Here is a 103,935-nt window from a genome sequence, read left to right on the forward strand (position 1 = left end):
TGCTCCCAAGGGCACCTGATCCTTTCAGAGCCATGCAGTGTCAGGGCAGTCCTCTGCACAGGGCCTGCCAGTGTCAGACCCACAGGGCTGCCAACCTCAGTGCAAAAATATGGGGACTGGGGCCTTGGAGCCAGTCCCCCAGGTAGGGGGAGGCCTCCTGGGAGGCATGTGTCCCCCATCCAGCCCCCAGAGTCAGGGCCTCCTGAGATCCATCCAGATTAGCCATGTTCTCTGTCACAGCTTCTGACTGTCACTGCAAGTGGCATCCCTCGATGACAGGACCCAAAAGAGCCAGAGAAGCCCACTGGGGCTGGGGCACCAGCGAGCAACCATGCAGCTCTGGGCTCCAAGCCTCAAGGTCTGGACCCCCGTCCCGGCCTCAACTCAGAGGCAGTAGGACCTGGGGAGTCTGGTGGTGTCCTGGCCTTCCCCTCAGTACATGGGGCCCACTGCTGGTCCCCCACCCTGGGCTGTCCTAAATTGTACCCAAGTCCTGCTTCCAGAGGGCCAATCAAGGGGAACCATCTTCCCAGGGTTCATCTTCCCAGAGCTAGTAAGAAGCCCCAGCCTCGGATTAGCAATCACCCCTGGCATGTCCCCTGAATTTCCCTTGGGGATGAGGGCCTGGGGCTCAGAGAGGCCACTGTCTGGCTAGGAACCTACAGCTCAGGGAGTGTCAGGGCCGGGGTCTGAAGCAGGCCTCGGCCCCATACCTGACCTCTAGTGGGTCCTGCCTGCTCAGCCCAGGGGTCCCAGGTGGGGGGAACTGAGTGAGGGTGGAAGGCAGCACCCTTTCTATTCTCTGGAGGTTGCAGGACACATCCCAGAGGGTCCACGTCTTTACTATGCTCGGGGGTGGGGGGCAGTCAGAGGCTCTGAGAAAGTGCGGCATTTCGTGATTAGTGAAGGAGGGGCCCAGAGGGCCACCATCCTGTGCTGGAAGGGCCACCACTGAAGGAAGTGGGAACCAGGCCATACCACTGCCCTGGCCTCTCACCCTCGCTCCTGGGGAGCTGGGGAGGGCCAGCAGCAGTGGCCACCACTAGCAGCTGGCCAGGGCTCTGCACGCAGCCCCTTGTCCGCTGCCCACAGCTCACTACTATTAGCCCATCTCACAGGTGAAAACGTTCAGACCAAGTCTTCTGGCCAAGGCCACACAGGGGCTGGTGGCAGAGCTGGGAGCCAACCCAAGTCTGCCCACTCTGGGTGTCCTCCCAGCCCTGGCCCTGCCCTGGGCAGGCCCTGGGCTTCACTTCCAGCGAAAGCTAGCCTGCGATGCACAGCCCCCCAGGGCCCTGATCTCCTTGCCACCCACCCTAGCACCTGAGATTCCTCTAGAGTGGCTCTCAGGCTGGAGCATCCTCGGGAGCCCAGCCCGTTTAAAAGGCTCATTTCTATGGAAATGCCCCCGCCTGCCTTGAGGCTGTGTTTTCATGCTCACGGGTAACACCTAAAGCCCACACAGCTCGGGGGCTGCTCAGGCCCAGGGGTGCCTCAGCAGAGCAGCTCTCTGGTGCCCCTGGGGGCTGTCAGGTCCACCCCGGTACAGAGATGCACTCGAGACCCCAGGCAGCAGGCCACTGCCCAAGGGCCCTCGCCTCACCAGCAAAATAGCCAGCTTTGACGAAAGGGGCACTTGGGAGACCCCACCCCTCGGGTGGCCATGATCAGTGGCCGGCAGGATCCAGGAGCAGCCATTCACTGAAGGAGGGCCTCCACATCCCCAGAGGCTGGGACCTCGGGGCCCCCTCCCTACCGTCCCCAGGAGCCTCTGGAGCGCATGCCCTGCCCAGGAGAGCCTGGGGCGGTGGGGACCCAGCAGGCAGCATCTCTGCTCACTCAGCTGGACTTCAGCCTGTGGGGCTCAGGGGTGTGAGATGTGGCCCCCGCCTCTGGCTCGCAGGCGTGGGCAGGGCTATGGTGGGTGCACAGCACAGCTGTTACAGAGGGCTGCGTGGTGGCCTCCAAGACACATATCCACATCCCACAACTTATGCAGAAGATGATCTCTGCAGGTGTGATCCAGCTAAGTACCTTGAGATGAGCTCGTCCCAGATCGCCCCAGGTAGGTCCTCCATCCAATGATAATTGTCTTTGTGAGAAGGGGAAGAACACACAGAGGGACAGGACCACATGCAGACAGAGGCAGAGATTGGAGGGAGGCCGCCGGGGGCTGGAACAGGTAGGAGCGACCCTTGCTTAGAGCCTCTGGAGAGAGCACAGCCCTGAACACCTGGCCCTGAGGCTCCAGCGATAGAGGTTTGTGCTCTTCAGCTGTGGCAGCACAGGGCACTAGGCGGCCCTTCCACACTGGTCTGGAGGAGCAGCTCACTTGGGGTTCAGGGAGAATGCAGCCTTCCTGATAAGGTGGGTGCCTCGGCCAGATCCACCTGTCTGGGGGCCACCCAGACAAGGTCCACAGTGGCCTTGGGGCCCCAAGGCCTCCAACACTGGCAGGGGGCTACATGCTTTGCATGAATGATTCAATGAGAAGCCCAAGCTCTCTGGAGGACTAAGGGACCTCTGGTTAGGTGACACAGCCCGTAAGGGGACCAGGAGAAGTGGCACTGGGGGGAGCAGGTGCCTAGCAGGGGTCAGAGGCTCCCCGGGCTCTTCCTGTGACATTTCAGAGACTGCCCCCCGCCCCCCACACCTCCCTGCCCTTCTGCCTCCCAGGATCGGCAGCTCAGGCCCATGCTGTTCCTGGTGTCCCCATAATGCTCCTCACACTGGCCCAGCTGCCAAGGCCCATTGGCTGGTGGGAGGGGCACCCCTCTGAGTATGGCAAAGTCTTAGGATGAGAAGTGGGGGGCCCAATACGCCAGCCAGCTCACTCCTTCCCTGGGGCAGCCCGAGGCCTCCTGTCTTGTGATTGTGTGTATACACATGTGTGTGTCAGTGCCAGGGTACACACATGGGTGCGGGGTTGGGGGAGGTGATGAAGGGGGTGCTGGCCCCACAGGACACAGGCGAGTGGAGTCCCCCGGGGCCTTCCCACTCAGACGCAGCTCTCCAGGCACAGCCTGCTTGCCTGTGCCAGCCCCACCTTCCTGGCGCCTCCCGCCCACCGGGGTCTGATGCACATCAGGAGCTGAGGACAGGTGAGGAGCCTGCTCTGCTCTGTGGGGGTGGAGACCCCAGAATCAGTGCCCTGGAGGCTGCTGGGAGCACAGAGGGGGTGGAAAGAAGAGGAGCTAGGCGGGACTGGGGTGGGCACTCTCCCTAGACCCCTGGGCTGGGGGGGACACACAGGCACCCACAGGCTGAGGCCTCCGTGCCTGACTCAGCCCTGGGAGCCCTGGAGCCCCTGTTAGCCCCAGGTCCCCTCTCCACAGCCCAGGCTGGCCAGCTCTCTGATGGGCTAGGTGACCAAGCAGCCTCCTCTGTCCCCTGCACCGGGCAGGTAGAAGGGACAAAGCTCCATTCCTGGCTGGCTGACTGCTGCCGCTGGAGACAGCTCCCAGGAGCCCTTGCTCCCTGTGCCGTGCTTGTTATACAACAGACCTAAGAATAATCTAGAGGGCGGGCAGTGCAGGGGGGACTAGCCATCCTGCCTCCAGGGACCCCTCAAGCTGGGGATGGGGGTGGGGCCAATGACACAGGGGTCCTGCTTCTGCCCAGGGCCCAAGGCCATCTGGAGGCCCGAGGGGCACCCTGGTTTGCACCCACCCCTGGCACCTGGGAAACCAGGTCACACATAGAGTCCTGGCTTCCAGGGGTTGGCCTGGCAGTTGGAAGAGGCAGGCAGAGCCCCAAGTCCAGGGCCATCTGCACCCAGTGGTCCTTGGGGTCAAAAGGCCTGACGGGGCCTGCAATGGAAGCTGGATTTCCCAGGGGTGTGATCCCAAACTTCCAAGGGCTGCCCCTCCCCAGCACACTGGGCCTGGGGGATTCAATGGGCACGAATGCAGAAGAGGGAGGGGAAGGTGGCCTAGCAGTGAAGGAGCGCCCACTGGAGCCCAACCCTGGCCCTGCCCCACACCGGAGCAGGTGGCAGGCAGCCTGTGGGTCTATGGGCCAGACTCCCTGCCTTCCGGGGAGCAGGCGGCTGGCATGACAGTCACCCACTAATGAAGTAGCCCTATTAGGTGCAGTGTAACAGAATACGTACAAATGGGCCCATAGCTCTTCATCTTCTGCAGACATTAAAAATTAAAATCCAATTACAACTCCTGTTGTCAGACCTGGCTCCTGCCACTTACAACAATCCATGGGGCGGGGAGTGGGGGGGATTATGTAACCTGAACTCTCAGCTTCAGGGAGTGAGGGCCTAGGCAGGACCAGGCGACCTGCCCCCACCAGGAGGGTCTACAGGGCGTCACGGGCCCCTCAGGTACCCCTAGAATTCCACAGGACCAGCCGAGGAAGTCCCTGGCTGATCACCCTCATCGTCCATGGGCTCCCAACCGTTCCCCAACTGCAGCCCCCTCTGTTCTGCTGGTGGCTGGATGATATGCAGGACCCTAGCAGACCCCACTTCCATGCTCACTTCAAAGCTGGGGTGGGCCAGGGTCCAAGCTGTAAGGGCCACCAGACCCCTCTCTGGGAAGCCCCAGGCACAGACGGCACTGCCCAGCACATGCTCACACTGAGTCCCACTCCCCCCAAGAAGTGTCAGCTCTCATGCCCCCCAAGGGTGGGAGCAGAGTCACAGCCTGTGGCCAGACACCGACCAGGACTGGGCCACCAAGATGTTCAGCCTTGGGGGAGGGGGCTGGAGGACCCTTCAGTCACACAGCAGTACACACCCCACCTGCCACATACTTCCCTCCTTTCCGGAACCCCCGGACCTTCTCCTCGGGGCCATGCAGACGACATGGTCATGGGTGAAGTTCAGAGGGAATGGAACTGAAGGGGAAGGCTGGGGGCTGCCAAACCCATCTCTTCTGCTCCCCCAGGCAGGAGCTGCCGTCGGGTCCTGGGGCACATGGGCCGGCTCCCATCCCTGCTTCTGACCTGCCTCCCAGGCCAGGTGCCTGCACTCCCCTCCATGGCTACAGCCCTCTGATTGAATCTTTGGGCTCAAAGGACCCCAGCAGGACCCAAATGGGCTCCTCAGGACAGAAATATTTCAACGCCATGGCCCAGGTGCCCGGAGAGCTGAGCATCACCTTCTGGAGATCAGGGCGGAGAGCACAGAAAGGACAGACAGTGCAGTTCCATGGATGAGGGGTGGGGAAAGCCACGGGAGTTAGGCCACACTGATTAGGAAGTCAGTGGTCATTCTCTCTGCCTCAAGGGCCACTGGACAGGATAGGCATAGAGGAGGGGCAGGGAGGCCTCCTGTGCCCCTAGCATCTTCCCTCCGGCGGCTCCAGAAGTGTCCACCTCCCCTAAGGGCTGCCCCAGAGCTCTCCCAGCAGGCCCTCAACTCCAGAAAGCACTGGTACCCAGCACCAGCACCCTCCGGACAGCCTGGGTAGGGCCACCCCAGAGCCTGGCTGGGTCTCCTGCCAGTGCCGTCTGGGCCAGAGCAGCACCTGCAGCCAAGCAGCTGGGTTCAGTCCAAGGGTTGCTGCATTCCCACCCAGCTCCTCGCCACAGACCCAAAGGAGGGCCGGGCTCCGGCTGCACCATGCACATCCAGGGAGGGGACAGGGTACCCTATCTGGGCTCAGCATAGGGTCGCGGGGGTTCCATCCTCAACCAGGGGAGGAAAGTTCGCAGGGGGAGCCCCAGATGTCCCCGCGCGAACCTGCGGCCCCGAGAGCGCCCGGGAGCCCTCACCTGCCGGCAGCGATCCCGCACCCACACCCCCCGCCGCCCCCGCACGATCCCCTCCCTCGGCCCCGGTCCCGGTCCCGCACTGGACCTCGGAGGCCGAGCGCCCCGCCGCGGGGCGGAAGCAGCCTCTCCGCGCCGGCCCGCCCCGCCCCGAGCAGCGGCGCCCCCGCGCGTCCACCGAGCCCCAGCCCCGGGCGCAGCACCGGCAGCGGCGCGGCACCTACTGTGCTTCCGCGGGGCGGCTCCCGCGTCCATTGTCTCGGCGGCGGCGGCGGGGGCGGCGGCGGGGGCGGCGCGGTCAGCGGCGGGCGGGGGGCTGGAGCCGGGGCCGGGGCCGGGGCAGCATCGCCCCGCAGCTGGGCGGCCCGCAGCGGGCTGTGCGCGCTGACACTGCGCCCCGTGGAGGCGCCGCGCGCGGAGAGCGCTGTCACTCGTGCCGCCCGCACCACACCCCCTGCCCGCCCCGAGCGCGGAGGGGGCCGGGGGCGCGGGCTGCGCGGCGGCCGCAGGATGAGGGGCGCTGGGTGCAGGGCGGGGCGGGGCGCGGGGAGCGGGGTCCAGCCCGCGCACAGTGGGTCCCCAGCTCTCCCCGCGGAGATGCGGAGGTGCGCTCGGCCGTCGCTCCCCTGCCTCCCCCTCCACGCCCCTCTGAGGCCCGGGCGGTGGGACTGCGGGGGTGGGGGGCGCCGGGGACAGCTTCCCCACCCAAGGGCTGGGCGCTTTGGTGCAGCAAGAAGGGGGTGTTTGCCCGGCTTCACCCCTCCCCCAAGAGGGAAGGTGGCGAGTGCAGAAAGCCGCACAAGTGTCCAGATCTGGTGGGGTGAGGGATGCCTCCCCCACCAGGCACCAGACCCCCCAGAGTTCCGCAGGGTGGGGGAGGGGCGCTGACCAGGGCTCTCCTGGAACTGGGACCTCCCTGCTGGAGAGAGGACCAAGGGCCGCTGCCTCCCCTCCCCAAACTGGCCTCCTACAAGGAGGCCACAGCCTCAGCTTCTGCTCCCCTCACACTGCTGGAGGGCCCCCAAAGCAGCCACAGAGACAAGCCCTGAGCCCTTGGGGACCCTCCCTCCCAGGACGCCCCCACCAGACCAGGCTTCTTGGGAGCACCCTCTCTGCCCCACCTCCCACCCTCTTCTGCAGCGGACAGTGGTGGAGGACAGGGGTGCAAGACAGATCCACAGAACATGTCCGGCTGGGCAACAGCTTCCAGAAAGGCCAAGACTCCCAGCAGCTGGCCCTGGTGCAGCCGTAACAGTAGATGGGACGCAGGCTCCTATGCCAGCTCCCCCCAGACCAGGACTAGCTTCAGCCCAACCCCTCCTTCTCTGGGCCTGTTTCTCCAGGTGGAAGACCTCCTGGTTCCTCAGGTTCTCTGCACACCCTGCCCCCAGCACAGCCCCCCGCCAGGGGCCCAGTGCCCAGGATAAGGCACGGCCACTGCTCCTTTGTCCCCTCCCCACCCGTGCCTGCCCAGGACCTTGAGAGGCGTGAGAGGGCAAAAGCACACATCAGATGGACAAGTGACAGAGCCTCTAGGACATGCTCGGGAACCTGCAGGAACCACCCCAGACCAGGAAGGGTCTCTTTCTTGGGGCCTCATGGCGTTTGGGGATCATACCCGTGGGTACCCTCACTCCTCAGCTTGAGAGATATCCCAGCAGGGGCCTGGGGGCTTCTTTCTGCGCTGGGCTCATCCCCAGGCCCTCCAAGGCTTCCCTCAGAATGGCAGCCCCAGGCGCCCCTGCCATCCCCCACCTGGCTGAGAGTCCCCAGGGCTGGGGGCAGGCCAGAGTAGTTAACACCTCCAACCATGCCCACCTGCACCCCTTTTCCCTGGCGGCGTGGGGCTCAGCTGGGGAAGGAGGTGGCTGTCCAGGGGCACAGAGACACCAGTCCTGGGGGTGGGGCTGCCTGAACTCAGCAGCACCCCAGCAGGCCATGGGGGTGTGGCCCCAGGAGGAGGGTGCATGTGCCCAGAGAACCCAGGGACAGACAGATGATGAGAACAGAGAAACCTGGACTCCTCCTGCTCAGAACAAAACTGGGGTGCAGATCGGAAACCAGGAAAGAAACCTGCCTTCTGAGCCACAGACTGCAAACATGGTGAGGAAGGGAGGGTGTCCAGGCAGGCGGGGTCCAGGGCCTCTGGGAGAGGGTGTCTGGTGTGTGCATCTGCCCACCGTGACCGCTAGGTCCTCTGTCTACCCATTGCCCACTCCCAGAGCCCTCTGTCACCCCCACTGAGGACTGCCCTGGCCGCTCTTCCTTTTCCACATCTCCCAGACCCACTCTGGCCTCCAGCCTCCCCCAGGCCCACCCCACCAGGCTGTTTCTGGCTTCAAACCCTCAAGAACCCAATCTCCTGTCCCGCAAGATCAGACCCTTGAGCCTGACACCCAGGGGAACCCCTGCCTTGGTTTCCAGGGCCTGGAGCAAGGCACCTCCTCCAGGAAGCCTTCCCTGCTCACCTTGTCCCTCACGTCACCCTCTCTGAGACTGCAGCATCCACAGTCTGAGCCAGAGAACTTCACATGCAATGTCACAAGGGCCTTGCCCTTGTTGTGGATCTTGCTGCCCAGGAAAATCATGAGGTCCCTGAGGGCAGGGCACCATGTGCCCACTGTTCTCCCACATGCGTAGCCTGGACCCAGCTTCAGGTCAGCCTCAGGCATGTGTCCACTTGTCCTTGGCAGAAAGGGGTCCAGCCGGACTGACCAGCTGCCCCCTGGACACTGAGACTGTCCCAAGGGACAGCGCCGCCCGCTCCAGAGTAACAGGTGCGGAGCGAGGGCCCAGTGAGGACACACAGGCCCAGAGAGGCACTTGGGGAGGCAGCCAGGGGCACAGCAAGTGCGGGGAGTGGGGAGGGGGGAGGGGGAGCAAGTACACACGCCGAATCAATAAGCCTAATTGGGTAAATGTGCAATTCTCAACTGGCTAAATTTAGAAAGTGTGTGTTTCATTTTTCACCAGCATCTGGTCTTAAGACGTCCCGTTCTCAATCAGAACTGAAGACAGTGTAGAGGGATCAGAGCTCCTGCTTCCCACACAGAGTCTGGAGCCCGGGGACAGACCCCAGTCAGGCCTGGGCAGCGTTGGCCCAGGTGTTGCCAGTGTCTCCACGTGTACAGGAGAAGCCACGGGCAGCCTGGCCCCTGGCATAAGCATCTTGCAGCACCAAAGTGGTGCCACCAGAGGAGGGGTGAGGACACACAGGGAGGGCTATCTCTGATGAGCCAAGGGTCTCGACAGGCACTGCTAGCCCTCAGGATCACGGACCCCCAATGCCACAGAGGAGGCACCTGCCCCAGGCTCCTGGATACCAAGTCTCCTGCCCCCAAAGGGCCTCTGTCATTAGATGTGGTTGGGGGTGTTTCCATGTCACTCTGGCAGGTCAGGGCTGGGTCATGGCTGAGTCTTATAAGGCCAGAGTCTCGGCCCCCCTAGGCCAGCCCAGACCCCTGAGCAGGGCAGCTGTGTCAGGAAGGTGAGGGTTGGAAATGACCCCAGGGCAAACCCCTGTATCCATGTGGAGACAGTCTGGAGAAGCACAGCTCCTCCCAGTCCTCCCCGTGGGCACCCCAACCCTGTACCCATTGCCCCAGCCCTACTTCTGCCTTCGCCTGGAGGTGGTAGGGGGCTGGCGGGGGGAGCTCTGGGGAAGGGGAGCAGTGGGAAGTATGTCTTGGGGAGGGGGGAGGAGGCAAGTGGGAGAGGAGCGCCAGGGTGCAAGGAAGGCCCTCCCATGGATGGGTCTCAGCCACCCCAGTGTCTGTGGAGCAGGGGACACTGGGCCCTGGCCCCCTGCTCAGCCCTGAGACTGTGGCCCTGGCGGCTAGGCTGACTGTTCTGTGCTTACTGGCTCACTCCCACTGGCTCGCTCACTTGCTCACACATTCCTACAACCCTGCATGTCCCCAGGGCACCCAGGTGGGTGGCTAGGAATTCAGTGTGACTTCATCCCAAGACCCCCCCGCCCTGGAAGAGGCCTCTGCCAACTGACTGGCATGACACATGCACCCAAACAACTCCCCACGCAATTTACAAAAAGTGTAACTGCTGACACCAGGTGGGTTCTTAGAGAGGCACAGCAGGAGGGGGCCCCAGATGGGGGTGCTGAGCTTTACCCCATGGGGTGGGGAAAGCAGAGGCAGAGGGGCTGAGGGAGAGGCAGGGGAGGGAGGCAAGGACCAGGGCCAGATCACTAAGGGTCTTAGAGATAAAAGCAAGGAGTTGTTCATAGGTCAGGTCTAGAGTATCATTGGGATATGTGGTTTGAGGTGGGGGGAGGAGGGCAGAAAGGGGGGATGGGGTACTGCAGGAAGCAGGCCGTCTGGCTGTGGGCCCCTGCTAAGCCTGGGCACCAGACACACAGGTGTTTCAGACAGGGCGTGGCCATAGAGGTAGAGGAATGTGAGGGGACCCAAGACAACACTGAGGAGTAGGATCGGGGCTACAGGACATGGAGTGCTATTTGCTCAGACTAGAGGCTGTGGGGAGGTCTGGGGCAGAGCCATCCAAGCCAATTGGTTTGAGAGGTTCAGGCCAGGCAGGCCTAGGTGAGCCAGGGGAGCAGTGAGCTGGGCACCGTGAATGGGGTGGCCCCCGTGGGAGAGGACCTGCTAGCATGGCTGGGAGCAGGGCTGCCTGGCCAATGCTTGTCTACGCTGGTGCTGGCTGGAAAGAAAGCCCCAGAAGACCCTTCTGTCCCACGGGCCAGGTCTGGGCTCGCTCTTCCCTCCCTGACTGCTCTGGGCAGAGGGCCTGAGCCAGCACATGTTGAGTGCCGGCTGTATGCCAGCCCAAGGGGGCCGCCCTGCCCTCAGGGCTCTGGGCTCCCCAGCAGGTCCTCCAGGGACACACCGCTCATGCCCTACGCCTTTCCTCAGCGGGCAGCTGGCAACAGGGACAGGGCTGGGATGCTTGCCCAGCCCCCCGGGGGATGGAGGGAGGAGGGGCCCTCACCCCCCGCTCTGAGCCCAGCTCTGTAACTCAGCCCTGTGCTGTGCAGAGCAGGAGCCCCCAGGCTTGGGGAAGAGCCACTGTGGGCTCAAGCCCCATTGTGAGGACCTGCTCCCAGCACCTCCCTCCCCAGGCTCTGCACACACACAGGGAGATCCTGCCCCCTAAAGTAGGAGCCTCATCAGAGGACCCCCCCTTCACAAACTGGGGCCTGTTCCCCAGCCCCTGTAGAGAGCATCCCCACCTTACAAACACCTGCCTAGTCTCAGTGAACCCAGACACATGTTCAGCCTGATGCTGGCAGGACTGGCTCCCTCCTGCGTGCCAGGGTGGTCAGAGCCAGCCCCCACCCCACAAGACTCCCAGACTCAGAGTATCAGGCTGTGGGTTTCCCTGGCCCCACTGACGAAATGCCCCAAAACCACATTTCCTCCCTGTAGGAAGCAACTCCCTGACCGCCAGCCATAGCAACCTCCAGCCTATCCTGTCCAATGGCCTCTAGCCAGGTTGCAGACCACCCCCAGCAGCAAGCCATGACCCCTCCCTGCTCCCTGATGTGGAGCCACCCTTCCTGGCCTAGCCCAGGGCCACTTGCCTCCCTGCAGACTAGGCAGGAGCATCCCAGTCTGCCTGGCTCCCCATCTGCTGGCAAAGCCAGGTCTCCATCCTGGGGACCCCCACTGTGGCAGGTGGCAGGCTCGAGATCCATGGGTAGCTGGGAGCCGCCAGCCCCACGTGCATCAGAAGGAATCTCCTCTCTGCAGCCAGCTTTGGGCTGTGGGAAGACTCTGCTCCCAGGGGACCCCAACCAGGGGGCACAGGTCTCCCTGCCAGTCCAGAGTGGACTCCCAGGGACATAGCAACTCATAGCTGCATTCGCCCAATCTGGCCAGTCCTCACGATGACAAGAAGTATCAGTGCACATGGCGTCTGGGAGAGGCCTGCTGGGTCCCAGAGGGGACGCAGCCAGCAGGGTTCCAGGAAACCCAGAAGCTGAGGAGCAGAGACCCTGCCCACGCTCTCCCCCGACTGGAGATTTGAACTGGCCACCTGAGAGAACTGTGTCTAAATGAAGAACTGATAGGTAGCAAGTGCGGGGACCCCAGAGGGAAGCAGACGTGTTCCGAGTACTTGCATCGGTCACACCATCTCGTACACACAGGCACAGGGCGTGACTTTACCTTCCAAAACCTGGCTGCTCTCTGGACTCCCAGCTGCCTGAAAGGAATGTGTCCCTGCCCGGGGAGTGAGGGAGCCTGGAGCAGCCTCGGATTGCCAGGAAGGTGAGTGCACTTGCTGTCTCGGGGTGGGGGACGGGGAGGCCTCTGACTCTAGGCAGGGTTGACCCTGGAAAGGCAGCCGTGAGGCCACGGCTTCTGCTCAGGCCTCCCGCCCTGTCCACTGGCAGCTTAGCCAGAGGCCTGAGCTTCAGAGTCAGCACACACATCAGATACCACTGCATGCAGCGGGAAAGACACACCTGCAAGGAAGCAGCACGGACCAGCCACGTTATCTGTGACTGCGGCGCTCACAGGCTCCTAGACACTTGGTGGTGGCTATTGTGCCACATCTGCCTGACTGTGAGGCAGCCACTGAAAATCAGGCCCCAGAAGAAAATCGATGGGTTTGAAGGGACGTAGGCTATGTCCCAGCCCCAGGGCAGGGCTCCTCGCAGGAGGGTGTAGGGCCCGAGCACAGAACCTCCCAGGAAGGTGCCAGCAGTAGTGACCCATCTTGCTTCTTCTCCACATTTTCCCATATTTTCCAAAGCACCTTCTCTGAGCAAATTTTGCTTCTTGCTTTCATAGTCAGGAAAAGAAATCAGAGCAAGACTACCGACCTAGAGTGGGTGGGAGGTCCCTGGGGGGGCCCATGGATCTGAACACACTTTGAAGATCTACACATCCCGCTGCCCCCTCAGAGACTCACACTTGCATCCCCCGCAGCTGCACGGGCCCTGAGGCTGCTTCCAGCACCACCTCTCCAGCCCTGGCTCAGGAGGCACACAGGAGGCACGCAGGCCTGGACACGCGCTCAACCTCTCTGTCCTGGGCACCCGCAGCTCAGCGCCAAGCCCAGCTATGTCTCCGCAGCCCCAGCCAAGCCCTGGGGACGCCCAGAGGGGTGCTGGGGGGACTGCTGCCCCCGCTCCACAAGACCAGCAGCTCCAGGTACACACACGTCATCCAGCCTAAGAGTCCTGGCTGTCTCTGGTCCCTTGGCCAGTCGGCTCCAACACTATGATCTCGAACACCCAGCAGCATCCTGACGTTCTAGCCAATCCTCCCCAGGCCAGACCCTCTCTGGAAATCATGCTGCATGAGCTTGAGCTAGTGACTGAACAGCTCTGAGCATCACTGTGCTGCATCAGCACCCCAGCACGGTGCTGGCCCAGGCCTGGGCCTCAGGCTAGACAGGGCACCATGGAAGGAGGACCCCATCCTCCTCAGCTCAATGGCTCAGCATCCCAGGTGGGGCTGTGGAGGGGGACAGCTCAAAAGAGCCTCCCCACCTGTGAGCTCGTGGGCCGCCTGAGCCCTGTTCTGCCAGCAAAGCTCTGGGTGCTCCAGACGGCCCATCCTCGAAGACGTGGACACACACGGGCCGACTGCAGAGCCACTGGGTCAGATCCTCCTGAGGTCTCCCACTGCAGCCCCCTCCTCACCTAGCTATAGGAGCTGCAGCTCTCAGGTCAGCCAGGCAGCTCAGCAACCCAGGGAAGCATCCACGGCAGCTCCCAAGAAGGCAGGTGTCCCCCGAGGAACCACTGCCCCCACAGCCCCAGCTCCTTCAGGGGTGCCTTTGCAGTTGTCCTGTGCACGCACGCCCCCTGGGGGCCGTGGATGCACCCGAAGCCCCAAGGCCCCAGCCTCCAAAGCCCTGGAGGGAGTGCCAGTCTGTTGACCAGGTAGTTAGAGGGGAACCACACTCACTCACCCCTGCAGGGCATGTCCTTTGTGTCCAGCCTGATCCTGCCTGCCTCGCCTGCCCCTTGCTGCCTGGCATCCTGGACCCCAGGGGCATCAAGAGGGGGTCACTCGCAGAGCCTGGTGCAAGTGCTGTAAGGACTAGGGAGGAGCCCCAACTGGGTAGCTCAGGTGTTCAGCACCCCCTGGGAGGGTCCTCTGGCCGCAGGTCTCTCAGAGCCTGTCCCCAGCTCTCATCACCCTCATCCTCAGAACATCAGGGAGAAGCTCACTAACATTGTCGCAAACCTTTACTATGTAGCTTTAAGTGACACCGGGGGCCACAGGTGCAGGAGGACTGGGGTAAGCAGTCTGCTGTGGGAGCTGCCTTCCTACCTGACACCTTCCCACTGTCCCAGCCCTGGTCCCGGGCCCCCTAGCGTCCCCCCACCCAGCTCCAGTAGGAAGCCAGACTCTCTCCCCCTGGAACCTGGGGCCTACACCCCATCGTGGACCCTGTGACCTTGAGTCCCGGTGGGGCCAGCAGAGCAGGTGCCAGCTAGTGGCTCCATGCAAGCCACTGCCCCAGGTCCTGAAGCCCAAGAAGCTAGGGCCCCAGAGCAGACCCCAGACACACAGCCACCTGCTCCCACTCTGGGACAGAAGGGGCATCAGTGAGGCAGGTGCTATGGCTCATAGGGACCTGGACACACTTCAGACCAAAGCCAGAGGAGCCTCCTGACTGCCAGGGGACAGAACATGCAGCCACGGACAGTCCCCAGTCTCCAGGACCTGCTGACCTGCTCCACAGGCTTGGAGATGGTCTCTAGGCCCCAGGACTTCTCCTGCCCTGTTGGCTGCAAAGCCTCCCTTTGCTCAGTGGTACTGCCTCAGGGAGCCTTCTGGAAGGACGTCTAGGGCCAGACCCAAGCACTCCTACCCCAGTCCTGGGCCAGAACCAAGCACAGGGCCAGTCTCACATCAATCAGCAAGCCATGCATGGAGAGGCACAAGGAGCACAAGGAGGGGATGGGGGAGCACTGGGAGGGGACAGGGAAGGGATGGGGAGCACAAGGAGGGGATGGGGAGCATGGGGAGGGAACAGGGAGTTTGGGGAGGGGACAGAGAGCACAGGGAGGTGACAGCAGTCAGAAGGTAGAGCCCATTCCTCCCCCCTAGCTCCTGGCCCCACTGCTTCCCCTCAGGGCCTGCCTGGGCTCTGCAGCCTCCACTCCCCCCTCTACCCCTCACTCCCCACCCCCTACCCCCCAATGTCCATCCCAGACTGAGCTGAGCAGGAGCCCCAGAACCTGGGCAGGGGGCTGTGGGCCTCTGAGCAGACGTGTCCCCTCGGTGGCAGAGACCTGTTGGGGCTTGTCTGGGGAATGTAGGAGAACAAGCTGGGTCCGGCCCTTCGGGGTACAGAGCACGTGCACACAGCCCACTCTACACGCACGCACCCACATGTGCACAGACCCTTATGGTGTGCATGCCAGTTCCCGCCATGCACACATGCCCTCACTCATGTCCACTGCTGCTACCCTGGGGGAACCCCCAAGCAAGCAGCAGAGAGCCTCGGAAAGAGTGGGTCCTCATGTGCTCACACACTCACATACGCACACGCACACACCATCTCACTGAGATGCAGGCCTGTCTTATGCTTGCAAAGCCCTGCTGGCTGGGCCTCACCCTGTGACACCCCCTCACCCCCCCGCTGGCTATGGCTTCCCCCACCTCCAGGAGACCTGAGTCAGGGTCCCACCAGTTGCTGTGTCTGCTGAGGAAGAGCCAGGGCCCACACACGGGGTGGGCAGAGCTGACCTGCTGCTGCTCAGAGGCAGAAGTGGAGAGGACCAGCAGCACCCCAGGGCTCTCTGCACAGAGTGGGCGCTAGCCGCCTCCCGGGCTCCCAACCCACCCCAGGGCAGCAGCCCCCAGGTCTGGGGCTGGCAGGACCCAGCCCGCACAGGGCAACTCAGCCCCGACCTGAGGCCCCTGGGCTGTGGACGGCTCCACACACCGTCCACATGCCCACATGCTGGGCACTCAGGACAAGGCACCAACCATCCTGGGGTGGAGGGGGAAGCCTCTCACTTCTCCGGAGCCTGGGCCCCGCCTGCAGGCTCACACCCTAGTGGTACGTAATTCTTCCACGTGGGCAGATCATGGCGTGGCACGGAGCAAATTATACAGCAGGAGAGACACGAGCTGTGTCGACGGGGAGGGATGGGCACCGCCAGGGCCCCCACCTCTTGGGTAGGGGTTCTCACACCTGGCCAGGCTCACCTGTATACCTAAACACCTGTGTGATTCCAAATGTTAGAAAGTAATATGCCACAAAGAGAAGGTGGTGGTTCCAGGGCAAATTCACGTGGCAGGACCTCATCTAGCCACGCACCCAATGTGCACGTTATAATCCCATCTCTTCCGAACTTGAGAGAGGAGACGGTGTGCTCTATTCCAGAGACTACAGACATCTCTGCCAACAGGCCCAGAAATGCCAAGAGCCTCCCTGGGATGCACAGCCCAGCTGTGCTGAGGACCCCGAGCTGGCCCAGGTCCCCAGGGCCTGACTGAGATTGACAGGGCTGGGGGGCCAGCTGGCAGCCCCAAAGCTGTCTTCCTAATAGGAAAGTCTGTTCGTCTGCCACTCCTTGCTCTAGCCCTGGAGAGGGGAACAGGCCCAGGGCAGCAGGGGCGGGGTATGACCTTGCTCTCCCACCCCTAGCCCCAGCCCTGGGAGAAGCCTGTGTCTTGCCTCTGCCCAAAGCCCCTGAGAGCCCCCCTTGGACAACTTGAGCTGTCATAGTTCCTGTTAAGCCTGAGGAAAGCCAGGGACCTTGGGTGGGGCCACCTCAGCCCCCAGCAAAGACGTGTCACCCTGTGCACTGGGGCAGGTGCACACCGGCCACTCCTGGCATCGCATGTGGGGTTCCCTGCCCACGGCAGCCCACCTGCTCTGGGGGACCAAGCTGGGAAAGCCGGACTCAGCACCACAACAGCATCTGACCAGAGGCTTCACTCACCCACAGGCAGAACATTGATGTTCAGGAAATGCCGTCCACTCTCCAGACTGGGCCCTGGGTCCTCTGGCGGGGGAGCCATCTCGGAGGGGTGGAGGCTCCCGGCGGTGAGAGATGGCGCCGGCCTGGGTCACCAGCTGGAGCCGGCCACCCGCAGGAGGCAGGAGGGGGCTGTCAGGTCCCTCTGTCCCCCTCTGGAGCAGAGGCTGGGTGTGGGGCTCATGACACACCTAGAGAGAGCAGGGCAGCAGGAGGGTGAGGCCAGGCCAGCCGTGCAGGCCAACAGCAGGCTGGGATGGCAGGGGCTGCTGGGGGGCGGCCCAGCTCAGCATCCCTCACAGATGAGCAGCCTGGGGGGGTGGGGAGGGGGATGAGCGGGTGCAGCCGGAGGCCCGGTCTTGGTGACCCTCGCTCTGTGCTGGGGCTTTTCCACAGCTCAAGGAAGTTCAAAGGCAAGACAGGCATCACTTCACAGAAATCAGCCAGTGCTCCTGCTATGGAGATGCTGGAGGTGCCAGCCTGGCCTGGGCCTCAGTGGGACGACCCCGGAGCCCAGGAGCAGGGAGGACGCTGCCCCGGCGGGCCCACAGCTCTTGGCACTCACTGCACTGTCACCCCCACCTGGCCCTGGGGCTCAGGCCCTTTCGGCCACCTGACTGTCTGCCCAGGGGTTGGAGCTGCTCCTTCTCCAAGCCCCCGACAGGGCCCTGGGCTTGGCCTGCCTCCTGTGCTCTCCCCAGGCTCAGCCCCATGGGCCCCTGCTCAGGCTCCCCTCCTGCTTGGAGCCCCCACCACATCCATCCAGCTCCTCCTCGCACCCCCGACTCCTTCCAGAGACTTCCTCCTCCCTGGGGGCAGGGAGAGGCCGCAGAGGCCAGGATGGGAGGCCACAGGGCCCAAGACAGAGCTTCCGGGCCCACCCCTGTTGATATGGGACATCAGGAGACCTGGGCCCTCCAGACCCAAGAGCCATGTTCTACCCAAGTAGGAAGAACGATAAGGTGGGCAGGCCCAGGCTCCCCAAGGTCTGTGTGGTCAGCCTGAGTGCATGACCCTCTCAAAGCCCAGGCCTCTGGGGCTCCTGCCTGCCTCACAGAAGTCTGTCTCTCCCTCAGCCTGGCATGCATCAGCCCCCAGGCCTCCACCTGGCCTATCCCCTCCTACTCCCTCCACGACCAGCAGGAGACCTGGAATCAGCCAGGAGCTCTCCGGGGTCCCACGCCCCAGAAGAGCAGAGGACGAGCGCCAGGCAACCCTAAGGCCAGGGCACCCAGGACTCATGGGTCCCCTCCAGCCCCAGCCCGGTTGTGCCCACTACAGCCCTTCACAGGCCCACCCTGTGCTCCTGGTCTCCCCTCTGGACGCCCCAGCTCCAGGCTCACCAGCAGGCGTGGGGTCTCCAGACCCAGGTTCGCCCGAGGCAGCCAGACTGCAGCAGACCCTCAGCTCCACAGCCCACGAGGCCAGGGCAAGCTCCCACCACGGTCCCAGCCGGCTACTGCCGGGTTCCCGAGCAGGCACGGCGGCTTCCTGCTGCAACGGGAGCCCGGGGTCCATGCCTGGACACGTCTATAAGAGCGGGCCGGGCGTGGGGCTCAGCGGGGCTGGCACAGTAGAACCTAATTAGGCAACAGTGCCACACCACAAGCCGAGGCACGGCCGTTAAGGACCATGAGGTCAGCCGTTGGCATGAGCCCGGCTGCACCTTGCTGTGTGAGCTGAGCCCATCACCACCTACCCCTGCCCCTCAAGTCACGCTGGGGCCTCTTGTGGTGACCCCCTGCCAGCCACGCTGGACCCCCTACAGTCTCCGGGGCCTGCAGCAGGATCAGCAGCCCTGTGGGATGGGGGCTGCGGGCCGGGGGCTGTCCCTAGCTAAGCCTGCCCATCCTTGCATAGCCTCAGGTGAGGTGGGGGCACCTCTGTTCAGCCTCTGCTCAGACCCTCACCCTGATGCCAATGTCAAGTCCTAGAAACTGGCCACTGCCCAAGATGGCCCTGTCCAGTGCCAGGTTGGGCCACGGGGTGGGGACAGGGCAGAGAGGTCCTCTTGCTCCTGCCCGCCCAGAGCCAGCCTGTTTAATGAAGACGTATAGCCCAGGCCCGGGTAGGCAGGAGGGCGGCCAGCTGGATACTGGGTGTCAAGGCTGCGATACTCACACCCAGACTGGCAGGCCCACCTCCAGAGGACAAGGGGATCGTCATTTGGCCCATCCTTGCTGGTCAGTCTCTGGTGCCCTGCCCACCCTCACTGCCCTTGCCCTTGGGGAGGGCCAGCGTGTATCCCAACCCCCGGCCCTGATGCCCGCAGCACCCCCCTTCTGTGTCCAGCAGAGTGCCTAGCTCCCCGCAGGAGGACTGGAGGGGCCCACGGCAAGCCCCAGCCTGCTCCCAGGCCACCCCTTCCTCCTGCCTGCCCTCCCTGCCGCCAAAGGCAAGACTGTCTCTCCCTCCACTGGCATCCCCTGGTTGGGAAATACCCCAGGGTGTAGGGACAGGTAGGACACATGTGTACAGCCTGGGGCCAGCTGCTCTGCTCCATAAAGAACACTCCCCAGGCCCCCAAGGGGGCGGGAAGATGTCCACAGCCCCATCCAGTGGGGGTGCACCAGTGACCACAGCATGAGAATTGCTGGGACAGGACCCATCTGGAGAGGACCGTACTGAGCAGAGGAAGCAGCGACCAGCGTGGGGTGTGCCAGAGAGCACTGCTTCCCAAAGTGGGAAGCCCGTGGGGATCCCCGGTGTCCCCAGAACACCCAGAACACCCAGAGCCGGGCACACAGTCTGCTATTTGCATAATAATCCTCTCCTTCCCTGTGCCTACCTTAGCACAATGGCGGATAATGCTCAGCAGGATCAAGGCCACCGCCCAAAGGGCACCGGGTCACCCCTTCTGTCACCTCCATTACCACTTACTCAGATCTAAACAAAGAAAAAGCTGCTGCCCTGAGAACTTCCAAAAGATGAATTTTATTAAACCTCAGCTCTTCCCAGCATTGTGTGTGAGAAAATGGGGGACTGCGGGTACAGGCCCACGGGGTGTCTGAGAGGGAGGCACTCTGGTGACAGCCACCAGAGCAGGGGTGGGAGTGGGAGGCCTGGCCAAGAGCCTGGGCTCCACGGCATGGGTGCATGTAACACAGGGCAGCTGTTTTCCCAAAACCAAGTAACACAAACCCACCACCTAAAAAGCAAAGTGACAACAAAGTGATAGGATCTGTTGCCAGTGATAAAATTCAAGCTCAAGTAAAAATGAGCATTTTGGAGAACACGCAGCCACCTCGGCGGGCTGATGGTTTCCAAATATTTGAAGGCTTTTCCTCCCGACAGGGTGGCGATGTTCATGACTGAGATTGCGACACGCCAACATCTGGGACCTCTGCCCAGCTCACTGACCAGTAGTTTCCAGCCTGAAGCATGCTTGAGTAGAGATCCATTCACAGGGAAACAGGGACTGCTGGGGTGACAGAGCAGAACCACACGTGGCCACTGCCCCAGGCCCTGCTCTCACCCGCTCCCCGCTCCGGGCTTGGCTGTGGCAGCAGTGAGGACTGCTTGCTATTCTGTGCGTGGAGGAGAATGGGGAGGGCTCCTTCCCACGCACGTGTTCCCCCCCCCCCCATACACTGGCAACATGTGTGGTGGTCCCGGTGCAGTAGCAGACCCAGAACCCAGCCCCTTCCTCCTGCCCCGAGGTCCCAGACCTCAAGGATGCAGAACATACCACCATTCTCACTGGATTAGTTTGGGGAAAAAAAGACAAGTTACTTTTCTTTTTTATTTTATTATTTATGTATGAGAGACACACAGAGAGAAGCAGAGACACAGAAAGAGGGAGAAGCAGGCTCCCTGCAGGGAGCCCAATGTGGGACTTGATCCCAAGACCCCGGGATCCTTTTTTTTTTTTTTTTTTTTTTTGTCGGCAGCATTGCCTTTATTTCTCTTCAGGACCGCAGCCCCAGGCCCCTGCCCACACCGGGATCCCTAGCCTGGGGTTTAGGGTTCACCCGCGCAGCCCCATGCAGCCCCACGCAGCCCCGGGGAGGCGTGGCCCGCCGCCTGCCATAGCGCAGGCCGAAGGTGTTCCAGTTGTAGGCGGGCAGGTCCTTTTTTTTTTTTTTTTTTAAGATTGAAAAATTACTATTTGACAGAAAATTTTTGAATAAAGAAATGGCAATTAATTGGTACTTACATGAATTCAAAATATTTTCACTAAGCACCAAATGGAATAGTTCTCAATCTTTTCAGTAAGAACCTCTTTATTACTGAATGACTGCCTAAACCTTAACCCGTTTATTTAGGTTTTTTTTTTAAAGATTTTATTTATTTATTCATAGAGATGCAGAGAGGGAGAGAGAGAGAGAGAGGCAGAGACATAGGCAGAGGGAGAAGCAGGCTCCATGCAGAGAGCCTGACGTGGGACTCGATCCAGTGTCTCCAGATCACGCCCTGGGCTGCAGGCGGCGCTAAACCGCTGCGCCACCAGGGCTGCCCTATTTAGGTTTTTTAATCAAGAAATCTAAAGCTGCCAATCAGGGCTTCTAATTGGTGTGAGGTGGCCAAAGGCAGATGTTCAACCACTGACCACTCAGGCGTCCCAGAAAAGTTTTTTTCATAAAATGTTACTTTTATTAATGTAAACTGGTACAGCCACTGTGGAAAATAATACGGAAGTCCCTCAAAAATTATAAATAGAAATACCATATGAGCCAGTAAGTCCACTGCTGAGTATTTACCCAAAGAAAACACTCATTTGCAAAGATGTAAACACCCCTATGTTTATAGCCGCACTATTTACAGGAGCCGAGATACAGATGCAGCTTGGGTGACCCTCGATAAACAGATGAAGACGTGGTGTGTACAGTGGAATTTTACTCGGCCACGAAAAAGAATGAGATCTTGTCATTTGCAACGATGTGGATGGAACTAGAGAGTATCATTCTAAGTGAAATAAGTCCGTCAGAGAAAGACAAATACTATATGATCTCACTCATGTGTAGAACCTAAAAAACAAAGCAGACAAACAGAGACATAGACACTTGAATGCGGAGACCACGCTGGTGGTTGGTTTCCTTAGGGCAGGCGGGTGGGGGTGATGACGGACAAGCTTCTAGGCACAAGATAAGAAGTGGCAGGGACAGGAGGGACAGTGTGGGCAACACGGTCAGCGATGGGATAACGTGATCATGGTGAGCTCAGAGTGATGCTCGCGCCACCAGATCACCGTCTGTGCCACCGAAACTAACACAGCCCCGCACGCCAACTCTACCTCTACAAAAACTGAAAAATATTTATTTTATGCACACGTGATCAGCGGGTTATATTATTCAGTAAGACCGCATCGACAGAAATATTTTAGATGATCAGTTTTCACATCTAATGTAGTAAACATCAGATAATAATACCCAGGAGCGGGTCAGGATTTACCAACCAGGATTTACCAAGCCCTGATGGGTGCTATTGGCCAATTTCCATGTAAAAACGCCCTCGGCAGCCAATTTCCCGCCAGGAAGAAACACGGTCATATCCCATCCGTACTCTGGGCACAGACTCAACTGCACCAAGATAAGGACACAGATAACAGCAAGATGTGACTAATCGGGAGGCGAGCAGTGTGACTGTTCATTACCTTGCTTTTTAAATAATTTATATGTTTTACATAATTTGATTAGTTTAATTTGATGTTAATAATGGCCGTGTGTCACAACACAGCTGGCTCTCGACGGTCCCAGCAATGGCTCAGACTGGAAACCGTGCTCCACTAATACTGATTTTTAAAACCTGCAGCAAAACAACACTATTCACGCTGAGAACTACCACAAACAAGAGATGCATCCTGAACTGCCGCCAGGACAATCCGTCCGGCACCAGGAGTGGCCCCAGAGGCTCTCACAGTTAGAACTCAGCTTGAAACCAGCCCTGCACAGCCTGAAGCCTCCCTATGAGCCTCGCTTTCTTCACCCCTTAGAGCAGGGTCCTACGTGCCCCTCCCCCACAGGAGATGGCAGGTGTGGTGTCCACCTGCCAGGGGCCAGTGCCAGAGGAGCCCAGCCTGGCCGGCAGACCTGGGCCCCTCCTGGCCTTCACCCCAGGACCGCCATGCCTGGGCATGCTCTCTGGTGCTTGTCCCAGAAGCACACCCCATAGGGGCAGGGCCCAAGTAATGGGGTTTCACCCCACAAAGGGAGACAGGCCCGGGAAGCCCCCATACCCACCAGCAGACCAGAGCCCCTCTGCCCTGCCTGAACCCCACCTTCTCCATCCAAGTCACTCGGGGCCCAACAGGCAGCTCCAGGTGGAGACACAAAGGTGGTGATAATTTTGTCTCCACCCTCAGAGCTGGGGGTTTGAAATGGAACCACACAGCCCAGGGCCCAGGAGGGGCAACAGAGACTCCACCTTGGATGCCTCTACCTGACAATGAAATGCTGGGTCTTTGGGATGGAGGCAGGAGTCTGCTGACAGCGAGAGGTAAGTCGAGCCTGGGGGCAAGAGGAAGGAGGAGGAGGCACAGGGCACGTCCCCACATCCCTGTGTCCTTAACCCAGCACACGCTAAGCTCCTGACCAACAACCAGAGACCAAGGCAGCCAGTGAGGTCTTGGCACCCAGCCCTGACCTGCATCCAGCAGCCAACCTGCTGTAAAGCTCCAGAGCAGAGGAGGTTACGAAGGGGCTCAGAGGGGCCCAGGGGCCGGCCAAGCCCAGGCTCGGGGCTGTGAGCAGCACCCTCTTCAGAAGAACAGCTTGTGCAAAGGCTCTGTGGCAGGAAGGGCCCTCTGATCCATAGAGCCAGGGCTGCCAAGGAGCTCCATGTCCCAGTGCAGACTGAACCTACGGGCCCGCCCCTGCTCTTCCCTCACTGTCCTCACAGTGGAGGCAGGCCGTGGCTTCCCACATCCCACTGCTAGACGGGCACACAGCCAACAGCAAATCAGACATCCATCTCCCACTGCCAGCAGCTTCACTGTGAGCGTGCACCTTGACCATGCCATTGCAGGCCTGCCAACGGCACCCAGGACCAGCCATGACCTGAGTGGCTGGCTGGGCAGGGGCATAGAAGCAGGCAGACCACAAGGGAGACAGAGGAGGTCCCACGGGTCCCAGGAGGGAGGAGGGCCACTGAGGACCCCAGGCCTCAGAGGCCCAGCCACGGGGGTGCCATGACCCCGACAAGAGCAGTTCTGGGGAGGGTTATGCTCTGGGGTGGGTGCATGGCTGGGGGGGTACTAGTCTTCGGAGCCACTACTGAGGGATGGGGAGCAGACACCAGGGCATCTTGGACAGCAAAGACGCTAGCACTCGAGGGACATGGGGCCCAGGGTGGGGTGTCCTCTAGCGGAATGAGGTGGGTGTAGGGGTGCTGGGGGCCACCTTGGCCATCCCTTGCCCCCCTACCCCCACACTCTGTGCTGTGCTCCCCTCTGGTGCCCATTTTATCAAGGTTTTCAGCATTGCCCTCAGGGCTCTCGACCAACCCTAGGACAGGGCAGGGAGACTGCAGCTAGGCCCACCCACACCCATAATCCAAAGACGCGTCCTCCACCCAGAATCCCAGGCCTCAGGGACTCAGGACAAAACGCTACCACCTTTGTAAAGGGGAGTGTCCAAAGCCCACCAGCCTGGCCTCCCCCGAAAGCCTCCTCCAGCTGCCCACACTCATGGAGGAGCTCCCCTTGCCTGCCCCTGGCCTGGTGTCCCAGGCAGGTGCCCAGGGCCACGCGAGGCTGGAGGAACAGCACACATGCCCACCCACTGCCCCCACCCCCATGGATGGCCTGGGAATAGGGCTGTGCAATCCAACAGGAACAAGAGGGCACAGAGACACCTTCTAAAGTCCCACAGGCCAGGCCCCCCCTCACCTGACGGCACCCCAGCCGCCCCCGAAGATCTGGGCAGCTGCCCGGCCACCTGCTGTGGGAGCCTGGAGAGATATCTTAGCCGAGTCACAGCACAACCCTGGACGAGATGGTACCTGGAGCCGTCCTTGTGGTGGAGGCAGTGTTCACCTAACAGGGCACCCCTGTTCCCACATCCCCACTTCCTGAGGTGCTCATAATATCTGTGGGCCTTCCAGGGCCAAGTGCAGACCTAGACTCTACCCTGTAGGCCCAGAGCAGTTCCGGGCCACAGGGGGTGGTGAGGCAGGGACACCGTGTGGACTATAAGGGTGCTTAGTGCACCACACACCCAGAGCTCCCAAATCCAGTGGGCGACTCACCCCTCGCCAGGTACCTGCTCAGTACTGGCCTTTGGTGACACTTGGCAGGCACACCTGTTCGTCCATCTACAGCCTGTAAGCGGCCCATGAGCGTGCAGCAGGGCAGGAATACCCAGGGCCTCTTGCTGGACGCCTCAGCTCCTGGCCACTGGCCTCCGGCAGAGCCTGGGCTCAGGATGTGTCCACTTGGTGGAGAACCCAGGGCACAGCAGGCCACAGCCGGGCTGTACTCAGGCATCTCCGCCCCCCAGGAGCGCCCATCCCTTGCTCACACAAAGCCCCACAGGACTTGCCACTTCCAGACACTCACGCCCAAGACCGGGAAGGCCATGGGCCTTCGGTAGCCTCACTTCCTCAACTCTGAAACTAAAATATCCCGGCTGCCTCTGTCTGCCTCACTGGTGAGCACCCTGAGGTGCCCAGAGGAGCTGGGAGGCACTGTTGCCCTCAGCGGTTTCTAATCTCTGTGGATTGGAACAAACCTGTGAAGCCCACGCTCCGAGTGGGATGCAGCCAGAGCACGGGAGACTCAGAGTCCCGCCCTAGAGGAGATGCTGGCAGGACGGGTCCCCCCGGGGGAGCCCTGCTGCGGGCAGGCCAGCACCTGCTCTGGGACGAGCCGGGAGCCGGTCAGGAGTGCCCCAGACCGACCCTCCCGGCACCAGCACCGTCAGAGTCCTCAGCCCCTGCTCCCCAGGACCCTGAGCCCACAGGCCCACAGGCCCACACCGGCCAGCACACGCGCACACTTCCTGCAGCTCCCAGAGCCTGGGGAGGTGACGCCTCTGCTGCCCCCCTCGGCAGGTGAGGATGCTGAGGCCCAGGGAAGGTGGGGGCCGCCCAGGGTCGCAGGGCTATGCGGACACGGCAGCCCAGTCCCCATCCCCACAATGAAAAGGCTGCTACAAGGAGCCTGGCACCACAGGAGAGTGTCTCCCAGGAGCCTCCAGCACTCAGTCCCTCAAAGGTGGCCACCCTGCCCACAGCCCCACCCAGGGCGTGGCCCAGGACAGGGCTTGCCCTCCTCGCACCCTGGGAGGGAGGCCACTGTCCTGGCTGGAGTGAAGATAGCATACAGGTGACCCATGCCACTCTCAACACCCTGCCCAGACGATGCCCTCCCTGGTCCATGGGTCCTCACCCTGCAGGGGCCTGGACTTTCCCTCCCTGCCTCCCTTTCTTTCTCTCACCAGCCCCATGAGAGGCCAGAAGGATGACCCATCAACCCAGCCTCTTGTCTGGATAGAGCGCTCCCTCTCCTTCTGCCAGTGTAAAGCCTCCTCATCCAGGAAGCCCTCCTGAATTGTCTCCTCCTTGGGCCCTTAGTGTCTTCTACCAACCAGCTCAACCCAGGATGATGGAGCTACATGGAGACCCCACCCCACCCAGCAACAGGTGAAATCATTAGGATACAGATCTGGGACCAGACAGACCTGGATTCCCCAGATGTGTGCTCTGACCGAAGAACAGCCTCTCTGAGCTTTGATCTCTTAGCTCTGCCACATGATGCAACCGTGTCCCTCCTCAGCCTTCAAGTACGGATTCCTGTCCTGGCTCCCGTGAAACCCTGACCATGGCCCTGAGCTCCAGAGCGCCAGGCTGGCTCTGCTCTGGCCACACAAATGGTTCTGCCAGGAAAATCCCACCCCTGACCAGCCCAGGGGACACAGTGGCCCCCAGCCACCCACCCATGCCCTGGAACCACTGACATCACCTCCCAGACAAGCCCAAACCCCAAGCCCAGCCTCTATGTTCTGGCCTCGCGCCCTGACCCCACCTAACAAGCCCCTGAGGGGGCACTGCTTGGGACTATCCTGTAGCCGAAGAGGCCTCTGCTGCAGGGGTTGGCAGGAGACCCAGTGTTGTACAGCCCTGGCTCTGTTCTGGAGGTGCTGCCCATCTGCACCCAGGGCTCCCCTCCCGGCCTCTCCCCGCCCCAGGCTGCCCCCACCCCATGCCCACCCCCTGCCCACTCCATGACCACTGCACACCCATACAATCTGGTGGAGTGAGGTGCATTCCTGGGCCTCTGAGCCCTCCAGGCAGCCACAGGGTAGAGGAACCTGTTCTCCGGGTTTGTTTGTTATGGGAGCCGCTCCCCATAAAAGGCAGCAGTGCCCACCTCTCTGCACCACCAGGGTGCATGCCCAGTCAGGGGCACCCAGTCCCAGCACCCAGACATCCTGTGTCCCCCAACATCTCTGCCTGGAAGCACCCACTCCCAGTCCCAGAACGGGGTGCATCCCACTTGGCATGTGACAAAAGGATCCCAAGCCCTGGGGATTAGGGGATGTGCTGAGACCACCTTAGTGAGAACAGGGACAAGCTGACCCACCGTGTTTCTCTTGAGTGCCTAAGTGCTCTAGCCTTGGCGATACAACAGCCAGCCACGCAGGAAGATTACGCCAGGCGAAGCTAGCCTCTCTGGTGAAGCAGAGGGGCACAGACAAGCTGGCCAGCTGACCACTGGCTTGCCCCCTAGGCTGCTGCCTGGTGGAGGGCGGAGATGAGGCAGGGAACCGGGGGTGGGGGGTGAGGTATGCTACAGGGCTCAGGGAGGGGCCAGAGCAGGTGTCCTGGAGGAGGGATAAGGGACACAGCGTGCTGAGAATCATACTCCTGCTCAAAGGGTGGCCTGTGGCCCAGGGGACTCGTGCAACACCACAGCAGCCTCCTAATAAACACCAGCTAATTCTACCAGCGGTCCCATTTCACAGAGGATTAAGGCAGAATGTGTGTGAAAGCTCTAAGTGATCAATGGCCTGCTGAAGTCACAGCTGGGAACGTCAGAGGACACCTGGGCAACGTCTGCTCAGCACGGCCCGTGGCTCGGCGTCCCCTGGACACGGGAAGCAGCACACTCAGGTGAACAGAGCGGCCCCTGACTGCAGGCCCAGCCAGGGGACGGCAGCCCCACATTGGGGCTGGACTCCAGCTCGCCGGCCACGTCCCTGACGTCCACACGGCTCTCTACCTTCCGGCCACAGGGGCTCAGGGTCACTCCGCCACCCCTTGAATTCTGATCCAGATTCACTCTTTGCGGTGAAACTCACTCCCCAATCCCCTAAAATTCTACCCACTGACCCGGTAGAGCAGATAGCGATGGGCCAACGGCACCACCTGCTGGCCGTTCTGCACTCTGACTCCAACCCCAAGTCCTCTTGGCAAGGACCTGCTGCAGCACCAGGAGGGGAGACTGAGTCTGAGCCGGGCGGACCCAGGTCACACCGTTTCTGGCCTTGCCCTGCCCAGGCGTGGGGCTGACCTGGTGAGTTGTTGGGAAGGTGCAGTCCTGAGCAGGACCCACCCGTGGGCGCAACCGGCCAGGGAGGGAAGGAAACCTCCACCAGAGTCCCCTGGGGGCCGCTGGACACTGAGCCTGTCTGTGCAAACCCACAGTCCGGGCGTCTTTGGGACCAGGAAGGAGCTCAGCGCCGCAGACTAGTATAGGAATTGGCCAGAAATTTGAGAAAGCCGCAGGGTCTTTCGGCTGCCCACACCCCCAGGGCTGAAGGGTCTACCCCGGGTGCCAACCGAAGCTTCAGGCAGCCTCTGCCTCCAGGAAACAGGGGCATGGGCACCGGGCCTCAGGAGCAGCAGGGCCTGTGGGAACCCCCCGGGCGGTGCCTTCCCTCTAAGGGGCCTGCCTACAGCCGGGGCCCTCCGGGCGAGCCCTGAGCCAGTCCCCGTCCCCGCAGCCGCGCCGCAGCCGTCAGTTCCGGCCAGCGACAGCGGAGGGGCGGCCCAGAGCGGCGCCCGTCCCGCCCTGCACGCTTCGGGGCTCCGAGGCGCTCCCTTTAGGGCCGAAAGGGCCAGCGGCTCCCTCCCCAGGTCAGTCGCGTGGGGCCGACCGCACCCGGGCACATCCCCGCCCTTCCTCCTCCCGCCCTCCCCTTCCCCTCCCCTCCCCGCGCGGGTGCGGCGGCGGCCGGCGACTGAGCCCCCTCCGGGAGCGGGTGGCTGAGGGCCGGGGCCCCGCTCTCCGCGACCCGACACACCAGCTTCCGGAGGGAAACCCCACCGCTCTCTCGGGCCTGCAATCTGGCCCGCTACGGCCCACCCCCGCGACCCCGTCGCCCCGCTCGGCCCCTCGGAGCCCCGCCCGGACCCCGCTAGCGTCCACGTCGGCCCCCCGCCCCTCGCGGCTCCTCGAGGCCCCGCCCCTGGCCCGCCCCAGCCCCGCCCCGCGCCCACGTCGCCCCGCTCGGCCCCTCGGAGCCCCGCCCGGACCCCGCTAGCGTCCACGTCGCCCCCCCCCCCCGCCCCTCGCGGCTCCTCGAGGCCCCGCCCCTGGCCCGCCCCAGCCCCGCCCCGCGCCCACGTCGCCCCGCTCGGCCCCTCGGAGCCCCGCCCGGACCCCGCTAGCGTCCACGTCGCCTCCCCGCCCCTCTCGGCTCCTCGAGGCCCCGCCCCTACCCGCACGGCCCGCCCCTAGCGGGCACCCGTCCCTCCCGCCGCCCGCACCGCCCAGGCCCCGCCCCCGCGCTCTGACGCACAAGGTGTGAGCCGCACGCTAGCGTCATCAGGCACCGCCCCCTTGTGGGCGTGACCAGGCCGGTGCCGGGTCCCGGGAGCCGCCGCCATGAGTCCCGCGGCCGCCAGCCCGGCGGAAGTGGTTCGCGCGGCGCAGAAGGACGACTACTACCGCGGCGGGCTGCGGAGCGCGGCGGGCGGCGCCCTGCACAGCTTGGCGGGTGAGCCGGGGCCTGGGACGGGGCAGCGGGGACCCGGGAGTGCGTGCGTGCGGGGACCGGGGTTCGCGGGGCGGCGCCGACGTGCGAGCGGAAGAAACGGCTGGTGGGTCCCTGACGCCTCACTTGTTCTGCGCCAAATGCCGTTGTGGGCGCTTTACGAGCACCCGCCGCGCGATCGTCAGAACGTCCCTCCCGGGGGCCGGTGGACGCCTCCCCTCTCACGGCGGTGGCCGGGGTCCCAGACACGTCCTGGCGGCCCTCCCGAGGGGCCGGGGGGTACCTGGCTGCAGGTGCGGGGCGGGGGGCGGCCGGGGGGAGACCCGGAGCAGCCCGGAGGCCATGACGAGTCAGCCCGGTGGAGGAGCGGGAAGCCCCGGCCGGACCCTCACCGCGCCCCGCCTCCCGGTCTCAGGTGCAAAGAGGTGGCTGGAGTGCAGGAGAGAGGTGGAGCTGCTGTCGGACGTCGCCTACTTTGGCCTCACCACGTTTGCAGGTGGCAACCCTGGTGGGACCCTGAGACCAAGGGGCCCCCAACACCCAAGCCCGGAGGGCGGTGGGGGTGCTGCCGGCCGAACAAGTAGTCCCGGAGGCCTTCCCGGGGCCCCCGGGGTAGCCCGGAGGTAGTCTCAGGGAAGGAGGGAACTCCGAGGCCCTCCTCTGGAGGCCAAGCCCGGCCCTAAGTCTCATCTTCTCTCTTCCTTTTTGTATTTCCGGGGCCCTTCATCTTGCATGCTGGCCAGGGTGCCCAGGGACTGTTTCTCTGTGGCTGAGCCCCTTGGCTCAATGGGGGATGCCGGGACTGAGCTCTGTCACGGCAAGGTCAGCGGTGGCCCCCATGGAGCGTTGCACTGTGGAGGAAAGGCAGGGACCTGAGAGCAAAATCCAGTACAGAGAGAAGGATGGCAGATCCCTGCCTTAATTTCTCATGTGAGTCACTCCCACCTCGGTATCTGGCAGGCTACCAGACCCTCGGGGAGGAGTATGTCGGTGTCATCCAGGTGGACCCGTCCCAGAGCAGAGTGCCCTCAAGGTTGCGCCGTGGTGTGCTGGTCGCCTTGCACACCCTCCTGCCGTACCTGTTGGACAAGGCCCTGCGGCACCTGGAATGTGAGCTGCAGGCCGATGTCGAGGGCTCCAGGCCCTCACAGGGCAGCCTGGTCCTTGGGGGGCGTGGCCGGTCGAGGGCAAGGCACTGGGTACACCGGCAGGTGGCCCCCCTGACGGAGCCGCAGAAGAGGACCTTCCTGCAGGCCGTGATGGTGTTGAGGCAAGGCCTCAGTGGCCTCCAGCGGCTGCATGTCGCCTGGTTCTACATCCACGGTGCCTTCTACCACCTGGCCAAGAGGCTCACAGGAGTCACTTATGTAAGTTTTCAGGGCTGTCCACACTCGTTCGACTCTGTGTTTAGGGTTCCTGCCCACCAGCATGATTACAGGGCCGGAGCCAAGGTTCTTTACTGAGAAACAAGGGTTTTATCACGTTTGCTGGAAGATCCCGGAAAGTCAACCCTGAGTGTGAGGCGTGCCAGCCTCCCCACAGCCAGCACTGGGAGCCTGCCTGAGGATCCAGGCCCCTGGGCCCCATGTCCTCTCCTTCCCAGCTGCCTGTTGGAGGGTCAGGTGTAGTGATGCGTCCTGTCACTGCAAGGACCTTCCCTGATCTGAGCCTGCCATCCAGCCTTTCCTCCTGTTTCTCACCTGGTGCCTTTGCTCCCGGATTCACCCGGAAAGTCTCAGCTCTGGCGCCTGATCACTGGAGGGTCACCCCCTTTCTTGCCTGGCTTGGCAGCACTGTCCTAAACATGTGCCTCCCTCCTGTCCAGTCCAGTCCCCGCCCTCAGGGTGCACACTTACAGGAGTCAATGGCTCCGGGCCCCCAGCGGTGGCTGGGGTGTGTGCTGAGCTGCCACGTTGGGGCCAGAAACACAGCCTCAAACTCTCCTGGGGCCTTCCCTGCATGGGCACAGGGTGTGATTGGGGGGTTCCCAGGCTGAGGGAAGGGACACCAGAGATGGAGAGCAGCTGACTTTGTCTTCATGCATCGCTAGCTGCACTGCACTGGGTGGTCCAGCGTCCCTGGGGGAATTGGGTGCCCTTTTGAAAGCCAGAAACTTCTCTTTATGTGAGAGAGAGGCTGGTTGGCAATGTCTGCTTGTGAGGCTTTACCTCTCATCCCCCAGGCAGTTTTTCTCAGGATTCTTTGCCAGTGCCTTATTCTCTGAGATGTAGGTCCACTGATGGACCTCACCTCCCAAGTCCTCATCTGCAGCCAGAGTGACTGCAGACTTGGAGCCCTATGGCCGTCTTCCTTGCCTTGCTCAGCACTCAGCGGAGATGCCCTCGTCATTTCCTGTCCCCCACGCCCCTTGTCCCAGGAGGGCGGGTTTTGGCCTCATCCTATGGGGCACTCTAGTGCCACTGGGAAGCCTGGCCCCTAGGCTGTTCAGTGCTTTGTGCCAGCTGATCATGTGACTGTGTCTTGGGGTCCTCCACAGCTTCGTGTCCACTCCCCGGCTGTGGAGGACCTGAGGGCTCGAGAAAGCTACAGGCTGCTGGGGCTCGTCTCCCTGGTGCACCTGGCCCTGTCCGTGGGCCTGCAGCTGTACGGTTTCCGGCAGAGGCAGCGCGCCCGGCGGGAGTGGAAGCTGCACCGCGGCCTGTCTCACCGCAGGTGTGGGGGCGGCAGGAGGGCACAAGGTCCTAGCTCGGCTGCTCCAGCCTAGGAGGTGGGGGCAGTGGCTGGGCGCTAAGCAGACCGTGGCTCCAAGCAAGGGCCACGTTTTGCAAGGGCTTCTGAGGATAAATTTTGGTGTCTCCCTCTCCTTCCCCCAGGAGCCACATGGAAGAGAAAGCCATTTCCAGGAACTCCGTGTGTACGCTGTGCCTAGAAGAACGCAGACACTCCACTGCCACACCCTGCGGCCATCTGTTCTGCTGGGAGTGCATCACCCAGTGGTGCGACACCAAGGTGGGCGTGCACGGGCTCTGCGAGCACGGCTGGCCCAGGAATCCAGAAGCCTGGCCCAGGCACCTCTCAGGAGGGATGGAAGGCTGGGTATCTTTCTAAAGCTCCTTATGTGAGCAGTATACGGGACAGATCTGGAGTCAGTCAGCATGCTGCACTGTGCATCTGAGGCATCATGGGGAGGCGGGCAGCGGTCAGGCTATGAGGCTTCCTTCCTGGAGTCTCCCCCATCCTGCCACTCCTTGGGAGCCCTGGCTTGCCAGCACACGCGGGGCTCTGTCCAGGATGCCCCACCACGACCACCCACATGGGAGCCCTCAGAATGCAGAGCCGCCAGCCCCAGCCTTTCAAGACCTCAGGGTGGTGCCAGGCGACCAGAGCAAGGGATGGGGTGGGTTCCTGGGCCCCCACCAGCCCTGCCACCCAGGCTCAGGGTGGGAAGGGCTGCACAGATGAGGTGGTGATGTGCACCCCACAGTTGAAGTGACCTGTTCACTTTCTTCCCTGAGGGTATCTACCCGTACCAGCCGGCCAAGGCCAAGGGGCCCCCCTCATAGCCTGTGTCCGGGGTTCACAGTGGCTATGGCCTCAGGGCCCAGCTGGAGCTGGTGTAAAATCAGCACCTGTGAAATGTCTGTGCCATGTGGGTCCCACAGCTGTGATTCCACAGCCTCCTCTTTGGGACCCCTGCCCCCCTTTTCCCCCTGTTCCCCCCAGAACACAGGTGCCACCTCCTGTAAGTGGCCAGCCCCAGGAAGGAACGCCTGTGGGGAGATGAACTGGCCTTCCTGGGGACAAGAGAATGCAACCTGTCCTTAGGGGCAGGGCTGCCTCCCTGGCCTGGTCACTGCTCCTGCCCCACTCTCCAGGGTTAAGGCCTTCCCCTCAGGTTTGTGACTTCTGAGAAAAGTGATTTTTTTAAAATTGTCTTCATTGAAGTGAATAGAGGTGTGTGTACGTGGCATGTGTCATTGCAGATGCCAGTGTGGGAGGGCCTGGGAAGGGGGCTCTGCTGGCCACAGCCAATGTGACACACACCCCACCCCACCCCCGCCCCTCTCTGCAGACAGAGTGCCCTCTCTGCAGGGAGAAGTTCCCTCCCCAGAAGCTCGTCTACCTGCGGCACTATCGCTAACCTGACCAAGGACAGGAGCCCAGGAGTTTTCCTTAACGTCGGGGGATAGACGTAATCTCTCAAGGTTACCTTTATGTGCACAGAAGTCCTAGAATTCTCAAATTTTATCTCCTGTCACATTAAGAGACTATGCCAGCAGCTCAGGAGGACAGAGGCTGGATCTGCCTGGAAGATGGCTGGTCCAAGCCTTTGGGCTGAGTGTGGCCCACCCACCCAGTGAACCCCCAAGTGCACGGTGCAGATGGCAAGCAGCAGTCGGAGCAGAGCCCACCTGGGGGGCCACACCACACACCCCCTGTGACACACTGGGGTCACTTCTTCAACAGCTAGACTCTCAGACAAGGTTAGTTTCCCCTCCTTTCCTCAAACTGGTTTGGAAAATGAGTTTCAGAAACAGGACCAACATTCATATGATGAGAAAGATTCTCAGGCAAAGGGTTGGGGTTTGACCTGAATGGGCAAGTATGGGGAAGAGTGGACGAGAGTCACCAGTGGTCCGTCCACCAGCACCGACAACCTGGAAACTTTGCCCTCGTCACCAGAACCAGGCTGCTTGGTGGCTCGGGCACATCCATTCACGGGAATAGAACTCCAAGATGCTTTATCTCCACTTAAGACACGGGGTACCGGTCTTTTAATATGCATTCAAGTTTGTTTCCCATTTTAGACAGTGGCAGTCTGCATCCCGGCTGAGCTCTGCTTGGAACCTGGGGATGTGGTGCCAGGCTGCTTAGGTTCTCCACACCTGCCCCACAGCTGCCTCTCAAGAGCTCAGCTCTCCCCAAGGCCTGGGAAGCTGGCTGTTTGTGCCAGGTCACTGCTGTGCCCAGCCTACTTCCTGCCACTTTTTTGTTACTTTCAGGTCTTTAAAAGTATTAACTTGTGCAAAAGACCAGACTTTGCCATAAGCTCCCTTAAGAAACGAGCTCCACGGAAGCAGAGGTATATTAAGAAGGCCCTAAGGATGAACCAAAGATCACATTCATAAAGGGCAAGAACCTGCAGTTAGGATGTCCCAACCCTGGTGTGAGGCCACAGTTCTGGCTTCTGGCAGAGGCCTGTGCAAATGGCTCTGGAATCTGACCAGAGGTATCAAAGGTACTGAACCCATTCAGAACATTTAAGTACCGAGGTTTAAACATGGGATCAGGTGTGTGAAAGATCTTCATATGGCCTCTTAGAAGCAAGAGGAGTGCACTTTAGATATGTAAAAATTGGCTCTAAAAAGCCAGTGAACATATTCAGTGCCTAAACCCCTAAGATTCAGAGCTATGAGTCTGCACTGCTGGAGGACACCCATAGGCTTGTACCTTGGCTCCTGTGCCCCAGTGACCGTTCCAGCTCAGCCTGGGGAATTCAGTGCACCTCCCAGCTGGGCTTACTCACAGGCAGTAAGCTGTATAGTGTTTCACATAAAGACTCCACAAGAAAGGGGACACTGTCTTTAATAAAGTTGGAATTAAAAAGTCACTTAGTAAAATGTTTACGAGTATTTGTTTTTATCACATCAAAAAAGTTGACATGCGGGTCAGAGTTCTGTTTTCCTGTAGAAAGTGAGAAGCCATGTTAAAACCCACAAACTGGTCTGCCCTTACCAGTTGTTCTGTAAAGGGGCCACTGCATGAGAATTTCAAATTAATCAAAAACAACTCTTCAGGTATCAAAGAAATGTGTCAAAATAATTCCAAACAATTAAAATATAATATATATATTTATAATTCCAGGCCCCCCAAAAAGCAATCATGGTAATTAAGAACAAAGTTTTGAGTCATTATGATAGAGACCAACTTTAAACATCTCTGGTGAGATAAAATTGGGAAACTGGCATTAGAACCCCAGAGTTACTCAGAAATCACCTTTCAAATGTTCTTCCAACGCACAGGAATCAGGTTAGCATCATCCTCCAGCTGGGTGATGTGGCCAAGGGTGTCCTGGTTGGGGCAGCTGGGGTGCAACCCGGCTCCTTCAGCGCAGGTCCGTTCCAAGGCCACACGACAACCGAGACCGCCCACCCCTCCCCACACCCCCGCTCAACTGTCCACCCCACCAGCAGTTTACTAGAATTCTGTCCGTTTGAACACTTGAATGTCACTGAAAAATAAATCAATGCAATTTGGTTTAAATGTCAGTTTCTTCAAGAACCTGATATTTCAGTTACAAATAATTGAAGCTCCTTTTTAAAAAGAAAATTCGACTCCCTCGAAATCAACTACTTTATGTGAAGGAAGAAGGCATTGTTACAATGGCTGAGAACCGTCCCCAGACTGTGACGGGCTGGGCCAAGTGTCTAGCTCGCAAACGTCTTGCCTCCGTCTTCCTTCCCCTTGTATGTCCTCTTGCCATGCGTGAATGGGATGTACCGGTACTTTATCATGTGCTGGAGACAAACAGACTCATTTTAGAATGGCTTTGTGATGAACTATGTTTTCTCCAAATCTGAGTCCTGATCTTCCCTACACAAGGCCAAGTCCCCTCCCCACCCCCCAATGACACAAACTGACACAGTAAAACCCTCCTGAGCCCAGTGAGCCGGGCTCTGGAAATCCCGAGGGTCTGGGAGAGGTTCCATGACCTTGTGCATGCAGGAAGGGCTAGGGCTGGGCGGGGGACCCTGGGATCTACCAGGGGAGTCGGGGGGGATAAAGCTGCCCTGGGATCTGTCTGAAGGTAAAGTCAGCACAATACATGGGGACTGTCCGGCGGGCCCTGGGCTCTGAATCCCCAGGACGACGTGGCAGTGAGGACAGCATGGCAGAACAGAGGGCCTTTCCCAGCCAGGCCCTCAGAGAGCTGTCCATGGGCTGGACAACCGCACTGTGGGCCAGATCTGCGCTGGGCCACCTTGGTGGGAAGGGGATGTGCCGCATCCCTGTTGCAAACCTGCACAGAGCTTCATGATGCTCCAAGTACAGACAGACCAGGAAGATCCAAGCAGGGCTTTCGGCGCTTCCCCGTGCGGCAGTGCCCACCCGTGCTCACCTTTATTTGCCTCTTCATGGTGATACAGAAAAGCATGATGAAGTACATCACCAGGATGGGCCAGAACACTGGGACATTGAAAGCCTCAAAGAAGGTGCAGGCCATGGCCACGAGGATGCCCTTGGTCGCCGCGTGCCTTAAAGCAGGGGAGGTGGTCAGTGTGGCCTGGGGCCACGGCAGCACCCCTCCTGGGGCAGTACTGGCGGTGTGTTCTTACAGGGCGCACCACATGCAACCAGACACGGCATTCCCTCGGCCCCTTGAAAGCCCCCGGTGTGCTTCCAAAATTACAGAGCATGAAACATTTAGTGAAGAGGCTGCTAAGGCCAGCCCGGGCGCCTTGGGTCTGCCACCTGGACTAGCCCACCTCCCCCACCTAGGCTGTGCATCGCTCACAAGACCCTGGTGGCACCCCAGCCAGGCAACTCCCTCCAGCTCGGGCCTAGCCCACTGGACTCCCAGCCATACTGGAAATGCTCCTGGATGCTCCCTTTCCCGCAGGACGAAGGCCAGCTTCCCGGGGGACTTGCAGGGCCGTCTTGCCTGCTTTCTGCTTGCTCCCCCAGCAGCTCCCGCAGCTGATGCCCTTCACAGCCAACCAGCAGACTTGCAGAGTACCTGCCACACCCCACACACGGCACCAGGAATGCAAAGTAGAGGTGCAGCAGCTTGTTCCCCTCGGTTCTTTGCTCCAGCAAATACATGACAGACGAGGTCACAGCCTTTATGCTGTAAGGGTCACCTTCATGCATGTTTCATGCATGACAGCAGGGGTCACCTGTCCACCTGTCACACTTGTCCTCGTGCAACATCACACAGATGTCACTACCTCCAGGAGCCCTGGGGGACAAGCCAAGTCCCATCTAAGCCCCTCCCCAGAGCGTAGCATTTCCAGTGAAGGCAGATGTCCCCAAGGCTGCACCTGTCCAGGATCTGCGCAGACACCCCAAGCAGGAGGGTGGAGGAGGCAGTCCGCTCATGCCAGCAATCAGAAGGGGTGCCGTGTGAGGAGCAGCACACAGGCCAGCCAGTCTGCCCAAGGCAGCCAGACCCTACACACACATCCCTCCTGAGGCCCATGACAGCAACATACACAGGACCCTCTGCCCCAGAAGCAAAGAGCACTGGTGCTCACTTTCAAGTGAGAGAAGCCAGCAGGCACTGCGCTCTCTGAGAGGCCCCTGTGACCTGCCTCCACACCCAGCCAAGCACAGCATCACACTTGGGATGAATGTTCAGAACACACACAATAAAACGCTCATTTCTTTAAGAAGTCTTTGCTGGCTAATGAGAACAAAACCCCTCTGTTCTCAGTCTTATTAGCCACACCAAGGACAAGTGTCTTTCTCAACTACCCTTAAGAATTAACTCACCAAAATTTAAACTCTGGAAGCCTTCGAATAAAGGGCCGGAACTCCTCATTCTGTTTGGTTGGTAATGAGGGGCCGTCATCTGAAAGGCAGAACGTCAGTGAGACGGAGCGGGCGTCTCATCCATCTGTTCCCATCACTACGTTTATGAGTTTCTCCCTAAAGCTTCTGAACCAGCCCTCTTGTCGTACGAAACATACATTTATGTTATTTAAGCAAACGCAACATGGGAGCCTTCAGCTGATTCAGAAATCAATTCACTGCTTTAGAAGATTCAAAATAGAACTGCTTTTTTAAAAGAATTACACATTGTAAATGATTGCATAAAAATTAAACTGCAGAACAATCTTGAGGCACACATCAACTGTAGCACACAAAGGCAGAGAAAACATTCACAGAAGAGAGGCAGGAGAGACACACAAAGCTAGATCTACTCCTGAGAGTCCAACTCAGCACCGCCCCCTCCATGGTTGACCCCCCCACCCCCACTGAACTGGGTGTAGTCAAGCCACCCTGCCTGGCCCTGGCCCCACCCCACCCTGCCCCACCCAACTCCAGACAAGCGTCTTCCCCAGCTACACACAGAGGAAACAGGTCTCATCTTCTAATTCCCCCAAATGCCAACAAATGGAAGTGTTGTTTCCTTTAAGGTTTTCATTAAATACTCCATAGAGAAAAAACCACAGGCTGCTGGTAAGAACTTGAGCAGCATGGAGAAAGCATCTAGGACTTGGGAGTGTGTGTCTGCCGGCACAGAGGAATCCACCCACAGGCAACTGCGCCTGGGTTTTCCCAACAGTGGTGACACGTGCTGGCAGGAGCAACCAACTCCCCATTTGTGCCCCCCCCACCTCCCCCCTCCCCAGCTGGACAGGCAGGTGTGGACTTGGCCCTCCTACCTGGCCCAGGTCTGGCCAGGAACAGGGTGAGCCAAGAACTTTTCAACTTGTCATCTTGGGGAATCAGGGAGTACACCATCAACAGTGCCCAATCGTGGAGGGTCAGTATCCCAGTGGCCACTGCTGGTCCCCAGGAAGGGGACCTACCCAAGGAGCACAGATATGCGGGCTTTGTGGTGGGGGTGCCACCCCCCCTCGCATGCACACTGCCTGTGATCTCGGTCAAGTCCCTTATCCACAACACAGAGTAGCGGGAACACCCACCCCACATGGCAACAAAGGTTTAATGACTCCATCTACATCCAAGATTCTGTCTGTTTTAAAAACCAAGAGAACAGTCTCAGAAGTTCAGATTTCAAAGACTTGTGGAGAAAATGAGGCAATCTGTGAAATCTACAAGACCACAAGCATCCCGAACAGAAGCAAGGTGGATAATCTCTACTGTACCTGAGTCCTCCATCAGGGAAGGGTCCACTTTGGGAGAGAGAAAGGCTATGAAAAGATTGAGGTGGTAGATTCCCAAGGCGTAAGTCACAATGTACCAGCCCTGCAAGAGGAGGACACGCGGTCAGTGATGCCCCCCAGCAGCCAGGCTCCAAACCAGTCCCTTCCAGTAACTCACAACCTTGTATCAGCTGAACTTCAGAGCACCCACAACCTACCTCCAGTCTGGGGACTGCAACAAGTAACAGGCACAGTGAGAGTTTATCTCAAAGTACCTTGTGAGTGGGACAGTGGACAAGCTGCAGTACAAAGAGCCACCTTCTCCGAGGGTCCGGGTGGGTGCAACGAACGCTGGAAGCCACCAGCTCCCCACCAGGCATGCAGGAGAAAGTCACACGCCCGAGCCATGCCACATCTTGGGGCAGATGTGGGCCGGGCAACGGGTGCCGCTGGTGTGTACACCTGGCCCAGGCCCAGACCCTGCCTTACCAACAGCCACCTGAACTGGAATATGGGCTCTGGGCTGTCACTCAGGATATGCTGGCTACGACTCGTGCTGGTGGGCCCCTCACACTGCCACACATTGCTCAGGGGTGTTAATAATACGTGCCCAGAAGAAATCCAGAACCGGAAAATCAGGAAATCAACAATGAGATTAAAGAAATGCTGCAGAGGGGCACCTGGGTGGCACAGCCAGTAAAGCATCCGCCTTCAGCTCTCAGGTCATGATCCCAGGTCCTGGGATCAAGTCCTGCATCTGCATCCGGTACTTCTCCCTCTGCCTTTGTTTCCCTCACTCCCCCACTGGCACATGCTCTCTCAAATAAAGTCTTAAAAAAAAAAAAAAAAAAAACATTGTGGAGCCAAAGTCTCCTCAAGAGATGCAAAGAAATGGAACACCCGTACAACATCGTACAATGTGTGTACTTGCAATTAAACTCATTTCTAAATGAAGTTTATCCAATTAGACCAGAATGCACCACGTTATCAATTTTAAAAGCCAAAAACATGTGCAAACACAATGAAATCCTTGTGCCTTAAACCTTCTCAAGTCTGAAAATTACAGATGAGATGTGGGAAGCTGACGCACCTGAGGGGTGCCAAAGCAGGTACAAAGTCGGTTTAGAAGACAACTGCATCCCCATCCTGCCTGCACCCCTAAATTGAGGTCTCTGGGTCTGGTCGCTCTTTCCATTAGAGAATGGACCAAGCTCCCAATCAAACAACAACCCTGAAGACCGTTACAGTAAATGGAATGTCAATTTTAGCCAGCCTGCACAGGCTGCATCGTCACCCTGGACCCTACTACTCCAGAAATGGGGGAAAAACCACCACCCCACCCAAGCCTACATCTGGACGGCATGGAGATGGCATGGGCTTTGGCCCCCGGCCCACACCTACCTGTAGCAGGTAAACTCGAATCATGTAGACAAAGCTCAGGCCCAGTGTCACTACCCATCGCACGGCTGTGTAAGGTGTGGACTTGTCTAGCCATGACTGATAAATCTGGAAAGACAAGGGTTCACGTGCACTGTGGAGACCCTGCTCTGTGTACCGAAAAGCATACTTCCCACAAGCTCTTGCTCTGCACTTTAGGTCAGCAACAACAAAGCAGTGACTACAATTAACCCAAATTCCTGACACAGGTCCACCCCTCAAGCAACAGTGTTACAGAACAATCTCTCACAGCTGACAACCCTGTAGCATCAGCCTGAGGGCTCCCTCATCCCCTTCCCAACCCCTCCCCGAGCTGGCCCCAGGGCGGACCCTGCCTCTGCTCTCAGGCCAATCAGCCACAGCCTGACCTCCCGCAGGTGTGGAGCTCATGTGTGGAATTTCTGGAAGGAATCCTTGGCTTCACCCATATACACACATACATGTGCGCAGGTACATGTAATTAGCAACATATGTGCGCTGTTTAATTTTAATTTTGAAATTAATTTTAATTTTTAAATTTTTAATGAAATATGTCAATAGTTCATAAAAGTACCCACCGCCTGGCTTCAATAATTATAAAGTTTTCCAAATACTCTTTTTTAGTTTCAAAAATATATATTTCTAATTCTAAACCGAAACATCACATCAGCATATGCACTTGTTCACTGAACCAGACTTCCGCACTCAGCGTGTGATCGTGACTGTAGCAGGCCTTGGCATAACCCACAGGTACAACCCACAGGTCAGCGCAGAGCTGGGCCAGGGGGCATAAGAGCCCCCCTGCCCCTGCCAAGTGGACATGGAGGTGGGCAGCTGGGATAGAGGACGGGAAGAGCACAGCAGGGGCCACCGCCATGCCACCCAGGAGCAAAGGTTTAAAAGGTTGTTGGGGGGGGGGGGACAGAAAACAAGTGTACGGCAGAGAACATCTGTGGCCCCAAGGCCAAGAGCACTGTCTGGCACTTTACAGCTGTGCAGAGGGAAAGTATAAACCGAGGCTGTGGGAAGGCTCACTACACTCCTGCTGGGAAAGCGAGTGGCCAACACACAGGTCCCTGCAGAAAAACGACCGAGAGCCAACCTTTTCTTCCTCAGCTCAATTATCTGTTCATCAAGTCAGTTTTTTCATCCGTGGAAAAACCAACCTGTCCAAGTCTCGTGAAAAATCTGTACACGACAGAAGGTTTCCCATGGACAGAATCTCCAACACTGTCACCTTCGGACATTCTGTAACTGAGAAACAAAACACTTTAAATAAAAACATTCAAGGATATTATCACTTTGCCCTAATTTCATTAGCACCATCAGGCAAATTTTTTCAATATTCACTACTTGTTTCTTCTAGTGTCTTTGCCATAAGTTGTCCAGGAAAAAGAAACAAGAGGGGTCCCTGGGGGGCTCAATCGGTGGAGCATTTGACTTTTGGTTTCAGCTCAGGTCATCAGGGTTGTGAGATCGAGCCCGTGTAGGACTCCATGTTCAGCAGGGAGTCTGCTTGAGATTCTCTCTGCCTCTGTCTCTCCACCTCACTCTAAAATAAATAAAATCTTTACCAAAAAACAAACGAGGGACCCCAGTGGAGAGCCAGAATGGTACATGACACACAAAGCAGCACTGGATGGACTGTTTCTGCTAATATCACCTGGACCGCACCCCTCTTGTTGGTCCCCAGGAGCTGCCCCTGCTGACCGTGGAGTCCTATGGATAGTCTCCCTGGTACTGGTCCACACTACAGGCTGCTGCACCCATGTCTCCCTCCTCTGGTCTATTCCTAGGGCTCCCCTCAGCAACCCCTCTTCTCTGGACCCAGCCCTGGGCTCTGTCTAGGCTGCTCCTCCGCAGGACACCAGCAGTCAGCTGGGCAAGCCCTGGTCCTCTCAGGGCCTGGTCCTCCACCCCATGAACAGGAAAATGCACACGATTTCCAGGGAGGGAGCCAACCATCTGTGCCCCAGTTTGTCATCTCTAAGTGGAATTGATCCTATCTGCTCCTGACCATTTCAATGTGCCTGCCACTGTGGATTCCACGAGGAACTAACTGATGAGAACCTGATAACCAAGCGAACTTCATTATCTCTATCTTGCTAAGGAGAACCGAGTCTCAAATACTTCAAGCCACAGACCTAAGGTCAGGAACTGCTCTGCATGACTGGAGTTTCTCTATCGGAGCATGCTGTTGCCCACACCAGAAAACTGAGGTGCTGGTGAAGATGCCCAGGCGAAGCTCACTGCTGCACCCCAAACCTATGCACAGCACCTTCCCCAGTAAGTAGCACGGCAGGGCTCGGCATGGAAGCAAACAGACTCCAGCTCCCTATGTCCAAGGCTACCTGGGCTATACAGCGGTGTGGCCTCATGGACACAGCAGCCCGTCCCATGCAGACAGGCAGCTCACAACTGCTACGGCGGCCCCAACGGCCAGCCTGCATGTGTGGCTACAACCTGAACCCACACCTGCCTGGGGCCGTGGTTCCCAATCACATCCTCAAGGCAAATGCTCAGAACATCCTCTTTTCAATATGAAGTCAGCAGGCTTAGGTGACTCTAGACCTCAAACGGAAAACTTTCCAATTACAACTGAGATACTGAGACCACCTGAGCAGCCCTGCCATGCCACGGCATCCAGTCTATGTCACACCAGTTGCCGGAGCCACCATAGGATGGGCAGAGGGCCAGGAGTGTCAATGGGATGGAGAAATGCCCTTTGCCCTCACAAGACACAGGAAGTACTGACAACTGAGTGAACTGAGCAGATGAATCACGGCCCTGGGCCCCATGTCTCCAGGAGGTGCGTTTTTACACCTGGGTGAGAGGATCCTATATTGTATGAGATTCCCTGGGATGGCCACAGCCTCCCTGTCTGGGCCAGAGACAGGCCAGCAGAAAGCTACATCAGTGATACTCCTTGTCCTGGGGATCTTCACAATTTTCTTCTTTTATTTAGGACCAAGCGTTCACCATGAAAATGCTTTTACTTGAACAGAAACAGGAAAAACTGTCACAGAGGACACGCCTGGTGAGCCCTGGACCCATGCACTCTAGCTGGAGACGTCCGTGGCTTTTAGATGAACGTCCTGCCAGCTGCTGATTGACAAGCAACACATACATCGTTGCATGGCCTCCGCTGTCACAGAGACTTGAAGCAGCCAACACCAACTCCGGAGTCAAGCTGTCCCCTTCTGGAGTCCGGTTCCATCGCTTCCTACAGCGGTGTGGCACAAGCGACCCTTCATTCCAAGCTGCGACATGGGGCGACAGCATCTGGGCACCATCCTCAAAGGGTCCTTGCAGGGACCCGGCCGTGAGCCCCGAGAACCTGGCACCCCGGGACTGAGAGGCCTCCTCCGAAGCGCGGCCATGCCTGTGGGTTGGGGCCAGGCTCCCCCCAGCTCCTCCCACTGCGATCCCCTTCCCTCTGCTCCGTCTGAGGATCACCTTTTCGGAAAGGCCGCCCTGTCATCCATCCCCAGGTCACATCACCTTGTCTTTACTTTATGTAACCAACCTTTTCCGACCTTCCTAGTGTTTCTTTATTTCCTATTAGAGCGGGGGGGAACCTTGTCTGGGCCACGGTTGCGTCCTGCCCCCTAAAAAGGCCTGCTACACAGAAGGTACCAGTCAACTACCTGTTGGATGTAAGTGCTTTATGCTCAATCACAAAGAAAACAGTCAAAAACAAAACACAGGCGTCCCAAGGAAAGTCCGCGAGCGTCACGCCTGAAGCCGCGCACGAATCTCTGTGGGCCCCGTCCGGGCCCCCGGCCCCAGCACACAGCAACCGCGGCATTTCCAGAGCCCGGCTGGGCATCCGGGTCATCCACTCGCTCCTCCTCCCAGGCCCACCTGCAACCTCGGCGCCGCTCCCTCCGCTCAAATGCCCTTCCGCACGTCACTCACTGGCTCTCGGCGACTCCCGCCTGCGGACACGGCCGCCCTGAGGTCTCCCCGGCCCTGACCTCCCCGCCCTCCGGGACCTGCTGGCTCAGGCTCTATCCCCGCCGAGGGCAAGACCAAGTCCACGGGAAAACTTCGGGCTCCCGGCCGCCCGGACTCGGAGGACACGAGGGAGCGGAGCCGACGGCGGCCCCCGGACGAGGGCGGCTGCGGGGGCCCGAGAGCCTGGGCTGCTGCGGCCGCAACCTGCGGCGTTCCTGAGATCACCTTGAGCGGCCGCACTCCCACCCAGACCCCGCAGACCAGCCCCGGGACCGAGCAGGGACCCGACGGGGAAGGGCGGACGTCCGCCCGCGAGCCGGAGGGTGGCAGCCGACCCCTCCCGGGCCGCGCCCGCGGGCGGGGGCGGAGGGCGGTCCCTGCGCGCCCCCGGGGGCCCCGAGACCCCGCGACCCCAGCCCCGCGCCCCGCGCCCCGTTCCCAGCCCCGCCCGCCCGGACCCCTGACGCCGCCGGCACCTCGCCGCTCCCTGCGGCCGAGCGCGGTCTCCGAGGGCCGCGGGAAGGAGGACGCGGGCAGGCGGCCGCGCCGGCGCTTCGCACGGTCCGGGAAGGGCCAGCCGAATACTTCCGCTCTGTCCCGTGCGGCACCGCCTCCGGAGCCTCCAAGATGGCCGTCGGGGCGGAGCTAGGAGCCTCCAACCATTTCCGCTTCCGGTGCAGGTGCCCGGGCCGTTGGCGGGGCGGTCCCCTCGACGGAAGGGACGTCAGCGGCGGAAACGCGCCGTGCTGCGCATGCGTCCTTGTGTCTTCGGGCTCCGGGCCGGCAGAACTCCAGTCCAGAGATTGCTACCGCCCGGGGACTGACCCACCAGCCAATGGAGGAGAGCTTTGCTGGTTGCTAAGGAAACGTGAAGCGGCAAGATGGCAGCCGCGGGCGGAGGGAACCCGAGCTCCAGTCGGTCGTCCCGGGACCCGCGGAGGAGGCCGCCGCGGGACGGTAATGGCTGCAGGCGGGGGCCGGGTCTCCGTCCGCGATGGGGGCGGGGGGAGACGGGCCTCGAGCACCCCGGCAGTCCCCGAGGGCTCTGGGAGGAGCGGCGGGCGCTGCTCGTAGATCCACACGATCGTGTCCGGGGCGGGGGGAGCCCCGGGGAGCCCCAGCCTCTCCGTGGACGATACGGGAGTCTGGCGACCACGCTGTCCACGTCCCGCCGTGGACACGGGCTGGTGGGGAGGGGGCCCGCCTTCCCGGGAACCGCCGGGCTGGCTGTTGCAGGCGTGGACTTTGTGCGGAGGGGACCCGACGCCGCAGCTCAATGCCTGCGGAGGGACCCCAGGGCTGACTCCTTCCCCTCGCCTGCACTCCGCAAATGCCGCCCCTCTACACGCCGCGGCCTCTCGGGGCCCCGGGCTCCCGCATCCCGCACCCCCCCCCCCGCCCCAGTGTCCGGGGTCTCGCATCCTGCAGCCCCCAGTACCCCTCCCCAGTGCCCGGGCTCACGCATCCCGTACCCCTCTCAGTTCCCCGGGCTCCCACATCCCCTCCCAGTACCCCAGCTCAAGCATCCTGCACCCCCCTCAATGCCCGGGCTCCCGCATCTTGCACACCCCACTCAGTGCCCAGGCTCCTGCATCCCTCACCACCCTGCAGTGCCTGGGCTCCCGTATCTAGCGCCCCCTCCCAGTGCCCGAGCTCAAGCATCCTGCACACGCACACACACCCGTGCCCCCCCTTAGTGTCTGGGCTCCTGCATCTTGCACCCCCCACCAGTGCCTGGGGTCCTGCATCTTGTACTACCCCCCACTCAGTGCCCGGTTCCCGCATCTCACATTCCCCAGTGCTCCTCCTCAGTTCCCGGGCTCCTGCATCTCACACCCCCTTCCAGTACCCAGGCTCCTGTATCTTGCATCCTCCCCCCTCAGTGCCCGGTCTCTTGCATCCTGCACCCCCTCCCAGTGTCTGGGCTCACGCATCCTGTAACCCCTACTCGGTGCCCAGTCGTCAGCCAGGTCACCTGTGGCACCATGTGCTCACCATCCACCTTTTCAACATTCAGGGTATGGTGTCTACGTGTACCCGAACTCTTTCTTTCGATATGAAGGAGAATGGAAAGGAGGAAAGAAACACGGTGAGAACTGTCTCTGGCCTGTTCCCACAGCTGCCCCTTGCACCGACAGCCCATGTCCTTGGGGAGCCTGGGCCCCCATACCTCCTCTCACTGGTACCCACCAAAGGCCATTCCCTGTAGTGGGCCTTGCAGCTCACAATGCAGCACATCCCAGGCTGCCTGTGGCTGGCAGCCCTGCAAGACCCCTGGTCAGTGGCCTTCTCCTGGGCTCTGGGGCACCCTGGGCAAGGGAAGCCTCCACTTAGAAATCCTCCCCTGAGTGTTAGTCTGTCTTTGCCAAAGTGAAAATTGCCTTTATGGTTTATGTTTGATGAGTAAGATATTACCCACTTTTGTATTTATCAGAAAGATACAAACATAGTGATTCCAAGGGGCACCTGTACCCCAATGTTTACAGCAGCAATGTCAACAAGAGCCAAACTGTGGAAGATCCCAGATATTCATCCACAGATGAGTGGTTAGAGAAGAGGTGGTCTATCACCAGAATCCTACTTAGCCATGAAAAACTTTGAAATCTTACCATTTGTAAAGTCGTGGATGGAACTAGAGGGTATTATACTAGTGAAATAACTCAGAGAAAGACAAATACCACATGATTTCACTCATATGTAGAATTTAAGAAACAAAAAAGATGAATGCAGGGGAAGGGAAGGAAAGCTAAAATAAGATGAAACAGAAAGGGAGGCAAACCATGGGAGACTCTTAATCATAGGAAACACACTGAGGGTCACTGGAGGGAAGCGGGTAGGAGATGGGGACCCTGGGGGACAGGCACTGAGGACAGCCTGTGATGGGATGAGCACCAGATGTTACGTGCAACTGATGAATCATTAAATTCTACCCCAGAAACTAAAACACAGTCTATGTTACCTAAATTGAACTTAAAAAGCCTTTTTAAAAAGAGATTACTTTTGTAGAAAATCTCAGTATCATGGGAGAGAAAGTACCAAGTAAGAGCCTCTGGAGTGCTCCCCAGGGTAGGCCCAGACTTTCCCGGGTTCACGCTCACAGTCTCGTGTCTGTTTGCGGTTCTGCCCGTGTATGTCCTCTGCCCACTTTTCTCCTGGAGAATTGGTCTTTCAGCATTTTCTTACGTGAGCTCTTTGTGTCTGCTGGCTGCCAGTATTTTTCTGTATTTTTAACCTTTTGACTTGTGTTGTTGCCACACAGATGTTTCTGGCTTGTGTCTGAAATCTCTGCTTCTCCTCTGAGCCAGGCATGGAGCCTCATGTCTGAGATGCTTGCCAGAGCCTGGCCTGGACAGAGTGGACCCCCCCCCCCCACCCCGCATTTTTTTTTTTTTTTTTAAGAATTTATCTATGAGAGACACAGGCAGAGGGAGAAGCAGGCTCCATGCAGGAAGCCTGACATGGGACTCGATCCCAGGTCTCCAGGATCACACCCTGGGCTGAAGGCAGCGCTAAACCACTGAGCCACCCGGGCTGCCCCTGGTTCCCCCTTTTTAAATGTTTTCTTGAGTGCCCACAGATGCCGTTTCCTTCGGCCCCGGTGCTGATGGAGGCCAGGTGAGCGTAGAGTCCCCTCTGAAGAGGTTGGGCTGGGCTCTCCCTGCACTTTGATGGCCCCGCTGTCATCCTGGCTGAGATAATCCTGTTTCAAGAATGTTGATGAACATGCATGTGGGTGAGTTTGCAGAGAGCAGGTGTGGGACAAGCAGCAGAGCCACACACAGACCTGAGAACTCCAAAGCCCAGCTCTTTCCACTGAGAAACGAGTCCCACCACACATGGACACTAGGGGTTTCTCTGACTCTGGTCTGACCTCACGTCGTGATTTCTTTCCACAGGTTGGGGGAAGCTGCTATTTAAAGATGGGAGTTATTATGAAGGCGAGTTTGTAGACGGGGAGATCACAGGGGAAGGCTGCCGGCTCTGGGCCTCATCAGGTGAGCAGTGGGGACAGGTGCAGGTGAGCAATGGGGATGGGTCTCAGCTCCTTTCTTGTAAACCGTCTTTGCTGTAAGTTGTCCCTGGCATCTGGATGCAGAAGGCACCTCTCTATCTGGGAAGTGCATCCTGGTTTCCATAAGGTATCCTGTATCAGCAGCGTGCTAGCTTAGGGCAGGGGTGACCACTCACAGACCTCCCCAGGCCAACATAGGGGCTGGTTCTCCATGGACAGAAGGCCCACCCCCCAGACTCTGACCCAGAGAGACCTTTGCCCTTGGGCACCTAGATGCCACAGAGAGGGTCGTCATAGGACGGGGGTCTGCACCCACCCACTATGAGCAGAGGGCATTGCCACCCCTGCAGGAGCCAGGAGGGCAGGACCAAACCCACGTGATCCTGTTTTCTCTCATTAGCCAAGGTAAATAGGAGATAAAGAGATACCCTCACCTGTTCTGACACGGTACTCGCTGCCACCATTGAACAGGGCAGGAGGGGTTTGATTGTCAGCCCACAGGGGACACAGGTAGCAGCACTAACCCTGAACATGCCCCCTGCTCCTCTTCTGCACCAGGGAACACCTATTCTGGACAGTTTGTTTTGGGAGAGCCTCAAGGACACGGCATCATGAAGTACAAAGCTGGAGGACATTACGAAGGGGAGCTCTCCCACGGCGCCAGAGAAGGTATGATGCCTACAAGAACTTGCTGAATGTGGCAGGGCACTTCATGGGGAGCCCTGGGCCCCAGCACCCCTCCCCAAGGTCTGACCTGGGGCACCTGGCGGGGCTCGGAAATCTGTGCCTGCCCAGGGAGGCTGACGTCCACCAGTCAGATGGGGAGTGCTTTGTTCCCTGCAACCCACAACCACTCCTAGTTCTGGGTGGAGCTGTGGCCTGGGGACCCTGCCACTGTGGCTGTGACCGCAGGTCATGCATCAGTTCACCACTGCTGTGGTTAAAATCTAGCAGCTCAGAACAACTGCCATTTTATTATTTACCCACAATCCTGGAGGTCAGCAGTCTCCCCAGCTCGGCTGGGCAAGGCTTCTGGCCTCACATGGGGTCACCCCTACAGTGGAGGTCGCAGATACTTGAGCAGGGCTGGTGGGCTTGGAGCTCCTGCGGGGTGAGAAGCTGTAAGTCCCCTGAGGACATGCTGCTGGATAAAGCCGGTCAGGAGGCCACACTTGGAGGACTGCAGACCCTGCCCTGGGGGATAGGGATGCAGCCTATGCATCCCTGGCAGCCCAAAGACCGAAATGCTCACTGTTCTGAAGACCAACATCCAGAAGCAAGCCAAGCGGCCACAAGGTCCAACGATGCCTTTCCAGGGTCCACTCATGTGGGAGGATATGCTGTGTTTCTGGCTGTCCTGAACCATACAGTGAAGCCCTCTTCTCACGAGTGTGTCCTCTGGTCTTTGTTTTCTTTTCTTTTTTTTTTCTTTTAAGATTTTATTTTTTTATTCATGAGAGACACACAGAGAGAGAGAGAGACAGAGACACAGGCAGAGGGAGAAGCAGGCTCCGTGCAGGGAGCCCAACATGGAACTCAGTCCCAGGTCTCCAGGATCACACCCTGGGCTGAAGGCAGGCGGTAAACTGTTGAGCCAGGGATCCCCTTTTTTTTTTTTTTTTTTTTTTAGATTTACTTGTTTATTTTATTTATTTTTCTTTTACTTTTTTTTTTGTTGTTGTTTATTTTAGAGAGAGAGATGTACAAGCAGGAGGAGGGGCAGAGGGAGAGCAAGAGAGAGAATCCCAAGCAGACTCCCTGCCAAGCACGGAGCTTGATGCATAGCTGGATCTCACAACCCTGAGACCATGACCTGAGCCCAAACCAAGAGTCAGACCTTCAACCAGCTGAGCCCCCCAGGCACCCCTGGCCTCTGGCCTTTAGACCCAGGGCCTCTGAGTTGTCACTGGAGGCCCAGCACTGGGCCTCTGTGAGGTGCAGGTTTCCTGTAGACTTACCTGTACACCCTTGATGGCCAAGCCAGATGGCAGGCATGCCAGCCTCAGATGCTAGGGCCTGGGGGACCTTCCCCTGGCATCCTGGCATGGGGGTCACAGTGCCATTCCTGCCTGGGCAGCCCTGGCCTCGGAGGGCAACCTGATTCCTGGAAGCGCGCTCACCCCAGCTTTCTTCCAAACCTATTGCCACTCTCTGGGTGGGGGAGCTTACAAAGCCGCCTCAGGGAAGCAGGGTCCCCCCCCCCCCCCCAGAAGATGCAGGAGGTGACACTCAGTGCCCTGGGCTCCCTCCCTAGGACATGGGCATCTGGTGGATCCGGACGGACAAGCCTACTGGGGGTCATTCCATGACAACAAGCGGCATGGCCAAGGGCACATGGTCTTCCAGTGAGTATGCCATCCCACAGTCTGTCCTGGCCTCAGCATGTCTTCAAGATTTGGGATTCCACACTTTCTTAATTATTGACATTGGTTATTAAGGTGTCTGGTAGAGAAAATCTTGACTCCCCCTAGTAAATACCTCCTGGAAGCTTGGGTGGCATGCAGGGTCCACGCAGGAGAGACAGAGGCTCTCAGGCACTGCAGGACACAGTGGGCCACCTCTTCATGCTGCCATGGCAATGTGCAGGTTCATACCTACTGTTCTTCTCCAGTAGCCTGTCCAAGTCTTACACACCTGGGGGCCAGGCGAGCGGGGGCCAGGGGCCGGCTGCCATCACTCCCCACCGAGCGCCAAGGCCTCCTGCCCCTCTACCGTGGGCCCTGGCAAGACAGGAGCTTACGCCATCTGCTCGGGGCCTATTTTTGCCTCCGTCCGGGTGGCACATGCTGAGCCCCGGTCGGAGGAGTGGGTCTGAGTCAGCGCCACCACCTGGCTCTCCCCGGTCTGAGAGCAGCCCATGTTTGTGTCCCCAGGAATGGTGACAAGTATGAAGGCAACTGGGTCCAGGACCGGCGTCAGGGGCATGGGGTGCTCTGCCGTGCTGACGGCTCCACCTACGAGGTACTGGGAACGTGGCAGGACACTGGGCTCTCGGGGGCCCTGCTGGGGTACTTGTGCCACCCGGGCGTCCTCGTGCTGCATGTCAGTACTACTCCTCCACCCAAGGAACAGGGAGGGGGGGTGGCACACCCCACTTGCATGATGAGGAAGGGAGGGAAGGGCCCCAGCTCACACCTTATCTGTCTGGCTCCTGAGGTGCCCGCAAACTGTGCTATCACCTGTGGGAATGGAGTGACATTTCTTGGGCGCTTGAGGATGCCCTCAGGGCTGGTGAAGAGCTTTTGATGAGAAATGCCCGCCCTGATAACACAGGAAAGCGGGTGAGGACACCCACCCCTCCTTGCAGCAGGCACTACCCTTGAGTCTCACGGGAGTTGGGAAGAGTCCAGGCAGATCCAAAGCCACTACTGGGACCCCAGCATCCATCATTCATTTTTCTCATCAGACACTGGCCACGTGCCCAGCCAGGAGCCGATGGAGCAGGAGCCAGAGATGTGGGTCTCGTGAAGTGCTGGCTCCTGCCTCAGCTAGTTGGTGGCTGGAGTGACAAGTAACCCCATTGGTTCTTCAGGCAGCGGGGTAGCCACAGGTCCAGCCGTCCTCTCTCGGGTGTCATTCTTTGAGCCGAGGCCTAAGTGATAACAAGAGCCCCCACCACCACTGTAAATGATGACAAGAGCCCCCACCACCACCGAGGAGTGAGGGCAGGGTAGGAAGGGCAGCAGGAGGAGCCGGCATGGCCAGCCAAGGGCTCCGGGAGGGCCCGGGAGGCCCTGCAAAGAAGCGGCAGTCCGGTCTCAGTGTCTGAGAGGTCCTTCCAGCTCTTGTTGGGAAGGCACTGCCGTGTCAGGAGAGGTGGGAGTTCAGAGAACAGCATTGGAATGGCTCAGAGGTGGAGAAGCTAGTCTTGCTGGCAGGTTGGATGTTGAGGCAAAGGCAAGAGGAGAAGCGAGGGTGACTTCCGGGTTTTGGACTTGAGCATCAGAAGGTGGCAGTGCCTGGAGCAGAATCTCATCAGGAGGCAGGAACTACACCAGTCCGTCACCGTGGAAATACGTAGCTGGGGAAAGGCGGTGATGTGCTCAAAGGGGTAAAAGCAGAAATGCAGCAGCAGCAAACGCACAGGTGGCCCTGGAAACACCCCCAGAGATAGATCTGAGGCCCCTGCCCATGCAGCAGGGCTCGTTGGGGATGGAGCATCATGGCGTGCGGTGACCTCGCCTTGGTGGCTGTGACGCATCCACCAAATCGGGCCACAGGCCCAGATGCTGCACACGGCTGTTCACGCAGGGCCTACTGCTGGCGAGCGGCGCAGTGGGTACCAGTGGAGTCCATGAGGGGTCCAGCTCCTGCAACACAGACCCAGTAAGGGAGGGTGAAAGGCGATAAACCGATTGATCACTGGCCACCTTGTTGAGACAGAGTGGCTGGGGGCAGCTGGTGGAGAGCCGCAAGTGTCTGCCCGGCCTGCTCAGATACCAGCTAGAGCATTGAAAGCCCCAAACAGCTGCCTTCCCTGCTCATAAAACAAGCTCAGCTTGTGTAAGACAACACCCAGGCCGGGTCAGGGCAGTTGGCAAGGCCTGGCGTCCAACATAAGCTCAAGGGGGTGCATCTCTTCGAGGGGACATCTGTGCAGCCTGTAGGGACAGCACAGGCTCCCACTGCCATCCCCCCACACCGGGAGTCATCTCCACAAACATGCACAGCCACAGCTCCAGGGGCTGGGGTGGACACAGGCAAGTTCCCGGTGCGCACCACCAGAACTGTGAGAACTCAGCCATGAGGCTTCACAGCATGGGCACCAGGCTCTGTCCTCAGCCCCAGAGTGGAGGAGGGAGCTCCAGCCGGAGCCCAAGTGAGATTAAGAAGCAACTGGCACGACCTTGGCCCTAGGTAGGTCCCCTCGGCCAGACAGGGCAAGCAGAGGGAGCATCTCGTTGCTTGGAGCCCCCAGCTCTGCCCTGCTCCAGGGGCTTGTCTGGCCCTCTGCCCGCCCCGCCCGCCCCCCCCCCCCCCCCGCTGCCTGCAGGGCCTCACCGAGGGGTGTGGCTGCCCCCCACACACACCCCACAGGCCTTCTCTGCAAATCATGGGTCAGCTAGAGGGGGACAGGACTAGGACAGCAGCCTTCCACACCCCACCCGTGGCGCCCATCACCTGCCCAGCAGTCCACCAGGGGGCAGCCCAGGCCCACCAGCAGTGTGGCCCAGTCAGGCCTTGCAGGGGTTTCTCCCACTTAGGAGACATTTTGCTCCAGCTTGACCACTGGGAGCAGGGTTGCAGAAGGAACCGACTGGGGCTGCAGCTCTCCAAGGCCAAGCTGCTTCTTCACAGAGCAACACCCAAATTCAGTGTCACGAGCTGTACCATCCCAGCCTGCAGACCTTGGGACCCTCCACACGCCCTCAAGGGATGCGTGTCCTCAACATGGGGCACCTCCCACATGAGTGAGCATGGAAGCTTGGTCTTCAGCCGCATCTCCCCAGGATGCAGACTTGCATCTGCCTGCATTCCCATTTGCCTGGCGGCGTCCCAACCTTCCAGAACCTTGTGCCCCAGGACCTTGGACAACCAGCCTGCCACTTGCAGCTCAGAGCACTGCTGGGGGACTGCTGTGTGGGCAGCCCCTGGCCACACAAGATGGCAGGGATGCAAGCAGCCACCTCACCTGCAGTCCTGAGTGGCACCTGGGTCCTGGACAGAGGGCCAGTGCTGGGTTCCTTGCGGCATTCCTCTGCCCTCCAGCCGCTGTTGAAACCGGCTTCCAGAGGCCTGTGCAGATGGGGCGGGGAGAAGGGCCACGCCCAGGAGAGCAGTGGGGTCAGGCTGCAGCCACACAGTGACCTCAGACACATGCGCTTGCCGCTGCCAGCATGTCCAGGGCCACCAGGGACACTTGGCACACAGTCTGTTGCCAGGCCTGGCCCATGGGGAAGGTGCAGGCCTCTCCATGCTGTGGAGACACCTCTCGCCTGACCTCCGACCTCCGGTCATCAAGAGTCACCCATAGACGGGGCGCTGCTGGAGGGAGTGGGGCACGGCCCTCGGGCGCATCTCCCGGGAGGGCGCGGCCGTTCCCCGCGCTCTCACTAGGCAAACAGTCGGCCTTTGGAAAACACCTGCATCGTAAAATACACCTAACAAAATTTATGGCTGTAACTGCCAAGCATACAGTTCAGAGGCGTGAAGCACATGGACGCTGTTGTGTGCCCGTCACCACCCTGTCTCCAGAACTTTCCATCCTCCCAGACGGACTCTCTAGGAGCCCCCCGGCTCCTGGCACCCAACCTGCCACTTCCTGTCTCGAGGCATCTGACCCCCCGGGGACTGCACTGCAGGGAGGCCTTCGGACCCGTCCTTGGGGACAGGCTTATTTCAGGAGCATGAACTCCCTGAGGTTCATCGTGCTCCTTCGTTTCTAAGGCTGGACCATGTTCCGTCGTCGGGAGGGACCCTGTTCTGCACACCCATCCATCCAGCGATGGACACCTGGGTTGCCTCCCCCACTTGGCTCCTGTGAGCAATGCTGCCGTGACCGTGGGTAAGCACACAGCTCTCAGCCCTGCGTCCAGGTCTTCAGGGTGTTGACCCAGGAGAGGACCTTCTGGACCACATGGCAGTGCCCTGCTTGATTTCTGGGGAGCTCCACACCGCCTGCCCTGGCGGCTGCACCATTTTTCTTCCTGGAGCTGCGCACAGGGTTCCGATCCATCCACACCCTTGCCTGCACTTGTCCTTTCCTGCTCTTGAAAACAGTTGTCCCTGCATGTTCTGATGCCATTCACAAGAATGGCTACTGTCGGGGATGCAGCCTCCCTCCGTGCTTGCTGGGCTTCTGCGCGGCCTCACCCTCCTTCCCCATGTATCCCTTGGCTGGACTGCCGGCATTCACAGCTGCTCTCACCTGGGGAGCACTGGCTTCACCACATGCGCTGGGAATCAGAAACATTCTTGTGCCAGCAGGTGTAGCAGGATTCCTGCATTTCTTCATTTCCTCCCTGGGAGTGTAGACTCCCACCCTCTTCAACCCTGAGATGTCCAGAAAGCTGCTCTGGGCACCCCCTCAACACGAGCTGTCCCTCAACCATGTCCTACATCAGCTGAGTCTGACAGAACTTGCCAGACCTGAGGGAGGAGGAGTCCCAAGAGAGGTGGGTGCTGCAGGGCCCCATGGGGCAAGGGACTGAGACCCCTGTGCAGCAAAGTCTCCTTCCCAGTGGCAGGGGTGCCTCTACCACACTGTCCCTGCTTCCCATCACCAGTACTCCTGGATGCAGGCCGCTGTAATGAGCCTTTTAAAAATTAGTCCTAGAAAAAATCCACTCTTAAAAATATTACAGCGTCTCCCCTCCAGACATAAAACAGTGTGTCTCAAGGCCAGCATGGCTTCTCTCTCTCTCCTGACAGGAGCCACAGGTCAGGAGGGGGCTGGTGGTTGTAAGTCGCTCACCCTGAAGAGAGCATCTCCTGCCCCTGCTACTCCCTGAGGGTCTGTGCGGGTTACTTCAGGGCCCCCAGCTTGCACTTGCTGACCTTCCATGCTACCTCCGTCTCCACGGGACTTGGGGGTGGGCAAGCCCAGCAGCTCCTCCCAGGACATGGCCACAGCACGGTGACCCCCACGGGCTGGGGCAGCACTCAGGAATCCCTGCATGTGGAGACATGCCACATGCCCAAGCTGTTGGTGAACTTCGGTGCTTGTTTGCACAGCACACCATTCCTGCATGGCTGTCGTGTGGTCCCCGCTAGAAGCTGCTGGCTTCCGGGCTGTCCCTGGTGCTGCTCCATGCACATTGGCTGTGTTCTTTGTGTTGGCTTTCCCAGAGGGAGGCCTGCTGGTTGGTACACCTGCTTGCCACATGGAGCAGGTGGCTGGCCTTATGTGCGTCTTCACCTGCTGACGGCTCCCAGCTTCCGTTGTCCTTACCTGTGTGTCTTCAGGAACGCCAGGGGCCTTTATGTCCTCACACCACCCTTCCCAGTCCAGGAATGAGGTGCACTGCACACAAGGACCATAGAAGCCTCCGGGCCCGTTCAAGCATGTGTGGGGGTAGGGCTAGACTGCAGAGCCATCGCGGGAACCAGTGCCAGGCTCCACATCCTCATGGGGTTCATATGTCAACAGACATCAGAAACAGGCGTGGAAAGGCAGCGAGCGCCCCAGTTCACACTTTGAAATCTGAGGAATTTACAACCAGGGTCATGGAGGTCAGACACTGACCCCCCGTGACCCCACTATTGTTTGGGAGGCTGATGAGCAGGATGCACACCCATGCCACTGACACATGAGCCTGTGTGGCCACTGCCACCTCTGCAGGCCACCCCCCAAGACAGGGATCCAGGTCCCCATGTCCTCATGTGACCAGACCCCAGGCCACCCCACCTGGTCTACAAGTTTGTGACCTCACCTACTCCGACTCCAAGATTTGGCAATGATGGGGAGGCAGTGAATACCATCTGAGGCAGACACGGAAGAGTCAGGCCCTTGGGCCTTCCTGGCCAGTCAAACCCTGGTGCCCGGGGAGGGCTGGAGGCAGGAAGTGACCGGTGTACCAGGCTGGAGAGTGTGTGTCTGCCTGCGAGCACCAGAGGGCATGGGGGGAGGGTGGCACGCAGTTGGAGAAGCTCCCTAAAATGAGAAGAAAGTCAAATACTTATCACAATTTATTCCCACCCACCCAAGGGGTCTCTCATCCCAGCAGCCCAACTATCCTGGGAGCTTTGGGCACTCAGAAGCAGGCCTAGCCGCAGAGTCTGCTGCATCCCCTGAGTCCTGGGGGCACCCCAGCACCTGCAGGGTGATGGGTGCGCCTCACCATCATCCCGCAGGATGGCTCCCTAACAATTGGACCCTGTCCCGCCAGTCTTTGTGATGTGGACACAGGCCTCATCCCCGCTTCCCGCATCACACCTGCGGTGCATGAGCCCTCCCCTGGGCAGGCAGGGGCAGGGATAGCAGAGGGAGCCCGCTCCAATGGAATGCGCCCCCACCCCACCCCCGGCTGCCTCCGTGAGATGCTTTTGGGTGCAAGTCAGCTGAGAAAGGGCAGAATTTTCAAAGGTATGATTTATACCATTAATTAGAAAAGATTCCTGGCTGCTGGGTGAGGTACATTGTGCACTGGAGCATGTTTGTCCTGGGTAAGTTCTGCATTAAAGCTGTGAATACCCAGCTTCCCAGAGGTTCCAGCAGCGCGAGGACAGGTCGCCTGACTTGAAATGACCAGGGAAAACATGTTGATAGCGCACTGCGTGGGTGCAGGGGTGCCATGGCCCCACGGCACATTTACAGCCACTTAGCAGGCTTCACTCTGTGCCCACAAGCTGTCCCTGAAGCTCCAGTGTGGAATGACCCATGCATCCACTCTTTCCTGGGGTCACCCAAGTCTGTGCCTTTGCAGGGGGCTGGGCAGACAAGAAGGAAAGTGGAGATGAGAGGTGGCCATTCTAGTGGCAGCAGCAGCTACAGTGAAGGCCAACATGGGGGACGGGCCCTGCAGCCATCTCTCGGTTTGGAGAGCTTTTCAGCCAATGCTGATGTCAGCCCCTGAGTGGTCGTGAGGGAGCCCAGGAGTGTTGATGATTAGCGTCCATCTGTGGGACCTGGGACTCCTGGCTCCAGGAGCCCCAGATGCCCCCAAGGATGGGGAAGCAACAACCACTAGGAAGTACCGCAGGGTTTCACTCCATCTGGCTGGAGAGTCTGGAGCCACATGATAGAGAGCCGACAAGGGAGGTGCAGGGCTGAGCCGGCACTCCATGCAGAATGAACTCCGGAGCCAATTTCCAGCTTCTTGAATCCTAGCCTCCCACCTGGGAGAGCATATGAACGCGTGGCCGGGCTCCCCGCAGGATGGGGAGACCCCGGCACACCTACATAGGGACAGGAGTGAAGACTGGAATGTGTGGGCAGGTGGCTGGCTTCCCAGGTCATGGGCATAGGACTGCAGCTCTTGCCGCTGGGAAGGCAGAGGGTGGAGGGCAGCTGGAGCTAGGGGGCTGGGAAAGGCAGGGGGCCCCATGTGAAGGCTTCACTCTCTATGAGGCACAGCCATCCCCTGGGGCCCCTGCCCCTGCCCCTGTCCGGGCCTCCTTTGGATCCTGACCACATCTCACTGTACCACCTATTGATGGTGGCCCGGGGACTGAGCCCAGTGGTTTCTAAGCAGAGGGCAAGGTGGGTGTTGGGGGCAGTGGATTTAGTTCGGCTTCTGTGGGGTTTGCATTTGTTGGGCTGGGAGTCCTGTGGCCTGAGTTGAAATCTCACGGTGGAGAATGGTGTTGTGAGGGAAAGTTCCCGGCAAGCAAGCCATGCCAGTGACTTCTTCACTTCCAAGCCTCATTTTCTGCCTCCCAGCAAGCAGATAGAGTAACGGGGGGCTCTGGGGCAACCCTCTGTCCTCCCAGGGCTGCCCCCGCCTTGACCCATAGCAAGTAGCCTATGTAGGACCCTCCTACTGCTATCTCCCACCCAATGCACCTTGCCCATCATGGTGAGAGGGCGCCGCTGCCCCGCCTCACATAGGCTCACGGGTGCACAGGTGCACATACACACACACACAGAAACTCATGCACACACATCCCTGTGTATGTACCTGCCTGGTGGTAGGGCCCAGGCACCCGCTGCTGCTGCTCAGAGGTGGTCAGCTGGCCACTCTGTGGCTGCCAGATGGGCTCCCACCTGAGTCCAGGGTGATAGAGCAGGGCACACTGGCTGATGCGGGTCCCCCTCTGCCCTGATGCCTGGGGGTCTCACCTCCACTTTGGTCTGACCCCATTTCCTGCACACATGAGCCACGTCCTAGAGGACATGACATCAGCCGCGCATGGCAGTGCACATCCAGGGGACACAGCCAGATGCAGCCTCCGGAGAACACGCTCCGTTGGCCCTGCGCCTCTCTGGGCTTTGGGGTGGGAGGGGCAAGGCTGTGTGGTGGCTGCAGTATGGCCCGGCCTTTCCCGGCACGGGGAGATAGCCTGCCCCTGCCCACGTGGACCCCAGCTGCAGCCCAGCCTCTCCTGCCAGTTGCCAGTTGTCCAGTGCCCTGGCCCACAGGCCAGCTGTGATGGGGTCTGGACAGGGATGTCCCCCTCCACCCCTCAACATGACCTGGCTCTGCAGCCCCGGGGCTCAGTGACTCTGGGGTTGGGGCATGAGTTCTGCAGGGCTGCAGCCTTCAGGGGCTGTCCCTGCGCTCCGTGGGCCCCAGCGGCACCCCCTTCTGAAGGGCCTGAGAGAGTCAGCACCAGCTTCGGCTGCCCTGGCCCCCCCAGCACCTGTGGGCACCAATGGCCTGGCCCACATTGACGGCAGGGACAGGACACGGGAGCCCAATTAGCTCCCACAGACAGGTGCATAGAAGCAAATGTGCTTCTGGCTGATTTTTCTTCCAACAGGAGTAATTCATAGGCAAATAAAATACTGTTAGGATCGTGACGTTTACCGCTCTTGCACGTGGTTCCCCCACCATGGGATTCAGAAAGCGAGGCTTTCTGTGGGGGCGGCAGAGCAGGGTGTGCAGCCACCAGCATCCCCTCACAGGTCCTTCGTGAACACCGAGGTCCCTTTGATGGGCCTTGCCACTGCGGGGTCCCCACCCGCACAGATGCAATCTCTGCTGGGAGGATTTTTGTGCTGAAAGCGCCTGTTTTGAGCCGGTGTTTTGTTTGCATTTTATCTATGTACCTTGTCCCCAAACTCCCTGGCATCTTACAGTTCGATTGCAGAGCAACTGTCACGTAGGGCAGTACGCTGTGATTCCCTGCCCCTGAGGTTGTGCGCAGACCCCCGTGGGCCTCCCCAGCGCCTCAAGTGTCCCCTGTGGGCTCTGGGTCCACATGGCTCTCTCCACAGGGACAGTGGCACAGTGACGTCTTCAGTGGCCTAGGCAACATGACCCACTGCTCCGGGGCCATCTACCGTGGGATGTGGATCAATGGTCACCCAGTGGGTAGGTGCCTCTCCCACCCCTGCCTCCCCCTTGGCCTTGCTGGGTCATCTGTGGGGTCTCTCCAGTGGCTTCAGGCACTTGCATGGAGATGTTAGATCAGGAGGTGTTGGGGGGTGCTGAAGTGGGATCTAAAACCTCAGCCCCTTGGAAAAACATATTCCAATCAGGTTTGATAAGTGCTTGTGATGGGCTCAATTCACGATCTCAGGGTCCTGAGATGGAGCCTCATTGTTGGGCTCCCTGCTCAGCGCAGAGTCAGCTGCTCCCTCTCCCTCTGCCTCTTCCCACTCATGGTCTCTCTCTTTCAAATGAATAAATTAAAAATCTTTAAAAATATTTTTTTAAATAAAATAATTTTAAAAATTTTTTAAAGGTTTGTGACCAGCAGAGGTCCCAGCTGGGCCTCAGAGGCCAGCAGCTCTGCTGTGAGCAGGACATGCCAGCCTCAGAGGGTCCCCCACCAGCAGCTAGATGGCACCCCATCTAGCTCCCCTCCCTGAGCTCTCTGCACTGTGACAGGAGTGTAGGCGGCCTGCAGGGACCTTCGCTGGGGGCCACCTGCCCTTCCCTCTGTTGCCCCATCAGGTAGCCTCCTATTAGACTCTAGAACAGAGGTGCCACTAGGGGTCACAAGTCTGGGTGCTGCTGCTCACTCAGAGCCAACCAGGTGTGCACCTCAGGGAGGTCCCCAGAGTACCTTGCCTGGGAGACGCCTCAGCTCCAGGGTCAGGTGGAGTCTCCTTGAGGGACTCCTGGATCCCTCCCTGCCCCCCCCCCCCCAGCCTCAGGCAGGCTCCACCAGGAGCACCTTAGTAACTTCACCTTGGGAAGAGACCCAGATCCCACCCCACCCCAAATTAGGAGTTTTCGAATCCCTGGGTGTGAAAGACTCAGGCAATGGGCATGAGACGTGGCCTTGCTTCCCCCCAACAGAGTCTCAGCAAACACTGGGAAAGCCTAGGACAGCTGGGGTGGGCTCTGGCCTCGCCCTGCTGGGTGTCGGGAGGTCCCCCCAGAACAGGGCTGGGCTGCGCCCATGTGAACTGACACCCTCCAGCCCCACTGTCTCCATGAAGCAGCCGGCACCTGTCGCCCTGCAGGCACGCCTGTGTGTGCTCCCTCCTAGCTGGCATGTCCTTGATCAGGCTTTTCGCAGTGATTGGTTTTAAACATCCTAGACCTTGTGCTGTGCCAGAGGTCATTGCCCTTGGGGACATCGGGGATACAGGGGAAGCAGACACTGTGAACATCATCTCCAGCTGCTCAGACCCCAGAGGATGCCCCGCAGGTCCAGCCTGTGGGTGGACGAGCCCTTGCCAGGCCTGCTCCCCAGCAGGTGGCCGCAGCACCGCATCTAGCACACATGGAGCCATTGACTCCAATGCAAGGAGTCCCAACCAACCAGAGGGTGTGCGAACCCGAATGCTGACAAGCCAGTTGCTCACCGCTCTTCAACATGTGGTGGACCTCTGAAGTCTCTTTAATATGACCAGTTCTGTAATAAGTTGCTTAGAAGTCACACTGACCCTCAGGCTGGGGTCACAGTCTTATCTTAGTGACTGCCTGAGTCACTTGGTGAGGTGGCTCGTGCTGGGACTCACAGTTCCTCTCCTGCAAAGCCCTGGAACCATACAGGTGTGGGAGGGCCCACATGGGGGTCACTCAGGCAGGGGCCCCACGGGTCACCTGTGCTGCCCTCTGCTCTGCTCTCTCCAGCACAAGCCAAGAGAATCGTGATTACAGGTCCAGAGGTGATGGACGTGGCTCAGGGGTCTTCCTTCACACTGAGTGTTCAGCTGTGGCAGGATAATGGTGAAGTGGCCAAAGGTAAGCATCTCCAGGACAGTGACTGAGTTTTCAGAAAGATCAACAGGCCTCAGGTTCTCAGGGTTACAGATGTGGTTCCTTGTATGGGGACACCCGTGATAACTATGTTCAGAGGTCCTCGTCACTAGGGCCTTGGCAGAGAGGCAGCAGGCATGTGAGGCCTCCAGCTGGCAGGAGGCAACCATGTGCATCCTATGCATGTGCACGTGCAAATGTGCAACATGCGTGCATGAGCCTGGAGCCATTGCACCTCTCACAGGAGGATGGGTGGCTCTTCAGTACCGCTGGTGCATCTGTAGGGCACCAGTCACTCAGCCTGGTGAGAGGCAAGTCCCTGTTGTCCTCCATAGGTAATCAGGGAAGGACAGGCCTCCAGTAGATTTGGTTGCTGCCTGAGGAATCATATCAGCCGGGAGGTGATGCAGAGGGTGAACTGGCTAACCTCCCAGAGCCCTTCCCACTCATGAGCCGAGCACCTGGTGCGGAGGGGGGTGCCCTGCCAGGGCAGCAGGTACAACCCAAGTACGACCCCAAGTACAACCATCGGCCCCTGGGTGGTCACTGTGCCAGGGCCAGTAATAAACGCCTGCCTAGGATTCTTAATGTCCATTAGTTCACCTGAGTTTAACCAGCTCTAACAAGCCATGACGAGCAGCACGGACCAAAGACAGTCACAATTGGTTTATTTTAACAACTTATTGTGGTGTCACTTATACCACTCAAAATCCTCATGTATTAAGTGATTCTGTGATTTTCAGTAAATTTACCGAGTTGGACAAGCAGCATCATGGTTCTGAGACCATTCCCTTCACCACAGAAATGCCACTCCTTCCTGCCCGCAGCCCCAGTCCCCCCAGCCCTCTCCATGGATTTGCCTGCTGTGGGCTCGTGGGGTGAGTGCAGTCCCACCATGCAGAGCCTCTGGCTCTGTGTCCCTGACTGGTATCCTTAGCTGAGGCGCTTCACTGACCATGTCTGCGCCTGGTTCCCCTGCTTGTCTGTTGGTGCACCTCTGAGTTCTTACACTTTGGGCAGCTGGGAACCTTCAGCGGGTGTCTTGTGCAGCCTCCATTTTTTGTCTCTCGGTTATGCCCTGGTGAGTGGGGCTGCTGGATCATCTGGCAGATTTATGTGTGAACTTTCACAGAAACTGCCAGACTGCCTCCCAAAGTGGCCACTCCACTCTACAATCCCGTCAGCCACACGAGGCTCAGTTTCCTCACATCCACAGCCACCCTGAGGGCATTGAGGGCATCCCACTGAGGTTCTGAGTCACACTCCCCTCACCACAGACAGTGTGGAGTAGCTCTTCGTGTGTTTATTAGCCACGTGTGTGTCTTCTCTAGAAAAGTGTTTATCCAACTATGCTGCCCATTTTTTTTTAATTAGGCTGTTATTGTTTTTCAGTTATACAAGTTCTTATGTATTCTGGATACTAGTCCTTTATCAGATACATATTTGCAAATACTTTGAGCTGTGGCTCATCTTGTCGTTTTCTTTGAATATTTTTTTAAAAACTGATAGGCTGGGGATCCCTGGGTGGCTCAGCGGTTTAGTGCCTGCCTTTGGCCCAGGGCACGATCCTGGAGTCCCAGGATCAAGTCCCATGTCGGGCTCCTGGCATGGAGCCTGCTTCTCCCTCCTCCTGTGTCTCTGCTCTCTCTCTCTGTCTATCATAAATAAATAAATAAATCTTTGAAAAAAAATAAAATAAAAAACTGATAGACTAATTGATTTGAGAGAGAGAGCACAGGAGGGGAGGGGCAGAGGGAGAAGGAGAATGAGAATCTCAATCAAACTCCCTGCTCAGCAAGGAGCCCAACTCAGGACTCAATCCCATGATCCCAAGATCACGACCTGAGCTGAAATCAAGAATTGGACACCTAACTAATGGAGTTACCCAGGCGACTTTCATCTCATCATTTTCTTAATGCAACCTTCTGAAGTGCAGAGGTTTTTTATTTTGATCAAAATTTGTCAATTCTTTCTTTTATGGGTCATAATTTTGGTAACATGTAGGAATGATTAGCTTGATGCATGTACACAAAGACATTCTCCTGTTTTCTGCTAAAAGTTTTGCTCTTGCGTTTCTGCAATCCATTCACAGTTAATTTTTGTGGGTAAGATAAAATTCTAAATTCATCTTTTCTCATGGAGATGTCCAATCATCCCAGCATCATGTGCTGAAAAGACTGTCCTCTCCCCCACTGAATTGCCTTGGTGACTCAGTCAACAGCCACTTCACTATAAGACTGAGGGCTTTGACCCACGTGTCTGTCCCTGCACTGCCCCCACACCATCTTTCATTGTGAGTTTGAAAATTAGAGGCTCCTCCAATTCTGCTTCCCTTTTTAAGATTTTATTTATTTATTCATGAGAGACAGAGAGAGAGGCAGAGTCATAGGCAGAGGGAGAAGCAGGCTCCATGCAGGAAGCCCGATGCGGGACTTGATCCTAGAACTCCAGAATCACACCTTGAGCTAAAGGCAGATGCTCAGCCTCTGAGCCACCCAGGCATCCCCAATTTTGCTTTCTTTTCCAAGATTGTTTTGGCTATTCTGGGAACTTCGAATTTATATAATTTTTTTAGGATCAGCTTGTCAGGTTTTGCTATTAAAAAAAAATTTTTAAAAGCCTGCTGGGGGCAGCCCTGGTGGCTCAGCGGTTTAGCGCCGCCTGCAGCCCGGGGTGTGATCCTGGAGACCCGGGATCGAGTCCCACATCGGGCTTCCTGCATGGAGCCTGCTTCTCCCTCTGCCTGTGTCTCTGCCTCTCTCTCGCTCTCTCTGAATGAATAAATAAATAAATCTTTTTAAAAAAATAAAATAAAATAAAAGCCTGCTGGGATTTTGTTAAGGATTGCTTTGACTATGACCAGGAACAGCTGCCATTAATAGCACCGTATCTTCCAATCCATGAACATGGGACACCTCCCCATTTATCTATATCTTTACTTTCTCTCACCAATGTTTTCTAATTATGTGTGCAAGTGTTTCACTTCTTTTGTTAAACTTATTAATAAATGATAATTTATTGGTAGTTAGGTTATAACTTAACTGTAATTTGTTCACTAATAAATGTGTAATATTTATTATTTTTATGCTATTATGAGAGGAATTGTTTCCTTACCTTTATTTCAGAAATTTCTAAGCTAGAATCAATTTTTAAATATTGATCTTATATCCTTTGACCTTGCTGAACTCATTTGCTAGCTCTGCTAGTTTTGCTGAGAATTTCTTAGGATTTTTCTGTATAAAGAATCATGTCATCTGCAAAAATATCCGATTTTTCTTCTTCCCTTCCAGTCTGAATGTGTTTCTTTCTTTCATTTGCAATATTTTACATTCCCATTGGAAGTCTCTGGTTGATCAACATCTTTGCTAGCATTTGTTACCATGAGTCTTTTTGATTCTAGCCATCCTACTGGGTATGAAGTGACATTTCATTATGCTCTGATTTGCATTCCCCAAACAAGTAAGATATTGAGCATCTTTTTATGTATTTGTTGACCATTTGTATATCTTCTTTGGAGACATATCTATTCAGCTCTTTGCCCACTTAAAAAAATGAGTAACTTTTTTTTATTGTTATTTAGAGTTCTTTATATGCTCTGGTTGTAAATCCCCTTATCAAATACCTGCTTTACAAATATTTTTTCCCATTTTGTGAATTGCCTTACAGTTTCTTGGTGGTGTCCTTTGAACACAAAAGTTTTCAATTTGGGGGAAGTGCAATTCACTTATTTTCTTTTGTTGCTTGTGCTGTTGGTTTCATATCCAAGAAGACTGCCTCTTTCAGAGTCCTGAAAATTTTATTTTCTTCTAAGAATTTTATATTTTTAGCTCTTACATTTACAACTATGATCCATTTGGAGTTAACCTTTGTGTATGGTGTGAGGCAGGGGCCAACTACATTCTCTTTTGCATGTGAATGTCCAGTTGTCCCAGTGTCATTTGTTGAAAGGCTGTGATTTGTTCCATTGAATTATCTGGGCATTCCATTTGCTAAAATTTTGTTTAGAGTTTTTGCATATCTCTCCATGAAGGATATTGGTCTTAATTTTTTTTCTTTTTAAAAATTTTATTTTTGGGACACTGGGGTGGCTCAGTGGTTGAGCATCTGCCTTCAGCCCAGGGTGTGATCCCAGAGACCTGGGGTTGAGTCCCGCATCGACCTCCCTGCATGGAGCCTGCTGTTCCCTCTGCCTGTGTCTCCACCTCTCTCTCCCTGCCTCTCTCATATGAAGAAATAAAATCTTTTAAAAAAATAAAAATAAAAATTTTATTTTTAGGTAATCTCTACACCCAACATGAGGCTCAAACTTTTAACCCCAAGATTAAGAATCACATGACCCACCTACTGAGCCAGCCAGGTGCCCCCCAATTTTTTTTTATAATGTCTTAGTCTGGTTTTGGTATCAGAGTAATGTTGACCTCATGCTTCAGTTTTCTGGAAGAATCTATTGAATTAGTATTATTTCTTTCTTAAATATTTGGTAGGTTTCAATATGAAGGCCATTGAGGCCTGCAGTTTCTTTGTGCAGACTTATAACTACCTACTCAACTTCTTTAATGGATATAAGGTTATTTCGGTTATCTATTTCTTCTTAAGTAAACCTCAGTGTTTTGTATCTTTGTGTGTGTGTGTTTAAAGATTTTATTTATTCATGAAAGACACAGAGAGGCAGAGACATAGGCAGAGGGAGAAGCAGGCTCCCTGTGGGGAGCCTGACGTGGGACTCGATTCCAGGACCCTGAGATCATGACCTGAGCCAAAGGCAGCCACCCAACCACTGAGCAACCCAGGTATCCCATGTTTTGTATCTTTGAAGGAATATTCGTTCATTTCATCTAAGCTGTCAGATTTATTGTAATAAGTTTGTTCATAATATTCCCTCATTCTCCTTTTAATGCACTTTTAATGCACTCTTTTGTTCTTACTATGGGTTATTGATGTCTTCTTTTCCATTTTGCCTGACTAGTCTGGCTACAGGTTATCAGTTTCATTGATAAATAATCAACTTTTGGCTTTATTGATTTCTCTATTGTCTGTTTTCTATTCCATTAATTCCTATTATGGTCTTATTATTTCCTTGCTTCTGCTTACTTTGGGTTTAATTTGTTTGTAACAACAAATTTTGTTGTTTTGTTTTAGTTTTTAAGATGGAAACCAATGCCATTTCTTTCACACCTTTCTTTACTAATACAAGAGTTTATTGCTATTAATGAACACCCTTAGTACTGCTTTAGCTGCATCCTGGAGATTTTTTTTTTAAGATTTTATTTATTTATTTATGAGAGACACAGAGAGGCAGAGACATAGACAGAGGGAGGAGCAGGCTCCCTGTGGGGAGCCCAGTGTGGGACTCCATCCCAGAACCCCAGGATCATGCATGACCTGACCCAGAGGCAAATGCTCAACCAAACCACTGAGCCACCCAGACATCCCTCCAGAGATCTTTCTGCAATTAACTTCTAACTTAGTCCCTGTGGTTAAGAGTCACACGTTGTATTTCTTCAGTCCGTTTCAATGTATTGAGACTTTTTAATAACATTGGTTCTATTTTGGTAAATGTTGTATGGGCACTTTGAGAAGAATATGATTTCTGCTTTTGTTGGGTAGAATATTCTATAAATATCCATCAGGTGGATTTTATGATACTATCAAGTTTACATGTGCTTGCTGATTTTTCTGTCTGCTTGTTCTATCAATTATTGACAGTGGTATATTGAAATCTCATTTTTCATAGATCTTTTTACCAGGTATAGAATCCTGGTTCACAAAAAAACAAACAAACAAACAAACAGACAAAAAAAAACCTGGTTCACCTCCCAGCAGTACAGCAGCACTGTTCCATTGTCTTCTTGTCTGCACTGTTTCCAGTGAGAAGTTGGCTGTCATCCTTATCCGTGTTTTCTCTGTACAAACATGCTTTTTCTCTAGCTGCTTTTAAGATTTTCTTTTTATCACTGATTTGAATAGTTTTATTTTTGATGCAACACGGTATGGTTTTCTTCATTTTTCTTGTGCCTGGGATCTGTTGATCTTCTTAGATCTGTGGTTTTATAGTTTTTATCAAGTTTGGGAATTTTTCTAAACAAATAAATCTTAAAAAAAAGAAAAAGAAAAGAAAAAAGGAAAGAGGTTCCTGGATGGCTTAGTTGGTTAAACATCTGACTCTTGATTTTGGCTCAGGTATTGATCTCTGGGTAGTGAGATTGAGCCTCATGTTGGGCTCTGAATTCAGCAGGGAGTCTGCTTGGGATCCTCTCCTTCTTCCTCTCCCTCTGCCCCTCCTTCCACCCCTTCCCCACTCATGTGCTCTCTATCTCTCCCTCCCTCCTCCCCCTCAAATAAATAAATAAATAAATAAATAAATAAATAAATAAATCTTTTTTAAAATGGGGGGGATTTTTCAGCCTTTATTTCTTCAAATAGCTTTTCCATCACAACTTCTCCCTCTTCTCTTTTAGGGGCCCCCTTACCCATGTACTAGGGCGCTCAAAGTTTCCCCCACTGTTCATGGATTCTTTCTCCCCTTCCCCCTTCCTCCCTCTTCTCTCTTTACCTTCATTTCTTCTTTTTCCCTTCCATAGCTATGTTTTCAAGTTCATTAATATTTTTTCTGCAATATCTAATCTGTCCTTGATCACATGCAGCGTATTTTTATTTTACAGTTTTTATTTCTGGAAGTTCAACTTTGTTTTTATATCTTCTGTGTCTCTACTTATGTTTTGAATGCATGAGATACAGTTATAATAAAAACTTTGAAAAAGCGCCCTTTCCTGCTAATTCTAACATCTGGGTCAGTTCTGGGTTGCTTTTAGTTGATTACGTTCCCTCCTCATTATGGACCATGCTTTTCTGCATTCTTTGTGTGGCGATCTTTGATTGGTGCCAGACATTGAGAATTTTACCATTTAGGGGCTGGATATTTCTGTGTTCCCAAAACTTCTTGGGCTTTGTTCTGGGGCATAGTTGGTTTATTTGGAGACATTTTGATCCTCTCAGGTTTTGCCTGTATGACGTGTTAGGTGTGGAGGAGAGCTCTGTCTGAGGCCCATTATTCCTACTCTTGAAATGGGAGCTTCTGAGAGCCCTGCCCAGTGTGGCCAACGGGAGTGAGCACCGCTCCCAAACTGCCAGGATCGGCCCCTGCCACCTTCTCAAGTGGCTCTTTCCCTGGCCTCTAGGCATTTCTTCACACTCATGCACTGATCTGTGCTCTGCTGTGCACCCGAGGGGCCTGCGCTTCTCTTTCTTTGCCTCCAGGCCTCCAGGACTCCTGCTGTATGCCTGTTGTCATGGATGTCCAGCTATTTCCTCACTGAGGAGGTTCCTGGGCTTGCTTAGTCCCCTCCCTGCACCTAGTCCACCTTCTCTAAGATAGTGACCTGGGCAGTTATGGAGTCGACACCATTTGTTCCCCATCTCTCAGGGACTGCTGTCCTTGCCTAAGGTCCAGGATCTTGAAAACCATTATATTATCATTAAATTTTGTCTGCTTTTTTGGTCTCTTCAAGTAGGGTCATGGATTGGTTGCAGGTACTCCATCTTGACTAAAAGTGGAAGCTGGTCAAACCACAGTGGGCCGTGGCTCTCTACTCCTTTCCTTCTGAGTCAAAGTGTTTGCAGGGCCCACCTGCCATGTCTCCTCTTCCAGAGGGACTGGACAATGGGCCTCCACTGACACTGGTCAGTGTCGTTGTTGGCTGTCCTGCAATGGATCCAGAGTCCACATGACCAGGCCCTGTGCTGAGTGCCTCGGGAGTGTAGACTAGGGAGACAGAGCCACCCCCTGAGTCGAGGTGGGAGATGGGTAATGGGTAGTGATGGCTCCCTGGAGGCAGGACCATACTGGAGACAAGCCTCCTGTGTATCTGGTCTCGACAACCCCCATGCCCCTGAGCAGGTGAAGTCCTGAGGACAGCCAACAAGGAAAGGTTCTCCCAGAGGCTCAGCTTGGTCCCATGAGGCCCAGACCCCCCCAGCAGGGCAGTGTGGATGGCTCAGCCAAGGGCCAGGAGGGGTGGGGAGGCCAGGAAGGTGGTCGGGGCTCAAGTTGAACGTAGTTGTGGCCTGGGCCAGCATCACTCCTATGGGAGGTCTGCTGCAATGCCCCTTACAGGTGTCCAGGCCAGGACCAGGGAGGGAGAGATCCAGTGCTTGTCCCATTCTATTCCTTCCTTGAGACAGCCTGCTTCTCTCCCCTTTCCAAGGTGAGGACGGCCGGGTTTTGAAGATCTCAGCTGGTGTCAGGTACGTGCAGCTCCCGGCCTATTCGGAGGTCAGCTTCTTCAAAGTGAATAAGGACAGCCAAGAGACACCCATCCAGACGCCGTTGTGAGTATGGATGACCCTGGACAATACCTGTGTGACACTGGGGACAGGGAGGAATGGCCCAGAATTGCTCTACCCAAACCCGTCTCCACATCACTCTACACCAGCCAGGACTCTGAGGGCACTGACCGCCAGACACCATGAGCTCCATTTTGTGGAGAGGAAGCAAAGGCACCTGAGGCAGTGGGGGCTGGGCAAAGAGCCAGGAGCAGGAAGACTAGGGTTGCAGCAGGGTTCTAGGTGGTCCCAGAGCAAGACCAGCTCCCTGCTCCCACCCTCCCTTCTTCCCACTAACTTTACCTCTCAGTGCCTGCCTCAGCCCCTTCTCCTCCTAGGAAGGGCCTCTATGCCACGGTGTCCCCCTCAGCCAGGTGTCCCTACCCTTCAGCTCGGCATCCACCAAAGCACAGTCCCACCTATTCCCTTTGTAGTGGGTTTGAGTGCATTGCCTATCCTCTGTGGAGTCCCAAGTCTGGGGGCCTGGAGCCCAGAGCTGCCCTGGAAAGTGCCGGAGACCTGCTGCCCCCCAAGGGAGAGCTGGAGCCAGCGCTGGCATCAAATACCTTTCGTGGCCAGAGGGACATCCCCGGTGGCCTCCCTGGTGAGTAGAGTTAACCAGCTGATTGGCGAGGGGTGGCATGAGTGCTTAGAGGCATGTGGGGTGACAGCGAATGCCCCAGGAACTGGGCAGGAGGAAAATCAAGTTGAGCCTGGAGAACCCAGGCACGGTGACCCTGGAGGACACAGGACATCCCAGGAAGGTGGTAGTGGGCCTGAGCAGGCCTCTCCTCTGCAAGGCCAATCACCGTGTCTGTGGGCTGACAGACAGGTAGGGAGCTATCTGTCGTGAGTGTCCAGGCCTCTCAGGTGCAAACCCAGTGCCCAGGGTGGGGCTGGGGCACAGGCACTCCCAGGGGCCCCCACAGAGCGCATCTGGTCTATTGCTGTCAGCGTAAACGGAAGTGGTTTAGTTTGCACACCAGGAGCTGGCGGGAGAATGAAGCCCTGGCTGATGGTCTCAGGGTTGTTTCTGCATCTGTCAGGCCGAGGCCTGGGCCCGCGGCAAACCCACCAAGGTCACTGTCACCAGGAGGTCTGTGGTCAGTGTGGACAGGACCTCTGAGTGTAGGAGCCCACCCCGGTGGCCCCCACCTGCCAAGGTCAGCCACCATCTGTAGTCCTGTGCAGGTTTGCCTGGTTTTCCGGCTGATTCTGTGACTGTCCAGCATCTCTGTGTGCATTTGGCTCCGATTCCTCATGGAGACATGGCTCCCGGTGTCTGAAAACTTGCTGCCGTGGAGCCGCTGGCCTGGCTTTCCCATGGATTATTCCAGAATTACGCCTGGAAGCCAAGTGCTGGAGCTTAGGAGGTGAATCTAAGTTTAATCTCTACATCTCACTGTGTCTGGGGTTCCTAGGTGCCCCCACACCATCCGATGTGTCGCAGTCCCATGGGAAGAGCATTGGCATTACCCGAGGCATCCCAGCTGAGCATGGCCAGGGGTTCCTGCGTGGCCCCCTGTGCCGTCCTCACCACAGGAAACAGCTCACCAGATCCTTGGGGACCATTGCAAGCTTTGTTCTCGGGACTCAGGGGTCCCCAAGGGGCAAGTTCACACACGCATTAGCTGTGGGGGCCTCCAGGCTCTTCTTGGCCTTTGAAGAGGGGCCGTCCCCACAGTTAGGATCCCAGCCCTGGACACCACAGAGGGGTGCTTCTGAGTCACAGAGTGCTGGGCGGACCCGGCCTGGGCTCTCAACTGGGGGAGCCACAGGCTGTGGGGGGGGGCTTGGGGAGCCTGGCCATGACCCCTCGTCGGCTTCCAGCTCAGTTTATAGGAGCAATTTTACGCTGCAGGGCAAAACCGTTCTCATATTTCTGTGTAAAAACACTCGCCGGGCGCCACGCCTTCCACTGGGAGGGATTTCAGAGCCTGTAATGAGGTCTCCGTGGAAACCAGGCCCAGAAAGGGGGCCCCCCACGTCTGCTTCTTGATGTTTAGTGCAGGCGGCCAGGGCCTGGCCGGCTGTGCAGGCTTGGGGTGCTCGCCACTCGAGAGGCGGGTCTCACCCCGTGCTCGCGGGGCTGGTCTCAAGCTGCCAACACGTTCAGAGACGTTTCTAGCTTTGCTGAGGTGCGGGTGTGGTGCTGCAGAAAATTATCTTTTGGGAGACCGGGCGGTGGGGGAACGTGCCTTTGGTTTTATGAGAAGCACTCAGGTTGGAGCCCTGAGCCTTCGGGGTGTGAGCTCTGAAGGCATCATGGCTGAGCCCAAGCCCCAGTCCTTGGCCAGGTGCGTCTGGGGGCTGCTGCCTACAGTGGGGCTGCTGCTTCTCAGCCCTTCTCTGGCTGGGCACTGCTGTACCGACCTCCTCTTCTGCAAGATGGTGAGCAGCATCTGCCCCCAAGATTGCCGCCCCATTGTGACCCCCTCCTGTCCCCCCCTCCGGGTGGCAGGCCAGGGACATGCACAGCTGCCCAGGGGTCAGGAAGGGTTGAAGGGCTTCAACTCCATTGATGTGAACATCTCACATGCTTCTGCTTCTCTTACGGGAACGGGGTCACCTCCAAATGCTCTGGAGGACCACTGGCCCTGACCAATCCCATCCCAACAGCTGCCCCAGAGCACCCCTCGCCCCGCTGGTGCTCCAGCCTGGAGCATGGACATGCTGGCTAGCCGTCTGTCCTCTGGTGCGTTCTGCAAAGAGTAGATGAAGCCATTGCACATATCAGTTCTGCTGCAAATAGGGCGGGGAGGGGGGGGTCCAGCCTTAAGGAGAAAACCCCAGCTTAACCCAGGGAGCTTGCTGTGTGGACTCTAGGGGGCGCCAGCTGTGGGGCAGCCCAACAGTGTGTGAGCCCCTTGCACCAGCGGGGGGGGGGACCCAGAAACAGACCCAGGGGGATAGGGAGCTGCTTGGTGGGAAGGAGGTAAGGCTTTTTTTTTTTTTTTTTTTTAATGAAATGGCTTATTCTGTGACTATATGGGGAAGACATCCTTAACTTGTAAGTTTTCCTTATCCGTTATCCTGAAAGAGCAAGAAGTATGGCATTCCATGGCAGCCCCGACGTGTATGGGCAACATAATCAGGGATCTTTCTCTCAGACAAGCGAATGTCTGTATTCTCAAAGCCAAACCATAAACTGTGTCATTCTCATGCTTACCCCTGGCCTGGCACGGTGCCTTCTCGTATGGCTCCCAGATCTTGGCTCTCTTCCTCCTGTCAGACCGTCGCCCAGGACCCTGGAACCCCTTTCAAGCCTGCAGTGAGTCAGGGTCAAGCCAAGAGTCACTGCCTCTGTCTAACCGGGGTGACAGCCACATGTGTTTGAAAGTCTTGGGAGCATCTGCTGGGGGCAGCCAGCCTGCAGCCGGGACATACGGACAGGCCCCTAAAGTGCAGCCCGGAGGGTTTAGGCCCAGAGAGCAGTCAATACACGCCTGAAATAGATGTGGGCCAGAACATCTTCCAGGTGACCGTCCCTCTTGAAGCTACTTGCTGTGGCCCTGAGCAGGGGGTCCACTGACATTTCTTCCTGCAGACAGACTCCAAGCCCAGTGCTTCCCTCTCAATCAGGATCACAGGCGACACTGGACGCCCTCCCGTGACCAAGCAGGTGCTGTGCAAGCAGACAGGAGTGCAGCTAGTGGAAGCCTCATCCCAAGGACATACTTTTGCTCCCCAGAAGCAACCCCCCTCCCCAGTTCCGCGATCCTGAGCTCATGTAAGAGCCTGCTTCTGACAACACAGCAATGGCTTCAACTCCATTGATGTGAACATTTCACATGGACATTCAGAGGCAGGGGATGTCTCCCATGATCGCCAGGGATCCCCATTCCCGTTTCCTCTTCTACTCCATCGACCTTCCCATACCACCTTGTGGCCCCAGAGACCTGCACAGGTGCCAGTCATCATACCCCTGTTCCAGACAGCAGGAAGGGGGAAGTGTAAGAGGTAATGGCCCTTCTCTTCTAAGAAGCATCCCTTCTAAGACACCCACTGTCACTTCTACCTCCTTGGCCAGAACTTGGTCACATGACCACACCAGGCCACAAGGAGACAAGAAATACAACTTGCCAGCCAAGATCAGGCTCTGTTACCCGAGAACAAGGGGAGGATGGGTATATCGAGTCATCGAACCCAACCTCAGCTTACAGCGGAGAGCAAGGCCCTGGGCTTCCTGCCACCTCCAGGGACTGATCAGGCTGAAGGGCCCTTCCTTTACATCTCTCTATGGGAAGTGTGTCCCATGTGTGCAGCCCTGCCATGTCCCTCAACCTCATGCCCCAGTCCCATGACAGGACTGTAAGGCAGCGATCCGTGGGTTTGGTAAAACTGAGACTGGTGGTAAAGATGCTTAGTGTGTGAGACCAATGGGAAGTGTGAAGGTGGGGTCCCACAGCACCAGGACCTGAGGAGGGCTGCAGAGGGCCCTGCCCTGTGTCTCTGTCTCAGGGTTCACTCATGGTCGAGAAACAGTGCAGGATCCACCCTGGTCCTGGACAGGTGTCCCCCCTCCCTGACCCAGCGGTGGGTGAAGGCAGGGCCAGGGGCCTGGACACCTGGTTTTCTCTGCAGGCACCCCTCACAGGCCTTTGCTCCTGGAGGTACTGCTGGGTGCAGGCTGGGCCACCAGCAGGAGTCACAGACAGGCCACCTGCCCCTCCCCACCCTGCCCCTCCTATCTCTGTGAGCCCCACCGGAAGGATGCACCAGTGTAACAGGATGTCCTTGCCCACCTCATGGTTGACTCTGAGCACTTTGGGGTTTCCATTCTCAGCAGCCAGGAGGTTGGGTGCCTGGGAGAGGAAGGAGGAAAGGGGCTGGAGCCACCCTACAGGGAGGCATCGCGGCGGAAATCGGAACAGGCATCATCCACACTTGAAAGCAAGTATCCGTGTTTCTACGTGTTCTTGAGCTCATGCGCACATGGCTGGGGTCCACGGAGCACAGTCCCCAGCAGGCCAAGCTACTACTGTAGGCGCTCAGTGCTCTCTCCCCGCTGTACACTGGATTTCTCCAGCCACGTGCTCCTAGCCCCTCCAGTCACCAGAACGTGGGGCACGTGGACGGGACATGGGCACCCAAGGCAGGGCTCCACCGGCCCTTCCAGTTCATTCCCTCGCCCACACCCCACAGGGACCAGCTGCTCAGCCCGGCCTCACCCGTCCAACCCACAATTAAGAGAGCGAACCCTCTAAAACCTTAGTTTCCAATCACGCAAATAAGTAAAAGGAAGGGAGAAAATTCTCTTTCCGGAGGCCTCATGTCAGTAACATGTAATTGCCAAAATCAGTGTTTGATTATTTTGTTGATATGAAATATTTCAGTCATTGAATTGTTTTAACTTTCGAACAGACGATTTGCTTTTTGCTGAGAAGAACAGGCGATTTCATGGGCGTGGACGATCGCCAGGTTTTCTAAACCCTATTTTGGTGAAATTACAGCACCCATGTTTCAGTGACAAAGCACATTGATGTTATATTCAAAAAGATTTTTATATTTAGATGTTTAACCTTTTGTAATTCCCACCCACAGCTTTCCATGGTAGCGCCCTTTTCTGTAAATTGCCGTCAGTGGGGTGTCTGCTCACCCCCTGGCAATTTAGGCCCATTGAGTCCTAATGCAGGTGCTGATAATTGCTGCGGGGACATTGTCAGGCAGCGGAGCCCAGGGGCGCAGACAATCCCCCGTAAATTGGATTTGGGAACCTAATAAAGCTGTAGCAGGAGAACCTCAGATTGCATCGGGCTTGCTCTCTCTCTTTCTCTCTCTCTCTCTCTCTCTCTTTTAAATGCACAAAACCCTCCCAGGAAACGTTTCCAAATGATCTGAGTGGTCCCTCTTTTCCATTCGTTGAATAAATGCTTTTGAGTGTTCATCAGATGGGACCTACGAAGAATCACCCGTAATTTAAAATGATTTTAAAAATCAAGGTGTCCTTTGCTGCTAATCCAATCTTGCCAATAAAAGCGACGGAATGTGTAGCAGAGAACTTCTGGAAATTTCATTGCTGCTTGGGGTGGTAACACACTATAATATTAACTGTCTATGGTTAATGATGACAAGATTAGCTAGCATGAAAGACCCGTATTTTTAAAGGGAAATTTGTGCTGTAGGTTTCTCATCGAGGAATCCTACCAGGTAGAGGGAATGTCCCCAACAAGTACAGACAGATTCTGTGGTACCTCCAGGGCCAGCGCAGGAGGACCAATGGGATGAATTCAAACGTCTGCCTGAAACCACACATCCGAGGGATGGGCGGCCACAGGACCTGCAACCGCAGCCCCCTCCCCAGCAGCTCCCCAGTCCCTGTCCTTCCTGCAACCTCCTGCCTGGTCTGGGGCCTGGGCTCAGCCACAGGGTAGGCGCCCGAGGGCCACGCCCAGGGCCCCAAGAGCAGATCTGTGGGGTACCCTGGAGAGAAAAGAGGGCGGCAGACAGGCCCGGACATTCATCAGGCTGTGCTAGTGCCGAGCTCTCGCAGGGTAGCAAGCCCATGCCCCTGTAGAAGTGCCTTGGGATGGCTACTCCTGGGGGAGCAAACTCGGCTCCAGAACTGGGTGCAGAAGTGCCTCCTGCAGTACAGAGCCTGCTCAGACTTCTCTCTCACCCTGGCTGTGGCCTCAGAGGCCTATCCCAGGGGACCCAGGGGGTGGTCCCCAAGGCAGTCTCCATGCTCACACCGCAGGGGCGAGGTGGGCCCCTTCCCCATGACCTGGGGGATTTAGGCAGTCCACTGGACAAGCCCAGGCCAGGCAGGGATGGAGACTTCATTGTGTCCTGATCTGCCTCAGGTTTAGCCACGAAGGGGAGGGGACACATCCCACCTGGCCAGCTGCCCCTGTGCGGCTCTCCTTCCTCCTAGGACCTACCAGCAGGGGCTCCTGGTTTGTGATGGTCAGAGCCCTATTTGCCCTTCTGGGCTACTGCTGTGTCTCACCCTGAGTCTGGAGCCTCTGGCCTTCTTCTTGCCACCATATTGCTGCCTGTGACTCTCTGTCCACAGGGCACAGGTACAGCGCTCGGGTCAGGCCCTGCCCCAGCCGGTAGGGGCATGCGCAGGAGACTCATGAGGGCAAGAACCTTGACCTGGGGAAGGTTCCGAGAAGGGGCCTGTTTGGGGTTGCTGCTGTCCTGGGCAGTGGTGGGTGGGCAGGCCCCCATGCTGGGCAGAGTCGGCCGGATGAGCGGCTGGGGATCTGTCCTGGGACTGAGGGGATGGGCCAGGTGTGCACATTCATGTGGGAGCCCACATGCCAGATGAGTCCTCGCCCCACTGAGTGTGTATCATGAGGCGACCCATAGGAATGTTTCTGTGTGTGCCCTTATGTGCAGACTGTGTGCACCTATGTGCATGTTTCCCATGTAGGGTGCGTGTGCAAGTGTGTGCTCACACCCCGGTCATGTGACTGGAGGCCGTAGACCCAGCTACCTCCTTCTGGTACAGGCCGCTGGCCCATGGTTCTCTCTCTCCCGGGCCGCTCAGCAGCTCCTATTCTGCTCCTAGAGACACGACAGGTACCCTCATCCTTTCCCAGAAGGATGCACGCAGGGAGCTCTCTTTTGCTAGAAGCACAGCCTCAGCCACAGGCCAACTCCATCCCTCTCAGAAGGCAAGGCGTGCTGCCAAGTCAGGAGACCTCCGACCTCTGGGCCAGCCCCAGCGAAGGGCCCCGCACCACCTGCTGACCGCCTGCAGGCAGCCCTTCGTGGCCTCGAGGCCTCTGCGCAGACCTGTCCTGAGAGCCCCCGGGGGCTGAGGTGCACAGAGCTACCCTCGGCCAGCCCTCCCAGGACACACACCATCCAGGTGGCCCAAGGGCTACAGGGGAAGCTTCTGAGTAAGTACACAGTTCGCCACCTGCGAGGAGTGCCTCACGCAGCCACCCACACCAGCACATCCTGAGGTCAGCTGCAGTGCCTAGACCCTGCATCCCAGGGCCGTGCCTAGGGCCTGGTCGCCTGCTCCACCCTGCTCCTCGCCCAGATGGGCTGCTGCTTTCTGGATGAGCTGCCTCTGCAAGATGAGAAGCAGCCCCTTGCGGGGGGTCACCCTGTGTGGTGGCAGGCTGCCCGCCTCAGCCCTCTGGGGCTGGTGTCTCCATCGGTCGTCCCAGGGGTGGCCCAGCCTCACCCTGGCCCCTTGGTACAAATAGCCTGGCCAGGGGACCTTCTAGAGGTGAGGAGTAGGGGGATGTCCATGATGGGCTCATGGAAGACCCCACATCAGTGCCCCCATCCCGGGGTTGCCAGCAGAATCCCCTCCCCTTCACATCCCATGTGGCATTCCAGCTCAGTATAGCTCCAGGAGGGAGTCTGGAAACAGTGGCGCACCCCCAGGGTAGCAGGAAGATCTGGGGAGAGAGGATGCTTTAGCCACTTGGCACAGAACTCACGGCCCCCTTCAGAAGAACACCCGCATAGGAGAGGACAGGGCAGTGCGTCCTTTATTTTCTTCACATCCAGAAAGGACTTAGGCCAACAGGGACAGTGGCTTTGTGTCAAGTCCATTTTTCACGCTTCAATAAAGGGAGGGGAAGGCAGGCAGCAGGCTCCCCATGAGTACAGTGCTGTGCCCTCCTGGTGTGTGAGCCGCCGAGCTCCACCCAAGGGGCCCAGGGTCCTGACCTGCTGCCACAGGGCCAGGGGTCCTGAACACCTGCGTCCCGCCCTCCCTGCCCCCGCCAGGCTGGGCCACACGCTCCCTGCTAGGCTGCTTCTTACACAGGCTCCTTGGGAAATGCTTGAATTTGAAAACCTCTGGATGAAACTATGAACCCAACCCTGCCTCAGGTCTTAGGGCCCCACATGGGGACCATCTGTGTCTGGACTGGCTCCGCGGGCGCCTCCCCCAACCCAGGGTGTAGCCTGCGTGGACATGAGGCAGGGGGAGCGCCACAGGCCCTGCCCCGTGGTCGAGTCAAAGACAACATCTGGAGGTCTGTGGGGCCAGCCCCCACCGTACACATGGACAGGTGGGCAGGGGGCACACGGTGGTGACCTGGGCCATCTGAGAAGGGGCCCAAGGGGCCCCCCCAGCCCTGCCCAGCGCTCACACTGCCTCCTCTTCCTCTGGGTCATGGAGCCCCTCGCCCTGCAGACTGCTTTGCCTTGGGAAGCAACCGGCTCCTTGGCTAATTGAGTCCGCCCTAAAGCCTAATGCAGTGTGTCTGGTCACCTCCACATGAGACGACTCTGGGCCCCTTAGGGCCGATAACTTTTTTTTTTTTTTTTTTTCACTTAAATGAAGAAAACATCCAGCCCATGGCTGGCTCTCCACCCGGGCCCACGGCGGCCGTTTGACGGTGCCTGCGTGAGGCTTGTTTGCTCCCGCCGACGCTCCGCCTTTGTCTCCGTGTCCTACACAGGTGATTAGGGAGTCTAATTGAGTTGGCTGTAAAAAGATAATTAATCGACATTTCCTCCCAGAGAGGTCAAGCGCTGATCTCCCCGCGGCGCAGCCTCCCGTTAAGAGTCGCCCTCACCCCCCCACACCGGTCCCAGAGGCAGCAGTGACCTTTATCTTGCTGATAATTAAAATTGACATAAAGGCTTCGGAAAGAACTCCTGAGAGCTGAAGTCTGGCGTCTAAGGTGGGGGAGCTCCCTTGTGGGCCAGCCAGGCTGGGGAGCACCCCCCAGCGTGGCCGGGACCAGCTCCAGGGCCCCTACAGGCCAAGGCGGGACCCTCAGCCAAGAACACTGTACCCTCGGGAGCACGAGGGGATCGTGGGACACTCACTTCTCCCGGAGGCTCCCTCGGGACCTGTGGGCCCAAGTGCAGGAGGGCAGTGGGATCCCAGAGAACGTGGTGCTCTGGCCAGGGCTGCGGCTGGGAGTGGGGTTGCGTCTGCCTGTTTTGTGTGCCTGGTGGTGTCTCTGCAGCGTGGCCCCTTATCAGGAGGTGTTCTTACATCCTGTGGGTGGCACCTGCCTGCAAGTCCAACAGGGGGCACACGTGGCCGCCGTGGCAGCAAGGTGAGCAGTGGCAGGGGTAGGCCGCCTGGACACAGCACCTGCAATGATGCCCCGGGGCCAGGATGTAAGCAGAGGCCGGAGGGGCCAAGTGCCCGGAGGCTCATGTGGCAGCAGGGTTGTGAGCTAGGACCAGGGGCAATGAGTAGCAGGGGCAGCCAGACCTGGAGGTGCTGTGGCCACAGGGCTTGGTGCACACTCAGGACCCAGGAGGTCGGGGGTATCTGTGTGCTGGGTGTGAGGCTGGCCCCCACGATGGTGGTCTAGAGGGACATTGTGAAGGGAGGGGCAGAGTCAGGTGTCACCTAGTTGCTGGTAGAGCAAGTGAGATGGGGGGTGGACCTGCAAGAACAGGAATTGGGCCTGGGGGGCTCAGAGCTCCCTGGGGCCAGCGTGCAGGGGTTGAGCTTGGTCAGGCTGGCTTGTGCTCTGTGGACTTCCTGTGAGGGACAGTGCTGTGACCATGCCTGTGGAGGGCAGGCCAGAGGGAGACTTAGGAGCCTGGTGGGGGCAGCGCCAGCAGGAAGTGCTGGAGCCAGTGGGGGTGGGCAGGGAGGGAGGGACTCTGGTGGGTGGCGGCAGGGATGTGTTCTGAAGACCCAGGGCGGTGGGGACAGGGGGGTGAAGGAGCACTGGCTGGAGAGGGAGCCCCAGTCCTGGCCACACACCAGAGGTGCCCATCCTGGGAAGGTGGCAGCAGGTCTGGGTGTCACATCTGAGAATGCTAACAAGGGAGTGAGCCCCACAGGGTCCTGTCCCTTGTGCAGAAAGGGCCCATGTGTGCAGGGAAGGGGCCCCAGTGCCAAATCTAGAAGACCCCCTGCCCCGCACCGCAGACACACAGCTGCTTCGGTTTAGGGCCAATGGCTTTGGGTTTCTCTCACTTTGAACAAGACAAGGTCCCTTTGGTCCTCAGACAGTGGAAGGCGTGGAGGGAGACCTGCACTAGGTCATGGCAGATGTCAAGCCTATGGCTGGAAGATGGGCTTCCACTGAACCGCACCTGGTTGTCCCCTTGCTGCCCTGCCTGTGGGCCCCGCTGAGTTCCGTGACGTTTGTGCCACCAGGCAAAGCATGGAGGTCAGTGTGCAGAGCCCTTGCTCTCTGGACCCCGACTCCTCCTTGCCAAGTGGAGAGGCCCGGAGATTTCTGTGAGGATCTGCCTGCAGCTGCTTGGCCCTGGGCTGAAGGAGATGACACGCTCCAGGCTGGGTGTGCCCGTCCCCTGTCTACCCCCACCCTGAAGACGGCATGTTGCTGTCGGAGGCATATCCGGGACCCACTAGCCTGCGGTCATCTGGCCGGGGGTGCTAGGGTGCAGAGCTGGGGGGCGGGGGGGCAGTCTTCATCATCCAGAGGCAATCAGCTCCACCGAGCCCACTGGAAGCTGTCCGTGCGCTCGGAAATAGAAATTATGCCATCAGCACGCGGCCCCCAGTCATTGCTCAGGACATAAATAGCGTGAGGACAGCAAAAGCTAATGGAGAGAAGGGCATTAGTTAAAGACTGTCCTTGCAGAAGGACAGACTTGACTTCTTATAATGCGCTGTAATGATGAAATGAAGATACCTCTGAGAGAAATAATTCCCTCCCTGTGATTTGGAAATACTTCTGGGGCCTGTCTGCAGAAGCTGGTCTCCAGAGAAGGGACCTTAGTGCCTCCTGTCCTTGGGCCCGTCCAGCGCATGGATGAGGGCCGCCCCGCCCCCCACCGCAGATTCTGTTAGCAGGAGCATCCAGCCCGCCTTGCCTGTCTCTGGCTGTCCCCATGGCTCCATCCAGCCACCTCCCTGAGGTTTGACTAGCTTCTGCCGGTGGCCTCTCCCTGACGGTGTGAACATGGGGCAGGGACTTCAGGACAGAGGTAGATCAAGAGAGCCGGGAGCCCAGCTCCCCAGGATAGTGGACTGCGATGCACGTGTGTTTGGGGCAGTCCTGGTGACCCTGCAGCAATCTCACTAACTCCTCTCAGCCACCAGCTTTCTGTGCATGGGACAGAAGGAGGAGGCAGCCAGGGCCACAGCTACGTCTGCCAGGGGGCAGACCCTGGGGAGGGCATCTCTGGGAGCAAATGCTGGTCCTCCTTACACCTGGGGGTGCCAGGAGAGCAGGAATGATAAAAGCTGGGATGGACACAGAGGCGGTACCTGCTGCAGGGCTGAGCCCAGCCCACTGCCATCCTTAGATGCCAGAGGACTTGGGGGGCTCCTGGAGGCTGTTGCCCCTTTTGGGGGCTGGTGGCTGCCAGTTGTGGCCTGACGCCACCCGTAGCAAGAAGCCATGGAGTGGAAATGTCCTTTTCCAGGCATACAGTGCCAAGTGGAGAGGCCCGGCCCGGCCCTGTGTGGGTGCCCAGGACCCTTCCAGCCCCAAAGACTCAGCCTACCGGGCCCTCTGGTGGGTCCCAAAATACACCACACAGAGCCCACTCTGTGTGTATCGGGGCCTGCTGGGGAGTGCCAGGACCATGGTGCCCAGCCATGCACCTGGAGATGGCCATGTGGCCGGTGTGCACTCTGGGCAGCAGGACTCCAGGGCCCCAGGTCAGCGTGGCCACCCGGGGCCCAGGCAGCTCAGCTGCAGAAGCGGTACTTCAGAGGCTCGGAAATCTCGTCTTTGCCTTGCGCCGCTTAAAGGTCTTTCCGTTCTTCACTTTTCAGGAGAAAATTCTTCTCCCTCTTCCTGGGGACGCAAGCCCCAGTGTCCTGAGGACTGCCAGCGAGTGGAACAAGGCTGCGCCCAATTCTTGGACATCCGCCTGGGGCCCCCACCACCAGGGTACAGCCCTGTCTTCTTCTTCAACGACCCCCGTGAGGTAGGGGCAGGGAGACCCGCCCCGCAGCGCCCCCCCACCGCATGCTGCACAGCCCCAAGGTCCGTACACGGGGGAGCCCCTCTGAGCCCTCCCCCACCACTCCTTCTAGAAAGCAGACGGCAGGCCCAGAGGTGGCCTGGGCCCCGGGAGGACGACGCCCACCATGCAGGACCTGCCAGGAGGTAGCAGGTAGGAGAGGCTCACCGACTCAGGGCGTCTACGGGTTTGGTATAACCTTGCCCCCAGCCGGACTGCAGGTAGGGCCTCCCAGGTGTATGCACTTGGGAGCAGGGACTTCTGTGGCCTAGACAGCAGGGGAGGCCAGGCCGGCTGCTTCACGAGAGCCCAGCCCTGGTCCAGGGTGGCCAGAGCTAGGGCGCTCACTCAGACCCGAGGTGGGCAGAGCCGGGGGGAGGCCTGCTTCAGATGATGGGGCAGCAGGGGGAGTTGTGCCAGTCCTTCCTCCACGGGCTGGCAGGGGCAGAAAGGGACATTGCTCACGTGTGTGCAGAAGCCAGGAGGGGCCCAGAAGGCAAGCAGCGCATTCGTCACCACATGCCAGCCACACACCCGCCACAGACCGGGGGTCCGTAGCAGCCGGTCCTACAGCAGAGCAGACACACTGGAAGGGCCACAGGCCCCCTGGGGGCCGAGGAGACAGCACTCCGTCAACCTCTCAGCCACACACTCTTTCCAGCCCACTGCCCTGCCAGGAGGAAGGCTGAGGTCCAGAGAAATCTTTCCTGGCATCTGCATGTCCCCTGCCAGGCCCTGTGGCCCAAGGCTCAGGTGGGAGTGAACTCCCTTCCCCCCCCAGGCTCCCCCAGCACCTGGGAGCCACCAGCGCCTGCACACACACACCCATCCCCCAGGCCCCTGTGGTCTCCTCTGCTGGTGGAGCCTGGAGCATAGCAGACCTGGGGCTGGAAGCAGAAGTTCCCAACATCGCAACGTGCAGACCCCTAGAGAAGAATCACCTGCTCTGGAAGGACAGGAGCCCTCGGTCTGGAGACAGGGCAGCACCAGGCCCTGGGCGGGGCAGGGAGGGGCCAGGACTTCCCAGATGCCCGCCTGCCAGCAAGGGTAGGCCCCTGACTGGTGCTGGGGGTCAGGGCCAGCACACCTGGGGTGCACCTCTCTCCACACCGCCAGCTCCGGGCACCGGAGAAGAGCCACGCGCAAGAGCAGAAGCCTGTGGGCACTGACCCAACGACAAAACTCTGGGAAAATCAGAAATTCAGTAGAAATAGGAAGAGGGCCCGTGGTGTCCGTCTTGAGCCTCCAGAGCCTGCCGCCGTCCCTGCAATTAGATCGCTCATCGCTGACGCCAGCGGGCGTGGGCCGGGCCGGGACACCCGGAGGCTGGCACGGTGTCGGCAGGCTGACAAGCCTTTGATCCCACTCACGAGGCAGAGCCGGGACGCTCTGTTTCCCGGGGAAGATGCCACCCTTCTGTGTCGTTCTGAGTCACGGTTTGTGAATTAAATATGAGGCCCGCTTTACACAATAACTGGAGAAGCACAGACCTAAAAAAACATTGTCAAGATCCTGCTAAACATGGAGACACCACATTCACCCAGTGTTTCGGTGGCGGGAACGCATGTGAGAGCCAGAAGCGGACACACGTAGGGCAGCGCTGGCCTGATGTCAGGCGGCAATGCTGGACGGGCTCCTTTCAGCAAACAGAAGGCGCCTCCTGCGGAGGGGGGCTGCTCATACTGGGGGGGTCTGCAGTCCTGGGAGGGAGGGGCTCCCCTGGGTCCTCTTACTGGGGGGGTCGCAGTCCTGGGAAGGCACATTTGCATGTGGGATGCTCCACATCTCTGCGCATGAGCTTTCTGAGCTGGTGACATGGCCATGATGCACTCCTGCCCCCGTCTGGGGTTCACGGGGGCTGTTGCCCCTCCCCCTGGGAGGCTGAATCTCCAGGTGGCCCAGCTAATGCTTCTGCGCACAGGAAGCCTGGAGAGATGATTTTCATGGAGAGCTCTGGGGGCTCTGGGAGGTCTGGGGGCCCCTGCCCCTGGGTCCTGTTTGCAGGCACAGGTCTGAGCATCGATGTGCAAAGCCCCATGTGGCTGCAGAGCGCACGCTCCCCCGAGCCACCTCCCTTACCCTGGTCACAGGGTCCATGTGGCAAGTCACCTCTCTCAGACCCCACTGCCCCTGGTGCTCTGTGCCCCAAAGCCCCCTATTCCACCTGGGTGTCTCGTGGCCCCCCACCCTCATGCACAGAATGAGGGAGAACATACCTGAGGCCCCCAGCATATGCCCAGTGCCCCCTGCCAGCTCTGCTATGGGGGCATGGCCATCCCGATGTCTCCCACCGGCTCCTTACTCTGGCTTGGGCACCAACTCCCCACACCAGCACCCATACCTGGCTCTTGCCTCCAAAAACCCACCTTCTGGAATCCTAAGAAAATATCCTGTCTAGCAGCCAAGGCTGGGTCAGAGGCCCTGGACTTCACACCAGGTCTGGTTTGCGTTGAGGACCCCCCCACACCGCCAGGTCTGGGGTATGTGATCAGGGCATTTGCGAGGGCTGGCCTCCACATGCACGTGAATGGGGCCGAGGGAACCAGGTGCTCCCCATGCTCTGTGAAGCCTCCAGCTGCCAGGTCCCGCGTGGGGACTCTTGTTTGAGGACAGACCCATGGGGTGGGGGGAGGAGGGAGGCAGCTCTGGTGGCCTTATGCTCCCAGTGAGCATGCAGCCCCCACCTTCCCCTCCTGACCGGGCTGTGATGCCATTTCCTAGATGCCTTGGCTTCTTGGGAAGGCCACCACTCAACCCCACTTTCTGTAACAGGGAACAGGGCCCCATAGGCTCCCATCCTGGGTCCCCCCACCCCAGACCATGTCAGGCCATCCAGGCATCCCAGTCCAAGATTCTGCATTTCTGTCTGTGGGTTTGCAGCTGGCCTCTCAGGCTAGACCTCCCTCCCTGGAGGGAGGGGCCATGGGGGGCAAAGTTTGGAAGGGGGCAGCCCCCAGCCTCCCCCATGGTGACAAAGGGGCCACGCCCAAAACAACCCCAGGGACACAGAGCCCTGGGCCCTGGTACTGCCACCCCCCGACCCCAGGCTCTACCCGCTTCCTCTCACAGCCCTGCGACTCCAGAGCTTGGTCTTCACCGACCAAGGTTTCCAAAGTGTTAACAATTTCCGGGGGGCAAGGTGGGGTGTGTCCAGATGGCTTCCACACCCACAACCTCACCACACGCTGCCCCCTCCCAGGGACCAGGGACCAGGGGTGCAAAGTGGCCCCAGGAGTCAGGCCGGGTCCAAGCTCTCCTGCTGGCAGTGGGATGGCGGGACCACTGGGCTGACCACTGGGCTGCTTGCTGCTCTGGGTCTCTAGGTGTCAGACCCCAAGGTCAGGGAGGGTGGGGTGGTGGGGAGTCCAGGTGGCTGCCGTCCCCCCTGGGGTGACCCAAGTGGGGACCAAGGGCAGAAGGCCAGTCCTCAGCCTCAGTCTTGTGGGAGCCTTCTCAGTGGCCAGGTGCTGGCACATAACCTCCCCTGGGGTGGGAGCCACCTCCACGTCCACCGGGGCCGCTGGGAAGGGACAGGCCTCGCGGAGGCTCCTGCCACTGGTCAGCCGTGAGGTGTGGGCCCTTGCCTGCCCGCATCTCCCTGGTGACCCCTCAAAGCCGCAGGAAACCACGCATTTGCTCATCCACTCACTTTGCCCACGGAGCAGCCCATTATTACCATCCAGGAGGCTCACACAATAGAAATGATTGAAAAAGATTAAGAGGGACTCGCCACCCTGTAATTCCGGAGCCTGGCAGAGGTTTTAATTTACATAAGAAGGGTAAAGCGTTCCAGAGGAATCATTTGCCTCTTGCTCAACTCTCGGCGTAATTGTGCACCATCTTCAATGTCTAAGAAGGATCACCTTTGTGCATTTTGGTGATGGAGGGGAGGGGAAGGTAGGTTAGCTGCCAATGGGCTTCCAGCAGCTTCTGCCTTCCAGCGTACATGCCCTGACCATCTGGGTTTTTTTTTGGGGGGGGGGCGGGTTTCTGCCCAGGGTAGGGGGCATGCAGGTGCAGCCAGGGGCTAAGGGCCCAGCCTCAGCCCACTTGGGGCCCCTGGCCACACAGACCCCCACCCCAGCCACACCTGGCAGATTCCCAGGCTGGGAGGGCCCTGCATGTGGATGACAGGGGAGGGGCTGGCTGGGGTGTTGAGCGGGGTCCCGGGGCCCCAGAGGGGGTGAGGTCCATCTGACTCCATTTCTCCAGGGAATGGCATGAATCGGGGCCCTGTCTTCTCCACCATCTCCGAGTCTGGGTCCTGAGTCACTGCCTGTCCGGGGTCGGGTGGGCCTGCTCTAGTCCCCGAGTCCCCAGTGCCAACCAGCTCCCACGGGGTGAGGCAGCACGTGGACCGAGCGCCCCACGGTGTGGACCCAGACTGGGCGGGTGGGCAGATGGCTGCGGGGGTAGCGCATCTACTCCGTTCCTGGGGCAGAGGACAGCAGCTCCTGGCTGAACCCAGCCAGGAGCCTCAAGGCTGCCTCCCTGTGCCCACGGTGGGGGCATCTCCGGGTCTGCTGCTCGTCCCCGGGACGTGTGTTCCTCGCTGTGTTCCCGCGGAGACATTCCTGGCACATCACGGAGTTTCACAACATGACACAGAGCCCTGTCAGTTCCTGAGTGATGTGAAATTGTGTCAGCTGCAAAAGACGGAGTCGATTTTGGAAATGTGGCTGTGAGTTTGCCCAGCCACTCATGAGAATTCCATTGAAACGAGGCATTCCCCCCCTTCAAATCCTAAATGCGTGCTTTGTGGTAGGACAACTTAGCCACCTGCAGCCCCACCTGCCAAGATGCCACCGGGCGGCCAGGCAGTGTGTGAGCACCTTGGGGATGACCTTGCCCATGACTACTCGTTGCCAGCTCAGCACACGGCCAGCCGGAGCCTGATGCGCCCTGGCCGGCACAACCCCTCCCCTGCTCACTCGGAGAAAAATGGGTTTAATTAAGACTTCCGTGATTAGTCATTTAATCAGTCATCAGGCCAACACAGATGGAGCCAATTAATGTTTTTACTTGGATAGAGAGTTGGGGCCAGCAGCCCCTCCTCACAGGGTCACACAGGTGACTGCTGAGCACCTGACGCAGGCCCCTATCCCTTCCACCCCACACTCCTCGCCAACCCTGCCCCAGGGGCACAGGTCCTCCTGCCATCCCCCCTCGTCTGCCCTGGGGCCTGTCCTGTGAGACCACCACTGACAGGCTCCACCATGACCTGGAGATGCTCCGACCAGGGGCCTCCAGGGTCAGCAGGGCCCCAAAGAGGACCGGCTCGGGGTGCCCACCCCAGCGGGGGTGCCAGGGTCCAGCCAGGCGGGCCTGGCCAGTGAAGAGCCAGAGCTGGGTGTGAGCCTGTAAGTCCGGCTTGTGCCTCCAGGCCCAGCCCGGAGCCCTTGGAGCATCTCCGCAGGACCTCGGGACAGAGCCTCACCCGGGCCAGGGGTACAGAGAGGCAGCCCGGAGGCTCTGGGCTGTGCCCAGCCAGGAGCTGCCGCCTTCTGCCCCAGGGACCGAGTAGATGCGCGACCCTCGCAGCCATAGGCCTGCACTCCGGCTCGGCCACCTCTGGGTCCAGCTCTGGGTATCCCCTGCTCTCTCCCTCCACTCTGTTACCTACTCAGAGCTCAGCCCAGGAGGCTGGGCTATATGCTTTGAACTGAATCTCCAATCACCCAGAGAAACCCCACAAGAGGTCCAGGGTGAAGCCCACAAGCCCCTGCCCCTGTCCTGCACAGGCAGGGCCCTCTGGCCTTTGGGATGCGCTGGCTCTCCACTGGGTTGCGGCCTGCATCACCAGGGAATGTGTCAGGGGTTCTTGGCCAGGGTCTGCTGCAGGGGCGAGAGGACAGGTGGGTTGATCTCACACCTGGGGGTGAGCACTCCCAAAACCAGAGAGCGCCATGTAAAAGGTTCCTGTCGCCCCTGCAACGTGCCCCTGGTCGGTGGCCCTTCCCTTGGCCATGGATCTCTCACAGAGTGGGCTCAGCCTCCAGCTCCCCGTCCCGTAGCAGGTGGCTCCTCTCAGTATGTTCCTGGAAGACGAGAGATAGTGATTGAGGACTTTCTCTACTTCCTCAGAAACTTTAGAGATCCAGAAATGAGCCCTGTCTGGTCCAAGCGGGAATAATAAAAGGAAGCAGGTGTGAGGGCCGGGCGGGAACAGCTGGGCTGGTGCTCCGGCTGCCCCAGTCCCCCTCAGTCCCCCTCGGCACAGCGGGGCTGGGAGGGCACAGTCACCACAGCAGCAGATGGAGGATGGAGGCACACATGGCCTAACTCTCACATGCCCAGGGCAGGCCATGGGGTGGGTGCCCTCAGTGAGGGACAGGCACTCCCACACAGGAACTGACTGCTTGTGGGGGACAGTCTAAATGGCTTTAGAGCCCCTCAGCCCTTCCCCAAGTCTGGGCTGAGATTTCCTGAAGCTTTTGGTGCCCCCTTCTCTCCTCTTCCTGGGATTGAGCAGTTTTCCTGCCGTGTGCACGGGGGCCTCACTTGCAGGGGCCACCATCCCATCATGAGCTTGGCTGAGCAGAGCCCCACAGCACAGACCACCTTCTGCAGATAGGGGCTGCACCATCAATGAGGGAAGCCGGGGCTATAATCCCATGGCTATCACTCGGGGCCTGTGGCCCTGAAGCTTCTGCTTCTCAGGGGTCCCTAGGAAGGAGCAATGGTTTCCAACTCACCCCAGATCCCGGCCACCCCAGCTCCAGCAGTTAACTGACCATTCTAATTTTGGAACTTTCTTAGGAGCTCTTTGTAGGGGCCCCAGAAAGCCCCAGGGCTCATACCCTATGTGAGCAGGTCAGGAGAGCCTGGGCAGTTTCTCTGCTGGCCACACACCCTGAGGGTGGCACTTCCCCTAATCTGCGCCTTGACTGTCCTTTCCCTAAGCCAGCATGTCCTACTAGTACTTAGTACTTATTACCAGAGGACAGCCATGGTGCCCACGTGACTATAGGCAGAGGCCAGGATCCTGGGCCATGAGCCAGACTGGCCCAGAGGGGGTGCTCACCCCCAACCACGATGCAGGAACGGGTCCCCATGCCCATTGAAGTCTCAGGGGGTCTACACCCCATGCCATGCCCATGTGCCCACTTCACAGCTTGAAAACCAGTGACAACAAGGGTCAGTACCAGGGTTGACCAAACCCTGAGCCTGTGCCCCCAGCCTCCTGCCCCTAAGTGTGGTCTTCAGCCAAGGGGCCTACTCTGCCTACCTGGAAAGCCACCAAGCCCACAGCCCTTCAGGTCCCCTGGTGGATTTGTGGGTAGACAGGCCCAGGTCCCCTGAGCTGCTAGAACCCCTTTTTCCTGACACCCACTATGTGCTTGGCCACATAGTGGCCGATACACACCCCCACCTCCCTCTGTTCGGCTGCCCAGTAAAAGGACAAGCATGGGCCAGGGTGTGGATGGCTGGCTTTGGCTTCTTCTCCAATTATGGCCAGTTCTTCTGCTCTGCCATTTTTTGCCCCAACTCGAGCCATAGAGAGAAGCCCAGAGCTTGCCTGTGGCCCCATGCCCTGTCCAGGCTGCTGTGGGCATCACCTCAGCAAGAATTCTGCTTAGGGTTGGATGTGTCTATGGTCCTTCCAGTGGGACAGAGTTCCCAGGAGCATTCCTGGGGGCTTCATGACTTTCAGTGCAGTCCTGAGGCACACCCGTCCTGTTGAGGTCAATCGGCTCAGACGGGACATTCTCAGGCCTAAGGGAAATACATGGGGTCATGGGAAGCACCAAGGCCAGCTTTGCTGAGGGGACAACAACTGCATTGGTGAGCCACTCAGGTACTGAGCACCCAGTAGGAACCTGCAGAGCTACCTTGTTGACCTTGGCAGGAGGCCACCTGCTTGCCCATGCATCCCCTGGGGGCAGGCCAAAATTGAGGCCATCAGATCTCATGCAGACTGGGAGACCCACCATGGGAGCTTTACTACAAATGATGCACACTGGACCAGGGCCATGAGCAGTCAGGGCAAGATGCCATTTTGGGGCCTTCAAAGGACAACCCCAAATACCAGGGGCAGAGGCCTCATGCCCTGCCCTCCACTAGGAGCCCTGGCCCCTCAAGATTGACCACTGAGCCATGAGCCAGGGCTATCTGGGCACCATATCTCAGTTTGGTCTATGGATATGGGAACAGGCTTCTGCTTCTAGCCGGGATGAAGTGCAAGGGCTGGATTTGCTCTTCCACAGGTAAACAAGAAACAAGCTGGACAAGATCCAGGAAACGACAGCCAGCCTTCAAGACACCAAGAGGCTCCAGATCACCTCCTGGAGCATTTCCAAGTGTAGTGCAGGGAGGAGACTCAGCCAGTCCAGGAGTCCTCTCAAGAGGAAAGATGGAGCTAGGGGTCCTAGGAAGCCAAGGCCGCTAGAGTTTGCAGGAGGGAGAACAGAAAGGAGGGAACACGGAGAGGAGGGAGTCCTAGGGATCTGCAGAGCATGAGGAATGTGCTTGAAGCCAGGAAAACAGACAAGAGGGTCACAGTGAGTCCTGCCCAGAGCTCACACAGGGTTGTGGAGAGTGACCCATCCGGAAGACCTCGGAGGAATATTTAGTAGTCGGAATAATTAACCGTATCTTGAACCCCACCTAACAACCTAAAAACAGGACCCAAAAGGATCAAACCTTCTCTAAGTAACTGAACAGCATCAAGAATATAAGAATACAAAGTATCCATTTTTTTACAAGAAAGTAAAATCCACAATGTCTGACATCTGACCGAAGATTACCAGGCACACAGAGAAAGCAGTAAAGTACAACCCATAACGAGGAAAAATAAACCAAAGCCAACCCAGAAATGACACAAATGGGGGAGTCATCGACAGAGGCGTGAAATGCTATGACTGGACTGGGCATGCCCAGTGGGGAAGACTGGCCACGTGCCGCAGACACGAGAGCCGTGAAGGAGTGAAATCGCCCACTGGAGCTGGAGTTTGTGGGCAGGAATGGGTGCAAGGGAAAGGAAGCCACGAGCTTGCAGACACAGCCAGGGGACCCCCCACGTGAAACCCAGAAAGAAAAGCAAGGCTGAACCTCATGAGCAAAGCATTTTGTCACATGGCTCCTGCCGGCCAGGATCAGAAGCTGCCAAGTGCTGTGGGGAGGATGTGACAGAAGAAATGATGGCCAAAATTGGTTCAAACTTGATGAAAAATATAAATCTACAGATTGAAGACACAAGGAACCCCGAGCACAGGAAGCGCGAGGATGACCACAGCAGTGGCAGCTGAAGAGAAAGCACAGGACGGATCGCTGGTCTCAGCGGCCCAGGTCCAGCTCCCAGCACCGCCTACCTCCCACTGGCTCCCGATCCACCCCAGACACCACCCTGGACCCCTTGGAAGCCTGGGGGCTTCTGGTCCGTGCCCAGCCAGAGCTCCCGCCATCCCACAGAACCCCGTTTACACCACCACCCAGCGCTCCGGCTGCAGACTGTGCTCCCAGTGCTCCCACTGCCTCCCCATCAGTTCTGCCCTCACCCCGCCCACCGGCTTGAGAGCCATCCGCTCCCCAGCGCTGCTGGCACCTCCTCACACCGAGGCTCCCCAGCCCCTTCCCCCTCACTCTGCCTCTGTTTTCTTGAAGCCCTGGGGGTTCTGTAAAAACTCTCAGGATTCTTGTAACCCCATCTACTTCTCTTGAAGCTGGCAGGCTGACAGACTCCGGTTATTCTTAGGGCTGAATTATTTATCTGCATTCCCCTCCTCACCCACACTTCAGAATTTGTAACGTGGCTCCTGGGTCTGGGCCAGGGCCCATCTTCCCCCACTTGAAATGAAGTAATTTTAAAATCTTTGTCTTTAATTTTTTATCACCCAAACCATGCCCAAGGTAATTAAGCTTGGCAAGGGGTCAGAGCCTGGTGGGTTGCCGAGCTGATGCCCGGGAGCCCCTGGCCCTCCACCCCACCCAGCTCTGATGACGGGAAACTGCCAGCCATGAAGGGCCAGGGGGGAGGGGTCCCCTGGCTGCCCCCAAGTCCCATTGGATAGATCATTCAGGGCAAAGCCCATCCCTTGGGGCCTCGGCCGTCCCGCCAAGAAGGTGCCTCCAGCAGCTGGAGGATTCAGGTGGGCATCCGCACCACACTGGCTCCCTCATCCCAAGGTGGCAGGGAGGAGGCCAAGGGCCTGACCCAGGGCAGAGGGCTCAGACAGGGGTTCTGTGCCACATGTCCTCAGCGGCACACAGCATGCCCCCCACCCGGGCAGGTGACCGCTCTGTGGGCAGGTAGAGTGGGCACATCACCACACGCCACGGAGGGGACCTCCACCAGGTGAGAGCCCTCAAACTTGGGCTTGAGCTGCCCCAAGTAGCCTGTCAGGGCTGTCTCCCCACTGCCATGACCAGAAGGGAGGTTCTCTGTCCCTCAGAGTTGGCACCAGGCTGGGGCTCACCCCTCCTGTCCCTGCCTGTTACCTTTTCTTCCCTAGGTCGCCTAGCTAACAGTGGTCTTCGGGCCCTTGGAAGGGGACCCAAGGGGATACACTGGTCCCCATGATCCCACCTCCCACCGAGCCCAGCTACCAGTTCTGAGACACCTACAAACTTCGTGGGTGCAGCACATCCTCTGCCCGTGTGCACACAAGAACCTCACCTTTATCCTGTGCAAAGCAGCATTGGCTGTGGGAACCAGGATGAGTCTGCTGGCTCTGGCTCCAGACTCTGTCCACGGGCATGTCTGGGTTGAGACAGCAAGGGCCCAGGGCTAAGGGGCAGAGAGCTGTCTGGAGGGAGCTGCACATAAGGCCCTGGGAGGGCAGAGGTGAGGCTCACAGGGCAAGATGCTCACACCTGTGCCTACCTGAGGCCAGCAGGCAGGGACTGCAGGGACTCTGCTGTCCTCAGGGTCCCAGTTGTGGGGGCTGTGCCACATGCAGCGGGGCCCTGGGCAGTGATTCAGGGGCTCCCTTCTCTTGTCTCTACAGGCCTGATGGGGTAGCCACTGCAGAGCTGGCAGCAGCAGCCTTCCCAGGTAGGTGGGCAGACAGAGGACACCTGTCACCCCACAATCCAAATGTATCATATTGTGGACTTTTTGCAAAAACTCCCTTCCTCTGAACGTACCCCTAAATTCAACATTTATCTTGGCTAGGGCAGGCAGGGGATCAGAGAGGGCAGCTCTCAGCCTGGCCACCACCCACACCACTCTGGGCAGCCCCAGAAGCACCAGAGGTGGAGGGGACATGGAGGGCCCAGGGCCTCCACAACGCCCCCTCCAGCCTCCATCCCCCAGAATGGCCATGGGCACCGGGCAGGGTATCTGGTGGAGGGCGGCTTGTCCATCTTGGGGGCCTCTCTGTCCCCACGGGCAAAGCCGATGACCCTGTTTCCTTGTATCCCGGATCCTGATTGGAAGGCTGGCAGGCCTCCGGACCTGGGCCTCCCCTGACCCCACAGGTATTTGGGAGTGTTAGCAGGAGGAGGTCTGGGGCCTGGGCAGCGACCCCCACGTCCCCCTCTGGGCTGGTACGGGGCATCCCAACAGTGGCCACATTAGTCTGCTGACCAGCCAGAAGAGCCAGAGCTGTGGCCACCGTACTTCCGGGCCCTGGGAGCTCGTGGGTGCCTGAGGCAGCCAGGGTGAGCAGAGGGGACGCCCTCTGCACTGTAGTGGGGAGGGGCCCATGGGGAGTGGGCTGCAGAAGAGCAGGGCCCCAGGGAGAAGCAGCTTCCAGGCTGCGAGGGCCAGAGCCAGAGGGGGGCCAAGTCCCTGAGATGTGGGCCACGCTGTCTCTGCGGGGACACCAGGCGCGGGGCCCACGGGCAGACCACGTGGGCCGGGCCTCGGTGGCCACCAGCCAGCCCTGCTCCCAGCCACGGGAGGAGGGCGTCAGGAGCGGGGTCACACAGGGCGGGGCCGGGTGCACGCGGCTGCCCAGAGCCCTCTGCCCAGTCCACTGCTGGCCGCGGGCCGCCGAGCCGTGATCCCGGGAACACCTGGAAACCCGGCTGCTTGCAAACACCGTGGCGTTGCCATGTGTGGTGGGAGGCCGGTGCCGCGGGCGGCGGAATGCGGGCCCCCCTCCCCGCCCCGGGCCCCCCAGGAGCTGCAGGAACTGACTCAGAGCCCAGCGGATTCCTGCTGCCGCTGCTGCCACCAGGCCCTTCCCCATCCTGCCCGGGAACACGCGGCGTCCGCAGCGCGGCGAGGAGAGGGCCTGCCTTCCAGACCGGGGTGCTGGAATGTTCTCTCTGACGGTGTGAGCCGACTCCTGTGCCCTGTTTCAGCTGCGGCCGCATTCCTGGTGTGAGCCTGGGCCAGCCCAGCGAGCTTTTTCCGCGCTCGGGTGCCAGCCCCCGTGGGCTCGGGGGAGGGAAGAGGGCGGTTTCTATGGCAACCGCACTTTCTGTTATTTCTTATTTTCTTTTTTATGGTTTCTCCAACTTTGAAGCTCTGCAGACAGTTTACAGACTGCAAGAGGGAAAGTGCGTCTCCTCCTGAGTGCCCCAGGGGCGGCCCTCCTCCCCAGCCCGCGGCCAGCGGGGCAGCCATGTCTTCAGAGGATCCTTATTTTAAAAAAACATTTTAGAGGAAATGAATTATTTTTCTCTAAAAAGATAGGGAGTATTTTCAAAAAAATGCTTGCACTTAACCGTGCAGCCCCATCAACCGTGAGGGGCTCTCCACCCGCGCCCGCCTGCCCCCGCCAGGCCTGTGGTCCCGGGTGGAGGAAGTGGCCTGGAGCTCCCCGAAGGGCACTGAGGCAAGGTCCCAGGGCCCCAGGCAGGGTTTGGGGGTGGACAGAAGCTGAGGCCAGAGTGGGGCAAGGGCAGGAGCCTGGGCTGTTGGGGGCCCCTGGGGGCCACGTCTGAGGGCCTGTCTTTTGCAGGGGAGTATGTCATCATGATCCGCGACGTGACTGACCCGCCCTTCCTGGGCCACACGCTGCCCACCGCCTTCAAACACCTTCGGGTCTTGGGGAAGGGGATGGACCAGCGGCCCCATGTCCCTGGAGAAGGCCCCGAATCTCCGAGCTAGGACAGCCACCCTCACACATCCCACAGCTTCAATAAAATGCTCCACACTGACTCCCGAGAGGTACCTTACCCACCCCGCCAGGCCCGCTGTGGAGGCCCAACCAGTGATGCCAGGTCCCCCTCTGGCGACACCTCCATTCCCCAGGGAGAACCCAGGCCAGGCTGGGGAGGGGGCGGGCCTGGTCCCCCCCGCCCCCCACTGAGTCCCCGCACCCTCCCCCGCCAGGCAGCCTGGGGACATGGGAACTGGCTGCTAAATGAGAAATCGAGAGGTAGCAGCAGGTGACTGGTTTTCCGGAAAGGAGCTTCACGTCTGGGGGACACTTCCTGGATTTGACAGCTGCCTCTGAAACACACCCAAGTCCCGAGAGTGGGGCAGGGCAGGGGAGTGGGGAGACTCTGGAAGCTGTGGCAGCTAGACAGGCGGCTGACATGAAGGGAGGGTGGCGGGGCCTCCTTTGGCCTCCACTTCGTGGGCTCGTGGCTTGCCAGATCCAGGATCCAAGGTCTGCCCACCTCCTGTTTCCATGGCCCCTGGGGCCCACCCTGTGCCCACCCTGTGCTGGTTGGAGCCAGGCTTGCCCCTCGCTTCGAAGCCCACTATCCCTTCTCCCTCTGACAAATGAGGAACAGGGAAGGAGCCCCCAGCCCCCAGCCAGGAGAAGCACACTGCTGCCTCCCATCCTGGAATCCCTAGGCCCCTCATCCCTCCATCCAGCACCCACTTCCCTCCTACACAGGCATCTGCACTCTGCCACCCCCTACCCGCCAGAAGGAGGCTTCCTCCAGCGCTCACAGAAGGGCCACCCTCTCCCTCAGGCCCCCCCACACCGGCTGCTCCCTTGTCTCCCTGACTGTCCCTCCCCATAAGTCTCCCTGGACCCCCGCCCTAGTGTAGCCAGCAGTGAGGCACAGCAGTCATGCGACAGACTCCCTCTGGCCAGGAGGGCAGCCCATAGCAAGGCATCTCGGTCCTGCTTCAAGGAACGTCCCCAACCCAACTCCATCCCACTGCCCCATGCAGCCCCACACACCCTGCTGCTGCTTCTGCACACAGCAGGTGCTATCAGGGCTCACCCCCCAAGTCTGTGCCAGGACTTCCAGCCTGACCAGAGCAGGCTCCACACTTGCTGCCCTCATCGCTGGCTGCTCCCCCAGCTAACTGGCCCCTGCAGCTCCATGTTTCTGCCTCAGGGCCTTTGCATATGCTCTTCTTGCTACCTGGGCTGCTCACCTCCCAGATGTCACCTTCTCATGAGGGTTTCCTTGGCCACCCCACCTCCAGCAAATACTTCCTGTTCCCTCCCCACATCACGTCCCTGCACAGGTCAAGGAGCGAACATGCCATGCACTTCATTTGTCTGGCTTGCAATCTCCAAAGGGAGACATTTGGTCAATATTGTCTGCCTCAGCATCTAGCCTCAGCATCTAGCACAGTGTGTGATCTTAGCAGGCCCTCGGCAAATGTTTGAATGAATGAATGAATTTGGAGAACCTACTCTGTGCCAGGCAGAATGGGGGCCACTGGAGACAAATTGGGCAGAGGAGATGTACAGGGAGACTCATAGCTGAATAGCTGGAAGGAGGGCTACGAGGGCTACAAGGATGGATGGTTGGGTGAATGGATGGTTGGATGGGTGGGTGGAGGTATGGATGGACGGAGAGATGGACAGATGGATGGATGGACAGATGGGTGGGTGGATGGATGAGAACATGCATGGATGATGGATAGAAGATGAGTGGTCACGCGGGGGTGATGGGTGTAATTATAGGTGGACGGAGGAGCAGAGGTTTATTTGCTGTTAGGAGGCAGGTTCATGTAGAATAGTTGTTTTCTGACTAAAGGCAACAGGTGGGAGGAGGAAAGGGTCCCTATGTCAAAACCCACCCAAAGCCAGAGAGCCGTTGTCATCTTGCCCCTGGCAGCCACCCCTCACTCTGCCCTCCCTGCTCTTCTCTTAGTGGTTTCCCATCCAGTTTTGTCTCAGTAGGAGTGAACCAGTTCATGGCTGGCAGACGGGGCAGCCCAGGACCAGAGGGTCTGACCCCTGGTCCCAAGTGATCCTCCACCCCTTGCTCAGTCCTGGCTTCTAGACCCAGTGAAGCAGCAGCCCCTAGAGAGCCAGTGTGACTGCAGCAGCAGGGCCCTGGGAGAGATGAGAGCCAGAGAGGGAAAGGGGCCCCAGAACCTCCACGACTGGGGAATTGAGGTAATTCTGAGCCTGAGGTGTGAGGCAGCAGCTGTGCCACGTGGAGCAAGCTGTATCCACCAGGCTTCTGGTTCCGTGAGCTCAAGTGGCCATAGATGCTGCCCGCCTGGCTCAGCAGGGCTTCTGCCTCTGACTGGCCATCAGGAATGGACAGACTGCTGGTGTCCGCAGCAGTGAGTCCCCAGGAAGTCCCCATTCTCGGGTCTCATGGATCCCAGGTCAGAGTGCCTGGGCCCTAGGGGCTGCGTCCTGCCCAAAGTGCAGGGAGGCAGATGGGGGGCTGCAGCCGATGAGCTGTCATAGGAGGTGTGTCGACACACATCTGCATCAACATGAGGGGGGCAGAGCCCCTCGCGGACACCCAGGGGTCGGGAGGGCTACACACTCCCACTGTCCCCAGAACAGCTTTGTCTGGGCTTCACCATCGCCTGGGCCTGCCCCTGAGGTTCAGCAAGTTGCTCTGCGGCTCTTTCCTCTTTTCCAGATGAAACCACACTTCTGTCAAAAGAAAAACAATGAAAATGATGTTTGAGTTTAGGAAGACAAATGTGCTAGGCTCAGAAGCAGCTGCTGTGTTTCCCAGCTTGTCCAGGGGGTCCTTTGGTACCTCCAAATTAGCACCATGGGGCTTCATCACAAAATCCAGGACAGAAGCTCAGAGTCAGCGTCCCAAACAGATTGAGGGCCCCAGAACCCTGGACATGGGGCAGGGATGGTCTGTCCCCTCAGCCCCCTCGCAGACATGGAGCAAAACTGGCTCTATGGTCCCAGGCCATGAAGCCTCTTGCTTTCTGGTCATGCAAGTAAACCTGAGAGTGGGCACTGCACCCGGGGGGTCCCACCAGGCTCTGTCCGTCCCATGCTCCACGGCTTCCTGGCAGGGCGGCTGCGGCCCAGTGGGATGATGTGCTGGGGCAGGGGCCACTCAGCGAGGCCTGAGGAGAGCTTAGACCCTGTGGACCCATGTTTAGGCAGGACCCACTGACCAGCCTCTGCTGGGACTCCTGGGTGAGGGAGCAGGAGAGCCCTTGAGCATGGCGACACCTCTCCTGGCCAGCAGGCCTCCAAGCCAGGGAACAGCGGCCCTTCCCAGGGCCGCAGCCCTGGGACTCCCATGACTTCTGCTGATGGCTTGGGGACTGCTGGCTGGGCACCAGAGGTGCCTGCTGTCACCCCGACCAGACCCCTAGTCCTCACAGACAAATCCACCAGAAATTTGAATTCTCCAGGAAAAAGAAAAGAGGGTCAGCAGAGGCCCGGCCACAGGCACTGGCCCAACCATCAGGTCTCCCAGGCCAGGGGCTGAGTGGGAGAGGCACTGTGGCCCCGGCCCCCTGGGGTGACCAGTACTGGAGTAGGGGCCCTGCTGGGAGAGCTCTGCTCTGGAGCCCTCATCACCTAGAAGCCCACCTGTTCCATGGGTCCTCAGTGAGGGAAAGAGGGACGTCAGCCTGGTCATTGCTCCCGGCATCAGGGCCAGGTAGCATCAGTGCTGTCCCGCCAGGGGGTTATGCCCGGGGTCCTGACCGAGTGGCCATCTGACAGCCAGCACACAGCCTCCTCAGTCCCTCCCCGGAGACCCGGAGGACCAGGAGGCTCCCAACCTGGGCTGGCAGAGGGAGTTGCCTGAGGCTTCCCTCCATGCCTTACACCCCAAGAAGCTGCTCAGCCCCCAGGAGGCTTGAGGAGGAGGCTCTGCTCCCAGACCCTCCCTAACTACAACCCAAACCTTCTCTCCTGGGTCACAGTCTCTCCCTGGGGGGCCCTCCTCCTGCCGTCCACTTGCTTAGTGGACATTTACAGAGATAAACTCATGCTTGAGCCACAGTCAGAGCCCGAGAAACAGAGAGACAGGTCAGAGGCCTGCTTGTCCCTCTCGGCCTGGCCCACCTCCCAGCAGGGTCTTGGCCAGTGCATGGTCTCAGGCCACCCCTCGCCAGCCTGGCATCTAGTACAGGACAGACATAGCCCACCCTCCCATTGGGCCCCACCTGGCGTAGACAGCTCGCCCAGCCTCCTGTCCCACTGGCGGGTCACCCAGGACGCTCCTGGGGGAGGCCTCCCCTCTTCAAAGCCTGGGCAGGCCGCCAGGTCTCGCCACCAGCAGGGTGGCAAGGCCAGCTGCGTGGGGCCCCTCCTCCTGGGCTTCCTGCGGGGCCAGGCTGTCTGCTAGCTCCCTGCCTGCCCCAAGTGGCCCCCTGCACCCTGGGGTCCCTCAGTCCTGGGGGAGTTACTGGGAGTCACAGGTCTGCTTCAGTACAACCAACAAGGGGTGGGCGGCTCTCAGCACCGGTAATGGACACAGCTGCGTGGGGCCATCCCTTTGCCACCCCCGTCCCCTCATGGCAAGAGACAGCCACTGAGGGCCAGCCCACAGCCTCTCTGATGGAAAAGACTGGGCCACAGTGAGTGAGCACCTTGAGAGCCAGTTGGGGGCCTGAGCAGGAGGGGACAGGTGCCTTGTGTCCCTGCCCACTGGGTGACCCTGGGGACCCACAGTCTCAGGTCTGAGACTGCTGTGCTTCCTCAGCAAGCCCAGGGGGTGGCGGGGCGGGGGTAGTGAGCAGACCAGGCAGCCACCCTTACTGGCCGAAACTGCCCCGGCCTGGGCTCCTCTTGGCACCAGGCCCTGGGCATCGAGGAGCAGGCAGGCTGCCCCACTGCCGTGGCCGCGGGTGTTTTCTGATGGAGGCTATAAATAGGGCTGTCATCAGCCGCCCGGGCAGCCGGGCAGCCTGACAGAGCCTGCCAGATGTGCTGGGCTCCACAACCAGGCCTGCCCTCCCCACCCGCGTGTGACCCCCCAATGGTGACACTGCCGAGACTCTAGCCACCACTCCTCCTGGTAACTCTGCCCCGCTGATCAGAGAAGTGTCAGCATCCCCCAGCTCTGCCACCTGGACAATTAGAGGAGGAAGAACCAGGACAAATGTCACTCCAGGGGGCAGCCCAGGTGGTTCAGCGATTTAGCGCTGCCTTTAGCCCAGGGCATGATCTGGGAGACCTGGGATCGAGTCCCACGTCAGGCTCCCTGCATGGAGCCTGCTTCTCCCTCTGCCTGTGTCTCTACCTCTCTCTCTCTCTCTCTGTGTCTCATGAATAAATAAATAAATAAATAAATAAATAAATAAAATCTTAAAAAAATAATTGTTACTCTTGGTCCCAGCCTGGGGAACGCATGGAGGGGTGCTACCTACCCTAAGCCTCCAGACCCTCCCTGGTACCCCCTGCGGAGGCCACAGGCCAAGGTCAGGGTGGGGCTGGCCTTCCAGGGGTTCCTCCTTTCCTCTGCAAATCCTTAGGGAGCCCCCCCCCTTTGCAGACCCACAGAAAAATGGGCAAAGGTGAGGCAGAAAAGGAAGGTAAGGGGGTCTTTAGTGGATTCCTGGGGCAGGATGGGGCACCCCTGGGGCGCAGGCCAGCTCCTGATCAGGGCAGGTCCACTGAAGTAGGTCTGAAGGCGGGAACACCGGGGCTAGCAGGGAGTGGCTCAGGCAGCTGGGGAGGAACAGCAGGTCGTGTGGATCGGGGGTCATCATCCTGGTGACAGCAAGTCCCTTGCCGCAGGGGGGCCAGTCCTAGAGGAGAAAGGACAGGCAGGAAGGGGTCACAGGTCACCACGTGGCGTTCCATGGCTCTTGGTCACACCTGCCAAGGCCCCCACCCCACTCCCCAGCCAGGGCCCTGACAGCATCCCCAGGAGTCGGGCCAAGCCACTAGGGGCCGAGGGAAGTGGGGCCCGGGGCAGGGGACCGCCTGGGGACACCTGGCTGGGCAGAGGTCTGGGCGGGGGCGAGGCTTGGGGCAGAGGTCTGCGGGCTGGGGCGCTTTTCCACCAGCGGGAAGGCGCCGGCCCGGCATCGCGGGGTGGGGGGCAGGGGCGCCTTCTGGGAGGGCGCCCGCAGGCCCCGTCCCGGCCCAGCCTGCACTTCCCGCCTCCGCCGCTGGGGGCCGCCCGCGAGCTCGGGCTCCCGACACGTGGACACGTCCGCGTCCCGGCCGCCGGGACTCCGCTCGCGCCCCCCAGCTCCAAACCCGCGCCCGCGCCCGCGCCCCCGCCCCCGCCTCTCCCGGCAGGGACCGGAAGGGCTCGCCGGCCCGGCCCGGGGGGAGGGGGGCACTTCCTGCGCCCGGCCCCGCCCCCGCCCCGCGCGCCCCCGCACTCGGGGAACCCCAGCTCCTCCTGCGCCCCGGTGCCCGCGCCCGCGCCCGCGCCCGCCCCTCGCGGGGGAGGAGGGAGGGGAGGGGAGAGGGGAGGTGCCCCCCACCCCCGGGTCGGAGCGCGGGGCTGCGGGTGGAATCGGACGCGACGCCGGGCGGGGAGTGAGGGAAGTGAAACCGGGCGGCGGGGCGGCCCGGGGGCGGCGAGCGGGGTCCTGCCAGATGCGCTGCGGGGACCGGAGGCCCCGCGCCAGGCCCCCAGGGCGACTCCGCGGGAGGAGGCGGGGACCGGCCGGCCTGCCCGGCCCCCAGGGGCGCGCCCTCGCGCTGACTCGGCCGCGTCCCCCATCGGTGCGCGGCCCGCACCCCGGCCCGGCCCGGCCCCACCCACGTGGGCGGCCGCAGCGGGCGTAGGTCCCCAGAACGGCCCGCCCGGGGCCCCTGCGCCCCGAGGGGGGACACCGCGCGCCCCCCCGCGCCCCCCTCCCCAGGCGTGCTTCCGGCCGGGCCGGAAGGAGCCGGAATTTGGAATGTTTGGAAGGAGCTCTAATTCCCGGGGGAGTCCCGGGCCTGCCCTTCCCCCTGGGGAGGGGTGCGTGGGGGGCTCATCTGCATCTGCAGGGGACGGTGCCCTGCTCGCCGGCTCTCAAGCCGGGGCCGTGGGACGGTGGGTGGGGGCCCCGCTACCCTAGCCTGACGCGCGGACCCCGGGGCGCCCACGGGCGGGGCGGGGCGGGGCGGGGACCCTGACCCGGGCCGTCCCCCTGACCGCTGCCTTCCTGCCTGGGGAAGCAGGTGGCCGGGGAAGGCAGGGGAAGGCAGATGGCCTGCCGGTGACAGGGTCAGTGAAGCGGCCTGGCCACACCCGCCGCCCTCGGTGCCCCTCCCCAGACCCCCAGGGCCTTACTGCCGCTGCTTTGTTCTTAGAAACAGGAAGTTGGGGG

The 103,935-nt window shown here is 58.6% G+C and overlaps 4 protein-coding genes across 20 annotated transcripts in view; 2 read left to right on the forward strand and 2 right to left on the reverse strand.

The window, feature by feature from the left end:
• Nucleotides 1–18,153, reverse strand: part of PLCH2 (phospholipase C eta 2) — a 65,058-nt gene extending 46,905 nt beyond the window's left edge. For both annotated transcript variants that reach the window (XM_077891539.1, XM_077891538.1), the window contains exons 1-2: nt 17,998–18,153; nt 16,619–16,845 (exon numbers count right to left, since the gene is read on the reverse strand). In XM_077891539.1, coding sequence (XP_077747665.1) covers nt 16,619–16,697 — 79 coding nt within the window. In that variant the 5' untranslated portion in view covers nt 16,698–16,845; nt 17,998–18,153. The remainder of the gene's footprint in view (nt 1–16,618; nt 16,846–17,997) is intronic.
• Nucleotides 18,154–29,360: 11,207 nt separating this feature from the next.
• Nucleotides 29,361–35,101, forward strand: PEX10 (peroxisomal biogenesis factor 10). Of its 2 annotated transcripts, XM_077891561.1 has the most exons (6): nt 29,363–29,532; nt 29,945–30,025; nt 30,490–30,896; nt 32,027–32,202; nt 32,364–32,499; nt 33,563–35,101. In XM_077891561.1, exons 1-6 carry the CDS (start codon nt 29,421–29,423, stop codon nt 33,629–33,631), a joined length of 981 nt encoding a protein of 326 aa, XP_077747687.1. In that variant the 5' UTR covers nt 29,363–29,420; the 3' UTR covers nt 33,632–35,101. The 2 variants fall into 2 exon arrangements, with proteins under 2 accessions (XP_077747688.1, XP_077747687.1); XM_077891562.1 differs by lacking the exon at nt 32,027–32,202 and having other exon boundaries at nt 29,361–29,532.
• RER1 (retention in endoplasmic reticulum sorting receptor 1) lies at nt 35,060–45,332 on the reverse strand. Of its 5 annotated transcripts, none has more exons than XM_077891565.1 (7): nt 45,173–45,332; nt 41,906–41,987; nt 40,725–40,829; nt 39,327–39,426; nt 37,984–38,062; nt 36,611–36,746; nt 35,060–36,008 (listed from the first exon to the last, which is right to left on the reverse strand). In XM_077891565.1, the coding sequence occupies exons 2-7, from the start codon at nt 41,984–41,986 to the stop codon at nt 35,919–35,921; spliced, it is 591 nt and encodes a 196-aa protein (XP_077747691.1). In that variant the 5' UTR covers nt 41,987; nt 45,173–45,332; the 3' UTR covers nt 35,060–35,918. The 5 variants fall into 5 exon arrangements, with proteins under 5 accessions (XP_077747691.1, XP_077747692.1, XP_077747689.1 ...); XM_077891566.1 differs by having other exon boundaries at nt 41,906–41,993; nt 45,155–45,332; XM_077891563.1 differs by having other exon boundaries at nt 41,906–41,993; nt 45,173–45,331.
• On the forward strand, nt 45,195–96,671 carry MORN1 (MORN repeat containing 1). 11 transcript variants are annotated; one of them, XM_077891552.1, is made up of 14 exons: nt 45,199–45,653; nt 46,714–46,785; nt 48,593–48,691; nt 49,267–49,377; nt 50,963–51,053; nt 51,582–51,669; nt 60,527–60,623; nt 62,340–62,450; nt 70,670–70,793; nt 71,222–71,391; nt 83,431–83,585; nt 83,695–83,774; nt 94,568–94,614; nt 96,473–96,671. In XM_077891552.1, the coding sequence occupies exons 1-14, from the start codon at nt 45,578–45,580 to the stop codon at nt 96,619–96,621; spliced, it is 1,470 nt and encodes a 489-aa protein (XP_077747678.1). In that variant the 5' UTR covers nt 45,199–45,577; the 3' UTR covers nt 96,622–96,671. The 11 variants fall into 11 exon arrangements, 10 of the variants coding, with proteins under 10 accessions (XP_077747676.1, XP_077747677.1, XP_077747680.1 ...); XM_077891550.1 differs by lacking the exons at nt 94,568–94,614; nt 96,473–96,671 and adding an exon at nt 84,738–85,222 and having other exon boundaries at nt 45,195–45,653; XM_077891551.1 differs by lacking the exons at nt 94,568–94,614; nt 96,473–96,671 and adding an exon at nt 84,097–84,686 and having other exon boundaries at nt 45,196–45,653.
• The last annotated feature ends 7,264 nt before the right edge of the window (nt 96,672–103,935 follow it).

This window comes from Canis aureus, chromosome 3 (assembly GCF_053574225.1).
Source record: "Canis aureus isolate CA01 chromosome 3, VMU_Caureus_v.1.0, whole genome shotgun sequence".
NCBI lineage: Eukaryota > Metazoa > Chordata > Mammalia > Carnivora > Canidae > Canis > Canis aureus.

Excerpts from the sequence above, each read along its gene's own strand:
- PEX10 (XM_077891561.1), top strand. The coding sequence starts at position 29,421 with ATGAGTCCCGCGGCCGCCAGCCCGGCGGAAGTGGTTCGCGCGGCGCAG. Across the intron at positions 29,533-29,944 it reads CGCCCTGCACAGCTTGGCGG|GTGCAAAGAGGTGGCTGGAG; the intron begins GTGAGCCGGGGC and ends TCCCGGTCTCAG. Across the intron at positions 30,897-32,026 it reads GGCTCACAGGAGTCACTTAT|CTTCGTGTCCACTCCCCGGC; the intron begins GTAAGTTTTCAG and ends GGTCCTCCACAG.
- RER1 (XM_077891565.1), bottom strand. The coding sequence starts at position 41,986 with ATGTCCGAAGGTGACAGTGTTGGAGATTCTGTCCATGGGAAACCTTCT. Across the intron at positions 38,063-39,326 it reads TTCCCTGATGGAGGACTCAG|ATGACGGCCCCTCATTACCA; the intron begins GTACAGTAGAGA and ends TCTGCCTTTCAG. Across the intron at positions 36,009-36,610 it reads CCATGAAGAGGCAAATAAAG|CACATGATAAAGTACCGGTA; the intron begins GTGAGCACGGGT and ends GTTTGTCTCCAG.
- MORN1 (XM_077891550.1), top strand. The coding sequence starts at position 45,578 with ATGGCAGCCGCGGGCGGAGGGAACCCGAGCTCCAGTCGGTCGTCCCGG. Across the intron at positions 51,054-51,581 it reads CAAGGGCACATGGTCTTCCA|GAATGGTGACAAGTATGAAG; the intron begins GTGAGTATGCCA and ends TTGTGTCCCCAG. Across the intron at positions 60,624-62,339 it reads GATCAATGGTCACCCAGTGG|CACAAGCCAAGAGAATCGTG; the intron begins GTAGGTGCCTCT and ends TGCTCTCTCCAG.